Genomic DNA, 144,179 nt, shown 5'->3' with positions numbered 1-144,179 from the left:
CCAAAAGTGTACGTTCGCAGCATTAATGCACGTCACATGAATGTTCTATAACAAGAAGATTTAATATCAATCATGACTTCTTGTCTATCCCACAGAGCAATGGCTATGATGATGATCTCAGCACATTGTCTAGTCGGGTTAGTGGCCCAACTAACTGTATGATAATAGTATTAACTAGTGTGTTGGTTCACCTGTTATGACATCCAGGAGTCTGTGGTGTTAATTCATGATGCAGCAGTGTGACTAACTCTGGTGTGCTGTGGTACAAATCAGTGTGAAGATTGTAAACTGTGTATTTGTGCGCAGAGCTCCAGACTCAGTGATGAGAGCAAAATGTCTCGCTCCTCTAGACTTGATCAGCAGTCGGTGGGTCTCAATCCAGCATCTCTTTGTGTGATTAACATGAAAATATATCTAACATGAGTGGATTGTTACCAATGTCTTTGAAAAAGCATGATGGATTTGTTAAAAATAAGAGAGGTTGGACTAATTATTATAATTTTTTTAATGATAAGCATTGGGCAAAAAGTGTCAGTGCCAAGCAGGACTTTAATTTTAGATTTATTTATTGATATTACAGAATCAAGAAGTTGCTATCTATATTATACATGTATTTTACAATTTTCAAAGTTATTTATTTCTAATTCAGTAAATGTTATGTAAAAAAATATGCAGCATTGTATCGGTACAATAATACAATTATGACAAATGACATTATCTAACAATAACAGCAACAGCCTATTTATTTATTTATTTTTTTTTTTACTATATTTGTTGACCACAAAAAAAAAACACTTTTAGCTGATTTGCTGGTATTCCAACCTGTTCAGACTGATCTGATTTGCTTGGTTTTAAAGAGGTTTTAAACAATCAAGCTGAGAAAGCAGCATGCCTGTCAGCTTGGCCAATCTGCCAGACCAGATAAACCAAATTAATAACCTGAAGAGTTTGAGATTTGGGTAGTTACTTGCAAAATAGTAGATGTAAAATGATTAATTAATACAGGTGTGTTTTACAGTATATGCAACAATTTTATGCATGTGAGTTGTAGGCTTTTCACGCAAACATTTTTGCCCTAGGTAGAATTAACTTCCCTTTATTTCTAAATTACACTGCCAAATATGTGAACCGTGCAGTCTCAACCCTGGGTAATGTGTGCAGCATGAAATATGATAATTATTGCAAAAATGTATTCATCAAAAATGATCCTGGGTGAACACTTTCAAGTGTGAAAAGCCCATTTAAAACCATTCCTGACCTCAGCTGGCATGATGCCCCTGCACTGCACATTTTAGCATGGTAAAATGGTTAGATGGTCTCCATCAACATTTTTCTCCCTCCATCGCTCTGTACATCTCTCATGCTTTTGTCTTCATCAGTTCATCATTCAATCATCTACATTATTTCCCATCATTTTAGAAAACCTGCCATTCATCTGAACTGTACAGCAGCAGTAGTTATTCCTCTAAACATCAAGCCCCTTCCTACAATCGCTGCCAGGTCTGTCATCTTCATCCACTCCTTCCAAGCTGCTGAGTATCTATCCACTGTTTAAATCCCCTCTTTCTGTTTCCTTCTATCATTTTCTTCTCTGTCATGTCCACCTTTTTTGCAGTTCTTCTCCACTTTTACTCTGTAGTTGATTTGAAATGTTCGTCTCTTCTGTCTGTTTAGTCATCTTTGCTGCACAGCAGGAAGCACAGGGTTTGTGCTGCTCCTCATATTACCCTCTGCCCCACAGCACTTCCTGTACAATAACACGTGCAGCTCTGTACACATGTTTTGAATACTTTCACTCTCATCCACAGCAGGTCATCTGGGGTTAGCTAGATCTTAAACCCACACAGACCACAAAAACCTGAGGACTGAGCTAACTGCTTGTGCTTTGACTTTGACTTGTAGTCCTTAAAGGTGCATTGTGTGATGGAATTTTATTTGTTTGTTTAATTGTTTTCCCAACCAGACTTCCCAAAAAACTATTATAGTTATTTGAATGACTACAATGCTTCTTTCCTGGTAAACATTGAAACATTTCAAAATGTTTTACTGTTTTCACCAGCATTTTGTAACCCTGTGATCTTGCTCTAACTTCTACTTTATTAGCTCATCAGTCAGTTGACATTTTAAAAGGGGGTTTGTCCTATGAATAGCAATCTCAACATATTAAACTGGGATAAAAATATTGAACTATTACACACTTCACCTTTAATAACTAGTTATAGACCTTTCCCCAACCAACCTGACAGAAATCAAATGACGTCATCTGAATGTGATGAAAGACTATTGATACACTGTGCATAAAAAAGGAGAACTGAGACTGTGGAGAGAGTTTGCATGCTCACTTGCACAGAGTGATTATGGGTAAGAACTCAAGGCATGAGAAGATGATAAAAATGTTTCTCTGCTGTGTGTTTATGTCTGTCCGTCATCAGGGCTCTGTATATGAGGACAGTCTCTACAGTGGCTCTCGACGCTCCAGTGCTCGTGCTGTAAGAATGATTGCACTGAACTGTAAATGTCCATGAAATCTGTAACGTTAACCTGTGGGTTGAGTTCCCTAACCAACAAGTGTGATATATATATATATATATATATTTTTTTTTTTTTTTTGTAATATTCTCTCTTCATAATAATTAATGCTGTAATGCCACTCAGAGCATTCTCAAAATATTACTTGGGTATGTTTTAACACATTAAACACATGGGGCTGAATGGGATTTAGAAGCTAATGCAGGTCAGAAGTGCTTTGAAATGCTTTTAAGAAGGCTTTGAATGAGTTTTGTTAATTCCATAAAGCTAAGAGTGCTTTATATTTGTAGAGCTGATAATCTTAACATTGTCACATGACATTATCTTTTGAAAAACATCAGGAATTTTTGTTAAAATTGACATGAATGTTTAAAGGAAAGTGTGTATTTTAGGTGTTTTTAAATATACAGTACTGTGCAAAAGTCTTAGGCCACTAGTATTTTCACCAACAATTTTTTTGTTCTTTTGCTGTAGTGACCTTTGCAGGTTTCTTAAAGCATTTTGGAGACATTGCCACAGTTCATCTGGATTTATTCTGTCTCCGTTTGTTCTGTTTCTTCATGTCACTCCAGAAAAACTGGATGATGGTGAGATCAGATCTCTGTGTGGAGCACTGGCTGTTGTCAGACTCCTTGTGCAAACAAAAATCTCACTGGATTATTACATTTAATGACCAAAATAATGTTTGGGAATGTAAACGGATATATTTACTACTGACACACTACAGCAAAACATAGAAATAACTGACTTAAAACCATTTTTTTTTTGGTGAAAATACTAGTGGATAAAGACTTTTGCACAGTACTGTATATTAGCAATCATCATAAACTATATATGTCAACTGTTATATTTCACTAGTTGGTTTAATTGATTTGCAGTACCACCGAAACATTTAAAAGTACAAATATTGCATGATGTCTCTCAAATTAATAACTGCATGTATAATCTTAAGAAATGAACAAAATGCAGTTTAAAATAATTTTAGATGCAGTGTCACAAATGTGAATTTCAAGTATTTCATGTCAAGCGTGTTCTCCAACAAAGGATTGACAGGCATGTATGTTGTCAAAGTGGGTATTCTTCCGGGTAGAATATATTTTTTTTTTTGAGTCTCTTACAGATGTGCGGTGACTGTATCAGGCCTGAAATGTCTGACAATCTCAAATCCATTTCGAGTACATCGTCTCTCTTGCTCTGTCTCTCTGTTTCTTCACATTCTTATATAGCGTGTGTGTGTGTGTGTGTGTTCGTTCCTCTAGTCCTCTGAATATGGTGGTTTCCCGGGCTCCAGCTCTAGGACTTCGTCCAGAGCAAATTCTGCGTGTGGAAGTCCAGTGGTGAGCAACTTCACTGCCACTGATGCCCAAGATTATCATGGACTATCACAATTATATTTCTCAAGTTGCTTTCTCAGTGACCGATTCAGCTACAAGCATCCAGTTCATTGGGGCTTGTGCTTTTAATGTCTCATAAATCCGGTACTGTCTGAAATTGATTGTTGTTTCTAGCTAGATCAGTGGATGAATATGCTTTGTCTCTAAAATGTAGTAATTGCTTGATGTTTACCTTAAGTAGGGTTGAGTTACTTTAACAGTGTAAGAAAGGACATCTGAGGTTGTATGAGTGTTTGTGTGCATTCTTTCTTTGGGTGCATGCAAAAAGCCAACTGTTAAACTTGGACAGTTGAGACTTCACAAATAGCTGAAATACCTCTTGCATTGATGTTCATTGCTGTCATCTGGTGGTTTCCAGGAGGACTGCAGCAGCTCAGTGGCTAGTTTTATGCGCAGCTCAGCTAGTATCAGTGGCCTCTCTAGAGACCTTGACCGTGTGGTCATTCCTGACCTGCCAAACGTTAATGGGAGGCTGTCAATGGTATGAGAGTGAAATCTTCGGGTTCATGTGATTTGTGGTGGTTGATGCCCTGGTTTAAATTGCTTGTGTGTGTGTGTGTGTGTGTGTGTGTGTGTGTGTACAAGCAGTGGCATGTTGAATTGAGGTGATGGTCTGCATGTCAGATGGTCAGTGGTCAGAAAAGTGGTTATGGTTGCAGGGAACCACAGAAGTCTGATGTTTATAATGATTATTGATAGAATTTCCAGTTGTTAATATTATAAGTCAATGTTGTGTGTATAAAAGACCTATTCACAGCACCCTGTTAATTACAGAATTGCTTGATGGTTACAGATTGATTATTAATCAAATACTGTCATTGTGGTTTGAATCGTATCAGCTTGACTTGGACTGATTTTCTTCCTCTAACAGGAATATCTCTTTTACTAACTTGTTTATGTTGCCACCATGTCTTCAGGGAACAGCATGATTTAGAATGAATGAATAAGAGACTCAATGACTTGACTCGATTTTTTTTTTTTCAAGACTACAAAATCTATTGACTGTGCATCTTTTTTAATTACAGGCTGATGACAGGTTAGAGCGAGACTACTTAGAAAAGGTTTGTGAATTTTTATTTATTTTTTTGTCAATTTGTTTATCTTTTTAGCCATTACTGTATAACCAAGGGATGTTACCTACTGTATGACTTTTTAGGGATCCTCACGAGCATCAACTATTTCTGGCGCCACTCTAACCTCTCTAGGTGGGACGTCCTCACGGAGAGGAAGTGGAGATACATCCATCACTGCTGACACAGAAGCATCCATAAGGGAAATCAAGGTGTGTGTCCTGATGTCTCTGTCTTGTGGCAGTTTAAATTTAAGAAGCAGGCTTATAGAACCACAATATCATCCCATGATTACATGGTATGCATTTGCTGGCAAATTAGTTAGATAGCACATATTTTATAAATCTATTTATTTATTATATAATTTAGTCTGATAAGAACTCATTGCTCATTTTCATCATTCATCTTGCTCACAGAAAACAATTTCCACTTTCTTTATGTTGCTCAGTCATATTTCTAGTGATCTGTCTTCTAACAAAGTCTCAGCTCCAATCAAACACACCTGAACAATATAACTAAGACGTTTGTGTGTTGAACTCTTCAGGAGCAGGACTGACCACCTTTTACGATCTGCTTCACTGTTATTTTCTACAGCTTTGTACTTGTTTTTTTTCACAGTAATTCATTTGAAAGTCTGGTGTTCTTTACCCTTCAATTGCTCTTCCTCCACTGTATCCTTTATCCTTCCTCTTCATCCTCACTCTTCATGCTTTTCATTCAGGAGATCCATGAGCTTAAGGATCAGATTCAAGATGTGGAGGCAAAGCACATGCAGAACCTCAAAGAGCTCAAGGTACATGGCTGGTAAAGGCAGTGCCAGTCAAAAGCCCAGCGAGAACCTGCCATTTTTTTATTTATATGTGATAGTGCTGGCAAAGGAACAACACATTTTGTGCTTTTTTACCAGCGAGTGGTGGATCAGAAAAACAATGAGATGATATGATGTTAGTCTCTGGTTCTCTCATCTTGCATGTTTATATGTCTATGCCACTGAAGTCTAAAGCCTCATTTCCTCTGCCTTGCTTCCACCTTTGACTTTATCTTATTCTCCAAAACATATCGTTACACATCCCTCTTCATGATTTAGTTTGATTCGATTTTTAATGTTAAGGAGAAATTTAGTTTAAAATTGTGTTTAAGACTGATGTAGAAGTTGAGGTATTGAAATGCATGCACAGAAATGTGTTTGTGAGTGTTGGCTGGTTTTCATTGTGGTGTCTGACTTTTTAAAGGATTCCCTTTTGGAAGTGGAGGAAAAGTACCGTAAGGCCATGGTCTCCAATGCACAGCTGGACAATGAGAAGACCAATATGATGTTTGAAGTGGACACTTTGAAAGACTCTTTAATGGAACTGGAGGAGATGCTCTTTGAAACACGCCGTGAGCTTGAGGAAAAGTGTAAGGTCTGTACAGTCAATAGTGCATTATAATAAGTTGCAGTAATGCGTTGTTTAATATGTTGTGGAACCACAAATAATAGATTGTTAAAATGGTAAGAACTTTTAATTGGAAATTATATTTTTAATTTTGTAATCATTTTTTGTCATTTTATTAATGGTGTACAAATGGTATTTTTGTACTTTAATCTCAGTGATAACACTCTTAAATATTCAGTTTAAAGGGTAAAAAACAACTAAAGGCAGTTTTATATTTTAGGACCTTGAACGAGAGAAGCATGCTCATAGCATACTGCAGTTTCAGTTCAGTGAACTGAAGGAGACGTTGAAACAGAGTGAAGAACTGCTCACTGTGAGTATTGTAGTATTTATGCATGTGCTAAAACCTTGTCTTTTTCAAATGCTTGGCTTATCTGCCCATCTGCTTTAACAGCTTCTCTCCTTCCTTCATCTTTGGTCTTCTTCCATGCACAATACCTCTCTATAGGAGATCCGTCAATTACGGCTCAAGCAAGATGGCAATGTTAGGGAGATTTCTGACCTCCAGGAAACTATTGAGTGGAAGAATAAAAAAATTGGGGTATGATCCCTCAGTATCCAACTCCTGTAAAAACTGTATTTGTCATTACCTTCACTGTAAGAGAAATATAATGTTATCTTTCAAAAACTATAATTGTAGTTTAACTAGATTCCACATCTGTTTCCTGCTACAACCTGTCTGTCATTGCAAAACTGTTCTTGTCTGCAGCACTGATGTTTTCATTGCTTTCACCTTCTTTCTCTCCTCTTCGCCCGTATCTTTGCCAAATCCCTTCCGGTGCTGTTCAGGCATTAGAAAGGCAGAAGGAATTTTCTGATGCCATTCGAAATGAACGGGATGAGCTTAGAGATGAGGTTGTTCAGCTCAAAGATATTTTGAAGGTATTGATGTGTGTGGTGAAACTAGGGCTCATTCTTTTCTCATCACATTTTCCTAACGAAAAAGCTTTATATTCATTTTCATGTACAGATGCTAAGACCCAGACTATAATGAAAATTGATTCATTAACACTCAATCTCTGACTGAATGAACCGTATAGTAATCATATTATCTACAAATACATGTTTACAAATAAGAAATCTAGGTCCAGTGCATCTAAATTTAACCTGATTTTTTTAAAATAATAAGTATACTAATATTAAACTGTTTTGCTGTCCAGAAACATGGCATTGTCCTTGGACTCGACTTGGCCACCAATGGAGAAACAGACGAAGTCGGAAAGGCTGATCAGAATTCTCAAACTGCATCAGCTGAAATCCGAGAGGGGAGTAGTGTACTAGGTAAGCTGCTTTTCTTAGCTTCATTCATAGCATGCTAACATGTTTTAGCTTTGACACTTTGCATTTTTGGCTTGTACAGCTCAAGCCAAGTCTAACCAAACTGTCACCGTCACATTAACATCTCTCACACTTTCCTGTTTCTCTGTATCCACTTTACATATACAGCTAGAATGAAAGTTAACACTACAGAGTCATGTCTCTTTCTTGAGTCTACCTTTCAATACTCTGCTGAATGAGTGTTTATAAATTTGCTGAAAATGTCAACATCCTTGAATTTAACATCAAAATCAAGAAAAGGAATTGCAGTGTAGCTTGTTCAGTTCTTGACTTTATTTTGGGGTTTTCTTCTTCGGGACATCCTTCAAGACTTTTGATTTGTATGGGTTTAAGAACTTTGCCATGGAGTCTTTTTTCGCTCCTTTCCCTCTTTCTTTTTCTTCTTGCTCTAAACATTTGCCAAATATTCAATGGCTTCTACAGATTTTAACTACTGACACCTCAATCATCTCCCAGGCACTCATCAGTTGAAGGTGTGTAAAGACCAGCAACAAAAAGATTTGGATGATGGGGTGCCAGGGAATCAGCAGATTTCAGCAGAGTTCAGTTCTACAAACGCACCTTTAGAAGCAAATGAGAATGGAGATCTTGGGGACCAAATGAATCAGGGTGTAGAGCAGCTTGAGAATAGACCTGAAGAACCTCCAAGTTCTGTTGGTGATGATGAACTCACTGCAACAAGACCCAAGGAGCAGATCAAATCTGAGGCACATATACCAGAAGATTCAAGAGCTAATACAGAGGAATTAGAGTGCATTGTTCACAAGGATGGACATTTGGAGACAGATCAACAAGAGAGTGAATGTGTCAAACCTAGTCAGGTCATCAAAGAAGAAACTCCTTTAGAGTCTGTCTCTGGTTCTGTCCATGATGAACCTGATAAACCTGGTCAAGCTGTGCTTGATGATGAACTCAAAGAGGAGCCTGCAAAATCATCTCAAACAGAGAAGCTTGCCAAAACCCAAGGTGCTAGTGCTTCAAATAAAAAGAAGAAAAGGAAGAAGAAAAACAAGCAGAAGCAAAAACAAAGTGACAAGCAAGAGATTGACACAAAGATAGATGACAAGACGAAAACCGTCTGTAGTGAAGACAACCCAAACCAAAAAACAGAAGGTGATCTAGAAGGAAACAATCAGGAGCCCTTAGGGAATGATGTATCTGAAACAACGATAAATACAGATGTCCCACCTGATGCTAAAAGAACCAGTGAATTGGATGGTATCAAAACAACAAGTGCAAATATAAATGCTGATGAGATTCAAGATAACATTCTGTTAGCTACAGATGAAGCCGATTTAGCAGGAATTTCTAAAACAATGTCTAATTTTGATTGTCCTGAATCCAGCAATGGTATCCTTTCAGATGATCTGTCCAGCAAAGTTATCTCTAAACCTGCAAACATTATTGATAAACACACTGAGGATTCAACAAGTCCTGACTCTGAAGCTGTAGTCTATAGCTGTGAGCTTGTATCTTCAGAAACTGAGACTTCACTGCCTTGTGAACCTTCTGCTCAGTACATGGATGCAGGTGAAGGGGTTGTTGAGTCCATCAGCTGCTCTGAGAACATTGAGAGATCTTCATCGGTAGACATGAAGGAAGTGAAGAGTCATCTGAACTGTGAAGTGGAAGAACAGGAAGTAAATGTCCAGAACACTGATGTAGATGGGACCACTAACCCTGAAGATCAAGATAACTCTGCTCATCCCTCTTCCTCTGTAATGGAGAAGGTGGAAAATGAAGCTGAAAGGGTAATCCAGGAACAATCTATTGATCAGCCAATGGAAAACCAACTTCAAGAAAGTATTGGAGCAGAATTGGAGCAGGAAGAGGTTGAGAGACGAGATGATCTGGATAAAGAAAACCTTAAAACGCCTACTGAAAAAGTGTCTGATAATCAAGAAAGTGTTGGATCAGGATTAGACCAGGAAGAGGTTGAAAGAAAAGATGATCTGGATAAAGAAAACCTTAACATGCCTACTGAAAAAGTGTCTGATACTCCAGACAGTACTAAAGCAGAATTGGACCAGGAAGAAGTTGAGAGACGAGATGAATTGGATAAAGAAAACCTTAAGGCGCCTACTGAAAAAGTGTCTGATACCCAAGAAAGTATTGGATCAGGATTAGACCAGGAAGAGGTTGAGAGACAAGATGATCTGGATAAAGAAAACCTTAGAGTACCTACTGAAAACATGTCTGATGGAAGCCATGGTGACAACACCCCTTTAATTGAGACACAGGTTCAGTTTGTACATGAGGATCACTCGTCTCCCAATGAAGCAATTAACGAATCAGTTGCTGAGTCAGATTCTTCTGACCAAGAACCTAAGGGTGAAAAAGATGAGGAGGAAAGATCAATACAAAATCAGCTTAAAGTGCAACTGCCTGAAGATGGAGAAGACCTTCTGGTAAAGTCAGATGTGGCTGCTCAAGAGGTCATGGAAGAAGAAGAGGAAGATGAAGGAGAATCGTTTGATTTTGATGAAATGGATCTTGAAGCATCATCAGATGCGCCTCTAAAAAACGTTCTAGATCAGCCAACAGAGGAAGGTACTCTTTTCAAAGATGACGCCCAAGAAGCAAGCCTGGAATACCAAAGCAATGTCACCGATCTAGAACATCTAGAACTTGCAGATCAGGAATCAAAGTCAAAAGAGCAGAGAGATTATGGACAAGACACCGAAAACCCACAAACAACAACAGTTATACAAGGATGTTTAACAGAGGACAGCCAAATCAGCAGTGAAGTCAAACCTAATGATCAGCAGCATGAGACTTCTGGAAATAAAGATGCATTTGAGGAGCATCAGCAGGCTTCAGAAAAGGTGACGCTCAGTGAAGGAGTTAATCTGATCTCAGAGATGGAGAAAAGAAATGTTGGCCAAGAGATCAATAGTTCCATTCAACATGGAAACAAAGTGTCAAGTATTTCAGGAGATCTGGAAGTTGAGAAGGAAACCACAGAAAGAAACAAGGCAGATGAAAGAAAAGAATCTAAAAAAAGTGGAAAAGGGAAAGGGAAGGGCAAGGGGAAAGAAGAATGTAAAATGTCTTAATATACAAGGACATTGCTGAGTCTCTTCCCAGCATCTTCAATTGAAAAAGTATTTTGCACTTATGCTGATCCTACTGAAATAATTTTGGGACCATTACTTCAGAGAACCCTAAAATAACCAAACTTTTCTTACAGTCAATCCCAGTTATCAGTCATTGCATCTTTTCTGCAAACATTTTATACATGTTTTACACCTGATTAACAATACAGACAGAACACTTGAAATTAGTTCAAACAGTATTTAAAATCCCCAAACCAATTACTCATTAAATGCTATCAGTAATGGGTTTAAAGTGTCATATTTATTATGAAATTTTACATGAGCATGAATAAAATGTTTCTTATACTATATGAGTGATACAACTGATCAGCTTTCTGTCTGTGCTGCAGTCATGTTTAGCAACTCCTTAATTACAATGTTTTCGGTAACAGAGGACCTATAATGAATTTTGTTTAAATTGGTGTTATGTTGTTTAAAATGGTGGTAAATAAAAAAAAATTAAAAAAAAACATTTATTGTGTGCCAAACTTACTAAACATTCCTCTAAGAATTTGACTGGAGCGTTGAAGTTATGTTTTGTTTTTACAATTCATTTGTTGGAAGATAAGATTGAAAAAAAAATGGAAATATTTGATTCTGTTTGGTGAAGATGGTGTTGGAACATTGAGACAGTGTTTGTTAAGTGAACCATGTATTTTAAAATAAAACTTAAGCAATTAAAAATTAGTTTTGCACTATTGTTTATTATGTAAATTTTTAAGTATATTGATAGAGGACATTTAATTAAACCGCTTCAGATAAGATTTACTTATTTTTAAGTCATGATAGTTTTATTTTTTAGGACATGAATGATAATATGTCACTGTCACACATTCATTGCTTCACAAACCTCAAGCTCACATGAAAAACACTGTCATGTAATAGACGTACAGATTGAACGCTAAGATATTTTGACTTCATGTGGCTGAAGCCTCTGAGGTCACTGAAGTTTCTGCATGTTGTCCATCCTCATCCTTCACATCCCAGCATAGGATAGCCTCACTTTTTGCATGCCCTGACTCCTCCCCCTCCATGCCTTTGGCTCCTCCCACCCCTGGTATGTGAAATCTTTCCTGTCTAACCTTGAAATTTGTTTTAACATGAGAATGTAATATTTTATTATTGCAAAATACATGTTTAAGATGTTTAACTGTAGTTGTTAAAAAGCATGAATGTCCCAAAAGTGTTTATTTTATTAAGGTTGGATAACAGTTGTTTTTCAAAAAAAAAAAAAAAAAAAAAAAAACCCTGCACGGAAAAAGATGTTGATTGTTGTCTAATGGTCTGTCTCTTGAACTTGCTTTTCAGAAATTCGCTTGCGAAAACTGGTTGATGAGAGGGAAAACTTAATAGAGCAGGTGCGCTGCTGGCAGTTACATTACCTTGACTTTATCCTCATTTTGTGCCATTACAAGCATGATTTTCTGTTTTTTTTTTTTTTTTCTATTCAGGTTAAGCGATTGAAAGGTCAGCTTGAGCAGAAGACACAGAAGAATGGTATGGAGGATTCGTCCAGCCCACAGGGAGATGTGCTGGAGAACGGTGCTGACTCCAGCATCATGGATATACAGAGTAAGAAACTGCCTGCACTCTGTGAGCTATTGGGCAAAAGTTCTTCAGCTCACAATGTTCATTACATTGTTAACAATCATTTTTAACAGATCTGGGCCTGTATCTGGGCTGGTTCTTGACAGCTAAAGAAGGGTGGGCTGGGAGGGGATTTGTATTGCGAGGGGAAAAAGTCTAGATATACTGTAGATATCGCTATATTAACTATATTAACTAAAGGATGTTATATGTACACTGGGGGAAAAAAAGCTTTCATGGGCAGCCTAGAATATCATGCACTTTCACAACAAAATAAACGTATTTTCTTTATTGAATAATAATAATAAACTCGTTGTTCTTTCTCTGTAACTAACTTTTTTATTTATACCAAACAAGGCCATAATCATATCTAGAACTTTAGGGGGACTATTAATTGTTTTGAAAATATTACGACCAGACTACTATTGTAATGGTAAAAGAACTAAAATAATGTGATTTTTTTTTTTTTTGTAAAGTAATCAATCTGAACTGCATAATGGATAATACTGTTGCTATTGTAAGTAATTATTAAATTCAACATTAACAGCAAGTCAAAAGGGGTAAGCTTTCAACTGTATACTCTACATGCATTTTAGATGCTTGTATGTGCTCATGCCCCATCCATGCAATGAACACATGTTATTAAATTGTTTTTGTTTTCGTTCATTGTTAGTCTCTGCTTTCTTCAACAGACTGAAGTCTCCGTGTGAATTCAGCGGACCTTGCATTCAGATAATAAAATAAATATGCTGCAGTTCTCTGGAGTTACTTTATGATTGTTTGGGCAGTCTCAAGCTATAGCTTAAACATCTCAAAATACAGTCCGCTTCAGATTACCTTTAATATATACACACAAAAATGAACATTATATTTATCTAATTCTGATTGGGTGGGCTCAGCCATGCCCTTACCTGGAGCCGGCCCTGGCCTGTATTCACAAAACATCTTAAGGCTAAATGTAGCTCCTAACTTGCCGATTTAGGAGAAAATAGTAAAAATAATGGGTGTGTAAGTCCTAAATTTAGGACTCCTAAATTTTTGCTACAGGAGTATTTCACAAAGCGGATTAGCGCCAAAATGAGCTCCTAAATCTGTGAAACATTAGGAGTAGTTAAGATTAATCCTAAATCACTAAGACCAAAATCACAAACTATCCACCCTGCTGAAAAAACAATACAAACCATCACAGAAATGCTAATGTTTTCCACTACAATTACCATTACAAACTTAACAAACCATCAGCTTTTAACCATTATAGCCATTAAAAAAATGGTTTCCTGTTGTGTGTCTTGAGACATTTTCCATTAGGATTTAGTGGTTTTAACAAGCCACCAATAGAAAGTGATCTATTTCCAGTAGAGACCAACAGGCTCCATTACAGTTACCATTAAAACCAGTACAAGTCTTTTCTAATAGCCTAGCGGTTAGAGCACTGACATATCTCCCTGGTGACCCGTGTTTGAGTCCTGACTCGTGGTCCTTTGCCAATCCTGTTCCCAACTCTTAACCCCATGCTCTCCTATGATTCTCTACTGTCCTGTATGTTACAATTCCCATTATAGCCAGTAAAACCAATGCAAATTCTGTGATGGTTTCTATTGTTGTTTTTTTTCAGCAGGGCTAAAATGGCATCAGAATGGTTTCTGGCAATATGTCTGGGGACATAAACATTTTAGAAACACTGCCTTTATTTGCACACGTTTTCCAATGCACCTTATGGTTTTGGAGGTTAACTCAAAATTTTTCTTTGATTACGTCCTTGTTTTCATTAACAAGTTAGGCAAGAAGCTGTTCTTGCATCTAGTTTGGTTTTATTTTACGCTTACATGTCTTACTATCAGCCATGATGATTCTAGTCTGTTAATTAAAACGCTGTTTATATGCATATCCACTGTTTGTGAGAAGCACACATGTAAGAGGCTGACAATTAGCTGAACATATACTTAGTGACACCTGCATTTTAAAATATTTATTTGAATGTGGTAATATTTTTGTTTTTAAACCTTTATTTGAATATTGCAACATAACATCGCATTCTACAATATTTAAATGAATCTCTGACAGAGACCCCTCCCCTATCAGCCAATCACTGTGTGCATAGTTAGTAAGCATGCTGACATCATTCATAGCAATGAGGTCAACTCTGTAGATGTTAAAAAACCATAATTTGACTGGTAGCATTTTTCGTTGTTGAATTGTACTACCTACTGTTGTAATGGGAGGTAGCAAAATCTGACAGGGTAGTACAAATCGACAGAACACTGGGTCTTATCTGGTATCATTAAAAATGGCTGTAGTCACACTCATCTTAAAGAAACCTGGACTAGATTCATCTGGTCTGAATAACTTCAGACCTATATCTTATCTCCCCTTCATTTCCACTGCTTGAAAAAGTGGTTGCTTTGCAGCTACAAGCAAAAATCTCTCTGCCAACAATCTTCTTGACCACTTATGTTTTCAGTCAGGCCACAGCACTGCTAAAAATTACCACTGACCTTTTAGTATCTGCTGATTCTGGCTGTATTCCTATATTGCTGGATTTAACAGCTGCTTTTTTACACCGCATCTCATCATATACTTATTTCTCGGCTATCGGCATCACGGGTACTGCTGTGTCTTGGTTTATATCATATCTCTTGGATAGACTTATTTTTATTAGAATTCAAAACTTTCAATTGTCGTTTGGTTCATTCTCTCAAGGTGTCCCTCAAGACTCGGTTCTTGGACCTCTCCTGTTCAACACTGATTTGCGTCTCCTTGGCCAAATTATCCCTAGCTATGGTCATTATTATGCTTATGACCTGCAAGTTTTCATATCAGGTCGTTCTGCCTCTACTATTTCACTTAATTCATTGAATGCCTGTATTGCTGACATTAAAAATATGGTTACATAGCAACTCCCTACAACTAAACGACGATTATACTGAGTTTATTGTTTTTGGTACATCCTCTCTCTTGAAACTTTTGAACTGTTTATTTCCATTGATGGGGCTATGTTAAAACCATCTTATTCCATTAGAAATTTGGGTGTAATATTTGACTCGTCATTTACATTCCAATCTCATATTAGTTCTATTTCCAAGACTGCATTTTACCACCTCCACAATATTGCTTGTCTGCATCCTACTCTGTAAGTACCAAAGACACTAAAACTCTCATTCATGCCTTAACTTCTTGCCTCGATTACTGTAACTCACTTCTCATTGGACTGCCAGCTAAAATGATAACTAGGCTACAGTATGTTCAAAACTCTTCAAGTCAAAAAGCCTGAACACATTACCTCATTACTATATATTCTCTATTGGTTGCCTGTTTCTGTTCACATTCAGTATAAAATGCTTTTGTTAACTTTTTAATGTCTTCATGGACTTACTCCCCATTATTTATCTGAACTGCTGCACTATAATAAACCTTCTTACTCTCTTCATTCATGATTCAAACCTGCTTACCATACCTCGTTTTACCTCATATCAATGGGTGGTAGATCTTTCAGTGCTGTAGCTCAGAAACTCTAAAATTCTCTTCCACCAATTCTTTCCGTCACTGTAACTATAAAATTATTCATATCTCAACAAAAAACCTATTGTTTCTTACAGTATTTCAAGCTTTATTCTCATTGATGTTTTTCTGTGTAACTATACTGGGTATTTGTGGTGTTCTTTCTGATTTTGCTGTTAAGTCACTGTGTATTTATATCTGTATGCATGAGTACAATCACATGCATTTATGATTAAAGCGGTCTTTATGTATTCTCTCCTTGTACAGCGAACTTGAGCAAGGCACTTTATAAATAACTTATTTTTAAATGTTCCTTATTTCAGGGGATGCAATCAGACAAATCAATGACCTCAAATTTAAGCTTGTCAAATCAGAGCAAGAAGTCACAGCACTTGAACAGAATGTGAGTTTTTTTAATATATTTCATTACTATTAATAATCGTAACTAATTTTACTCTTCTAAAATATTGAAACTCATGTTGTAGGTCACAAGGCTCGAGGGTCATGTGACCCGTTACAAAGCTGCATCTGAAAATGCAGAGAAGGTGGAGGACGAACTCAAAGCTGAGAAACGCAAAATGCAGCGAGAGGTACAATAGCCCAATAGCTCTGCTTTCTTAAAAAAAAAAAAAAAATCCAAAGTTATACTTACATGTACATATAATAAAATGATTGGCTTGCTCAACTATTTTTATGATAGTTACGCTCTGCACTGGATAAGATTGAAGAGTTGGAGTCCAGTAACAGCCACCTCTCGAAAAGGCTGGAGAAGATGAAAAGTGGCCGAGGAACAGCAACTCCCTAATAGGTTTTTTTTTTTTTTTTTTTAAGCTCTGTCCCATAATCTGTCCGAATTCACCTCCACTGCCTATCCATTTCCCATCATTCTGAACCTAAGCAATGTTGATAAAACTATAAACAACCCCATGAGAACCCTGCTACCGTGCCATTTCTTCCTGTTTATCCATTTAGGTTGAGTTCTTCATCTTTGGAGAACCCAATCAGGACTCTCAAAGGATGCAGGAGGACACTTGTGTGCCTCATTCAAAAGCTCAAACACTGTAGTTCAAAAAGTTAGAATGGTTATTGTCATGTGAATGTTGCTGAATTGATTTGAGCTTAATGTGCAAGGCTGTCTGAGATTATTTGGAGAAAGATCTTAAAAGAAAATGTATGGATTCGTAATGTGAAGATAAGGACATGTTGTCCAGCTCTAGGAAGTCTGGATAGCCATTTGTTTGGTTAAAGACACCAGTTGCTTCTATAAGACAAGACCGATGAGTATGTGTGATTGTGCGTGTTTGATGCTTTCATGTGTTCCACTTGCAAAGATATTTTGTTAGCACTATTGAGTAGTCTAGATCTTATATCCGAAGCTAAATGTTCTGGAGTAATATTAAGGTCTCACAGCTGGCTCTTGCCATCTGTGTTCCTTTTTTTCCTCTAATGAATAGTCTATAATGGTCTTCCTAACATGCTGAAAGACCAGTGTGACATACATAATTGAGGATGAATACCGATTCCTAGTGAATTTTGTTGTTGCATTGACGCTGACGACTGAACCACATACATCAGAAAGTTGTTCTATTTCAGGCGAAACAGCAACTTTTGGTGTTGTTTTTGACAAGATTTAACAGTAATAACCTCCAGGTGATGAAAAAGCCTGGAAGATTCAGAACGGTCTCATCCTTTCCAAACATATGAGGAATGATGAGATCAGAAGCATTAGTTGTTGAAGACTGTTGTGATCACTAGCACCATTTATTATCACCAGCCTGGATGAGAGGCGGCTCCACCCTGTTTACAATGCTTTAAACCATTTGTAGGTTAACTATGGAAACTGTATGAGTTATCATCTGTAATAAAATGTAAATTTTAATAAAACGTTGTCTGTGTATACATTCATCTAACAACACAGTGTACCAAAGAAATTCTGAAATGTTTTCTAAACGTGTGCCATGTGCATTTGTGACCTGAATATAATACATACATGCATACATACTTTATTTGGAACCTCCGAATGCATATAAACAAAGCAACCAATACTCACAGGTTATGGAAAATGTAAATTTAACACATTTTAAACCTAAATAACATTGGTGAAGTAAAACAGCAACTCTACCCCTCATACAAACTAGTTTTCTCAGTTTTTCTTACAAACCCCCCACCCCCCGAAAGTTAAGTATATTTCTCTGTCCATTAAAGAGATTCAAAGATTTTTTTTCCCCATTATAACCTCTCTTCTGTAACTTAAATATACAAAGATGAACTGAACAACATATGCACCATAATATGCAGTGTAATTTTGTCATTTCTACACGTGAAATGTAAAAAGTTGGGTTCCACAATCAAAAGAGAATGGATATTATAGATATGAGTATTGTGTGATTATTATAGTGCAGCTGAATCATTGCCAAAGCAATATCTACTTTATTTAGGGATCGGTTTCCTCAATCTGGGATGTACGATACTCCACAACAGACTTTTTCATGTTCTTATCTGGAGTAAGATCTGTGCAGCTAAGTGGCTTCCCTGTAACTGGATCATTGTTGTTCCTGCAAAAATGAAAAAATTTATAAATAAATTATATTATATTTCTACTATACACCTCATTATAGAAGATGGCAAAACGAGAGACATCCTTTGATAACCCCCACAGGTGGAGCAGACACCTATCTGAGCAAATAGCTCGTCTGTGGGCCTCTGTCTAGTAAGGAACCCTGTTATTCATGTTCATCATCACAGTCTTTTGCAAATCTTAGTTTCAACCTTGTATACCATAACATTTCCTCAAGGAGTAAACTGACTTTCCCAGATGTTTTATGTACTTCAATGGTGCAACTCCTCATGAACAGTAAGAAACAAGACTATTCCTTTGAGCACCCAACTCCAAACTCTCAATGCACTAACACAAAAATAAAATATCAATGGAATGCAAATGTACATTTTCAGAAACTAATCCACTGAATCTTACGTCTTAAGATATTCCTCAATGGCTCTTCGCTCGTACACACATCCACCTTTGGCCTTGACGGGATCAACGAATATCTTCCCTGACAAGGGACATACCAGATGAGGAGGCACTTGAACATTGCTCTCACCTATGTATTGCTGAAAAGCAGATTAAATGGGAAAAATAAAAATAATCATTGGTGATTTTTTTTTTATTAATATAGAACAAGATAATATCCTAACATATAGGAATTATTCTCAATTTAATTTACTACAAGTGTACAGAGCTCAGATTGCTTACTACATTATTAAATATCATTTTAACCGGTTGAAATAATGGGAAGGGGGCTGCTCAAGTATGCTTCTATATTCGAATCTCATATTTTCACTCTTTAAAAATATATATTTTTTATTTGTGCTTCAGACATTTAAAACTATGACTGTAGACAGCGTGTCCTTTAATATTCATAAACAGGATTCCTCTGACAAAATGTCTGGGAATCAGTTGTTGGTAATAACTGAATGAAAAAGAATTGACCTTTTCAATGGATTCCATGGACTGACATGCGTTTATTGCAGTGTTATCTTTAGCTGCTTGCTCGTAGACTTCTTTGCTGGTCAGGAATTCCTCTGCTAATATGCTAAAGAAACAATAGACAGTGGACAAAAATAAATGTACTCATTCATTATTGTATTTAAGTTTATTACATTTAGAATCGGATCAATGATAAATAATGTAATGCATTTTCCAACTTGAATGAGCTTTCATCTCGGTTCTGATTATATTAGATTAAGTTCATTGAATAATAATAAAAAATAAAAACAAAAAAACACCAATGAAGAATAAGAGGCTACCTGTCTAGTGGATCTTCTGCCTCTGGGAGTATCAGAAGTCCATGTACAGCATCCAAGATCTCTCTCATAGTAACATCAGCCGAGTAGTTTCGATCAAATATGTTGTGGCAAATCCTTCCCACACTGTTGATGTTGCAATGGTAGATCTATACTGCAGTTAAGAACTTTACAGAGTACAAAATGCTAAGGTTTTCTGCGCTGTACTCTTAATATATTAATCAAAAACAGAAATTAGTTTCTGAAAATTACTGGGGCACTTCTAAGGCTTAAGGATACAGGAGTATAGAACCGAACAACAGGTGGTTTCACTGGATAATCACGGCCAAACTGACAATACAGCTCAAAGGTTCCATTCTCATAGGGAGTTTCAGCCGGTCCTTTCATGACAATCCTCCAAAAAGCTGAAAAAAAAAGGAAAATGTAAATTGCATGACAACTTTATTGTACGTTTTACTTTGTGTAACTTTGACTACATTTAATTAGAGGAAGCAATGGACACCACATCCGAGGATCAAGTGGCAGATTTTAGACTACATACTTCATAGTAAAAGTCATTGACAAATTAGTCAAGTATCAAAAAACATTAGGAGAGTTTTGTAAAGATATGCAAGCATCTTAGTTTGGTGTATGCTCCCCGTTAGTGATATTGTTGATTATTACTTAATTATTGATCAAATAATTCACAATTACTTATGTTAGGAACTATTTGTACACTTCATGCATGAAAATCTAACAGCAGGAGAAAAAGCTTGAATTGTCTTTTGACCTTTAAAGCAGATTTATACTTACTGAAGTCTGTTTCTGAGGGATACACAGAACAAAATGGATGGGGATCACAGTGAAGACTCTTCAGTTCTTCTATGATCCGTTTATCTTTCTCCATGAAGCGGCCTGTCTTGCATTCTTGGATCTTCTTTTTAAGTACACTAATAAAGAAATTAATTGTATATTAGTATGTAGTATAAAAATAGTAAGGCTACCATTATATTCCCTATTATTTACCAGTCTGTACTTTGGGAATATTTGCTATAATACTTTTAAAGAAAAGAACCATGTGCGTTTTTAAATAACAACAGTCATCGTTTTGTAATCATAGTAATTTTGCACAAACAAAACTATCACGCGTCATAGTTTCTGGGTCCAAACACTATTTTAGATCTCAAATGCACATTGCAACTTTTTAAAAGCTTGGCTATAAATGCATGAAAAGGAGTAAAGGCTTAGAGCTGGAAACCGTATTTGATGTGTAACAAATTAAGTGGAGAGATCCATATCAATCTCTTGTTCACGTGTTAAAAAATAAACAGCGGACTTGTAGTCTGTATGTGTTGACAGTCAATAATACTTCTCTGTCCTGGCCGCTTTCTTAGTGATTTGAGCAGGAATCTTCATTTCTGGTCTTTCATCGTAGCCATGGTAGGCAAAAATTTTGGTCAAGTCTTCCTATTGATAAAAAAAAAAAAAACTATTATAATCTTGCTGTTGATAGACATTTTCAACAATATTTTTTTTTTTTTTTATCAGATATACATGTATATACAACCCTAGTTAAAAAAAAAAAAAGTAATAATAATAATAATAATAATAATAATCAATACACATTCATTTCAAACTAAGTATAGTTCAAATCTATCAGCATATTTACCGACATATCGCTCAAGACTTACTGATGTTAAAATAATTTCAACTTTATTTGGAGCACTTATGCACAATGCACATTTCTTGATATTAAGCCTAAAATGTGTTTTAATGTCACTATTGATGAGGATTATAAGATCTTTGGAATAATAAAGGTTTTTAAAAGGAAGATAATTAAAGTGTAGCTGAAGTATACTTGCAATAGTTCGACTGTGACGAGTGGGGAGGGGCCGAGAGCCGTGGGAACGGAACGAGGCCGGTGGAGTGATTGGAAATGAGCGACACCTGCTCCTCACCGGTCTCGCGTCCCACGGAGATTGGAAGGATACAAAAGAGCGACGACAGTGAAGGAAAAGAGAGGACCAGGCCTGGGCTTTATTTTGTGTTTTGCTTTTGTTTGTGCGTGACAGTCGTCCGCGAGGGGCTGTCGTGCTGTTTTGGGTTTATTTTTATCATTAAAGCTTTCATTTGATTGTCTGCCAGCTCCCGCCTCCTCCTTCCCGATGATTATGAAGTTTTATATTGTTAAATACACTTTAGCACAATCAAAAAGCAGCCTTAAAATATCCCAGTTTAGTAAAATACAGTTGCAGTTTATTTTAAGTACATAGATGTACATTTATTTGTAGTATACATACTATGAAATAAATGTATTTCAAATACATTTTAATATATTATGCATTCATTTAAAATCTAAGAATACAGTACATCATCTGTAATGTATGGTAGGTAATGGCTTTCATACCTCTGTTTTTATGGAAGAGACTGGTACCCTTCGTCTCTCTGCCCTCAGCTCCATGGACAAGACAGTTTCCATCTCAAAAAGCCTTAGAGCAGCTTTTGCATTCTCGGGCTTAAAGCAATATCCACCTAAAATCAACAGAAAAAGAATAATATTTTTAACTAAAACCTGTAATCAACAAAAGCTTAGTCCCTTGAGTTTTTAGCTGCAGCGGTTTCAACTCATATTTGGCTAGTGCAAGAGGCCCTATAGAGGTGGACAGTAGTGGAGTATTTTAACTCTGCTTTAAAAGTACATTTTTATTTATTTAAAAAGTATCTGTACTTTATCAGTGTGTTGTCTTCAGATAACTTTTACGTCTTTACGTTTTACGTACTTTTTACTGCACTGTGTTTCATATTAAATATAATTTAATACTTAATTACATCAGAAATCTAGTACTTTTACTCAAGTAAAAAAGTAATTCAAAGTTTTATTTGAGTACAAGACTACATTTTCAATGTAAGTATTAAAAGCAAACAAAAACAACTTGTGTTTATATACACACACACACACACACACACACACACAGTAAACCATGTTGTCACACTCCCTCATAAAGCATTACCAGTTCTACAGCCTTTGTTTCATGATTATTGGATTGCCTTCTGTTAATGATTTACCTTGCCTTTTCTGGATTTGGATTAATATTTTGGATTTGTTTGCTGTTGGACTGTCTCACTGTATTATCAACCTCTGCATTATCTCGACAACAATTCCCTGCCTAAAGTTTGGATTTGTCCGTTTGGTGTTTGATTGTCAAACGTCTGCACATGGATTCTACTGCACCAACTGCAGTCGCAAGTTCATTACAATATACTTTGCCTAATCTGGTTCCAGTGGAAACATCAACTCTGGCATTATCATACCAAATGGGTAGCATGGTGCCTAAAAAGCAATGTTATAAAAACCTGTAATATAATACCGGGGAAATATAAGTTAAATTAGTTTGCATATATTTTATAGATGTGTTAAAATAAATACTAATACTATTTTTTTCTCTTAATATTTACGGATCTGGTATTTTCGTTTATTTTATTGCCCTCAGTTTTAGGTAATTTGTTAACATATTGTGCTGTTATCTGTATTGTGCATTTGTTCATCTATTAGTCTGTGCATTATGGTGTCATGGCAGTTGATTTAGAAGATTCCTGACCATAGCTACAGTGCTGTTCTGAGAATTGTGTACTAATACAGTCACACCATTGGGTCAAATTGGTTTTACATACCAGATGTTCAAAAATGCAGAAACAAGTTTCAACTTTTATTTATTCTTTTTTACAGAAAATACTGAAATATTTACTAAATTTAAGAAAAAAAAAGTTATAACTTGCCTTGTATGTTTGATAATAGTGTGACCAAACATTTTTAAATTTTTTAAAAAGAGCAAAAAAAACAACATTAGTGACATCAGTATTGTGAGCCATTTAACCCATCCAAAGTGCGCACACAGCAGTGAATAAACACCCAGAGCAGTGGGCAGCCATTTTTTCTGCAGCGCCCGGGGAGCAGTTGGGGGTTTGGTGCCTTGCACAAGGGCACCTCAGTCGTGGTATTTAGGCTGGAAAGAGCGCTGTAAATTTAACCCCATACCCCCACAACCACCCCAACCCCACCTACAAACCCTGCCGGCCTGAAACTCGAACTCACAACCTTTGTATTACAAGTCAGAATCTCTAACCATTAGGCCACGACTTCCCAGATGGCACAATATAAAAATGTTAATACACAAACCTGTTACATAGCTGATTCCATGTAAAACTGTGTTATCTGCCATGCCAACAACAACTGCATCGACCACAATATTGCTGGCCATCAATTTTTTGGCAATGGTGACTGGATTACTCATGGAACTGTAGATTAGACAACAAATGTTATCCACAATCGTTTTAGCTGTTGTAGTTACATTAAGTCCATCAATTCAAGTAGTATAAGAACAGATACACAAAGACACACCTGATATCGTTTCCATCTGTCAAACACAAGATGCGACATCTGCAAGCTGGAAAACTTTTCTTGATATTGTCAAGCTCTGAGATACCACGAACAAGTGCATCATATAACCTTGTGTACCCAGATGCTTCAATACCATGCACTTGCTCCTACACAAAAAAAAAAAAGATTATGCAATACATTGATTCAACTGTCATTTATTATAAATGTTTTTTTTCTGTCTTTGAGATAATGGTGTAACAATCAGGACAAAAATACCTTGAAGGCTTCCAAATTTTCAGTGAATTTTAGAAGGGTTTTAACTTTGTCGTTAAACATCACAAGGCAGATGACATGCTGAAAATCATATGACATGCTTCGGTTTGAAAAGCTGTCAAAGATTTGCTTGACGGCATCAATTCGCATCATCTGACTGTCAGTGTCATAACACTCTTCCATCATTGAAGAACTTGAATCAAAGAGCACCTGATAAGAACATTTATAAATTCATTTGAATTAATAGCTTGTAAATCAATGTAAATTATGCACTCTCTATGTTAGCGGTTTGGCTATTGTGTACATAATTACTAGTTACTAAAATATAATTGCCTCATGAAACCATAGAGCTTTGTAATTATTTAAAACATTGTGTACAAGTGAACATACAAAAATAATGATTTCACATCTGCTTAAGTCTATTAACAGTAACAACAAATTTTATGTGAACTGGCTATGGGGAAAAAAAGCTTTGTAAAGCACTATGACTTTCCTCAAAAAGCAAGCATGTACTTAAATTCTGTGTCCTGGCACACATGGGGATTATAGCCATTTGAAAGTGTAGTAAACATTACAAACATTTAATTTATCTTACCACAATTGCCTCTTTGGGGGTTTTACTGACTTCAACGGTGTTGTCAGTTCTGGTATCATTGAGCCTGAATGGGTAAAATAAATTAAATATTTATACAACTTGTTCTGGAATACAAATATGTACAAGCTTAAAAGAGCTGCTTTATAGCTTTATGCTAGATGCATAAAATAAACATTTAATCAGCAAATGTAAAATGTTTTTATTGTTAGATGTTCCAATCTGCTTTCTATGATCAAACTTATTTGCAGTTTAATTGTATAATGCTATTGGTAAAATTGGCAGTAAAATACTGATTTAAGTTTTCATATTCAGTTTAAACATTAAAAGTTTACTCTGGTGAATTGGCATTTATTAAAATACTATTATATCATAGCCCTTTATTTATAGGAAAGATATATACTTACATTTTAGCCAGATCTTTCACATTTTTTGTAGCCTCTTTTCCAGACAGACAGTCGTAAACCCAAATCTTAAACTGTTCTCCCTTGACTTTGTTCAAGTAAACACCTAGATTATCTATATAAACAATGTTTATTCAATGTCAGAATATGAGACAACATTGATATAAAAATAAAAATAGGGAAAAACAATCTTGTTAGGTTTTACTCAGGCGACTGAAACTTAGATACAAATCTCCTATTTGTGCTGTCTATCTTGTATATTTACTAGGGCTGCCCTCGACTAAGGATTTGGCTACATGGCCTAATAAATGCTCAAGCACTCACATAAAGCTTGTCACAGCACACCCTTGGAAGTAATTATTATAAATCTGTCAGTGAAAAACAGTTTGGAGACTGCATTAACATTTTAATAATTTGATTAACTAGTGCCTTCTTTGCTTTTGGCATGAAAATTTAAGTCGACAGTGATGCACCTGTATGCATGTTATATTCGGATAACATAAGATAATTTGTTTTCCATTTTAACTGGTTCATTGTAAAGCATTTCACTCTCTATATATTTTTAAAGGGGTCATATGATGTCATATGATTCTCTTTGGAGTCACAAGCTGTTCGTGAATAGATAGGATTCCTAAAGTTGCAAAGACTAAAGTCTCAAATCCAAAGAGATTTTCTTTTTAAAAGTTAAGACTCGTCCATGCCCTCCTAAAACACGACCTCACGTCTACTTCACGATGTGGGAAGATTTGCATAATACTGCCCAAATGTTAACTCAAAGAAAGGAGGCGTAACTTTGATTCTTGCTGTTGCTGCTGGTGCCATGTTGTGGAGATGCAGTTTCATTGTGAAAGCGAAAATACTTTGTTTGGCCTTTCAAAAGAGGACTAGACTACAAATCACTGGTTAAGTTGTTTCAGAACAGTTCAACCCAAATATTCAGATGTGTGCAGCACACTTTATGGAGGACCGTTTCCTGATCCTGGGAGAGAAGTGCTGGTGCTCTGACTGGGTCACGCATCACAGTATGGTAAGGGGCATAAGATTTCCGTCACACACTTGAGTCATTCAGCCAATCACAATGCACTGAATAGGTCGCCAATCAGAGCACACTTCGCTTTTCATACTAATGTGCTTTGTTTCATAAAGGTTGCACATAGAGGATAAGCAATAATACATTACTCTTATGATACATTACTCTTATCTGTATTACCAAAAATGAGGGAGTATTTTAAGAGTGACCACACCAGCACCTTTACCTGTCCTGCAGTGAGCGCACTACTGTTCAGCTTCCATACTCTGCACAGACACTTGATGCAGCACATATTTTTATAGGTTAACATTAGATTGAGTGGCCATGTTAAGTTGCAAATACTTACATATTTCAGATAAGCCACATTTGAGATAATTGATGACATGGAAGCGTTTAGACTAACCGTTAACGATCAGTCCATCACAAACTGTGACTTTTTTTTGGTCGAAGATTTTGGTCAACCAAGCCTCTCCTGGTCGAATAACGATTAGTCGACTATTAGGGGGCAGCCCTAATATTTACAGTATAATCAACTGATTAAACAGTCTAGCAATTAGCATTGAGACAATATAGAAATTGGACCTTCACTGAGATACACCAGCAGAGGACCCTCATTTCCCATATTTGCCAGCTGTAGTGGTGGTGTGACAATCAGGTGACTGTACCGTTTGATATCCTCAAACATGTCTGAAAATGTTTTCTTCCGTTCAATCTGAAAGCTTTAACAAGGCATTTTGTATAAAAATGTTATATTGTTTTAAATATACATTATATTTATCAAATATAGTTTTAAGACTCGTAAACATGACATACTTGCAACCTTGTGGGGTGCTGTTATAAAAGATCCAAAATGGAAACCTATCAAATGATGGCGGAAGACTAAGCGAAATTCTCTCGATATCTGTAGCTCTTTTAATCGATGACTCCAGTAGATTCACCTCATCACAGTTTGGAATTTTTACACCATCTAAAATAAAACCATATTATGGATGTGGCGATGAATTAAGAGGATGGTATAACAAACATCTCAGTTCCAGTTTTTACCTGTGATTTTTTCCAGTATGTATGACCTGTCAAATACTTCTGGTGTCCCTGGTACTCTCACTGGCTCATACAGCCGCTGGCCAGTAGGATAACCTTTCAAAGAAATTGTAGCATAGGTCTCCAGATCAGGACTTTCATCCTGAATTGAAAAATAAAAAAATGGTTTTCAGTCAGCCAGTTTTGTGTAACAGAAAAATTCTACAATCAATGCAAATCTAGTATCTGTAAACATAACAGACCAAGAAAGTATATATTTTTTTTATTGATAACGTTTATGTGTACATGTGGTCATTTAAGATTCACTTTACAGTCCTTTTACTCCATGCTACTAGAATGAAAAATAGTTACTGAACAGCTTCTAAACTGATTTATGAAGTGTGGTCAAGAAAAGAAGAAAAAAAAAACTGCAAACATACCTCTCCTTGAGCAATCAAGTAAGCCCAGCAAATATTTGCATATTCAAAAACATCACCATCTTCAATGACCTTTGGGCCTGATGTTTCATTACGACCTGGTAACAACTCTCGGAAAAGAAAGTAAAGACCCTCAACAACAGCAATCTGAAATGAAAATATAAATAATTTATTTAAAGATTTATGATCGGACTTAAATATTTAGTAGATATAACAATGATAATTCACTTTATATCTGTGTGTAAAACTCCATTAAGTGACTAATTTGCACACTTTAACCTACCTTTTGGTTTCTAGTTAAATGCAAGTTCCTGCAGATCATTTGCAATAAACTTTGACCCAAAGCATTGCATCCACTCAGTCTCCTAATATATGCCACCACTTTCTTAAATTCGTCTCCACAGTGTTTATGTTTCTGAAGAATAGGACAATATACAGATCTTATTAATAGTTGCACTGAAAAAGAAAGCAATATGTTTAATTTGAAATTTGCAGCTGCAGGCCTCAAACCTGTTGTCAAGAAACAGTTACCGGTAATTACAAGTGTCTCTCAAATTATGTTGTTGAAAAGTTCATTTCAATTACTCAAATTGTGAAACTCTTGTGTTAAATAAATTCAGTGCACAGAGACTGAAGTAGTTTAAGTCTTTGGTTCTTTTAATTGCGATTATTGTGAGTCACATTTAATAAAAAATAAAAAAAACAATACCAATTCACGATCTCAAATTAGAATATGGTGACATGCCAATCAGCTAATCAACTCAAAACACCTGAAAAGGTTTCCTGAGCTTTCAAAACGGTCTCTCAGTTTGGTTCACTAGGCTGCACAATCATGGGGAAGACTACTGATCTGACAGTTGTCCAGAAGACAATCATTGACACTTAACAAGGAGGGTGAGCCACAAACATTAATTGCCTGAGAAGAAGCTGGCTGTTCAAAGAGTGCTGTATCCAAGCATGTTAACAGAAAGTTGAGTGGAATGAAAAAGTGTGGAAGGAAAAGATGCACAGATGCAGAGAACCGCAGCCAAAGTCAAACAAAATCAATTCAAGAATTTGAGTGAACTTCAAAAAGGAATGGACTGAGGCAGGGGTCAAGGCATCGAGAGCCACCACACACAGAAGTGGCAAGGAATTTGCTGAACCAAAGACAACGTCAGAAGCGTCTTACATGGGCTAAGGAGAAGTAGAACTGGACTGTTAGCCAGTGGTCTAAAGTTCTCTTTTCAGATGAGAGAAAGTTTGGTATTTCAATTGGAAACCAAGGTCCTAGAGTCCGGAGGAACGGTGGAGAAGCTCATAACCCAAGTTGCTTCAGTCCAGTGTTAAGTTTCCACAGTCTGTGATGATTTGGGCTGCAATGTCATCTGCTGGTGTTGGTCCAATGGTTTTTTGAAAACCAAAATCACTACACCCATTTACCAAGAACTTTTGGAGCACTCCAGGCTTCCTAATGGTGACCAGCTTTTTGAAGATGCTGATTTCATTTTCGAGCAGGATTTGGCACCTGCCCACACTGCCAAAAGCACCAAATGTTGGTTAAATGACCATGGTCTTGGGTGTGCTTGACTGGCCAGCAAACTCACCAGAGCTGAACCCCATTGAGAATCTATGGAGTATTGTCGAGAGGAAAATGAGAAGCAAAAAATGCAGATGAGCTGAAGGCCACTGTCAAAGAAATCTGGGCTTCCATACCACCTCAGCTGTGCCACAAACTGATCACATCCATGCCACGCCGAACTGAGGCAGTAATTAAACCAAAAGGAGCCCCTACCAAGTATTGAGTACATGTACAGTAAATAAACATACTTTCCAAAAAGGCCAACAATTCACTGTTTTTTTTTTTTTTTTTGGTCCTATGAAGTATTCCAATTTGTTGAGTTTGTGAATTGGTGGGTTTGTTAAATGTGAGCCAAAATCATGACAAATGAAAGAACCAAAGACTTACAACTATTCCAATCTGTGTGCATTGAATTTATTTAATACACTAGTTTCACAATTTGAGTTTAACTGAGAATTACTGAAATGAATTTTTCCACGTCATTCTAATTTGAGATGCACCTGCACGAGTTGTGGATCAGTTGGCTCCAGTTTGTACGGTATAAAAATCATTACGCCTATGAAGAATCCTTGAACCACATATATACCAACATGGGGTGTCTGTGTGTGTGTGGTCTTATCTATTAGATCTGAACCAATATTTTCTGTTGGACTGTGCTTTTAAACTGTAATTTTGGCACTTTCTTGTGATTTTGGCACTTTTTGAATAAACCTTTGAAGATGAAGCTGCATTTGTGATTGGTCTACAACTTGGATTCAACCATTCTAGGTGACCCAGGTTCTAGATCAGCAAGCATCAAACCTTGACAAAATCGTAATGATAGTTTTTTTATTTATTTATTTTTTTTTACATACAATGGCATACAGCGTTGAAAGAAAGACACTAAGGCCTTTCTCTGTTTGCTTCACTGAGGGTCTGACATCTTTTTGGAACAAAAGACTTGGATTTGGTTTCTCATTATCAAATGATGACAGAGAGAACTGTAGAACTGTAGAAACCAAGCTCATTAAGTTTGTCAACATGATTATACTCTTCGCCTCTGTGAAAAAAAGAAAAAAAAAATTAATCTTGGAAACCCAATACTAAAAGATTTGATATTTTAAACCATACAGTAAATCAAGTAAAAATAAAATTAGCGCATATCAAATTATGTAATCTCAATGATATGATCATCAGTGACCTGATGTGAAGAACTGGTGCTGGTATACTACTTTCGAGAGAAAGCCGCAGTGTCACATCTCTCAGTGTATCACTTTCGAGGTTGACTTTGATTTCAAAGTCTCCCTATTGAACAAATAAGGAAAACAAAATGACTGATGCGGAAATTTCCATCAATGTATGGTTTGTTAGTATTGGACAATATTAGGGTGAGGTACAACTATTTGAAAATCTGGAATCTGAGGTTGCAGAAAAGGCCTTTAAAAGTTGTCCAAATGAAGTTCTTGGCAATACATATTAGAAAATGATCTTTACTTAATATCTTAATCATGATTTCTGGCATTAAAGAAAAATGTATGACCCATACAATGTATTTTTGGCTATTGCTACAAATATACCTGTGAGACTTATGACTTTTGTGGTCTAGGGTCACATATAGAGAAGATTTTTGGTCATTACGCAGGATGAGTATGTTTAACTCATTTGAAATGAGTGACAAGGAGGAAATGTCATTTCACTGCTGGTTATACATGTTCTATATAATAGTGTGTGAGACAAAAATCTTGAATCATGGATGAGCACTAAGGTGATTGGGAAAGTGGTAAATATTGGCACAAATATAAAGCATTTGACTTTTGGGTTAGAATTTGATTTAGTATCATGCTAAATGACATGTAATGGTTAGATTCTTCGGTTTACATTTGATGCATTACAGTGTTAATGGAAAAACCAAAACAATTCTAATTGTGTATGGATTTGTTTTGGTGAAACAATAGATTTTCTATTTTTGATTAAGGTGATCAAGCATCAGCAGCAGTACCTGTAACATTATGTGACAGCGGATGACACTTGGTCCTTCATTTCTGATGTTGGCCTGTCTTTGTGTCAGTGGTAACTCTGTTAAATTTTCCCTTGGTGTAAATATGGCATACAGTTCACTCCCACTTGTAATATGTCGGTCATTCAAAGACCCTTTAATAATAAAGATATAAAGCATGCAAATAAATTAAATTACTGAACAACATGCAGAATGTCAAAGTGTCAAGAAAAAGTTGGTGAACTCTTTGATGTGGATTTCTGCATAGATTATGATTGAAATGTTGCCTGATCTTAAATTAATTCACAACTATATACAATCTGACTAAACTAATAAGACACAATTGTTTTTTCACATTTGTACTGAATACAGTTAGTAATCATTATTGATTTTCTTTAGATGCTTACTGACGTTTAACCAAGACAACATCACATTTGGCATTGCAATGGTCTCTACATTATGAAATAAAAATGTTTGAAAATGATCTTCAATATATTTGAACACCTACATGTGTTGAAGAAGGGGTCATCATTCAAAGGCATACCATCAGCAGTGTAAAGGCATACAGACATGTTTCTGTCAACCTTGTTTTCATGGCAGATTCGCAACATCAGGTCCTCCACTGTATTTTGGGAGGGATCTATACCTGTACAAAGGGTGTAATGGAAAAAAAAAAAAAAAATTGTAAAACTGATAGTTCTAGTCCCTAACTATATTTGGCTAAAATAGGTATAAAGCTATTGTAAAATACTCTATAAAACACATAACAGTCATATTATAACAACAGTAAATTATTGTTCACATCCATGCCTATATGGATCTACAAAGCGGTGTCTGGAGTTGATGCTATAGGGAATGCCTTCAGCTACACCAAAACACACCAGTTCTATTAACAGACAGCAGTCCATGACATCATGAGCATAGCTTCTTTGTCTTCATGAACAGTAGTAGCAAGAGTTTTCGGCTGTATGTGCAGACATTTCATTACACTTGAGGACATACAAATCCTGCATTATGTCTTGGACTAGAGCACAAGTGTGCATGATTTCTTTCACAGAAATCACATGTTTGGACAAGTGCTTCATGGTGGAACATGTCGCTATATGGGAATTCGGAAGAAGGGAACTGCCCTTTCTATTGAATTACTTTCCCAAGATATCATTTCCAAATTATTTATATATTTTTTATTTTACAATAAATACCTTGCTTCATTTCCCATTCTTCCCTGAATAAGAGTAAAGTGAAAGTGATGTGACGTGTAGCCAAGTATGGAGTGCCATATTTGGAATTCACCCATCCAAGTGCACACACACACACACACACTGTGAACATGCGCTCAGATAAGTGTGCAGCCATTTTTACCTGCCCTGCAAGGGAAGGCGGGAGGTTGTAAAGGCAAGGGCTGCCTTTGCAGAGTATCAAAGCCAAGACACCTTCTCTTGCAATTAGAGAAATCGTGCTCTGGGGGAGGCTCCAATAAGCAGTGGCTCCGAATAACACATTTTTGCAGGCATTCTCAAGGCATTCCCCATAGCAAAGCAACTCCAGACGCCTTGTTCCCCTTCTCAGGAAACCATGGTTACAATCATAATCTGGATGTTTTTTTGTGTGTTTATTTTATAAACCCTTGTAAGGTAACTATTTTATCAAAGCAGTAACATGAAAAGGTGGTTTACATTAATGCTTGTAAAGGCTCTCTCATATTCCCCTTTACCCTTTTCTTAATTTCTAATTTTGATATAAAATGTACACTTTCACTTACTCTTAAAAGTTGGCATTGTGATATTATGGAAATTGAATTAAGTGATACATTTCTTGAGATGTTCCTCATTTTAAAAATAAAAAGTCTCTCTTAAATTGTGAACTATCATTGTAGATCCATTTTGGATCTCGGTTTTAAAAATGTTTTCTTTTTTCCCTTTGCGTTTCATTTTTCTGCACGTCTCTCTTTGTGGCACTGTTTTGAAGTGGGGGCAGAGTCAAGGGACGGGGGCGTGTACAACAGGCCTCCCTGGAAGTGACATCATCGGCCCGAGACGCAGCTCACTGATCCAGGTATTGTCATGACGAGCAGAGGCTTGCAAGTGGATCGTTTCTTTTAATTCAATAGCATTAAAACATTCATGTTTTCGTTTTATTTACTTTATTACCCAATGTATACCGTATTTTCCGGACTATAAAATCACACTTTTTTTTTTCATAGTTTGGCTGGTCCTGCAACTTATAGTCAGGTGCGACTTATAAAAATGAATTTGACATGAACCAAGAGAAATGAACCAAGAGAAAACATTACTGTCTACAGCTGCGAGAGGGCGCTCTATGTTTTCAGGGTAGACTACAGGAGCACTGAGCAGCATAGAGCGCCCTCTCGCGGCTGTAGATGGTAATGTTTTCTCTTGGTTCATTTAAAATTAATTTTGATAAATAAGTTGCACCTGACTATAAGTCGCAGAACCAGCCAAACTATGAAAAAAGTGCAACTTATAGTCTGGAAAATAAGGTATATATAATATATCCAAGTGGATGCTGCACACTGCTGGTGGTTGAGGAGAGACCCCCCACATGATTGTAAAGCGCTTTGGGTGGACAACAATACACAATAAAGCACTATATAAATGCATCATTCATTCATTCATTCATTCATATAGGCTAACCGTATATAATTGATAATATTATATTAATTAGGGCTATATTTTTATATTTATTATGCTTATTTTTAGGGCTGCTCCAATCACGATTGGCCGATCGTTAATGCACATCTCGTCAGTAAAGCCGGTTCTCTAATCAGCAGTAAATTCCATCAGGTGTGTGATTTCACATAGAGCAGTTGTTACTACACGGAGCCATTGTTAACTGAGAAGATGCGCAAATAAACGTTCATTTCAGCGTTTATTTGCGCATCTTCTCACTTAACAACGGCTCCGTGTAGTAACAGCTGCTCTATGTGAAATCACGCACCTGATGGAATTTACCGCTGATTAGAGAACCTGTTTTACTGACGAGATGCGCATTAACGATCGGCCGATCGTGATCGGCACAGCCCTACTTATTTTCCCCTTTCAATTCGTGTATTGCTTACCTAAAAAATAAAACGAAAACATGAATGTTTTAATGCTATTGAATTAAAGGAAACGATCCACTTGCAAGCCTCTGCTCGTCATAATACCTGGATCAGTGAGCTGCGTCTCGGGCTGATACGTCTGAAAGAGACGTGCAGAAAAGTGAAGTGCAAAGGGAAAATTGTATCGCAAGCTCAAACTAGACTGACATGCAAAATAAAAGCAGCGTTGCAAATAAACTAATAGAGATGACTATGGAAAATATGTATTGCAAAATCATTGCTTTCGCGCTGTTTCATTTATGTTTTGCAATTCTTAACTTTTGTTTGCAAAAAGCACATTTATTTTCCTCAATACTTTAATTTTCGTTTGCAAAACAATTTTTTTTTTGCGTATATACACAGCATTAAATTGACTCCATAGGCCTACCGTTCCTCTAGTTTTGAGTCACAACATTTCTTTGGATAGAGGGTGGATAGTAAAAGTCATAAACCCACCTAAAATTTAAGCACATGCATCTTTTGACATCTCTTAGTGCCCTTATTACTGTAATTGTCTTTTAGAATGAGAAACAACATTAGTGCAGTTTATGAAGTGTACTATAAAGATTTACCTCTGATCTCTTTTATCCCAGGACATTTTGGAAATCGGTAGGATATATGAAATGAATTAAGTGACTTCATTACAGTCATTCCTTGCATCTCTGGAACTGGTGCATTGCCAATTCTTCGCAGATAAGCAATCATATTGCCATACCGGTTCCTCTCTGCTTGTGAAAAATCTTTTAAAACAAAAAGAAAATTGGCAGTAATAATCAATATGGAGCTGGTTCATAAGAACATGTAGGGGAGAGTTGGGTATGACGCCAGTCACTACTGTAAGTTGGACCTCCTCCTTGACCATTTAGAAATCTTTTATTACAATCAAATATAGATAAAATTAATTTACTTGACAAGGCATTTAACCCATATGGCTCAACATACACTTTGACATGGTCCCAATATAGTGCACTTTCTTGCTAAGAGATAAAATGGTCTTTGTTGAAACCACCTTCTATAATGTCATGCATTATGAAGCATCAAAATAGCCAAAATGAGCCAAACAACAACTATAATAGAACTCATACCCATTGATTTTAAGGTCACATCATTGACGCTGTCAAAAAAATCCAGTTCTTCTTCAATCCCAAGATCAATGAATTTTTTGTAGTATTTATCCAGTCTGAACTTCTGAAGTAATGTGAATATTTTATCCATCTGAAACACACAATAATATAAATGTAACTTTTAAAAAGTAAAAAAAAAAGCAGTTTTCAGCATAAGGATGCACGATATTGGATTTTTGCAGACAAATAAGTTTCACTGATATCTTTCAACTCATTTTGGCAGACAGCCAATGCAGGTACCGATACATTTCCTATTGTTTGGAAACAACAAGTCTCTCCTGTACAGAGTTGAGCCCTGCGAGGGCCTCAAATCTAGGCCCAGCCCAGCCCTTGACAGCTTATCAGAATTTTCGGCCAGAGTCCAAATGAAGTCTCGCTGCCCCATTACACAGTTACTTTGCAGCCATTACAACAGAACAGTTTTGTTTTTAATGGCAAAGTGGTTATATTTAGTTTTGTTTCTTTAGGTTAATTTAGAAAAATATTTGGAATATTTTTTGTTTGTTAGATTTAAAGGTACAATTTGTAAGATATTTGCAGTAAAATATCCAAAAACCACTAGGCTAGTGTTACATATTTTGTCCAGCTGATAACTAACAATATCTCTAATGTTTTCAACTACTTGTAAATAGGGCTGTACGATTCTGGATAAATTGAGAATCACAATTTTTTTGGTCTCATATAGAGATCAAGATTCTCCTACGATTTTGAACTAAATAAAATAATGTGTTACAAAATGTTATTGCTGCAGTCTATTTAAAAGTGTCTAATTAATCTGAATGAATTATTAAACATTTTAATATACACTACCAGTCCAAAAGTCTTTGAACGGTAAGATTTTTATTTATTTTTTATAATTCTGTTCTGCTCACAGAGCCTACATTTATTTTATCCAAAATACAGTAAAAGTAGTAATGTTGTGATACATTTGTACAATTAAAAAAAAACTGCTTTCTATTGGAATATATATTTTTAATTTATTATTACTATTATCATTATCACAAGTATATAAATTAACACTTATTTTGCAAGAATTCTTTAAATTGATCAAGTTTGACAAAAACATTTATAACAAGATTTCTATTTCACATAAATTTTGTTCTTCTGAACTTTCAAAGAAACCTGAAAAAAATCTCCTCATCTGTTTTCAACAATAATAATAAATGTTTTTTGAACAGCAAATCAGAATATTAAAATAATTTCTGAAGGATCATGTGACACAGAGGACTGGAGTAATGCTGAAAATTCAGCTGTGCATCACAGGAATAAATGACATTTTACAGTAGAATTATATTCAAGTAGAAAGCAGTTATTTTAAATTGTAAAAATATTTCACAATTTTACCGAGCAGAAGAGACTTCTTTAAAAACATTACACATCTTACAGTTCAAAAACTTTTGACTGGTAGTGTACATATAATATATTTAAAACCCCAATTTTTTATATTAGAATGATGAAAAAGTTGTTTAAATCACTGATTTAACGACTCACTCATAAATCTTCTTACCTTGTTTCATTACTGGATGAATCAGCATTTTTGAACGATTCTCTTGAATGAAAAATTCATTCATTGACAAATACATTAAGTTACTTGTTGCCACCTAGTGGCAAAACAATCGACACGAACGTTATTTGAAGCGCAGTACTTTCAAAAGGGGATTTGCTCTATTTTGATCGCTTTCAGATAGATAATGTTTATATCTGAACTATAAACTTTATTCCAGTATTTCTGTGATAATATGAATGAATGTAAGACAGAAATAATACTGTGTAGTAGAAAAGACAGTTTGTGAAGATGTTTCTTAACCAAACATGGTAAAGTAACTGCTCTCTCTGTGTCAGCGGCAGTGCGAACACGGATTTGAATGATCCGGTAAAAGACTTTGTATAAGCTTTAATAGACTCGGGGAATCGTTGTCATTTAGAAATGAGATTGAGGGGCGTCTGAATCAAGATCTCGCTTGTGTTTTAGTATTAATCAACACGAACTGCCTAAAATAAAATCTATTAGTGGCGAAAAGGATCACAAAACTCACAGTTCAGATCGTTGTTAACTGAGAAGATGCGCAAATAAACGCTGAAAATGAACGTGGATTTGTGCAGCTTCTCAGTTAACAACGGCTCTGTGTAGTAACAGCTGCTCTATGTGAAATCACGCACCTGATGGAATTTACCGCTGATTAGAGAACCGGCTTTACTGACGAGATGAACATAACGATTGGTCGATTGTGATCGGCGCACCCCTAGAAAAAAAAAGCAGCTAAAAGGATCTGAAAGTTGGTAAATCTAGCGCTATAGTCGCCCTCGTGTGTGATGCGCAGGAGCTGATGGCAGTGGGCGGTGGTTATGTGTGGAGTTCAGCGGATATTGTGGATGAGTTCTTCTGTATCGGCAACATCCCGCTCTCTCTCGGTCCCATAGACTCCCCATGTTAAAATGCCGAACTTTACAGCAAGAAAAAAATTTACAGCCTGGTGCAAAAAACAATATTGGTCTATATAGCTAATTTTGCCCTTCATAACTGTGAGGGGGGTGAATTTTTTTAAAACTCATCCGTTTAAATTATATTTAGCCTTAAAGATCTGCATAGATACAGACGGTTGGTCTGGGAACGCCCCCGGGAACGCCCCGTCACGTGATGTGAATTTAGCCCGTGGGGGAAAACATTGCCTTGGCGCCAATTGAAATACACGGGACAATCACGCTGAAGAGTTGCGGTGTCGTTTTCTGTACCTCCAATAAACTAACAAATTATGAATTGAAGTTCTACATCCTTCCTAATAAACATACAGAGCCGGAAAGGATGACAAAATGGCTACAAGCAATAAGTTGTGAGGATGATCAAGGGAAGTTGTGGAATCCCAAGACTAAGCATGTGTATGTGTGCAGTCGGCATTTCATCACAGGCAGGATATAGTAACATCGTGTTCATTATTAACGCTATCAAAACTGTGTAAGGTTGTTTCAGAAAGTGGCATGCATATATAATTAGCCTTATCATTCTACCTGAAGCAAAACTATGTAACGTTAGCCTAGTGTTGAACATAAACCCACTTAAAAAAGCGTGTGGACACGTAACAACTTAGTTTTGTGTCAGAACTTTTACACCTTCATTCATAAATTCACCCCGTCTGTGTTTGTGAAACGATTGAATCGCGGAATCCAGTCAAAAATAGAACTTGCTGTATAAAGCAGAACGTCAAGGATTTGGGCTATTTTTGAATGAATACATCTATATTAGGGCTGTAAAATGAATCAAATATCGATATGGACTAGTGTATATGAATATTAAAGTTAAAAGAGACTACAATTGTTCTACGTGTCTCTGGGAATGAGCACTCAATAGGTGCATTTTTGTCATTCAGATACACACGATGTTCGCAGTGTTTTCCCCCACGCCGACTCCGCCCTCGCCACGCCCCCAGCTATGACTAGATGCCGACTGTATCTATTAATTAAGGGCATGGCCACTTGAGTGACAAGTGGATTGCCGCATCTGTCACCGGCGTCGAACCAGGTGGGCGTGGATTCAGCAAGCAGCTGCCGCCTTTTTGCCCATTTTCGATTGTCACGCGGTGGCACTCCCCCAAGATGGCGATGGCCCGCTCTGCACACTTTGAGCTTTAAAAACACTCTTCAGGAGTCTAGGAGTGACGTCACGGACACTACGTCCATGTTTTTATACAGTCTATGGTATCATCACGTCCTACAGCGTCAGTTTCGGAACTTTCAGAATTCGCTAAAGTGCAGCAGTGAAAAGGGACCCCTCTCAGATGCATTCTGAACATTAGTTAAAAGACACCAATATTGCAGTTTGTTAAAAATTCCTATCATAAGAAAAATAAACACCGTTATTTTTACAGAAAAACAGGGAAAAAACAAAGAATATCATTTAGCACGTACATGTAGTATGTCAATTCTGGATTAGAGTTGCAACTAACGATAATTTTTTCTGTCGACTAATCTAACGATTATTTTTTCCGATTAGTCGACTACTCTAACGATTATTTTTATTACAATAAATAATCTAATGTTCTTTTTTTTGATTAGCTAATGAATCCTTTGGATAACTTTACAAAAAAATATAAGTACAACTTCTAATATAATATTTCAACCTTTATTCATTTTCAACCAATGTGGTTGAAGTTTTTACAGTATACAAAAATAAAGAGGCAAAGGGAATTATTTTACTATGGTAAATGAGTTTAAGATAGCGTTTATAATTAAACCACAGTAGCCACAAATTTACAGTTGTCTGAACAGTGGTTTGTGACTGTTGTCTCGCGGCGCGCTGTCTTTTAAAGGGCCATTCACATATTCACAAGTTCGTTATTTCCAATGTAGGCGCGCGGTATGCACGCTCATAATGGAAGCGACGCGGTCGCGACGCACATGCCAAAACAGGCGCGTCCGCACCGCATAGTTAAAAACATCTCAACTTTTCAGAATGCCGCAAGCGCACTGCGGGTCATGTGACAAGAACTAATCAAATCAGCTTCATCCTTTCCCGTAACATTGAAAACTCAGCTAAGGTGAGGGAACAGCTGATCATAGCTGTATATGGATTGCCATTTTGAAATAAATTTTGTAGCAGAGCTACTGCAAGCGATTTTTAGTGCTGCAAATCCATTTATCCTTCTGCTGAAATTTCCGCGTCTTCATGGAGAGAGCACTTCATGGTTGCTTAGCAACGGCAGACGCCCCAGGTGCGCAACTGCCCGAGCGCTTTTGAAAGAAGGAGAAAGCGGCGCGACTAGCGTTTTCCACGCATTTTTGGGCGCGATGTGAACGCCCCTAACGCGTGTTCGAAACCCGCGCCAACAGAGACTTTATTTTTTATTTTATCCTTACTTCAGCCGCTACGGTGATCATACCAATAACTTGTAATCTTTACAAGAATATCAGAATCATGCAATGAACAAGTCTGCGTTTATTAGACACTTAAATATCACATCAGTTTGTGCTTTTAGAATCGCCGAATCTGCTGCGGTCGTTCCATTACATCTGCAGCAGAGACCTGAACCAGGAAGTTGGTCACCAGATCACACGGTAACCAGTTAAACCGTAACACCGGAGAGCGCCAGGATGTTTTTATCTGAGGTGCTCGTGCGTCGCATTTGTGCTGCCATGGTAGACCATATCGGTTTTGCAAAGGGAACAAAGGGCCATTTTATTTGGCCTCCGTTTAAAGTATTCCCATACTTTTGATAACAGTGGTCTCTATTTTTGTGATAGAATGCAACTTTCGCCATTCCCAGTATGCCATTACGTGAGATGTAAACAGTGTGACGTGCAGCACTATTCTGGATTATGTAAGACTGGCTCGTTCTGTCTTTCTCTCGCTCTCTCTGACTCACACAGACACACACACACACACACGTGTGAGAGAAAGCGACGTCGAGTCTTGCGCCTAGAGCTTATGGTACATCAAACACAGGTGCACTGCGCGTCCATTGAGAAGCATGCTTCGTTCTTTATCAACCAAAGCTGGTCGCGGGGGTGCCGCACTCACCATCTTTCGATTCACTTTTGCTGTTTAACCAATGAGACGAGACGGGTACTGTGGCCATGTGTGGTGTTCGTCAACGCACCTTTGGAGAGAAGTGAACCTGACAGATCGGCTAGTATCAGTGTATCGATACTTAGAGAAATTAGTATTGGTACCATATTCAGATATTTTAGAATCGATACTTATCGAAATAGATTGGACAACACTAGTATAGTACCGCAACATTTTCTGCGGCAATACTCTATCGATACAAAGCATCGATCTTTTAGAATACTATTTGGTAGAATAATAATATCTATTTCTTTACAATCCAATGTATGGACTTCGGATTTGTTCTTTGAAAAGAACCGGAACCGTGAGCAATTTCTAAGTTTTGGTCCCGAAAACGGTTCTGGTGAAACACGTGACCAAGTGCTGCGAGCAGCCTTACGCCGGTGTTCTGAATATTAGGCGTTTCCCGTAAAGCAGCGGTTCTCAGTAGCAGTCCTCGCGCCCCACTGCTCTGCACATTTTGAACGTTTGGCGCTTCAGACATTTGTTCTATTTGAACATAAGTGCCCTGCGAAGTGGACATCACAGGATATTCAGCCATGATTCCAGTTCGAAGCGAACGTAGCTATATGTTCCAATCAAAGTGAAAAGTGCGCAAGACATGAATTTAAATTGTATTGATTTACAGAGGTATATGATGTCACAGTTGTCCATGTTTAAAGACGCTGCACAGCACAAATCAGTGAATGAATGTTTCGATGTGAGGTAAACTTCAACAGATTTCCCCTGCTCAGGGAGTAGGGAGCAATGAACAATTGGAACACAGTTCATGCACGGAGTTAATTTCTAACGAGCTGATTATCTGAATCAGGTGTGTTAACAGAGAAACGTGCAAAATATACAGAGCAGTGGGGCGCGAGGACTGGAATTGAGAACCGCTGCTGTAAAGGATGACAAACCGAATAACAGACTGTTGCGCTGTCCCGTCTTTAATTGCCGAACACATTGTTTCCCACGACTGTATGTGCACTCGCGCCTTTGATAACTGCACATCGTTTTGTCTGACTGTACATCTAAATGGCAGCACGCTGCACCTGCCGCCACTAATTTGCATTATATTTGTCCTATATTGTCATTAATATACATACTGGCTTCAACTTGGACCACTAAATAAATAGACTGCTATTGTTATGCAAGTATGAGGGTTAGATTATTTAGTGTACAGGTCATTTCAAGAGTGATAAACAAAGTGATAGAAAATATTTATTTTAATGCATTTTAAATGTTTAAAAATGTGGAAACCACTCATTGCATCACACCATCTCCTGACTGCATTATTATTTGTAAAATAGGGACTTTATGGAGAGTGTGCATACATGTTTATAAGTTTAACCGTTTATATTTCATTAATTAAGGGAAATTAACAAGTGTCTCAGCCCTCAAGGGACTATTTGGCCAACAAGCTTATTCCTGCTTGAAAAGCAAAACGTTATTGATAGTGTAAAAAAAAAATCAACTTTGAAACATGCTGATTGATGGACTAGCATTACTCAACATTACTTACTACCCTCCAGCAACGCTACATTCAGTGAAGGTAAAATAGTAAAAAAAAAAAAAAAAACAGTTCATTTAAATGGAACCAGAAGCCGAACCGGAAAATTTCTAAAAATACCCAACCCTACTTATGAAGATCTGTACACTGTAATATATGTTGCATTTTGACATTGCCAACCTTTAAATTAAGTTGACCATAAGTAATAAACAGTATTGAGCATTGAGTAGTTGAGTATTGTGCATTTTTCCTTACCACTATTTCTTAATAATAGTTTAATGATTTTAATGGAACCGGAATCAGAACCGGAACCGTTAGGTGGAACCGGAACCGGAAAATTTCTAACGATTCCCAATCCTAGTAGGGACGCACTAAGTTTTCAGCATCTGAAAATTATCAAAAGAGAAAAAAGGATGAAAATGCAAGCAAAAAAAAAAGTCTACGGCAACAGAAAATTGATGTGCTGTATACTTGGCCCCTGTTTGCAGTAGCGCTACTGTGCTGTAACAGGTTGTAGGCTAGTTCAGCTGTACTGGACAATGCTGGTAAAATGATTCTACCATCAGCAGTGGTGTAATGTAACAAAGTAAAAATACTTACTAGTATTTTTGGGGGTATCTGTACTCTACTTGAGATTTTATATATTTCAGGCAACTTTTACTCCACTACATTTCCTAATTAAAATGTATACTTTTACTCCGATAAATTTCCCCAAAGTAAAATCATTACTTACTATAAAATAGAACACAGACTTGCAGGAAAGCAGGTTTGACGAATCGGTGGTCTGGCATTTGCTAGTTAGACTCATAAGAACACTGTTGTTTATGTGCAAACAAGTGCGTGCCACGCACAACCGCGGATGATTTCATTTCCCACTCAAGTCGAGTCGGGGTGTGCGATACAGCATCGTCTGCGATATGGTAAAAGTGTTGTTGTAATGATGTGCCACCAAAAAAAAAAAAAAAAAAAAAAATCACCAACCACACAGAGTGCATGCAAAATTATTTGTCTAAATCCTTCTGTATGCTTTTTATTATTTATATAATTTCATGTAGGCCTAGTTAAATTAATTTATATCACAGAGTACAGTTTTTCTGCGAATGCATGAACAATTTTATGCAAGTTCAGTAAAGCAATAAATGACTTACATTTTAGACATAATATTGCTTGTTTTTGCTCAGTTATGCCAATGAAAATAGTTCCAAATAGATCACAGCACTGTTTTGCGTCTCAGGGGACAGTGTTTACTCATTGAATGAATCTGTTGACTCTTAATGACTCAAACATTCACATGCGGTCACCTACTGGCAGTTTTAATTTCACAATTCAACCTTTCTTTCATGTTTAAAATTATTTCAAATATAAATTTTCAGCATTTTGTTCAAAACAAAACATGAGGCCTATTTTTACATTTGTATCTGCAGTTTTAATGCATCCATGTCCCCCTATTAGATACAGTTCAGACCAAAAGTTTGGACACACCTTCTCATTCAAAGTTTTCTTTATTTTCATGACTATGAAAATTGTAGATTCACACTTAAGGCATCAAAACTATGAATTAACATGTGGAATTTTATACATAAAAGTGTGAAACAACTGAAAATATGTCATATTCTAGGTTCTTCAAAGTAGCCACCTTTTGCTTTGATTTATGGCTGTAGCTATTGAATATTTTAGTAATCGAGTATTCTACCAAAAATTCCATCGATTAATAGAGTAATCGGATAAAATGTGTTTGTTTAATTAAAGTGCAATATTAATTATGCAAGAGAAAATAAGACTCCTGGGTCTTGTGACGGTCACCGGAGGGACCGCACGTTCAACATGGACGTTAATACGCACACATACGCACAAACACACACACAGAGACTGCTTGGTGATACAAGAGTTTATTGTAATTATTGATCAGAGAGTGAATGAAATACCTGTAAACTATGTGTATTATTCCCGTGTAGCATTTATCCCGTGATTTTTATTGTCCTGGGTAGGGTTGCACCAGCCGTTCGTAAGTTCTTACTTAAACTGGAACGTAAAGTCCAAACTAGAGGCTTAGTAACTACTAGCTAGTTTATAACTAACTATGTACTTTATTCGGTTGCACCATTTATTCTTAAGGCAGAACGTAGCTAGAAGGTCGTAAGCTCTCCGTAAAGTAATGCATTGTCGCATAGAATGACGTCTATTTTTCTTAACCCAATCACAAGCCTTCTAATAGGTAAATAGGAAATAGTCTGAACAGCGCGTAATTTGAAACTCATTCTTGACTGGCCTAAACTGAAAGTTAAAAAAGACATTAAAGCACACGTTATCGAAGTCAAAACATTACACTTAATTGAAAATATCTATCCCACACATGGAGGAGAAAAGAAACAGGAAGAAAAATTTCAGTCATGAAGAAATTCTTATTTTAATTGATGGATACAAAGAAAACAAAACAGTCCTTGAAAGCAAATTAAACCTCTGTCACAAACCGGAAAAAGGTGAGATTTGGCAGGACATAAACAAAATAAATGCAAAAGGCTGTGAGCAGAGAGAGATAAAGGAAGAGAGAAAGGAAGAAGTGGAGCGACCTAAAGACACAAGCAATCGAGGATTTTCCTCGCACAAAACATGTGCCCACTGGAGGTGGTCCGAGACCGGAGCCAAGCCCATATTCAACCGTTATCCTGGAAATAATTGGCGACAACTCACCCACCGTCTGCGGAATCACTGGAGTTGAAAGTGGAAGTGAAGCCACAGACGACATTGCTCAAAGTATTTATTTCTTATTATTTTATTCTTATAATGTTACCTAAAAGTAGGCTACATATTGTGCCAGTAATATTAGATGAGCAAATATGAAAGCCACGGAGTGGAAAAAAACCTGTATTTTCTGACTCGCAGTTGTGAGAGAAAAAAGTCAGAGTAACATTATTATTATTATTATTATTATTATTATTGTTGTTATTATTATACACTTCATACTTTAATGCAAAGTGAATTAGGACACAATTCTATAAAGTTACAAAAGCAAGTTCTTGTTTATTCATCGGCAGGTGTTGCATCAAGTCAGCCAACTTGCGACAGCCAACTCGCAACAGAAACTTGCGCTGAAAACACTGTAGCGCCAGCATCAGCGGGAGATCTGCCTGTCCTTCGTACAGACAGCCCAGAGAGCACACAAGACAAAGAACCGCTAGTCGAAAATACAAGGAAAAGTAGACGTCCAAATGAGCAGGATGAAGACATAAACTATAGCCGCTGTAAGCTTATCAAACTCGAACGTGCGAAAGTAGAAGAGGAGATCTTGAAAATAAAAAGTGAACTGAAAAAGCTTGAACTCGAAAATGTGAAATTAAACCTAGAAATCATTAAATTGCAAGAGGAGTTAAAGCCTCTTGGCTACTCCTTCAACATCGTTGAAATGTAGTCATATTGATATTTAATTGCCAATTGTTTAAGGGTAATGGTTAAAGCGTGTAATTTGTTGAGACCTATAGCTGCTCATTATTAGTATATTTAATAACTTGATTGCACCACATTTATGTTTTAGTATTTATTATTCTTGTATATGTGTGTGCAGACACCATTAAATAAATTTGACAAGAAGAAAAATTTTACAATAAATGTTTTCGGATATGTCATTGAATTCACAACTGAGAGATATTAGATTACAAATGGTGTTGATGAAGAATGAGGTGAGATGAGGAATATATACAATGAATGGAGGGTACAGTTTAATTAATTAAAAATAGTTTATGAAAACAATACGGTTTAAAAAAATAGGTATTGTAAATAATTTGTGTATGGACTTATACATAAAAGGACTATTTTGTGTTATAGAGTAGTTTAATTGAAATGATTCTGTGTGATGAAACGCCTGACAGTTACACCCTCCTGCACTTCTGGGTCTTGAAATTGTCTGCAGTGCTCTTCCTGTGGGACCTCCTCAATCTCTTCACCTCCCAGATCATCAAGTGGCATTTTCCACAGCATGGCCAAATTATGCAATACAATGCATGCTCCTATCACCTTTGCTGCTCTCTCTGGCTCCATTGCAATTCCTAACGATCACATTTGGAGTGTATTAAAAACTTGTACTTTATTTGAAATATTAGCCAGTCTAAACTGATAAAATAATCAAACAAATTAAAATCTGCTATCATACCCCTATGAAGACATGACCACCTTATTTTTAATACACCTATACTTCTTTCCACTGTTACCCGTGTTTTGGTATGTGCAGAATTGAATTTTTCCTCTGCCTGTGTGGAAGGGTTTAGTTATGGTGTCATCAGCCACTTTTTAAGGGGGTAGGCAGAATCACCCAGCAGAATGCCACGATACTCCCCAGAATCAAATTTTTCAAATATGTTTGACCTTCTAAGGATGAAACTGTCGTGCTTTGAACCTGGCCATCTTGCAACACAGTTTAAAAAACAAACTCGGGTCACAGATGACTTGGGTGTTTAGTGAATGGAAGCCTTTCCTATTCACAAACGCATTCTCATCTACTGTGGGTGCTTTTATCCTGATCTATGTCCCATCAATGCAGCCAAGTACATCAGGGAAACCGGCAATGGCACGTAGTTATTCATGTGGCGACACAAGGCTAGTGACACCCTGCGGATCACTCTACATACTGTAGATCTATGAATCTGTATGCAATCGCCGATTACATTTTGCATTGATCCAGTTGCAAAAAAATGTAAGGCGACACACACTTGAAGGCTTGTCTCGTGCTGAATATCAGACGCTATCATGTCCATTATCCGCATTATGCCCTCTCTTTTAAAGTGCAAACGAGCATATATGTCGACATCATAATAAATATCCAACGGATGATGTCTGTCTCGTAAAACTCGTTGACGAACTTGCGGCTCTTCATGATCAAATATGAGCTCATCAATGTGATCTAATCTGGCTGACATCTTATTCCGACCGTTATTCATGGACAGAGGCTTCCGTAAATATTTAGTTACAACGTATATTTACGTTTAAACTAAGTTTAATGGTGCAACGCAAAAATATTTAGTAGTCCGTAAGTCGTAACTTAGTGTCCATTTACGTCAAACTAGGCTAAGTTATAACTAACGCACAGCTGGTGCAACCGGCCCCGGGTAAGAAACAATGGCATGAATTATTGGTTCCGCTTAGGGTGGGAATCTACCATTTATTAATTGAGCGTGGGGGTTTCAGGGGCAACGTGGCCGAGTTGTTGCTGTTGTTTCCTGTTTAATGTGAACGAATTAATAACATCAAAGTAGATTTATCAAGTAGAACATCATGCCAATATGTTTCTTTCAGACTCTGTATATTTAAGGGAACATGTGTAAAGTGTTTTCTGTGAGTTTGTCCCTCCATATGTGGTAATGGTGCTGGCCATCAGTATAAATCTGAATGTCTTTGTAATGGAAGGTAGTCTTTGTTTGTTTCTGCAGTGGAGAGTGTGGCCTGAGGGTTGCAGGTATTTTATTCACTCTCTGATCAGTAATTACAATAAACTCTTGTATCACCAAACAGTCTTGGTGTGTGTTTGTGTGTATTAACGTTCATGTTGAACTAAGTTTCCTTTTTTCTTTCAATTGCTCTAGACAAGTATTTTGGGTGAACTTTTTTATTGAATGCTAGACATCAAGTTGTAGTTATTTTCATCTGAAAGAAGAACTTTTTTTCAGTAAACTAGGCCCTATGTGTTCAGTAAGCTTGTTTCAGTAAGCTATGTGTTTTCAAGGCTTCAAGGTTTTATTGAATGCTATCTCTATACAAGTGCAAAGTAATGCATTCTTAGTCAGTCTTTTATTTTGTAATTTTAAGAGCAATAAACATATATTGCAATGTTAAGGAATTCATGTTTTTTCATTCAGATATGTAAATCAACATGTATAAATTGTTAGTAGTCAATTAATGGGGAGATAATCGAAATCGAATCGGTCTGAAAAAATTAATCGTTAGATTAATCGATGCATCGAAAAAATAATCGCTAGATTAATCGTTAAAAAACCACTGCTGACTCCTTGCAGTATGTGATTTCGGAAGCAGCGCTTGTGTCTCCTTCCACTTTGTGGGTGACGTAAACGCGTTGGGTCACATTAAAAAAATAATTGCGAAAGAACCTGACGTGAGATTTAAAATAAATTAAAAGAGGCTTCGAGGCAGAGGAATTTGCCTCGATCATTTTTTGTAATCGAGTTACTCGAGGAATCGTTTCAGTCCTACTTTGATTACTGCTTTGCACACTCTTGGCATTCTCTTGATGAGAATGCATCTAATTTTGCCAAAGCATTCAGAGTGTGTCAGCCCTTTAATTTGTAGTCTGAATCTGAAAACGAAGGTGATTGTCCATCACCAGATGCGGTTGAAAGAGCTTCTATGACATCTGTAAAAGTCGGTTCCTCAGTTTAGCCTCCCTCCACACTACAGGAAGGTAAGAAAAACATCAAAGTAGTCCATGTGACATCAGAGGGTCAGTTATAATATTTTGAAGCATCGAAAATACATTTTGGTCCAAAAATAGCAAAAACTACGACTTTATTCAGCATTATCTTCTCTTCAGTGTCTGTTGTGAGGGAGTTCAAAACAAAGCAGTTTGTCATATCCGTTTCGCGAACAAATCATTAGATGTAACTTTAACCGGATCTTTTTGAACCAGTTCACCAAATCGAACTGAATCGTTTTAAACAGTTCGCATCTCCAATAGGGATGGGCGTTTTCCGCAAATATCACATTCGAATATTTGAGCTCACAAAAAAACGAATATTCTAATATTCATTTATTTAAATTAAAGTTTAATGAGACAGACGTTATTTTTCAGCAACGTTTATGGTTTCCGTCATTTTTGAACAAGCTTATACACAATAAGCTTGAACATTACGCTACATCGTGTTTTGTATCAAAAACCTTTAACAATGTGTGCAAACATTCAAAAAAGTACAGATTAAAAGCAAAAAAAAAAAAAGCGAACAAAGAAAAAACGTAAATAAAGCAGCCTGCAGCAATTAGGCTATTGTACAGAACGTAGCCTACATTTAACTTGGAAACTTTTAAACTGTCAGCACATTTTTTTTTTTTTTTTTTCAATTGTTTTACATGTTCTTGTTAAGGAACACAGGCATGACAACATGATCGGGGGAAAGTCGGCTCCTTAGTCTGTTAACAATAAGGCCGGCTGCGGAGAAAACGCGCTCTGACGGTACAGACGTTGGCGGGACTCACAAATAACGGTGTGCTAAGAGACTAAGTTTTGTGAAGCGCTTCGTGTTTTCGTTTCACCACTGAATGGGATCCTCATCTGGTGGAATACATGGCTCCAGCAAGAACTGTTCCCACTCGTCTCGGCCGGACTCTCTGTATAGTCATCGCTGAAGAACTGGCTCAGCCTTTTCCGACGAGTGGGCATTGCCGGATCCTCTTCATCGTTGGTGGTGGTGGCTGCATCTGCGCCACTCTGATAATGAAAATGCTCTGATAATGTTCAAAAAGTTTTTTCTTTCTTACTTCTCTCATGTTTTCGTCGAGGAACTTGAGATGTTTGTGCCAAGGGTCTAGGGCGGACACGAGAAGAAGACTTTTCCCTGCATACTCCAAGTTAAAGGTGTTTATTCATTGCTTGAGAGATGCCGCAACAATGTTCTTGAATTCGTTCTTTTTCTGTGATTCTCCACAGCATATTTCAAGCACTGTAAAAGACAGCAGTTCTTGTTCATTCATTAATTTTTTTTTTTTTTGCTTACAGAAATCTTCAAATATGCGGTAGAGAATCACAGAAAGTGACCGAATTAGGTTTTATTGAGGTTTTTTTTTTTTTTTTTTTTTTTACGGCAAGCAAAAATATAGCGAAATTCGAATATCATTTTTATTTATCGAATAATTACAGCAGAACGAATATTCGAATGTTCGACTATCCGTGCACACCCCTAGTCTCCAATACAAATTAATCCACAAACAGAGCTGCCAACTCTCCTGCATTCACCGTGAGACACACGCAATTTAGACTTTTCACACGCCCAGAAAAATCACGAAGCAAAGAGGACATGGAGACTGACAGACTAGACAGAGCAGGTTACTTATGATAATAAAAAAACCTCAGTTCTCAGATTCTGTCACTTTTATTAGGAAATTCAAACAATACATACCGTTTTGGCGCTTGTAAATGTGACGCGACAGATCCCTAGCGGCACGTGAACCTATCATCTCAACTAAATAAACACGAATGAACAATGTTGAAAGATACAGTACAACTTACCGAAATGTATATTCCTCATACATAATATCGACCAATCAATCAAACAATCAAAGAGGTCAATAAAACAGCTGGAGAACAATTCTGTCACATAACATTTACCTCAGGAAAGCCATTTGATTACCATAATAAGCTATAGCAATTTATTTGGCTAGAAAAAAAGAGCTATAGAGAATATTGAGCTAAATATGTGTACTATTATTATATTTTTACTTAGGCCTATATCATTAAATAAAGTTGTTATTATAATAAAAAAACGCATTATATTTAATTTGAATTATTTTTAATCTTAAATAATACTGCCAGCTGATAGGGCTCTCTGTATGTTTACAGCATTAGGTGAGTTGTTTTTTTATTGAGAAAAATTAATGCTTATCTTGTGTAGCCTATTTATCCAAATGAGTCAATATTAAAACAAATCAAACTGAATCGAATTGAAATAATAAAAAAGCTTAGCTTACCAGAAATTGTACTAAAAACATTGTAACATGTTGTCACTAAACCTAATAAAATTCAGTTTAGTTACTAATATGTTTTGACAATCATACAATACACTTATTGTGATGCAATTTTTTTTTACAAGAACCGGTTGCATCGGTTTTCGGATCACCAGTAGTTCTTTCGGACAGTTCGATTCAATAAACCGGTTGAAGAAAACGACAGTTCGATTCAATAAACAGGATGAAGAAAACGGTTCACCGGTTCTTTTGCGCTCGACATAACGGCATCATTGTCGATTATTGCCCTTGATTCAAGTCTTCGGTTTACTCGCGCTCATAACATTAGCACAGAATCAGTTCAGAATCGATCACCAAAAGAATCAGTTCGGTTCAGACACTGTATGTCAGTCTGCTTCACCCTGAATCACACATGCGCAGTATCATCAGCTCCTCGGTTCTCGAATCGGACGCGTCTGACAGAAACGGTTCTTGACTCGACAACGAGTCAGTCTGTTGTTCATTATCTGACTCGGCGTTCATCTTCAGTTCTCTCTTACGTTATAGTACTAATTTAGTTTTAATCGTTTAATCACCACCACAGCGTCTTGTGTCTATTGGCAACACGCACGATTTGTGTTGATTGCAAGTGACGTCACAGGTACTGAGAGTGCAAGTGACATTGTAATTTAGTTTATTTTTCTTGTCCTCACCACCTGGCTACTGTTATAAAATGTTGAGAGATTCAAGCAAAAAGTTATCAATAAATAGAACAAAATACTAAAATAAAGACTGCAAGTGACGTCGCAGTCAATATATATTGTTCGTAAACATAACATTGTGAAAATACAAACCAATATATGTATATTTTCTTACCTTGCCAGCAGACATCACGGTGCTGCAGTAAATTAAACCGTGTAGATTCTCTCTGAGGCAGAAGTTGTCATAGTTTGGTAATCTTCTCTAGTGGTGTTGCCTTCGTTCCCTTTCCCCAGCCACGAGGAAACGACCTCTCCACATTTTCCCGCCGCTATGATGGATTCTTACTTCCGTTTGGGTGCGCTTGTGTTCCGGTATTTAGCGCGCATGCGCGCAGCAGCGATTGTGTACTATTAAGATGTGTTTATTGTTTGTTTAAACTGGTGTATAGGACTGTTCGATTCCACAATTTTTGGAATCGATTCCAATTCCTGGTCCTGGAATCGACTCCAAGAATCGATTCCTCACTGTTTTTTTCGATTCTTTTCCATTTTCTTTTTTTTAGATTAAAAGGAACCTTATCTCACCATGATGACTGCAGGATAGGTCATATAATGTATCCTTCCTATAATATGAAGCTTAAAAAAAATAAATTGACGATACGAAAATTTTTGTTTTTTCAGCTTTGCCCTTGAAATTAGCATAGAGGAAATTAGTCATAGCCCAGCTCAGCAGGGACATGCGTTTATCGCATGAATTAAATAAGATATGAAGTGTCTACAATAAATGTGCACAATTCAGCTGAATGATGAAGTTTACTTTGTATACTTTGCACAATATTAACAAACCGTAGACTGAAACAAATAACCAGAAAATTAATGACTGATAGAGCTCTGTCAATCAGATGCGCTCTCGTCCACTGATCTATGCTCGTGACGTATTATTTATAATTATCATTGGCTGATAGAAATGTTAAAAAAAAAAAATATATATATATATATATATATATATATATATATATATATATATATTGGTAATAAGATCAAGACCCTCAGTGACGTCATGATCTAGTCGTTTCATGCAGCGCTCAAAATTGTGGACAAGCCTGTTCCACCGTAACATAACCTCTGGATTGTGTATATATATAAATATATATATATATATATATAAATATATATATATATATATATATATATATATATATATATATATATATATAATTGAAAATAATCTTTTATCTCACAACTGTTGTAATTATGGCTTAGGTGAATTGTGCTTCTGAAACGAAAGGCTACATCCTAAAATTCAAATAATCAGTGCCGGCTCGTTTTCTTTCTGTTTAGTTTCGTGAATTTAAATGTATGCAGCCTTTGTCGGATGTAGCCTTCCGTTAGAGAGACACCCATAGATAAGCTTTGTTGAACTGAAAAATAGTCTGAATGAGGAGTCGATTCCCCTTGATGGAATCGATTCCAACCTTTAGAATCGACTCTCGATTCCCAACGCCTCGGAATTGAGGAATCGATTCTTTTTGGAATCGATTCCCAGCCCTACTGGTGTAACTGTATTGATGTAAATTGATGTGAGCATATTCCAACAATAAATTTGTGTTAACATTTTACTTTGCTGAATTCTGAAGCATATAGATTAAAAGCACCAGACCTTAAAAGCTAAATTTAGGGTATAAACCATAAACGCACTACAGGCCAAAGTCAGATTAAAAGCACCAGACCTTAAAAGCTAAACTTAGGGTATAAACCATAAACGCACTACAAGCCAAAGTCGCTCGCCTTCAGCGTCACCACCACCATGCTTACCACAACTTTTTCAAACTTATTTTTAAATTGTTCATTGAAAATGATTCACAAATCTACCGTGGCTTTAAGCACTTTTCGATGCATATAAAAAAAACATCTTCGACCAACAATCGCCTATAAAATGTGTGAAACTAATTGTTTATTCTGCAATTAATTGCAGTTATTACAAATTATAATTTTACTGGAAAATACTGTAAATTGATAAACTGTTTGGCGTAATGACGTTTAATGTCTCTGAGGGTGCCATGTACTCCCATTAAGCAACTTGTTAGCAACCATCTATTTTAAGAAACGTATCAGTTTAAAAGAATCACGAGAGGGGTGGAATTGGTGTGTTTTATGTTGTAGAATAAAACTTGAAAGTATCCTGGTAACTCAATAGTCATTCATACAGTAAATGTGGGCAAAACACTTAAATCAATTGATAGTAACATCTAATTTGTGTCCCTGCTTTAGAAAAAAAAGACAGTCTAGGAGAGAGATATGTACGTAACTATCAAACTTTATTAGTCTGAGTCTAAATGATTTTGTAATGTTAAATTAAATGAATTCAGTGTAGAAAGATGAATGAAACAACAAATATATGAAGAGACATTAGTTCTAAGAAGCATTGTCCTGATCTACTGTAGGTTAATCTGTATGTGTAGACACTACCACATTTAAATGAAATAATTGTAAAGGATAATAATAATGATAATATTAAATATAGAAATAAATAATGAAGATTAGAGTGTAATCATGAAAAGGCTCACTTACATTTAAAGTCTGTTTATATACTACAGAGAATTGGGACTTTGTATTTCAGAATATTGCATATTGGACTTCAGTAAAATGCCACTTAGGCATTAAACCTAATAATTGATGAAATCATAAGAATGTAAAATAACAATAAATAAATTAAAAAATTGTAACGATAAAAACTTTAATAATCAAAATAAATACGCAACAGCCCCTCGCGGACGGCAGCCGGCAGGAGTCCCCCATTCCCTGCTCTTCCGGATTCCTTCACGGAGGCAGCAGGCTCCGGCCCCCTGGCAAACGGCGCCGACTCCTCCGCTCCCTCACGGACGGCAGCTGCCCCTCCACATCACGTGCGGCCGGCAGCAAGCTCGCCTGTCCACTCACTCAAGCCCACCGCCTCGAGCGTCCATGGCGGCACACTCCCTCGCCTGTTTGATGGCACCGCGGATTCACCACAGCGGCGAGGGATCTTCAGCAGCGCGTCCCTCCTTCTCCCGGGTTTCGGTACCACTGTAACGATAAAAACTCTGTAATCTTCGGGAAGAAGGAGGCGGGAACCGGCAGACAATCAAATATAAACTTTAATAATCAAAATAAATACAAAAGCCCCTCACGGTTGACTGTCGCGCACAAATAAAAAGCAAACACAAACTAAAACCCAGGCCTGGTCCTCTCTCGTCCTTCACTGTCGTCGCTCCAGTTTTATATCCTTCCATCTCCTCCGTGGGACTCGAGACCGGTGGGCCGAACAGGTGTTGCTCATCTCCAATCACTCCACCGGCCTCGCTGTGTTCCCACGTCTCTCAGCCCCGCCCAACTCGTCATAAAAATAAAATCAATAAAAAAAAATCCTACTAAAAACATTTTAGTAATTTACCTGCATGTCATGTGACAATTAACCCACATCAAAGAACTATGGACAATAACCACAAATGTGTAATCAAATCGTTCATTATCTTCAAGGTTATCTTCAAGTAAACATTTTAGGTTTTGTTTGAGCAAAAGATAAGATAAGATAAGATAAGATAAGATAAGAGCACTGTCCCATTTTTAGATGTATTCAGTGTGTTACAAGTTGTAGAGAAAAAAAAAAAACATTATTTTTGAAACAATTTGGTTACTCTTTATTTTAAGGTGTCCTTAAAATATTTCACCAGAAATTGAGGGTATATTAAAAATATAATTAGTAAGTTAAATACTTATTTATTTTCATTAAATAAACTAAAATAATACGTATGTACATTTTACAGAAATTACCTGTTGGATTTTTTTTTTATATTTTTTTAACCTGACCCACTCAAAATATCACTTAAATGATTTCAAAAGATTTTATTAAGTTAATATAGCCTAACTCTTTATTTTTGTGAAATTTACTAAACCACTGGATTAGATTACAGTGGATTACAGTGTGGAGTGCATGTAGACCACCGACACCCGAAACTTATATTGATTGCGCTTTGATTTGAACGTAAACAACATATTGGCGTATGTACGCTGCATAGCCTACATGTTTATGTGATACTGTCCAAAATGGTGCCAGGGTGACACAGAGGAGACCAATAGTTGAATAAAGTGGTTATTTTTGTTTTCTTTGCACACACAAAAAATATTCTTGTAGCTTTGTAAAATTACGTTTGAACCACTGATGTCACATTGATTATATTAAAGATGTTCTTACTACGTTTCTGAACCTTGATCATGTTAGGATCCTTGCTGTCTATGGGAGGGTCATAGAGCTCTCGGAACTCATAAAAAATATCTTACTTTGAGTTCCAAAGATGAATGAAGGTCTTACAGGTTTAGAACGACATGAGGTTGAGTTGATACATTTTTTGAACTTACATTTTTTCTATGAACTATCCCTTTAGGCTTTGTGTTGAATGCTATTAATCGTCTTCCCCTCAGAATAAACAGAGACAACCAGGCTGATATGTAAATTGCATATTTAATATACTTTAAACCCAAATAACATTGAAATATAACATCAAATCTTCCCCTGATGAATGTATGAATTACAAACGATTTTATGCATGTATTATTATTATTATACTATTCGCTTAAAAAAACTGTAGCCCTATACATTCATAAAATTCTGCTTATATATGATAAGGCTGATTATATTTGAACAAAGTTTTTAAAATGTAAAATAAAATTATACATTTGAATATAATTAACTGTTCTTACAGTTGAAGTTTCTTTAAATGGAAACCTTGATGAGCTACACAGAACCAACATGTCAGATGAATAATATATAGTGGAATTTTATAATTACCACACATGATGTAAAAAGCTGTGCCCAACAATCAAAGAGAATGAATATGATATATAAAGTGTATAATGTGATTAATAATGCAGATGAATCTCTGCCAGTGTCTATTTCATTTAGAGATCCGTTTCCTCTATCTGGGATGTACGAAACTCCTCAACACTCCTTTTCATGTTCTTATCTTGAATAAGATCTGTTTTACTAAGCGCCATCCCTGTTACTGGATCCTTCTTGTGTCTGCAACAATAAAACAAGTTTCTGTCAGAAAATCTTCCTAACACATATGCATACTGAAGGTAGAAGACAACAATAAAGCAAGGAATAACATTTGATGATCACCACAGGTAGATCAAACCAACTATCTGACCAAGTACAACTGCATCCTTTTTAAAAGCACTTTATACCAAATAATCAATGTGTCAAGTGGATTATGAACATTATATTTATGATACTCTCTTCCATCATCATGCCTTGTCTGTAATATGAGTGAAGAGCACTTTGAGATACAATAACAATTTAAATGTGAAACTCCACATGAACAGCAAAAACACAAGACACAATGCCTCTGACCATATACAAATCAAAACGCTTTATGCACTAACACTTAAAAAAATCGGAAACCGCTCTTAAGAATAAATACCAGTGTAAACGAAATGTACTTTTTCAGAGATTAATCCACTGAATCTTACGTCTTAAGATATTCCTCAATGGCTCTTCGCTCGTACACACGTCCACCTTTGGTCTTGACAGGATCAATGAACATCTTCCTTGACAAGGGACATACCAGATGAGGAGGCACTTGAACATTGCTTTCTCCTATATATTGCTGAAAAACAGGTTGAGATACAAAAATAATGGCAAACAAAAATCAATAGTACGGAGCCCCGCACATGACATGCAAGAAAAAAATTAATAAATTGCATGATTTACTAATTCTTTCCCTCAAAGTACTAAGACGTGCACACGATCACTATCACGTTCCCTCGATTTACTATTGCATTTCCTCGATTTGCTAAATCGTGTGCACTAAATATAGCCTAAATATAGAAAGTGTACAGAGCTCAGACGTAATACATTTATGAAACACAATACAATAAAATACAAATTTGACTAAAAAAAATTTACTAAAGGGGCTGCAAGAACATTCTCATATATTATTGCCCTATTTCCTATCCACCTTTTTCCTCAACACAGAAGTCAGTCTATGGGTGAGACTTCCGTTTCATTAGCCGCCATAGGTAAATAACGAGGAGAATAACAACGTGCAGTAAATGGTAAAACCATTTGCAGTACAAACCAGGGTGTTCTTAATTAAGAAAACAGATTAAAATAATATGATAGGACACATCAATTGTCAATATCAGTTCGTAGCAGTGGATGAAGATGTATCATATCGATCCCAAGTGCAGTATGGAGTACCTCAAGGCGCAGTACTAGGGCCGCTACTCTTCACGCTTTATATGTTACCCTTGGGAGATATCATCAGGAAACATGGTGTTAGCTTTCACTGTTATGCTGATGATACTCAGCTCTATATTTCTTCGCGGCCCAGTGAAACACACCAATTTGAAAAACTAATGGAATGCATAGTCGATATAAAAAACTGGATGACGAGTAATTTCTTACTGCTAAATTCTGAAAAAAAACAGGTGTTAATTATAGGACCTAAAAACTCTGCTTGTAATAACCTAGAACACTGTCTAAGACTTGATGGTTGCTCTGTCAATTCTTCGTCATCAGTTAGGAACCTAGGTGTGCTATTTGTTCGCAATCTTTCCTTAGAAAGCCACGTTTCTAGCATTTGTAAAACTGCATTTTTCCATCTCAAAAATATATCTAAAATACGGCCAATGCTCTCAATGTCAAATGCAGAAATGTTAATCCATGCATTTATGACCTCAAGGTTAGATTATTGTAATGCTTTATTGGGTGGTTGTTCTGCACGCTTAGTAAACAAACTACAGCTAGTCCAAAATGCAGCAGCAAGAGTTCTCTTACGAGAGCTCTCTCGTACTGCGTCTTAGCTAAGACGCTACGGGAAAAGTCTCTTTTCACGAAATACTGAAGCAAAAAATTATCCTTAATTTTGTATTTTTGTAAAGCGCATTTGCAGCAGTACACAGCCATAGGCGAGACGGCTCATTCGCTCATTGGCTTGTTCTGCGGCAACTGCACAGCCTATCGAGCGCGGGCTGATGCAACATCAGACCAATAAGGACGCTTCGCGCCCTTCTTGCCACTTCCCGCCGAAACGGGTGTGGCCCAACCTATAAAAGGAGCTCGAAAAGGCTGACTCACCTGATTTTGCATCTCTTCAGCGAAGCTCACGCATCGCTGAATCACGGAGGAAGCAAGCGCCGTCTGAGAGGCATATCAGCGGGACGAGCCATTCTGAAGCTGCTGGCCTTCGCCGCCTTCCACTGCCGTTCCTGCTGCGCTGTCCGGCGCCTATATCCTTTCAATTCGGTTATATCCACTGTTCTTTATGTGTGTGTGTGTTCGCCCTGCGACATGCACTCGTAAAAGAGCTCGCGTCTTTTTTAAGATGCCTTCCTGCGGCTCGTCAGAGCCCCACTCAGCGAGGGAGACCGGTACGTCATCTGTGTCTCCTGCCTGGGTGAAGATCATGCAGCGCTCGCGCTCGCTGACGGCGGATGCCCCACTGCGAGCTGTTGCCATGGTGACTCTGAGGACTCGCCTGGCCTTTTTCTCTGAGCCTGCATTCTCCGCTGCGCTGAGGCGCCGTAAAAGCATCGCTTCCAGCGGATTCCGGAACAGTCTTCAGCTCAACCGAACTCGCCGGTTCGCCCTGCTTCACCGACCCCCCCTGCATCGCTTCCCGGTCGTCCGAGGAAGTCGATCTCAGGGCCGCGTCGGGGGAAGAGGACACGCGCTCTCTGCTAGCTTCGGGCAGTGAGGGCTGGGCGAGCTCCGAGGATCTCGCGCCTTCTGCTCAGAAGCCCAGCAGACGAGCTGACATCGAGAAGGAGCCGGGGCGAATGCTCGTGTTGGCCGCGATGAGTCTCGGCCGCAAGTGGTTTGCACCAGCGCCCCCCCTCTCGTTCCCGGCTGGATGGTATTTCCCTTTCGGATGAGCGTACTTCTCAAAGCCCGCCTCATTTCTTCCTGAGCTTCACGAAGAGGTGGCGAAGGCTTGGAACGCTCCATATTCAGCGCGAACTTCCGCCGGTGGAACAGGCAATAGCGATGCACCTTTGTCCGCCCTCTGCTGGACGGCGGCAAAAGCGGTGTTGCCATCTAAAGCCTGCTGTGTGACGCTGCGTCGGCACTACTAACGATGGCTGCTTCATCGAAGCGCAGGTGTACGAGCTCCCCTGTGGCCGGGCTCTCACCTAAGCGCGCCGCTGTTTCAGTTCCAGAGATTGTGACTGTTTCAGCGTTTTTTGCAATGCGCAAGCCTGTATGGTTGCCCGCTTGCCTGCACACAAAAACCGTTATCATGGCTACCCAGATATTTCCCGAAAAGGTGTAATTTCTGGTGTCCCGGCCACGGCCGATGGTGCTATAAATCTAGTGACGATGCCCACTGCTCAGTGCCCATCTCCACATATAAGCACAGCCCTTCACACAGGGCTCGCGCCCATAAAAGCGACTCAAGTCTATCACGCGCACTACATAGTAGACGTGCCCACTCCTCAGTGCCCACAATCACTATGTCACACGCGTCATGTGGTTTCTGTAAAAACGAAACCCATGCACGTTCGTCCGGCCACGGCCGATGGTGCTATAAATGTAGTGACGATGCCCACTCCTCAGTGCCCATCTCCACATGTAAGCACAGCCCTGCACACAGGGCCTGCGCCCATAAAAGCGACTCAAGTCGATCGCGCACACTGCACAGTAAGCGTGCCCACCCCTCAGTGCCCACAATTACTATGTCACACGCGTCATGTGGTTTCTGTAAAAACAAAACCCGTGCATGATCGTCCGGCCACGGCCGATGGTGCTATAAATGCAGTGACGATGCCCACTCCTCAGTGCCCATCTCCACATGTAAGCACAGCCCTGCACACAGGGCTCGCGCACATAAGATCGACACAGATCGGTCGAGCGCGCCGCATAGTAAACGTGCCCAGTGCCCACATACACTATGTCACATACGGCGCGTGGCTTCTGTAAAAACGAGGCCCGTGCACGTACGCTCTGCACAGGCAGACAGCGAGTTGAAAGTGGTAAATGTGCACATATGAAGCCCACAGTTACTCGCAGACATATCGAGTCCCACGGGACCTGCTCAGCTTTCCCCCAGTCGGTTAAGCGCCGGGACGGGGTTGAGGAGGAGCGATCTGCCCGCTTTGATCAGCGCGCTCCCCATCTCAAATGCGCAGCGCACCCGAGCGCCGCCGTTGCCCGGTCAACAGAGCGCGCTTCGCACCCAGCCCTTAGCCATTCATGCAGATGCATGGTCAGCGCTTCCAGGGGTTTCGGATTGGGTGCTAGGCATTATAAAGCGAGGCTACTCGCTACAGTTTTTTCGACGCCCTCCGCGCTTTTCAGCGCGCGTCGAAACTACGGTCAAAACAGAAGTAGCACACATACTTCGGGCCGAAATATCAAAACTGTTGAGCAAAGGGGCTGTAGAGCCTGTGTCTCCAGCTCAAAGCGAGGGGGGGCTGTACAGCAGATACTTTCTGGTGCCCAAGAGAGACGGGGGTCTCAGGCCCATACTGGATCTAAGACAGCTGAACAAGGCATTGATGAAACGCAGTTTCAAAATGCTTACGACCAGGAAACTCCTCGCGCAGATTCGCAGAGGGGACTGGTTCATGTCAATAGATCTGAAGGACGCGTATTTTCAAATACAGATAGCGTCAAACCACAGGCGATATTTTTTGAGATTCGCCTTCGAGGGCCAGGCATACCAGTTTACAGTCCTGCCATTCGGCTTGTCCGTAGCTCCTCGTACGTTTACGAGGTGCATGGATGCAGCGCTCGCTCCTCTCAGACTCAGAGGCATGCGAGTGATGAATTATTTGGACGACTGGCTGGTTCTGGCCCGATCACGAGCGGAGCTCGTGGACCACAGGGCCGTTTTACTCGATCACCTCGAGAAGCTCGGCCTCAGTGTCCATTGGGCGAAGAGTTCGCTGAACCCCAGTCAGACGATCCTGTTTCTGGATATAGTTCTGAACTCGTGTTCCATGACGGCGCGGCTGTCACCACAGCGTGCGATGGGCATTCAGCGCGCAGCAAGTTCTTTCCGCTGCGGCGCGACCGTGTCGCTCAAACACTGTCAAAAGATGCTGGGTCTCATGGCCTCAGCATCTCCGGTTCTGCGGCTGGGCCTGCTCCGCATGCGCCCCCTGCAGTTCTGGCTGAAGGCTTGGGTGCTGCGCAGAGCGTGGGCGTCTGGCCGGCTGCATTTCAAGGTCGATCAGAGCTGTGTTGCGGCTCTAGCACCTTGGACAGCGAACGGCTGGTACCGATCAGGTGTAAGCCTGGGGACTTCCCCGAGTGTGAAAATGGTGTCGACGGACGCCTCCACTTCGGGATGGGGAGCGCTGCTCGAAGGCAGACCGTCCTTTGGCCTATGGTCAGAATGGGAAAAGCTCCATCATATCAACTGCCTGGAAATACTGGCAGTGGAGAACGCGCTGACGCGCTTTTGTCCCCATATCAAGGATCACCACGTCATAGTCCGTTCGGACAACATGTCCGTGGTGTCCTACATAAATCGCCAGGGTGGTCTCGGGTCCCGAAACCTGTGCAGGCTGACGGAACGCCTCCTGGTTTGCGCTCAGCGCAACGTGCGCTCACTGAGAGCAGTGCATGTGCCTGGACTGAAGAATCTGGGTCCAAACAGGCTGTCCAGAGGCAATGTTCCTACAGGCGAATGGTCTCTACACCCGCAAACAGTCCGGCTGTTGTGGGAGAGATTTGGCATGGCGGAGGTGGACCTCTTTGCGTCCCACGAAAACGTTCACTGCCCCACGTTCTTTTCCAAGAACAAAAGTGCGCTTTCACGGAGTTGGCCGTGCTGCCCGCTTTATGCGTTCCCTCCCGTCTCCCTCCTTCCGCAGGTGATGGAACGGGTGAGAGAAACGAGATGTTCAATACGGCTTGTAGCACCTCTTTGGAAGAACCAACCATGGTTCCCAGATTTGATGCAGTTAGCAGATGTCGCCCCGTGGCCGGTACCGTTGAGGAGGGACCTCCTCTCGCAGGCCAGGGGCTCGATTTGGCACCCTCAACCGGAGTTGTGGTCCCTCCATGTTTGGGCGCTCAACGGTTACCCGCTGATCTCGCAGTGGGAGTGCTAAATACCATCACTCAGGCTAGAGCTCCGTCGACACAACATCTGTATGCCTCGAAGTGGTCGGTGTTCTCCAGCTGGTGCACAGCTCGAGGTTATTCACCCCTTAGTTGTGAGGTGACGGAGGTCCTCTCCTTCCTACAGGAGCTGTTGGATAAGGGCAGAGCCCCATCCACGCTCAAAGTTTATGTGGCGGCCATCGCGGCGTTTTCTGAAACTACGTCCGGTCAGTCAATAGGAAGGAACGATTTAGTCATCCGGTTCCTCAGAGGAGCTAGGAGGCTGAATCCTCCCAGACCACCGTCAGTCCCTATGTGGGACCTCGCTGCGGTTTTTGGAGGCCTTGAAGGGTCCCCCTTTTGAGCCTATCCAATCGGTTAGCCTTCAGCATCTGTCGTTCAAGACAGTATTCTTGTTGGCTCTCACTTCGGTGAAGCGTGTGGGTGATTTGCACGCGCTCTCTGTGAGCCAGTCGTGCTTGGAGTTTGGGCCTAATGACTCAAGGGTCATACTCAAACCTAGGCACGGTTATGTGCCGAAATCCCTCAACACGCCGTTTCGGGCTCAGGTTATTGCCCTGTCAGCCCTGCCGGTGTCAGGAGAGGGTAGAGACTCGAGTCTTCTTTGCCCTGTCAGGGTTTTAAGAGCTTATGTGTCTCGCTCTGCTGCCTTTCGGCAGACGGAGCAGCTGTTTGTCTCGTTCGGTGGACGTTCCAAGGGAATGGCTGTTTCGAGACAGACTCTATCCAGATGGATAGTTGACGCCATAGCGTTAGCTTATGCTTCCAGGGGCCATCAGTGCCCGTTGGGCGTCAGAGCACACTCCACAAGAGGCGTCGCCTCGTCGTGGGCGTGGTCTACTGGGATCTCCTTGCAGGATATATGTACGGCGGCAGGTTGGACCTCGCCGTCTACATTTATCAGGTTCTATAACCTGGAGGTTCCCGCCTTGCAAGCAAGGCTGCTGTCGGTATAGTCAAATCAGGGCCCTGAGGGGAATTCTGAGTTCATGAGCGCTATGCGCTGCCGACTGTTATATGGGCAGTATTGCGTAAGACCCGCATTGCCACATTGGTCAGGCTTGCCTCGGCTGTGTGATGTCATATTGCCGCATCTACGGATGCTGCTAGATATGGGACGGAGGGCTTTCCCCCTTTTCTGTCCTGGACTCTCTGTGAGTCCCTCAGGTGACTGTGTGTGATCAGACCAATGGTTTATTGGTGTGTGATCCCTGGGCGCACGGCGTTTTGCATTTTGCAGGTGAGTCAGCCTTTTCGAGCTCCTTTTATAGGTTGGGCCACACCCGTTTCGGCGGGAAGTGGCAAGAAGGGCGCGAAGCGCCCTTATTGGTCTGATGTTGCATCAGCCCGCGCTCGATAGGCTGTGCAGTTGCCGCAGAACAAGCCAATGAGCGAATGAGCCGTCTCGCCTATGGCTGTGTACTGCTGCAAATGCGCTTTACAAAAATACAAAATTAAGGATAATTTTTTGCTTCAGTATTTCGTGAAAAGAGACTTTTCCCGTAGCGTCTTAGCTAAGACGCAGTACTCGTTCGCTCTTCTAGAGAGAACCGAGGTTACGTTTAGTAACAGAGTACGTTCTTACTAGAACCAGGAAGTATGACCATATTAGCCCGGTCCTGTCAACACTGCACTGGCTCCCTATCAAACATCGTATAGATTTTAAAATATTGCTTATTACTTATAAAGCCCTGAATGGTTTAGCAGTATTTGAATGAGATCCTTTTACATTATAATCCTACATCTGCTACGTTCTCAAAACTCAACTGCAGGTGGCAGATCCTTTTCCTATTTGGCGCCTAAACTCTGGAATAACCTACCTAACATTGTTCGGGAGGCAGACACACTCTTGCAGTTTAAATCTAGATTAAAGACCCATCTCCTTAACCTGGCTTACACATAACATACTAATATGCTTTTAATATCCAAATCCGTTAAAGGATTTTTAGGCTGCATTAATTAGGTAAACCGGAACCGGGAACACTTTCCATAACACCCTATGTACTTGCTACATCATAAGAAGAATGGCATATATGCTAATATTTGTCTGTATCTCTCTTATTTCCGAGGTCACCTTAGCCACCAGATCCAGTCTGTATCCAGATCAGAGGGTCACTGCAGTCACCCGGATCCAGTACGTATCCAGACCAGATGGTGGATCAGCACCTAGAAAGGACCTCTACTGCCCTGAAAGACAGCGGAGACCAGGACAACTGGAGCCCCAGATACAGATCCCCTGTAAAGACCTTGTCTCAGAGGACCACCAGGACAAGACCACAGGAAACAGATGATTCTTCTGCACAATCTGACTTTGCTGCAGCCTGGAATTTAACTACTGGTTTCGTCTGGTCAGAGGAGAACTGGCCCCCCAACTGAGCCTGGTTTCTCCCAAGGTTTTTTGTCACCGATGGAGTTTCTGTTCCTTGCCACTGTCGCCTCTGGCTTGCTTAGTTGGGGTCACTTCATCTACAGCGATATTGTTGACTTGATTGCAAATAAATGCACAGACACTATTTAACTGAACAGAGATGACATCACTGAATTCAATGATGAACTGCTTTTAACTATCATTTTGCATTATTGACACACTGTTTTCCTAATGAATATTGTTCAGTTGCTGTGATGCAATGTATTTTGTTTAAAGCGCTATATAAATAAAGGTGACTTGACTTGAATATCAAGCAGCAAAACTAACTGTTTTGTACAGCTAAAAATAGCTGGATGCAAATGAGACCAGAAGCTTTACCCATATAATTTACAAATTGCGGCGGACATTTTTATGTCAGGAAAAAGGTGGATACATACATTCATACATACAAACATAGATAAATGCATTATATTAACAGGCCTATATGATTTAAAAATATATATATATTATATTCCAATAATACAAGTCTCAAAAAAAAAAAAAAAAGTTCTCTGACTAAAACCTCAGGGTTTCATATGTTGATAATAACAAAGTACCTCTTCAATGAATTCCATGGACTGGCATGCATGAACAGCAGTGTCATCTTTAGCCGCTTGCTCATAGATTTCTTTGCTAGTATGGAATTCCTCTGCCAATACACTGTTCATTTGTACAGTTCAATGCAAAATAAATAATTAAATAAATAAATAAAAATGGTAATGTGAATTCACCAGATAAAGAATAAGAGGCTACCTGTCTAGTGGATCATCAGCCTCTGGGAGTATCAGAAGTCCATATACAGCATCCAAGATCTCTCTCATAGTAACATTAGCTGAGTAATGTCGATCAAATATGTTGTGGCAAATCCTTCCCACACTGTTGATGTTGCAATGGTAGATCTATACTGCAGTTAAGTACAAAATGCTAAATAATTTTTCTTGGGAGTTCTTTGCTCTACTTTAGATGTATGAAAAACAGAAATCAGTTTCTGAACATTACTGGGGCACTTCTAAGGCTTAAGGATACAGGAGTATAGAACCGAACAACAGGTGGTTTCACTGGATAATCACGGCCAAACTGACAATACAGCTCAAAGGTTCCATTCTCATAGGGAGTTTCTGGCGGTCCTTTCATGACAATCCTCCAAAAAGCTGAAATATATTTTAATGCATGTAACCACTCATGCACTCATATAAAAGCAGATTTAATCATACTTACTGAAGTCTGTTTCTGAGGGATACACAGAACAAAATGGATGGGGATCACAGTGAAGACTCTTTAGTTCTTCTATGATCCGTTTATCTTTCTCCATGAAGCGGCCTGTCTTGCATTCTCGGATCTTCTTTTTAAGTACACTAATAAAGAAATTAATACTTAGAACATCAATTCACATTTACTAATTAATTTAAGAAAAGAACCATGATATAAGTGTTTAAGTGATAGTCATCAGACCAGTCATTATGTATCAGGTCAAATTATTATTTATTTTAATGATGGATATTGGTGGGTGAAAATTTTGACTATTAAATTAAACAAAAGGAAGTTATTTGAACTTTTGTTAAATGTGTTAAATTACTCTAGAAACATCCACCTGTAGAGGCTGACATTTTTTCGGGATTACCGCGGGTCATGGGAATCAAACGGGAATCCCGCGGGATTGGGAACAAAATAGGCTTGTTTGAGATGCGTCTTGCCTCGCCTGAAATGTAGGAGAGAGTAGACGGCTGCAGTAAGGGGAGGGGTCAAAAAAATACCTTTAAAGTCGGACACTTCCTGAATCTAGCTGTTTTGTTGCCCGGAAACGTCAGCAATGGAGGAGATCACGTTCGCGTTTTTATCACTGACGAAGTGGATGTAATCGAAATACCACTGTTTTGTCATGATGTGCAGATCACGTCCATAGTATTTATTTCAAACTATGCAAGTGAAAGCTGTTTTGTAGCAAACATTCTTCAGAATTTCTTCCCTTGTTTTAAACCAGACCCTGACACTTCTCAGATGAAACCACACAAAGATGAGGCATAATGGCTAAACAGTACATTTAGATATGTATGTGTGCATGTATATTTTTAATGGATTGATTTATTAATTCACACAAACATACAATAGAATAAAGTGAAAATTACAACGAGGAAGAATTCTAATGAAAAGAAAATAATATAAAATAAACGCATGTCCTAATTCTTAACTTCACTATGCAGAGGATTATTCAGCATACCACATTTACAAATTATGACAAAGGCTCTATCAGTCTTAGAAAAGGCACGCATAAATAGCTGCACAGGAAGTTTACCCTTTGACTTGAATAAGGTACTTTTTTGTACCCTACAGGATGTGTACACAAAAGGTACTTCGAAGTACCCCATGGGAACACGATAGGACCTTTAATGGTACATTTGTGAATGTTGTACCTTAACTATTACATGACAATGTACCTTTTCAAAGGGCACATATATGTACCTTTCACCATGCATTCTTTGGAAAGGTACTTTTTGGTACTCAGCTGGATACATGTTTGTTCCTTTGCTGGCACATTTGTGAAATTTTTACCTTAAAGTACTTAATTGTACCCTCACTGTACCTTTATTTCTGAGAGTGTACATTTTAACAGCATTAAGTTAAAAATGTATATATAATTTAATGGTACTATTTAGAGATCAGTGATCAGTGATTTTAGACACTCTTTTTTATGTTTTTACTAAGTCCATGTAATAAATGCACATCCTTAAATAAGTCATGCATAAATTCTGATATGACTTGTTTCAGGAGTGGCCAAAATTGAAAATTACATTTTGACATATTCCTATCTTGAACCAGATCCAAAAATCTCACAGCCACTGTGGTCAAATATTGAGATAAACTTTATAAAGTATCATCTATTTATATTAAATTAATATATTAAATCGGTATCTTCTCTGATACCCATTCTGTGACCATTATTCAGCCAATTAATTTCAATCTGCTGAAATGATTCAGGACATTTTACGCTTAACGTGGCTTAATGCATTAAAAAATGTGTTTTTAAAAGACCAAACTCAGTAAACATTTTTAATAAAGCATTCTATTTACAGACAAGCCAAGTTATGGGAGGAAAATGCTTAACGCGTAACTAAATGCATAGCATTCATATTCTGGGCTGATATATCTGCTTGTCTGCGAATAGAATACTTTATTAATAATATGTTTACTAAGTTTGGTCTTTTTAAAACACTGTTTTAATCCATTAAGCCACTTACTTTCACATTAAGCGTTTTAGAATGTCCCAATGATTCAATTGTTATTTATAGCACAATTGTTTATACACCTATTTATTTGCCAATTTGTAAATCTCCTGTAAAGGTTTTTTATTTTTTTTTTGTCTGTGTGTTGTTGTCTCTGTTTACTGGAAGCTTATGTCACTAAAACAAATTCCTTGTATGCGCAAGCATACTTGGCAATAAAGCTCTTTCTGATTCTGATTCTGATTCTGATTGTGAGTTTGACTGGTCCAGAAGATTAAACTTGCAGCAGCTAACATCTTGTGATTCAATAAAACAGACATAGTGAGTCAAGTTAAAAATAAACAACTGTGCGTTATAATGAAGGCTTTGTAAAACTCCACAGAGTTTTTAGCTTTTTAAACAACATACTCAGAGTAGGTATGGGGTGCAGCTGGGTGTACTTGCAAAACACAGCATGCTAATGAGGCGTCTTCTTATTCTTTCTTTATGGCGTATCGCAGACTTATAAGTGCATTACTGCCACCTATCTCTCAAATTGACCATTGACACTATCTACAATCTCAATTAGGAGTGTCAATGGTCCACTTTTGTATGTTTTAGCTTTGATTCCCATCCACCTGCATTAAAACTAACATACTGCAACGGTTTGTTAAAAAAATCTCCTGTAGAAACAAAGTCACCCACATTTTGGATGGCCTGGGGGTAAGCAGATAAACATCACATTTTCATTTTTGAGTGAACTATCCCTTTAACAAGTAGATAGAACCATACTGCACTCCTACTTGTATGAAATTTAAAATAATTAAATAATGTCCAATTTAGACTACAAGTTAACTTTGAATTGTACACTCAATACCTCTCTGTCCTTGCTACTTTCTCAGTGATTTGAACAGGAAGCTTCCTTTCTGGTTTTTCATCGTAGCCATTAGTGGCAAAATGTTTGGTCAAGTCTTCCTAATTAAAACAAATGAAAAAAAAAAAAAAAGTTATTTTCAGAAATCCTCGGTTCTTTGTCAGACTTACATGTATACTGAGGATATAAAGGCTATACAGAGACTTTTATTTAAAAAGAAAAAAGTAATATTAAATACTTGTAATTTTCTGTTAAAGGTAACATGTAATGGCTTTTACTTCATACTGTACCTCTGTTTTTATTGAAGACACAGGTACCCTTGTTCTCTCTGCCCTCAGCTCCATGGACAAGACAGTTTCCATCTCCAAAAGCTTAAGAGCAGCCTTTGCCTTTTCTGGCTTAAAGCAATATCCACCTAAAACAAATTAAGAGAGCCACAGTGATCTTTCAAGCACTTTCAACTTTAGAATAATTTTAACAGTGAGGGTGATGTCACCAACAAGTGCATATTCCTTTGGGTTTCTAACTACACCAGGTTAAACTGATGGACCTGGCTAGGTCTAACAATCAAAAACAACATTTATCTCGAGAGCAGTTGCTTACCTGGATCCAACATTGTAAACGTGCTTATAGTTTAAGGCGTATTATTGTTTGTGTATGTATGTATTCATTTATTTATTTGAGCCATTCATGTGAGCTGTAAATGCTATGAGACTAATTACTCTGAAATCACACAACACACATCCTCACAGACTGACAACTCTTCAGGCTAAACCGCCTCAAACCCTTAATTGTCTGTCCTAAACTGTGACATTAAAAAAAACTGTACTGAACATGAAAGCCACCTTTTTTAAGTGTGGCTCGGTTATAAATAATAAATTTATACTGAGAAAACTTTAAAGTAAAATGATTTGTTTGCATATATTTCATAGATATGTTTTACACTAAATACTAATGAGTTTTCCTTAATTTACAGATCTCCAGAGCACACCTAATGTGATTCTGTTAAACCTTATTTTATTGCACTCTGCTGAAGTTATAGTCTCTGTATTGTTACTCTGTCATGGCATATGATTTTGTGATTGTTGGTTTAGTAGATTCCAGACCATATTTTCAGTACTGTCAAGCATTATATACCAATGCAGTCACATGATTCATTCAGACTACTCGTTAAACTGTTTAATGTACCAGATACCAGGATCTTCAAAAATGCAGAAATGAGTAACAACTGTTATACACAAAAAATACCCAAACATAACAAATATATAAATCTCTATAATAGTTCATATTAAAAATATTTTACATTGATTTTGTGGCTTAAAATAATGAGTAGAAAAAAATATATATATATTAACACACAAACCTGTTACATAGCTGATTCCATGTAGAACAGTATTCTTTGCTCTGCCAACAAGAACAGCATCAACCACAATATTTTTGTCCATCAGTTCTCTGACAACAGTGACTGGATTATTTGTGGATCTGTAGATTAGACAAAAAAAGTTATCCATTATCATTTTAGTTGTGTAATAACATTTTGAAAGTGAAATGTGATATTGAAGACATCAATTTAAATGGTATAATTATATATATATATATATATATATATATATATATATATATATATATATATATATATATATATATATATATATATAAGACACACACCTGTTATCGTTGCCATCTGTCAAACACAAGATGCGACATCTGCAAGCTGGAAACCTTTTCTTGACATCATCAAGCTCTGAGATACCACGAACAAGTGCATCATATAACCTTGTGTACCCAGATGCTTCAATACCATGCACTTGCTCCTACACGTAAAAAATAACAAAGAAATTAGTATACAAACAGCATTTATCATCACTACTAAATTCTTAGTAGTTATTTCTTTCTTTAATTAAGATAATGGTGCAGTAATCAGGACAAAAATACCTTGAAGGTTTCCAGATTTTCAGTGAATTTCAGAACAGTTTTCACTTCTTTGTTAAACATCACAAGGCAGATGACATGTTCAAAATCATATGCCATACTTCGGTTTGAAAAGCTGTCAAAGATTTGCTTGACAGCGTCAATCCGCTTCATTTGACTGTCAGTGTCATAACATTCTTTCTTCATTGAAGAACTTGAATCGAAGAGCACCTGATAAGAGCATTAATTAATTTAGCATGAGCTTGTATGTATATTATTAAAGCTATATGCTGTAAAATCCCTTTATGCACCCAGAGTTTCTTAAACGAAGTGAGATGACTCAACACTTAATCCCTTTAAGTGAACATACAAATTAATGATTTCATATACGTAGGTTAAATAAGTGTATTTCTCAGAGTCTGGAATAACAAAATAATTTGAAGCACTGTGGCTTTCCTCTCAAATGTAGTTATTATTATTATTATTATTAAATAAGTTATTATTACTTATTATTTACTTATTAATTTATATTGTTCATCACAATGTAAGTTGTGGTCATCTGGTGATCAAACAGAAAACTGTACCAACCAAACTGCAGTATCAGATTTCAGTTAGAGACCATACCCATCCAAAAGTGTGGAAAACATTACATCAGAGGAAGTCTTCTCTAGTTCACAATACTTACCACAATTGCCTCTTTGGGGGTTTTACTGACATTGAAGGAGTTGTCGGTTCTGGTATCATTGAGCCTGAATGGGTTAAAAAAAAAGTTATTTATACAATTTGTACCATAAACCAACCATACAAATAGATGAAAGAGCTGGGTAACACTTTGTAATACCGTTCTGTTATAAGTCATTTATAAATTATTAGTTAATGATGAACTAATCATTTACAAAACATGACTATACATTTATTAATGATTAATGAGTGGTATGCTGACGATTTACAAATGTGTTGTAATTTATCTTAAAAAAAGTTGAAATCATGAAATAAATCAAACTGATCATTAGTAGATGGTTTTTAAGTTATTAGTTGATACATCACCTATAAATCATTGATGTATTTATGTAAAAATTGTTTTGTATAATTATCTCAATAAACAATTGTTAATCATGCGTAAATGATGAATAAACCATTAGTAAATGATCAGTATATGATTTATTGGCGAATTTGTTAGCTGGTCTGTGTTCAAAAGCACAAACATGCAGGTAAGCACTATTTTTAAGAAGAGTAATTCATTTGTTTTGAAGTGGATAAAAATGTATATATGCCTTAGTCAGATGATTCCAGTGAGTTGTGTTAAATCCTTACACTCATCAGCACAGACTTGTTTTCTGAGTGGAGTTTGTGGGATCTAGTGATGAAGTAAACCTCTTTACCGCTTTTACCTTCCACTGAAGCTCACATCAGGTGCACAGAGTTAAAGACTCTTTCTTTCTGCTTTCTGCATCCCCTAATCTAAAGTGTAAACTATTCATCACTTGTAAATGTGTTACATATCATTTGTAGATATTGCTTACTTGTTACATATTATTTGTATATGTACACAAGTAATTTATAACACTTTATAAAATAAAGAAGCTGAATTATTTCAAAAAAAAAAAAAGAAAAAAAAGAAAAAGCTTATTTCATCATGGGGTTCCCCTATTTTTCAAAGTATATGAAACTATGATCCACTACAAAACAGTAGTAATTGTATTTTATTTTCCATTCATTTTTAAAAGTAAAATCAGTAGATTTTGTGAACAGACAAATATGTAAAATTTGCTGTCACAAAACCAACTGTTTTATTAAAAACACTCACGTAACAGCACTTACAGGTTTTCTGTAATTTAATGCCAAGGAAATATAACAAGTATTGTTATCAATGTTCATCAACGATAAAAAATGGGAGTGGTGGGGTGGCATGGAAGATGGGTGTAATGTAGCATTTTATATGGTCCCTGGTTTCCTCTTACTTGGTCTCCTCATTAAACAGATTGCTCTAAGTGCTAATTGTTTTATACTCTGTGAAAGGCTGTTGTTACTTATAGAAAATGCATTTAAATTGATTGGATTCACTCTAGACCCCAATCACTCTCAATGTTTTTGAATTTTGTATCCAAATATTTGATTTTTTATTTGAAAGATTTTTAAGTTAATGTTAGATAATTCTAAGACATTAGGTTAAATGTTAGATTTGGGTTTGGTAACATGCTTTATTGTTGCATCCTAATCTCACCACATTATGAATTTGAATTAGCAAGTAATTTATTTATCTGGAAAATAAATGTGTATCTGTAATATTTATAAAAATTACTTACATGTAAGTGGTGTGGAAAAACCTCTTGAACAATGGAAATACTTACTTTTCAGCTAGCTCAGTCACATTTCTTGTGATTTCTTTTCCAGATAGACAGTCATAAACTTTAATAGCACATGTTTGTGCTTTGTCTTTGTTCAAGTAAACGCCTAGATTACCTGTATGGATAAATAATGTTAGATCAGAATTCATACATTTAATTACTTAAATTACTTAATTACTAAAAAAAATATTTTTTATCTTGTATATTTAAAGTTTAATCCGTTCATTTAACAGCATATAAAAATTTGACCTTCACTGAGATACACCAGCAGAGGACCCTCAATTCCCATATTTGCCAGCTGTAGTGGTGGTGTGACAATCAGGTGACTGTACCGTTTGACATCCTCAAACATGTCTGAAAATGTTTTCTTCCGTTCAATCTGAAAACTATAAAAATGTTTTTTTTTTTTTTTACATATCCAATATATTATCATATATTCATTTATATTTAGATACATTATTTTATATATAATATTTTTATATGTATATTTAATGAACAATGTAAGTGTGTATCAAATTATATTTTTTCCAAATTCCTAAATATGACATACTTGCAGCCTTGTGGAGTGCTGTCATGAGAGATCCAAAATGGAAACCTATCAAATGATGGCGGAAGACTAAGCGAAATTCTCTCGATATCTGTAGCTCTTTTAATCGATGACTCCAGTAGATTCACCTCATCACAGTTTGGAATTTTTACACCATCTAAAATAAAAACATATTAATAGTATATTATGTATAAATTCATGAGGGTTTAACAAATCATCCCAGTTCCAGTTTTTACCTGTGATTTTTTCCAGGACGTATGACCTATCAAAAACTTCTGATATCCCAGGTACTCTCACTGGCTCACACAGCCTCTTGTCAGTAGGATAAGCTTTCAAGGAAATTGTTGCATAGTTCTCCAGATCGTTATTTTCATTCTGGTGAAAACACACACAATAAGGTCCATACATATTTAGACATTTAGATATTTAATTTTGGCTCTGTATGCCACTAGAATTTAATTAAAATGAAATAAACGAGGTAAAATTGAAATGCAGACTTTAAGCTAATATAACATAAAATGCATAGGAATGCATTGGCCGCTGCTGGAAAAATGTGCCCTAAGCAGGATTGTATTGCTGTGCCCCCTTCCTCAAATATGATGAAAAAAAAAAACACCTACAGCAGGGGTGAAAACGGATCTTTTATAAAATAAAAAAGTAAATACATTAATGAATAAATCGTATTATTTACAAATTACAATTGTAGCTCTCAACATTTACCTATATGGCTATAACTTAATTATGACTCTAATTTATTTTATAGTCTCAAGCATTCAGAAATCATGCAAAAGAAAATTAAGCAGTTTTACGATGATAAAACCATTTTTTATTTTTGTAAGGGTTGTGATATCTATATGTTTTTGGTTGGAGAAATTATAGAGGCTGTGTCATCTATAACAAAAAGGTGGCCAAAAATGAAAGATTAAGTGAATATTTGAAATAAATGTTTAGCCAAAAGCCTAAACAAGGATTTGCTTGGCTTATGTACATAAATTGTTTATTTTGTAGTAGCCTACATTATGTATTTTTAACAGTGTTATTAACCAATCATTGCCTCATTGTTTTTTTATATAATGCATTTTAATTCATTTTAAAGGCTATTGATGGCTTCGAGCTATTTTTATAACATCATCAACAATACTAATACTATATAAATACTTCTTTGTTAGTTATTATTTGAAGTAACAAAACCATGGTTAATTTTGCAGTTACCATGACTACAAAAACAAAGATTTTTGGTGTTATTCTTGTTAAAACCATGGAAAATTTTCATAAGGGAACCTGGAAAGCCAAAGAGAATATCAGATGCGTTGGTGGTGGTGAAATTATTTCCAACTCGTTATTAACGTCAACAGTCAAAAAAAAAAAAAATAAAAAAAAAATTATTAATAATATATATATATATATATAAATATATATATATTTCACTGAAATGTGCCTGCAAGTGATATATGGGCCTTGTTTTTACCTACAGGATTTACAATTTATTTTAATAAATATAAAACATTTATAAGGTGTGCATTGTAGTTGACACCTAAATGAACACATTACAGTTGTTTTAATGACTGTAAGTCTTTCTGCTTCTGCGTTTGGGCCCATTCGGTTGTGAAAAAGTAGCATAATTTACGATTTACAGTTTATTTTAATAAATATCAGAAATGTAAAATGTGTGCATTATAGTTGACAATAGATGAACAATTACAGTTGTTTTTATGACTGTAAGTCATTCTCCTCAAATGCTATTGATGTTAGAAACGTGTAGGCTAGCCTATACTAGCCTAATATCGCATGTAACTTTAGACGGTCCCTAAATTAGCGAATATTGAATGTCCAACCTCAAGCCAACTTTATGCCTGTGTTTATTTTTATTTTTTTTGTTTTCTTTTCTCTATACCGGATTGATGATATCTTTTAACCAGGCACAGATGTCCATCTGTCAATTATGAACATTCAGCTGAAACATGAGGTGCGAGTGCAGATTGGGGAATGGCGAGTTTTTTTTTGTTTTGTTTTTTGAGCACTGATGGTGCCCCCTTGGGAGTTGGTGCTATACGCAAACTACTCTGCATATAGAGAGTGCCAGTACTGCATAAATATATAAATAAAGATAAAATAGAGTTAGGTAAAATTTTGTGTGTGTGACAGCTACCATTGCTGTAAATCTAGCAACAACAAACATAGCATAGACCAAGACTGTATATGTTTTTAGTGATCAAAGCATTTTATACAGTATTAAAAATATGATTTACTTACATGTACACTTCCGAAACAGCTTAAAAACACTTTGATGTATGAAGAACTTATAGGTATCTTTTTGCTTTATTCAATATCATAAACATTATACTAAGTTGTGAATTGTATAACGTTCATGTGATCATTTAAGATACACACTACTGTCTGGTTACTAAGGAATGGGCTGCAGTGCTTCCAGTCTGTGCTGCTGGAAGGAAAAATAGTTCCTTATAACTTCTGATCTGATTTATGATGTGCTGTGTCAAGTAAAAAGAGCTGCAAACATACCTGTCCTTGAGCAATCAAGTAAGCCCAGCAAATATTTGCATATTCAAAAACATCACAATCTTCAATGACCTTTGGGCCTGATGTTTCATTACGACCTGGTAACAACTCTCGGAAAAGAAAGTAAAGACCCTCAACAACAGCAATCTGAAATTAAAATTATAGTTATATTTAGACTTAAAATGATTTGACTTAATTATTTAATAGATAATATTGCAATGAAAACATGTTATTTTATAACAATGTGTAAGTACTAGCAGAAATATCTTTAAAAACTAATTTATTATGAGTGAATATTTCCACACTTTATATTACCCAATATATATATATATATATATATATATATATATATATATATATATATATATATATATATATATATATATATATATATATATAGCCTACCTTTTGGTTTCTAGTTACATGCAAGTTCCCGCAGATCATTTGGAATAAACTTTGAGCCAAAGCATTGCATCCACTCAGTCTCCTAATATATGCAACCACTTTCTTAAATTCTTCTCCACAGTGTCTAAGTCTCTAAGGAATATGGCAACATATGGAAAATCTTACTGATAGTTGCACTGAAAAATAAAGCAATATGTTTTACCCAAAGTTAAAAATTTGGTGCTGCTGGCCTAAAACTGCTATTACAAAACAGCTGGATACTATTGGATTGTTTGGTGATAAAGTTCTAGACCAGCAAGCATCGCACCCTGATGAAATAGAAATTATAGTATTATAACATACAATGGCATAGAGCGTTGACAGAAATACACTTAGGCCTTTCTCTGTTTGCTTCACTGAGGGTCCGACATCATTTTGGAAGAAAAGACTTGGACTTGGTTTCTCATTATCAAATGATGACAGAGAGAACTGTAGAACTGAATCCTCTGTGATTCCAAGTTTGCTTAGTTTGTCAACATGATTATACTCTTCACTTCTGTGTAATGAAAAAAAAAAAACAGAAATTGACTTTTGCTGTCTTGGAAAATACCGTACTTCAAAAGAAGTAATCAGTAAAAACACAATTAGCTTGAAGTACACACACACACACACATTATATATATATATATATTAGGACTGTCAGTCGATTAAATTGTTTAATTAATTACAGGTTGCTGCGATTAATTAATCCAACATGGCCTAACATGAAGCATGGAACATAAAAGAAGATCATTTGAGAAACATCTCAGTATTTTTTGTCACTAGTGACCAAAACAGCTAGTTACCAACATTCAAAATACCTTCTATGTTGTGCAAAAGAAAGTAACTCATTTAGGTTTGAAACAACATGAGGATGAGTAAATGATGACAGAATGACAACTGTATGAAATGTAAGGTGACGTAGGTCTGGGCCAGTGCGTTGACTGCCTTAAAATACTCTACAATTTTCATAGTCATGAAAATAAAGAAAACTCTTTGAATGAGAAGATGTGTCCAAACTTTTGGTCTGTACTGTGTGTATGTGTATATATATATATATATATATATATATATATATATATATATGCATATAAGCGATTCAGAGATTATGTATATAATTTTGAGCGCTGCATGACAGAATAGATCATGAATTCACTGAGGGTCTTGATCTTATTACCATCTAAAATACAATTTTTTTTATCAGCCAATGATAGATCAATAGATCAGTGGCCGAGAGCGCATCTGATTGACAATGAGATCTATCAGTCATTAATTTTGTTTCAGTGTACGGTTTGTTAATATTGTGCAAAGTATACAAAGTAAACTTCATTCAGCTGAACTGTGCACATATATTTTAGATGTCTTATTTAATTCATGCGATAAACGCATGTCCGTGCTGTGCTGGGCTATGACTAATTTTACGGGCAAAGGTGAAAAAACTTAAATGTTCGTATCGTAATTAATTAATTTTTTTTCAGCTTCATATTATAGGAAGGATACATTATACGACCTATCCTGCAGTAACCCTGGTAAGATTAGGTTCCTTTTAATCTAAAAAAATATATATATATTTGGAAAAGATTCGAAAACAACAGGGAATTCCAATCGATTCCTGGACCAGGAATAGGAATCGGAATCAATTCTAAAAATTGTGGAATCGAACTGCCCTAACTTTAACTGCATTTGTAGACGGCACCGTTAGCCAGACCAATATAAACAACACAGACCAGAAGTTAACTTAGGGCCTGGCATGTGCGCCCGATAAAACAGTCTATTGAGAGTGAGGAGTTGTCGTCATAGTACAGAGCCCCTCCCCTCGATATCACAGTCTCCGCCATGTTGGCAGGATCCCGGCGGCCAAACATGATTGTTTACATGTTTTGTTAACTCGGTAGTAGAGGAGGTTTTCGCCATTCCGCACTGTTTTACCATGCCTGGAAGTCCCTGCTGTGTTAAAAAAAACTGCTCCAATACCTCACACGATACATATGGGAAAAAAAAGGAACAATTGAATACAGTTTTTTTAGGTTACACCAAGTGCAAAACAGCGCTATTTGGAGAGGCTCTCAGACATCCAAAATATCTAACCATACGAGCTCCCTGCAGCTGAGTGGACCATTTACTGCCACACACACATATGGACATTGTGAATTATCTTGTTTTTGGTCTAAGTTACCACACAATGCAGGAGTTTAATAGCCACAAGTCTTTGGAAAGTTATGAGGCTTTCTGCTGTGGCTGGGTGCAGGACTTGGCCATCTCAAGCCTCCGGGTAGTGAAAACAGCGTTGTACTGGCCAAAGTAAGTTTCTTCACATGCGTTTTAGCGTCTGGTAATTGCATTGCATTTAGCAGACACTTCTTGACCAAAATGACAAAGTATTAACTGCGACGGTTTCGTAAACACTAGATTGTAACGAGATGTTCAATGTACACAAACGTTTCCAACATGTTTTGATGTAGGCTAAAGCGGTGTATGTTTAGTTATTTAGTTATAATTTGATTTTAGCCCAATTACACATTCTGTACCAGGTTTTTGTGTTGGGGGCTGTAAAGTGGACAAACCAGCTCTGGGTTAGCTAGGGTAGTTAAATGTGTGATTGCAAGATGTAAATGTCCTGGTTAGATTAAAGCCATAAAAAGTGTGAATGCAGGGTGACTTACACCGTAAACAAGATAATTCACAATGTCCATATGTGTGCGGAGGTAAATGGTCCAGGTCTCTGTACCGTTCTGCTTCAGGGAGCTCGTATGGGTCGATATTTTGGATGCCTGAGAGCTTCACCAAATACCACTGTTTTGCGCTTGGTGTGAGCTTGTTTCTGTAAGGTCTCATTTCTTTTGCCTTATCTTTTTGCATTGCATTGCTTTACTTCCTTTTCTTTCTCATATTCGTAGATCCATCTCTGTCCCGCTGAAATAATAAAAGCACAAAAATGGAAGAGCTCTGGAATGTTTAGTCGCGCCTCTGTGAAGTTCTGAAGGCATTGCCCCTGGCAACCCACAGCGTCTCCTACCGTCATGGCCGACCGGCTCAGACCCCGCCCAAATCAACCCAAATCGGCACGTGACTCCTCACTCTCAATAGGGCTTGGGCGTCGTGACGTCATTACTTGGCGTGGCCGCCACGTTGATGGCCTCCTTTACTGCTACTCGGACTACTGCGCAGTGTTTAGACATACTCCCTCTCATCCGTGTGTCTTAATTTGATTAATTAAAAATCTATTTCAACCATGGTAAACCATTGCTGTATTGTGGGGTGTAATAGTGCAACACATAATCGCCATGGGGAACATAAAATGAGAATGGATTAACTTTACACTGCTTTCCTGCTTGGAGGCACGACCACAGAGACCATTACATCTGAATATTAATTTATATAGCTTAAGTCAACATTGAAAATAAGGGAAATTTCTTGGCTAACTCATCCAAAATATGGGAAATTTCAACATTCGTCTTTTTGTTGCTATCTCTCTGCTGACAGCAAAAATTCGTACTACAAAACTGCTGCATTAACTAACGTTAAGCGATTTGTGAAGCTAGGTCTAATGTTAATTTAGTTACAGATTGGCGTGAAATCGTGCTCTCACAACAACCACGCTATCTTAAAAAGCCCAACAGCACGCTAAGGTTGCTTTCAAGTAAGCAAAACGATGCTTTGAAAACATCTGTTTCGCTGGAAGGGCAAGGAATAGCAACAGGACAACAATACAGAGACTTGACAGGTCCGATTGAAGGGCTAACAGGATATTTTACAGGAAAATACTAAAACGGGAAGATAGCGGGAAAAGAGCTCAAATACGTGAGAACCCCGGAAAAATTGGGAGGGTTGACAGCTACTAACTACACTTTTGAAGCACATTGTTAAAAGGCCATGTGTGAATGGTTGTTAGCACTAACGGTTACTAAACTAGCAGCTAGGTAGAGCGCAGCTTACCGGATTACTGTATACTGTTTGTCGCTGTTCCAGTTCTATGATTTGCAGCTCCTGAACCCATCCATTTGTGAACTGTACATGAGACTTCAATGACTTGTAGCTTCGGAACTATTCTGAAGTGTAGGCGCTCACAAAACAAACAAGGTAGCCGAAGATATCTGTAATGCAAAAGTGCGGCAGCAAGTCTTCGTCGTTACTCCACTCTTTGTTGGGAATTTCATGTGGATCCAAACCGCTAATAGTGCAGATTTTGTCCACATACCGGTCCCTGGCATCCCACAACCTTTTCGCGATTTTAACATCTTTTTTCTTTCTCCCAACTCTGCTCTTCTCATTCAACTTGCTGTATGTTTACATTCGCGAGGCTTGCAACATGGCTGCCACGTCCCAGAATGCAACTCGGCGCCCAAACCCTATAGTGTGTGGTGTGCCATGATGTGACTGAAACGGTTGGTAAACCGTGATCTCTGGGTTTTGCACTTTGTGGGTGAAGTCTGTGTGTTAGGTGTCAGCACTGATTAGTTTGTGGGAGTCTCCGTTAATTGTCATCAGCAACAGCTGTCACTCATTACTCATCCCTATATAATGGCTTGTCTTACGTCTTGTGTTCGTGAGAGCGTTGTTTCCTGTTTGTTAACCCGTGCCTTGCTTTCTTGTGTGTTTCTGCGTTGGATGTCCGTGTCTTCCCCCGGAACCCCGTCCACTCTTCGCAACCACCACCAAGCAACACCACTTACCTTCGGCTCGCTTCCCCGCAGTTTCTGTGCCACCCTCTCCTGCTGCCAACTCACCTCCGCCTTCCGAATTCATCACTTCCCTCCACCATCTTGGACAGTACCTTCATCTCAGCGTTATTTGTGTTCCAGTTTTGTTTTGTCTGCCTTCTCTCATTAAACATTGTTAACTCGCACTTGCTTCCAGCTCCTCCTTCACCCAGTCGTCACAGTGACAAAGACAGCACACCACACACAAACAGATTTTCAACCAGAGTCTCGACTGTGAACAGGAAATCTCGCAAAATCTTGCGAGACTTCAGAATAAGCATGACGGACGTTATGGTTTGGAATGTTTTTTACACGACAGGTTGTATAAACATTTGTGCTGTTGGCACAAATCAACAACCTTATCCTCCATTTCTGCTGTCCACATCAATTTCACTTTGTGCTGCATCATGCCTGCTTCTCCTTCCGGGTATTGCTTCGTTTCACGTGATAATCTCCAGAGCGTGCGCACGTTTTGTATTCTGGGTTCCCCCCAAACATCAGGATTTCTGATCGCGATTCGCGATCGGGGCGGCTCCGACGTTCTTCTGATCAGGTTTGGACACTCTTAACACACCCCACACCAAGGGAAAATCTGATAAAATGATATGTAGAACCATCAAGATAATCGGGACATAGCTATTGTCGGAAATCAGCCTGATTATATTTTGGTGTGTACCAGACATGGGGACTTGTGACTTGGTGACTTGGACTCGAGTCGCTATTTTTATGACTTGTGACTTGACAAAAAATAAAATACTTGAGACTTGACTCGGACTTGGAAGTTAAAGACTCGGGACTTGACTTGACTTGAGACAGGATGACTTGAATGACTTGAGTGTTAATCACATTATGTTTTCAGTTTGAATATAAAATATATAAATTATTTTTTTTAAATAAAATTGATTACTCAGCTGGAGCGCAGGCTGAGAATCGCGTTGTCATGTCATGACATCATCAGTCATGCCCTGTCTACCTTACGCAGACCACGCCCACTTAGATCAGATATCACATCACATCAACATCTCAGCTTGAGGGGTACTGAGGGTCATCGCTTTTGTCGTCAATAATTCGCGTCTAAAAACGCATGGAAATCGCTAGTCGCGCCGCTTTCTCATTGTTTCCAAAGCGCTCGGGCAGTTGCGCCCCTGAGGCGTCGAGCGTGTCGCACCGCGTGCGCGTCGCGACCGCGTTGCTTCCATTATGAGCGCGCATACCGGTGGCGCATACATGGTGGGATAGGCCACATCGTGCTCGGCTTCCAGACAAGACTCTCGAATCTTATATTTTGCAAGTGCAATACCTTGTAATAGAGGTAATGACTTACGGATGTACTCTGAGAGAGAGATTGTGTGTGTGTGTGTGTGTGTGAGAGAGAGAGAGAGAGAGAGAGAGAGAGAGAGAGAGTGTGAGAGAGAGAGAGAGAGAGAGAGAGAGAGAGAAACACACTCGTGCTTCACCTGATGAAGGAAACCCAAACTGAGTCTGACTCCAATCACAACCCCAACATTCAGAAACTCATTGACAAAAATCTGAAGTATAATTATGATGAAAAATGAAAAATATTAATTTGAGCTCCAAACCAAACTAAACAGGCCCTAAACAGAACCACAAAACTGGCAAATTACTTATCACTCAAGCAATTAAAAGAAAGACAAAAACTTTCAAAATATCGACTCAGTGATCATGATTTGGAAATAGAGATTGGTAGACATAAAAGATCCTGGCTACCGAGAGAAGAGAGGCAAACACTGTGAGCTGAATCAAACAGAGGATGAGAAACACTTCCTTCTTGTCTGTCCCAAATACAGCACTACAAGAGAAAACATTCTTCCCACAGTTTGAAGCTTTGAATCCTTCATTCTTGTCTCTAAATGACTCAGAGAAACTACTCTATATACTTGGAGAGAATGAGACGGCAGTCACAATAGCTGCTAAATATTTATACACCATACACACCATACGAAAGGGATAATTTATTGTATTCAACTGTTTTATTTTATATTCTTAATTCTATACAATTACTATTATTAATATTAGAAATATTATCTGCTGCTGCTATTTTTATTGTATTTTATTGTAATCATATTTTATTCTGTATCTAAATGCTAAATTTGGCAATACTGTAACTCAAATGTCATGCCAATAAAGCAACTTGAACTTGAGAGAGAGAGAGAGGAGAAATGTAAGAAAGTTTAATGTTGTATGTAAACTGTGTTTGAGGGGAAGTTGTGGCCTAATGGTTAGAGAGTCGGACTTGCAATCGAAGGGTTGTGAGTTCGAGTCTCGGGCCGGCAGGAATTGTAGGTGGGGGGAGTGCATGTACAGTTCTCTCTTCACCTCAGTACCACGACTTAGGTGCCCTTGAGCAAGGCATCGAACCCCCAACTACTCCCTGGGTGCCGCAGCATAAATGGCTGCCCACTGCTCCGGGTGTGTGTTCACAGTGTGTGTGTGTGTGTTCACTGCTCTGTGTGTGTGCACTTCGGATGGGTTAAATGCAGAGCACGAATTCTGAGTATGGGTCACCATACTTGGCCGAATGTCATGTCACGTCGTTTGAGAGAGAGAGAGAGAGAGGGGGGTGTTCAGAGAGGAGTCTGTTGGATGTTTAGCTGTTATTTGTTTTATGGACTCAATGTTGAAAATGTAAAACATTTCTGTTGGCAGAAGTGAAAAATAAATAATTTTATGAGGTTACAATTTTGTTTGATTCCATGATGTATTTTACTGAACATGAGTATTTACAATGCAAATCCAAATTATTTTAATTTACTGTTACTTATATCTTGTCTTTTAACTTTATTAAGATCAGATTCTGCAGGTAAAATTACAATAATAAGGTGACTTGACTTGGACTTGACTTACTACAGGACTTGACTTGACTTGACTTGACATAACTTGTGACTTGACTTGACTTGCCCAAGAAAAAATTACTTGGGACTTACTTGAGACTTGAAGGTTAAGACTTGAGACTTACTTGAGACTTGCACATGTGTGACTTGGTCCCATCTCTGGTGTGTACCCAGCATAACTCTTAGTACCTGGACGAGATTCTGAGGTATGCAGTTATTTTCTGGGAAACGCACGGTGAACGTAGTTCCAGGCAGCTCTCCTGACCGAGTAAGTCTATGAGTAAGTCTATATAGTCTAGCAACTTAAAGGCTACACGCTGTTTAGAGACACAGAGGTACGTTAGCTTAATTCACGCTAGCGTGCTCTCTCTCTCTTTCTTTCTCTCTGTGTGTCTCTGTCGCTCTTGCTCTTTCTAATAACTTCATTAATAACTGCATTAGAATGCTATCAACGGCTCAAGCCTCCATTACCAGCTTTAAAATTATGTTTTGGAACTAGCAAAAGGGGCATTGGATGAGATGCAGAAGAAATAGTCCTACTCACACTAGTGATTTAAGTACAAAAAACGGACAAATCCCTTTAAATATATCATCTGATCGATGTCTTGAGGTGTGGGAACCGTAGTATAAGTGGAATAATTGACTCCAGGCCATTTAATTGTTAGAAAAATAATGCACACCTGAGGTGTGGAGTGGCTGTTACACCTCCGGGTGTGCATTATTTTTCTAATAATTCAACGGCCTGGAGTCAATTATTCGTTACATAACACAGGCTCATCCGAGTAACAGCAGTCGGCGCTGTCCTCTTGTTTGAACTATTTTATTTTTCTTGGTCGAAGCTTTGTGTATTTTTAGTTAATAAGATATTAAAACTCATTTCAAAATGGTGGATCTTTACAATTGTTTAATTATGTCATCCAGGTATTGTGGAGTTGCTTTCGTTTCATACAAACTCAGCTGCTGCTATTTTGCTACGATTGTTTTGTGCACTGAAGGATTATAAGAGAACTAACAAACCGGTAAGGTTTTAAAACATTTTTGTCTTAATTCTTTTATTACCTTAATTATTTTGTAGTGAAATGCTGTGTAGTAAACAGTTTGACTGCACTGTTTAAATGTCTGTATAGTTTGAACTTGCCGCTTGCTCGCATCTGCTGTCTTCATGGGAGCTTTGCATTCAAATATTTCAACTCAAATCAATATTTTGCGTTTAATTATTTACATTATTTGCTACATAAGTACATCCAGCTGGTTGTTCTCGCAGAATAAACCCCGACAGGGTGATCAGGACCCTGACGCAAAGCAGAGGAAATTCAAATGCAAATTCAATCGCAAAGCTTATCCCTTATACTTTATCCCTTACATAACATACCTTGGAATGTTGCGACTGACCAATTAGAATCAAGTATTCCACAGAGCCATGTATTAAAAAAATACATGGCTCTGTGGAGTAAAAAAATATCATCGTTTTAATCATACACTAGATTTAATTATATCGCATGGAATCGATCTTACTGCTATAGATATTGTACCCCAAAGTGATGATACTACAGACCATTTCCTTGTATCGTGCATGCTGCGTATAACTGATATTAACTATATGTCTCAGCGATACCGTCTGGGCAGAACTATTGTTCCAGCCACCAAAGAAAGATTCGCAAATAACCTGCCTGATCTCAACTGCTATTTGTACCCAAAAATACACACGAATTAGACGAAATTACTGACAACATGGGCACTATTTTCTCTAATACATTAGAAGCTGTTGCCCCCATCAAATTGAAAAAGGTTAGAGAAAAACGTACCGTGCCATGGTATAACGGTAATACTCACTCTCTCAAGGAAGTAACTCGTAGTCTTGAACGCAAATGGAGAAAAACTAACTTGGAAGTTTTTAAAATTGCATGGAAAAACAGTATGTCCAGGTATAGACAGGCTCTAAAAACTGCTAGGGCAGAGCATATACACAAACTCATTGAAAATAACCAAAACAATCCAAGGTTTTTATTTAGCACAGTGGCTAAGTTAACAAATTACCAGACGCCACCTGATTCAAATATTCCACCAACGTTAAATAGTAATGACTTTATGAATTTCTTCACTGATAAAATAGTTAACATTAGAAATACAATAGCGAATGTAGATTCTACAGCGTCTAACACCTCAGTTTCATCCATCGCACCCAAAGATAAACTGCAGTGCTTTACAACTATAAGACAGGAAGACAGACTAAATAAACTTATCACTGCATCTAAACCAACAACATGTTTATTAGATCCTGTACCCACTAAATTACTAAAAGAGCTGTTACCTGTAGCCGAAGAACCGCTTCTCAATATCATTAACTTGTCGTTATCTTTAGGTCACGTCCCAAAACCATTCAAGCTGGCGGTTATCAAGCCTCTTATTAAGAAACCAAAACTAGATCCTAGTGTACTGGCAAATTATAGGCCTATTTCAAATCTTCCATTTATGTCTAAAATTTTAGAAAAAGTTGTGTCTGCTCAATTGAGCACCTTCCTGCATAAAAATGATCTGCATGAAGAATTTCAGTCAGGTTTTAGGCCCCACCATTGCACAGAAACTGCACTTGTTAAAATTACAAATGACCTGCTCCTTGCGTCAGATCGAGGCTGCATCTCATTTCTAGTCTTACTTGATCTTAGTGCTGCGTTCGACACCATAGATCATGACATACTCATAGATCGATTACAAAACTATACAGGTATTCAAGGGCAGGCTCTAAGATGGTTTAGATCCTACCTGTCCGATCGCTACCATTTTGTTTACTTAAATGGGGTGTCATCTCATTTATCATCAGTAAAATATGGAGTGCCACAAGGATCCGTCCTAGGTCCCCTTCTATTTTCAATATACATGTTGCCCCTTGGTAATATTATTAGAAAATACGGAATTAGCTTCCACTGTTATGCTGATGATACTCAGCTATATATCTCAACGAGACCAGATGAAACTTCCCAATTATCTAAGCTAACAGAGTGTGTTAAAAATGTAAAAGATTGGATGACAAATAATTTTCTCCAATAGAAAGGGGTCAAGAAAATATGATCATATTACCTCAATTTTACAGTCTCTGCACTGGCTACCTATTAAGTTCCGTATCAGTTACAAATTATCATTACTTACCTATAAGGCCCTAAATGGTTTAGCTCCTGCGTACCTAACTAGCCTTCTACCACGCTACAACCCATCACGCACCCTAAGGTCACAAAACGCTGGACTTTTGGTAATTCCTAGGATAGCAAAGTCCATTAAAGGAGGTAGAGCTTTCTCACATTTGGCTCCCAAACTCTGGAATAGCCTTCCTGATAATGTTCGGGGTTCAGACACACTCTCTCTGTTTAAATCTAGATTAAAAACACATCTCTTTCGCCAAGCATACGAATAATGTATCTTTTAAATTGTGAGTGTAGTTGCATCTGATCAAATGTGCATTTTTATTCTTTAGCTTGGGTTAAACTAATTTACTTTGTTGGATCAGCAGCTATGCTAATGATGTCTCTATTTTGTTTCTATGTTTTGCCACGGGATTTACATCCCGTGGTAACTAGGATTTACACAAGCTCCAGTCTGGATCCAGAACACCTGAGAAGAGATGATGCTGACCCTCAGAGGACCCCAGATGATGCTAACCTTGAATCAACAAACAGAACTAACAATTATTGCTACATGTGTGACTGCATCATATAATAACTATTAATTAATAATATTGATAGTTCATCGTCTAGCTGACTACGTCTTGTATTATTATTATTATTTTTTCTAAAATCCTGTCAAACGTGCACAAACTACTAGCTACTACTAAATATTGTAGAAACATAATTTTCTGTAAAGTTGCTTTGTAACGATTTGTATTGTAAAAAGCGCTATACAAATAAACTTGAATTGAATATTAAAGTTTTTTTTATCACCACCTGCTGGCAGATTTAGTTTCTTATTTAGGGTATCATTTCATAACCCTGCTGAAAAAAACAGCATATGCTGGTTAGGTACGTTTTGATTCTGGTATGCTGGTTTATGTTGGTACTTTGTTGGTTTGAGCTGGTCCGTTGCATGCACATGACCAGCATAAACCAGCAAAAGGAGCATACTAGCGTCAAAACATACCTAACCAGCATATGCTGTTTTTTTTCAACAGGGAAAAAAATATAATAATAATAAGACATTAAGGAATAGTTCACCCCCCAAAAAATAAATTTCTGTCATGTAGTTTCTAACCTTTTGTGGAACATGAAGGTATTTTGAAGAGTGTTGGTAACAAAGCTGTTTTGGTTACCAAGGCAATGGATTTCATTGTATGAAAAAAAATTCTGAGATGTTTCTCAGCGTCACGAATCTGGTCTATGAACTTCTGTTCACTCACCACATGGAATCTTAGGCCCTATCCACACAAACTCGGTTATTTTTCAAAACCGCAGCTTTTGGTTAGGGAAACTGTTTTCAGGCTTCTGATTGGCCAACATGCCTTTACGGTTAAGATTAGATCACCACCTGTTGGTTTGGCATACTCTTGACAGTGCGTCATAGCATGCATTTGCGTTTTCATGTGGACGGAGATTTTTAAAAAATAGTTTTTAAAAATACCTGTGTACGTGTGGACATGGCCTTACACTACACTGTTACACTATACCCTGAACTACATTTCTCATCATCCATTGCACTAATTACACCCAAATCTGTAACCAATCACACATCCTATATAAGACATGGACATCCTCTCTCTCTCACTGCCAAGTGGTGATGAGTGATACTGCTTATTTTGTTTTCGATATGATACCAATATTTTTCAAGGTTGTATTATCTATATCAATACTGATATGATACTTCTGAACTAAACTTTACAATAATGACATTTATTTAATTATTACTATTACTAAGAGTAAAATGGGTAATGATAACCACTTTGTTTAAAAAAGCATTTTAACATTCACGCCTTTTAAATAGAAGTTTTGCAGATGGATCCACGCGTCTCATGTCTCGTTTGCTCCTTAACAGAATACTCGGTCACACAAGGATCCAGTGGCTTTTCAAGTGGACACTGGCCAGGTATGGACATTGCAAGACTGTTATTAGCCCTAAAACAGGGCACACGATTGCTCAAGGAATCCATTCAAGAGTATTTGAAATTTGCTCATAATTCAGATTTGCCAGAATGTGTACTGATATAGACCTTTTTTTTTCTCTTTCCTCCATTTCTGTATATCGCTCTCCTAGTGGTAGCACATTATGGATCCAGTCTCTAGTCCTTAGTTCAAAGTCCTAGTCTTGTCTTGCCTGCTTCCCCGTGTTACCGGATTCTTGCCTATGTATCTTGGATTAACCCTTTGCCTTCGCCTGGACTATTGCTCATGTTGTTGGATTTCCGTTCTTGTCTAGCCCTGTGGATAACATTTGCTGTCAACTGACTCACCCCCGTTTTTGATTACGTTTTTGATTTTTTTTTTCTTGCCTTCTATATACCTGCAAATGGTTGTGGGTTCAATTATCAGTGAACACACATAATGATATAAAAAGTATAGCCTAAATGCACTGTAAGTTGCTTTGGATAAAAGCATGTGCTAAATGCATTGATGTAAATATAATGTACATTCATATAAACCTATACATAATCATACATTTGTAATGTATCAGTGACCTGATTTGAAGAACTGGTGCTGGTATACCACTTTCAACTGAAAGCCGTAGTATCACATCTTTCAGTGTATCACTTTCCAGGTCAACTTTGATTTCGAAGTCTCCCTATATTGACAATAGAGGAGATTTGGGATGGTGGTTAAACAGGATAATTTTTGACAAAAAAGTAGAGGGTTAAACAGAAAAATCGATTTTATATATATATATATGGGGTGGTGTTGGCGCAGTGGATAAGACACATGCCTTTGGTGTGAGAGACCCGGGTTCGAATCCACTGTGAGACACCAATGTGTCCCTGAGCAAGACACTTAACCCCTAGTTGCTCCAGAGGCGTGCGACCTCTGACATATATAGCAATTGTAAGTCGCTTTGGATAAAAGCGTCAGCTAAATGAAAATGAATAAATATATATATATATATATATATATTATTCCAAAATTAATGTTAAAGATTATAATTATAAAATGTAATTTAAAGATTGTTTCCCCCATTTCAATTGTTTTACTTCAGTGATCAATTAGAATATTGTACATTTTTAACATGAAAGATCAAAAGGATAAACAGTGCAGATTTATTTTCATAGCTGCCATTGCTAATATTTACCAAGGGTGCCAGTATTATTGGAGCGCATTCTATTTATGGAATGGTTATGATCAATTTATTTACTGTTAACCAATTTTTGAGCATAGACCTGAAAATTGAATTTCCGGCTTTATCTGGCATAAATCTTGAATGCTTTGGAGCACAGAATGAAGGTTTTTTTTTTTTTCTCAAAGAAGACACTTGGCAGATTAAACAAAAAAAGTTAAATGAGCTTAGATTTATTTTTATGTAAAAGGCACAAAAACATTTTTTACAAACATTAGTAATACCTTTAACATTATGTGACAGCGGACGACACTCTGTCCTTCATTTCTGATGTTGACTTGTCTTTGTGTTGGTAACTTAGTTAAATTTTCACATGGTGTAAATATGGCATACAGTTCACTCCCACTTGCAATATGTCTGTCATTCAAAGACCCTTTAATAGCAAAGATATAATGGTCATGCAGAGAAATTAAATTAGTGAAAGCAAACGTAAGGCATAAAGTGGCAAAAATAAGACTTAGATCTGGTTTTCTGCACTGATTACTTACATTCATGAATGCATGAATCTACAATTATTTTGTAATTATTTTGGTTCAGAGAGGTTAAGTTACTTCTAGGCTCTTTGTCAAAGATAACTTAATGTCTTAAGTAATATTTTGAAATGTACAACTGTTTGTATTTCATTATTTTTGTCAGATTGTGTTTGTTTATAATTAGATGAAGACTACATTTCCTGTGTAATCAATCAATACAAAAATCCAGATATTTTCAAATTATTCTTAAACTTCTTCTAGCCACTATATTCTGAAATACCAGTTTAATTAAGAATGCCTAATTAAAAATTCTCGATTCAATTACTAATGAGAAGAAACTACATCTGGTGCCATAAACAAGTATTTCTGGATTCATAAAATGACAATGTTTGAATATGGTAGAAAAAAAAAGATTTGAATACCTACATGTGTTAAAAAAAGGATCATCATTCAAAGGCATACCATCAGCAGTGTAAAGGCATACAGACATGTTTTCGTCAACACTGTTTTCATGGCAGATTCGCAACATCAGGTCCTCCACTGTATTTTGTGAGGGATCTATACCTGTACAATTATAATGGATAACTGCATTTGAATCAGTTGAAAAATATTATATAAATACATACCTGTCTTAACATTACATTAAATTATTATATTATATTTTGTTGATATGTATTTATTTTATGAAAACTTATGAGATATATATTGTGGTAATCATGTTATGAAAGCATTAACCCTTGTGAAGCCATGGTTTACAGTTTCGATCAGGGAATGGAGTACAATTTAAACAAAAGTTTCTTGGAGATTATTGCTTTAGTTAACACACACACACACACACACACACACACACAAATACATTTTTATTTGTGTACAAGTATATTAACCCAGGAGTCTCACACTATTTTTGTAGTCAGTGGAATGGTGAATTTCAGAATTTCTTTATGGAGATTTTGGAAGTGATTTTTAGATTTGAAACCTTACTGTTGCACTCTGTTGACTCAAAAAAAAAAATATTTGGATAGAAAACATGTCTTTGGATTTCTTTTGGATCTAGCTAAATCTAATTAACTGAAACTCAAATATACACTTCTGGAAAAAAATTAAGTGACCACTGCAAATATACTTATTATATTATATATATACTTATATATATAAACTTTTTTTGAATTATTTTTTTCTCTTCTTAAAACAAACATTTTTCTATAAACTTCTGACAACGTTTCTCCCAAATTCCAAATAAACATATTGTCATTTGGAGCATTTATGTGTAGAAAATGTCAATTGGTCAAAATAACAAAAAAGTTGTTTTCAGCCCTCAAAAAATTAAAGAAAACAAGTTCATAATTTTTAAACAACACAATACTAATGTTTTAACTTGGGAAGAGTTCAGAAATCAGTATTTGGTGGAATAATATACTCTGTTATTAATGTAACCTCGGTTCCACGAGATACGGAACAAGTACTTGCATCTGTTTAAGACGCTTCGGGGGCAAACTCCTTATTTCTCCGATGACTGTAGCCTTTCAATAACTCAGTGTAACTGCACGACCATTGGTTCGTGCAGTGAATAAAAAAGGAACCAATGGCTCGGCAGCGGAACTGCACAAGCCAATGATGGTAAAGCCTGCCAAAGTCCGGGGTCATCAGGCAATATAAGCGGCACATCGCCACAGGAACCTCAAGTTACTTCGACTGAAGGGACAACTCAGTCATGCTGCTACATATAATGGCAAATTACACAGTACAAATTCCGTATCTCAGGGAACTGAGGTTACGTTAGTAACTGAGCATGTTCCCTATTGATACTTCACTCATACTGAGTCGGTGTAAGAAGCTTTGGGGAACCAGTACTATCCCACCGTGCTATGCTAGAGGAACAACTAATACTTGAATTTGCCTAAAGCACCCAAAGAGGCACAGAGGGACCAAGTATTTAGCAGGGAAGCCCCTCAAAAGGCAATAGGGCTAAACTCAGAGAGGTCAGACCAGCCTTGTATAATCGTCCTGAAATAGTTCAGTACAGCCTCGGAACTAACTGAAGGCCAAGAGCATACATGGAGGCAAACGCCAAGCACTGGTTGTCATACCCATGCCTGTAAGGCCGGGATGTCCAGACTAAAGAGGCCCAGCCGGCTCCCTCACAAATTTCTGCAGTGGACACACAGTTTGTGTGGGCTCTTACTATTATGGGGCACTGAAAGCCCAAATAAGTGTATTCTAGCATAATAGCATCACCTTTCCATTTCGAAAGTCTCTGTTTCATAACCGGGCAACCCTTGGTGCGGCCACCGAAGCATACATATAGCTTATCCGACAGTGTGAAACAAGGTGGAATGCTCAACATAAGCCGCATTTCCACTGTCGGGCCAGTGTGAGCCAGGGCTTAAAACGGTCCAGGCGGGGCTAATAGCCTCGGGCCAGTAGCACCGAGGCTTCACTTAAACACGCCCTTTACATGCCTCTCAGGAACAACGTCACGCAACCTCATCATTTCACCAACAAAGAGAAGTTATCAGAAAACTAAGAAATAAGTCAATGGAACTAGCGCTATCACAAAACGAATATGATAAAAGTGGCCGTTTGTTTGCATGCTTTGTTAAATATTTAAATTCAAAAGCATCTATGTTTTTCTATAGAATAAGTGATACATTGATTATAATGAATTAATTTAGCAGGACTCAAAATGAATCTCACAGAAATTCCTATTATTTTTATTTTATTTATTTTTAACGTTTATGAAAATAGCCTGCTTATTCAGTCGAGTGTGTTTCTGTTTATTTTTAGTGTAAGGGAAACAGGTCAATTTAGCTCAAAGGGAATCATTTAAGATTTTAAAAGGAATTTGAACAGAATCACTGTTTCACAGCTGATCCCGGAGACGCCCTGCGATTCACTAAACGAGCCGTTTAACATCAAATCTGCGCTGGATATTAATATCCAAAGAATAGTGAAAACACTATCAATTAGCACAGTAACAAGATCAGCAGTTTAAGACATTAACTTGTAAGCACAAAACACAAGATACTTATATTTTCAATATAAATAAGGCTTTATTAGATAAATCTAAGACATATAAACTAATCTAAAACATAAACGCACGTACTCACACATTCACACAAGTTGCAGGAAGATCGAAAGTTAGGGAAAGATGAGTTTAAGAGAATGGAAATGTGGAATCCCAAGTTTACAGCAATACGTTAAATTGCATAGACATGAACAACCATCAATCACTTAATCAGCCCTCGCATTGAGTTCCTCAATGAAGTTAAAATTATATTAGATACACCAGTACAAATCAGAGTCTAGAGGTACTACTTGTGTCTCCTGTGTAAAGTTGTCGTTGAAAGGGGGTTTCCCGATGTCGCTGATTGGCTGGAAGTTCAGTAGTCGCTGAAGTGACGTCTTGAGAAGGCCGTGGTTGGGCGTTGGCTGAAGACGCGGAGTTGTGTGGCTGGTTGAAGTTGAACGGGCACTCGAGGTCAGACTCGGAGACACGGCGTTACAAAACTTAACTCAGAACACGAAACTCTCAAACAGAAAAAAAAAGAAATAAAGTTTGACGAGACTAGGTGTTTCTTCTCATTGTGGCTAAGTAGCAGCAGGCGTGCAGGCCGAAGCACGCTGGAACCGCGCTCAAAGAATGCTAAAAGTGATCACTAAAAGCACGGCTAGTAGCAAAGCTAAAAGCTAAAAGCAGGCATGACTAATAGCAGAAGCATAGCTAAAAACTAAAAGCATACATGACTAACAGCAGAAGCAAAGCTAGAAGCTAAAAGGTGTCCTAAGTATTTAAACTGGCCTGTTGGCCACACCTCAAATGTTGTCTTGACCAATCAGATATTGTCTTGGCTCGGGGGTATCATAAATCATATGTTATCATATCAAGCATGTGGTCCGAATTTTCCCGCTCTTGCAGTGTCTAATTTTGGACATGATTCCTATAACAAGAATATGATACATTTGACAAATAACTGATGGTCATGACTGTTTCAAGCAAGCAGATTCAAACAAATACATACCAAACATGATTATGAATCCTTAAGCTATCCCATAGTTATTAAAAGACATTTAAAAGAAAAGTGATTATAAACATGATAGTCAAATGTGTGGGTTACATATAAATGAATATGGAGTGAAGCGATGGACTGATATTCATTTATAAGTCTTTTTGAGTTCATTTTGGTCCATATATATGTAGAAAAGACAGTTTCTGTGTTATTATCTGACAAAGATTTCTGTGGAGACCAGAGGTTCAAAGGCCCCCCTTAGGAATTTCAGTCGGGTTCTGCTAGGTGGGGGGAAGTCAATCCAAGAATCTTGTTTATTACTTTAATGGGTTAAAATGTGATGTCCGTCGTTGCATCTCAATTACTTGCCCCAAATTTGACAATCTCTTTTCCGAATTGAAATTGTCAATGATTGTTCTAGTGGTGTTAATGTTGAAAGCTGTTCTGTGAAAGAGTTGGTTGGTTGGTTATCTTGCTTGTGACTTGTGGCACAGAATGATTTATGACTTCCTGTTGCCATTCTGAGGAATTCGGCTCGTGTTTCAACCACAGTCCTGATCGACTCTTTAATTCAGAATGAATGATAATATCTCTATTTTTATAAAAGCTCCCGAACAAAAACGTATATTTTTATGATAGGAAACGTGGAGCTAAACTCTCAAGACAAGACTTATGACAGATAATATAAGTTACTAAATAAATACACGATTGTGATAGAGAATAAGAAGCTGACATCTTGATTTCTTCAAGTGGCCATATTTACCATGTTTACTATGGTAACGTTAATGTCTAGCGTGCACAGTCTTTTGCATTGTTTATAAATATTTCTGTCTTGTTCCGTGATTATAATCCACATCGGATCAAATTATTTCAAACACACGCTTCTGACTGAAAGTGAGTTTTGAGCAACTTATTTAAAAAAGGGTTTAATGCTGGTGTTATATCCTTCTGAAATGATCCGCGGTGCTGACGCTATATATTTTTATAAAAGCTCCCGAACAAAAAACATTATTATATTTTTATGACAGGCTACGTGGAGCTAAACTCTCGAGAAGAGACTTATGACAGATAAAATATCTTACTAAATAAATACACAATTGTGATCGAGAATAAGAAGCTGACGTCTGATTTCTCCTGGTTGCATTTACCATGTTTACAATGGTAAAGTCAATGTTTAGCGTGCACAGTCTTTTACATTGTTTTTAAAAATTTCTGCCTTGTTTAGTGATTATAATCCACATCGGATCAAGTTATTTCACACACTCGCTGCTGACTAAGAGTGAGTTTTGAGCTCAACTTATTTTAAAAAGTCTTTTATACTGGTGTTACAGCTGTTTTCTGTCTGTAATGATCTGCAGCGCTGATGCTCTGCAGACACAGAGAAACTCCGCCTTTGTTCATAACCACTCCTCTAGCTCCAGCTGGCCCACTTTGGCCCAAGGTTTTCGTCGGGCCAAAAAACCCTGGCCGTTGGCCCCGAGGAAGCCCTGACGAGGCACGATCTAGCCCCGGAAATGACAGTGGAAACATGACTGGCCCTGGTACGCACTAGCACGCCCGCTTTAAGCTCGACAGTGGAAACATGGCTATAGACTTTTAGGTCCCTGACGGGGCAGAGTAAGTTCAACTCTTGGTTTTGCTCCGAAGAAGGAAGTGCGGATAGAGTTATTACCTGTGCTCTAAATGGAGTAGAGAACACTTTAGGAAAATAACTATGCCTTGTTTTCAGAACGACCTTAGAGTCGTTGAGCCCAAATTCGTGAAATGGTGAGAATGGCCGAGCAGGAAGGGGTCTCTTGATTTTCAATTGCAAGGCTTGATCTTGGCGAAGATCAGTAGTCATCGCTGAAGGAGAATAATCTGAGGATTCTATGGCGATGTGGTAAAGCCCACCAAAGCCTGCCAGATTGGGATGCTGTCAAGCTGCCAAGCCATTGGTTAGTTTTTTATTCACTGCTCTAACCAATGGCCGTGCAGTTACACTGCTTTATTAAAAGGCTTCAGTCATCGAAGTAAAATGAGTTTTCCCCAAAGCATCTTAAACAGACGCAGTACAGTATTGATAGGGAAAGTGATTTTTTTGTCACAGCTTTGATGTGTAATTTGCCACTTCTGGTGGAAACCTTCAAACAATTCGTCTTTGTTTGATAGCTTGTTATCATCTATCTTCCTCTTGATCACATTCCAGATGTTTTCAGTGGGGTTCAGGTTTGGATATAGGGCTTGGGCGCCGTGTTGTATTCTGGGATGTGGCGGCCATGTTGATGGCCTCGCGAATGTAAACATACAGCAAGTCGAACGAGAAGAAGCAGAGTTGGGAGAAAGAAAAAAGATGTTAAAATAGCGAAAAGGTTGTGGGATTTACAGCTATACGCTAAATAGGGATGCCAGGGACCGGTATGTGGACAAAATCGGCACTATTAACGGTTTGGATCCATATGAAATTTCCAACAAAGAGTGGAGCACCGACGACGACTTGCTGCTGCACTTTTGCATTATAGATATCTTCAGCTATCTTGTTTGTTTTGTTACCGCCTACACTTCAGAACAGTTCCGAAACTACAAGTCACTGGAGTCTCATGTGTGGTTCACATGTACTTTTAACTATGTGTTTCAAAAGTGTAGTTAGTAGCTGTCAACCCTCCCGTTTTTTTCCGGGGTTCTCACGTATTTGAGCTCTTTTCCCGCTGTCTTCCCGTTTTAGTATTTTCCTGTAAAATATCTCGTTTGCCCTTCCATCGGACCTGTCAGTCTCTGTAACGTTACTGTTGTCCTGTTGCTACCCCCTTGCCCTTCCAGCGAATCAGATGTTTTCAAAGCATCGTTTTGCTTACTTGAAAGCAACCTTAGCGTGGTGTTGGGCTTTTTAAGATAGCGTGGTTGTTGTGAGAGCACTATTTCACACCAATCTGTAAGCAAAGTCACGTTAGACCTAGCTTCACAACTCGCTTAACATTAGTTCCCTTTCGAGGGAACTTCGAACTGCGTCCTCTAGGGGGCGCTTTGGGGAACACCTCGTCGTGACCCGTGTATGAAGCATACATTGTAAAAACACCAACTTGTTGGCCGGCGACAGCCACCGACATCACTACCGGCGCATCTATAAATTAGCACCGGGAGAGCACGTCATTATCTTCTTCATCTTCACTGACTATTTTGTTAGAAGCGTGCATCTGAAAGAACCGGTAAGGGCGATCTTTCTCTGTTTATCATGGCGACAACTAGCAAGCGTTTAGACGATGTGTGCATCCGTGTCGGCGTTATTTGACACCCGATGACACACGCGATCTTTGCGTCATTTGTTTGGGTGAAGAGCGATTGTGAGCGTTTTTTTCAATGGAAAAAGCTCCGCTCTCGTTCGTCTCTCTTCTGAAAAAAAAAAAAAGGCAGCCATCTGCTTCCTGCGGTTCAGGATCTGTCCATGTTGAGGCGTGGAAGAAAATGAGCTCGTGAGAATACAGGTGGATCTGTCTGAATGGTTTAAAGAGGGACTTTCCCTTTCGCGCTCATAAAAAAAAAATTAAAAATAAAAAAAGGGCGGCGGGCGAGAGAGAGCCTCGGGAGGATGATGTTATATCTTTAACACTTTCTGATACTGAGGTAAGTGCTCTGCTGGGTTTTTACCCAGGAAAAGCAGGAGATATTTGAGGATGGTGAAGAAGCTGAGGCTGAGCCTTCTCAATTCTCCTGCCCTGCGTATGTAGAGCTGTTGGAGGTTATTGAGCGAAAATTACCTTTTGACCATAGCCCTCCAGCTCAGGTGAGCCTTTCATTTGTGCATGATCTCAATACAGAGATTAAAAAGAAATGAAAGATGCCGTTTTCTTCTCGCATCCATCGGCATCGGCATGAAAGTAATCTGCCGACATCGAGGTGATGCGCGAAAAGCAGCTAGGAGGGAATGCCCCCTGTAGAAAGAGCTAAAATTTTTATAAATAATTTATAAATAATTTTTATCTGTGAAAATTTTTTCTTTCTGCAGGGGAAATATCCTCTCTTAATCTCCCTCCTTGCCATTTAAGCCCCTTCAGAAAATCATCTTGCTTAAATGGCAAGGCATACGCAGTAGCAGGTCAGGCTGTGGCTTTATTACAGCACAATGCTGGTGCTTCAAGCATATCAGACTGATCTGCTAAGAGACCTCGATAGAGGCAGGGGCCTTTTTCTGATCAGGTAGCTGAGCTGCGCCACACCACGGATCTCTCTCAGTGCTACAAAGCAGGCCGCCTCTGCCATGGGCAGGACTATGGCGGCCATGGTGGCAGCGGAGAGACATTTACATTTACATTTACATTTATCCATTTAGCTGACGCTTTTATCCAAAGCGACTTACAATTGCTATATATGTCAGAGGTCATACACCTCTGGAGCAACTAGGGGTTAAGTGTCTTGCTCAGGGACACATTGGTGTCTCACAGTGGATTCGAACCCGGGTCTCTCACACCAAAGACGTGTGTCTTATCCACTGTGCCAACACCACCCCATAATACTGGAGACATCTGTGGATTAACATGGCAGACATCGGGAGGAAAGAAAATGCTTTCTGCTCGATGCTCAGGTTTCGCCTTCTGAACTTTTCTGTATTTCCGTTGAGACGGCGATTTGAGAAGTTCAGGGAGACGAAGGCGCGCTCTGCTGCTTTCAGATCCTTCGTTCCACGAAGGTCCAGGTCTGAGCCCGAACAACATAGGGGTCCTGGCCTGTCTCGATCTGAGGATCAAAGATGGGCATAGAAGGCTAGTGTCACAACTCGCGCTCCTCCCCCACCTGCAGGCAGGGGTTAGAGGAATCGTGGGTCAAGAGGAGGTTAGCAGAACCTAAGGGGTATGATCTAGACGAGGCAGCGTTCTCGTCCGAATCGGAGTGATACCGAGGTATCTACTCATTCCCTTTGGGGATTTTTAACCCTCTGGAGTCTAAGAGGTTATCAGGAGAAAATAGCCTCATAACGCGTATATGCGTATATTCAGAGGGTTAAATTCTGCTTTTATCCTCCCCTTTCTAATTCCCCTGTTACCACCAGCTCTCCACCTGATCGAGGTTAGGTGGAAACCTCTCGCATAACAGTCTCCTATGCTGGACCTATAATGTTTTTATGACCTGACTGATGGTCCAGACTAAAAGGAGGCACCCCTTGAGCGGGGCTCCGGTGCAGGAGGGTGGGTGAGTAAATGTAACCCTCTCTGTATATACTTGTGTTACATATTCATGTATTTGTGATTTGTTGTTTTAAGTTTTGATCTGTTTTTCCTGTAGAGGGCGAGTGTGTTCTGTCTTTGTTTTATTAGGGACTGATTGCCGGCACCTGTGGATGCTGTATGTTTGGCATAAGAAGTCCGAGCAGCCAGATCTGTGCGGCGGGCAGGGTGTTCGGCGGCGGTTCTGTGTGCTCTCCTGTTGTGTCTAAACCCAGTTAATTTTCCTATTGTTATGTCCTTATTATTGTCGTAATAAATCCCCTATGGTACGAGCTGTGTTGTCCATGTCCTCTCTTGTGTTATGGCTGCGGTCGTAACATAATTGGGGGCTCATCCGAAACGATTAGGTTTTTGTTTTGTTTTTCCATGTGTGGAGGAAAATGTGTGACGTATTTGGCCCGTCCTGGAAAGTGTTTGGTGTAACTGCTGTGGTCCCACGTGAGTATTTGCCCTGTATTTTGTAGTCGTCGGGTAGGTTGGACCTGCCACTTTGTTATTTTGCCTTTTTTATTTTTAGTGGTTATTCGGAGTGGGGGTACGTTTCAGTTCACGTGTGGCTGATCTTGTTAATGGGATCGGTGCGCAGGTGGACATGAGTTTAGCGTTTAAAGTCGCCCCGAGCCCCTAACGCCACTGAAGATTAGATGGTAAAAAATAAAACTGTTACAGGGTAAATGCATTTTTCTGTGGGATCGCTGTTAGTTGCAATTAGTGTCAGCCGCGTTTGTTTAGTTGCTTAAATGATCGTTAATTAGTGAGAGCAAGTTGTTTGTATACGTGCATGTACGTTTGACATTTATTCGTTTATTCGAGTGCGGATAAAAGTTTGAAATGGCTTCGGTGGACACTTTTCATGAATCTCCATCTGAGGAACTGCTTTCTTTGTATACAAAGGAACAGTTGTTGCAGATAGCAGAGTTTTATAAAATAGAAATAACCTCTAAGGACAGGAATTTAAAGGAAACTTTGCGGAGCATACTGAAAATCTTGTTAAATTTGGTATTCTAGAAAGGCCCTTAGCAGAGGAAATGGCTGGTCCTTCTATGGGAGATCATGCCATTCGTTTGAGAGAATTAGCTTTGAAAGAAAAAGAGTTGGAGTTTGAAAATGCAAAATTAGACTTACGAAAACGTGAATTGGATTATGAGTTTGCCTTAAAACGAATGGAATTAGAAATGGCCACTAAGAAGGGTGCTGCTGTCTCTGAATTTGATGTGGGAGACGAAATCGGGGGATGGTTCCTCCTTTTTGCGAAAGGGATGTTGATCCCTGACGCATAAGGTAGCATTTAAGTAGAAGTCATGGGACCGATTTCCTGTTTCTTCATCAGTCTTAAGTGATAAAAAGTCATCTGGCAATAAAACAGTCATTCCTTTTGGTGACAGGGCTTGTTTTTATTGTAAAGCTTCTGGACATTTAATTGCAAACTGTCCCATTCTTAAAAAGAAGTCCAGCCCAAAGTCTGTTGGTTTGATTTCAGGTGATTTTTATTCAAAATCTGTTCTTCCGTCTGACTCCATGACTCAGTCCGAGAAGGCTGGATATGGGCCATTCCTGAATAGGGGAACTGTGTCCGTGTCTAGTTCTGATGAGAGTGTGCCGGTAAGCATCCTTCGCGATACTGGGGCTGCTTTGTCATTCATTTTGGAGGGAGTATTACCATTGTCTGAGAAGACTGCTACAGGTACTTTCGCTCTCGTTCGAGGTTTCGAAATGGGAGTTTTAGAAGTTCCATTACACCGTGTTCACTTGAACTCCGAATTGGTGTCTGGGAATGTGATTGTAGGTGTTCGTTCGTCTTTGCCCATTCCTGACGTAACTTTCATCCTGGGAAACGATTTAGCTGGAGGCAGTGTGTGGAGTTGTTTAAATGTGCCACCTGAAGTGGTAATGTCACCTCTCGTTGCTACTACTGATGAGTGTGCTTTAAAACACCCTGATGTGTTTTCAGCATGTGCGGTTACACGCTCTATGGTTAAACCTGATGTCTCAGATGAGGTTGAGTTAAGTAGTACGTGGTTTGAAAATCCTGAGTTAACAAAGTTGTCTTCTGTTGCTCCACAGGGGGAATTAAATCTATATCCTCTGAGTGCTGAAATAGGTTTTGAACATCTTGGTGATTTGTCTCTGTCTTCTGATAGACTAATTGCCACTCAAAGGTTAGATCCTACGCTTGCGTCATTATTTGAATTGGTTCATACAGGGCAGACATTTGGGAATGCACACCAGGGTTACTTTCTCAGGGATGGGATATTGATGAGAAAGTGGGTGCCTTCTAACTCGTCTGATATCTGGAATGTTGTTGATCAAATTGTGATTCCGGTTGATTATCGAGACATGATCTTAAGTGTAGCTCATGATGGTACGGCTGGTCATTTGGGTGTAAGAAAAACATACCATCGAGTTTTACGTAACTTTTACTGGCCCGGTTTGAAGACAGATGTGTCCCGCTATTGTCAAACTTGCCATACTTGTCAAATGGTTGGGAAGTCTAATCAAACTATTCCTCCTGTTCCGTTGTTTCCAGTTCCTGTGGTGACTGAACCCTTTGAACACATAATCATCGATTGTGTCGGGCCTCTTCCTCGTTCGAAGTCTGGTTGTAAGTACTTGCTGACCATAATGTGCGCGACTACACGTTTTCCTGAGGCGGTACCTTTACGTACAATAACGGCGAGAACTATTTCTAAAGCACTCGTTAAGTTCTTCACACTGTTTGGTTTACCGAAAGTACTCCAGAGCGATCAAGGTACTAATTTTACATCTCGTATGTTTTCGCAAGGGCTTAAACGTCTCCACATTAAACATAATTTCTCATCTGCTTATCATCCTGAAAGTCAGGGCGCATTAGAAAGGTTTCACCAGACCTTGAAATCTATGCTTCGTTCTTACTGTTTCGAGTTAGGACGAGATTGGGAGGAGGGAATTCCATGGCTTCTTTTTGCTTCACGCGAGGTAGTGCAGGAATCACTCGGGTTTAGTCCCGCTGATTTGGTCTTTGGCCATACTCCGCGTGGACAGTTAACAGTCCTGAAAGAAAGTTGGCTATCCGATCAAAAAGGTAAATCTCTTCCCGAGTATGTTACTGATTTTCGTACCCGTCTTCATAGAGTCCGTGAGTTGGCTAAACAAAATCTTGAAAAAGCACAAGGTAAAATGAAGGTCTGGTATGATAAGAAAGCCAGAGAACGAAGTTTCAGACCAGGTGACAAAGTGCTGGTTTTGTTACCTGTGCTGGGAGGGTCGCTGCAAGCACGATATAGTGGTCCTTATGTTGTGGAAAAGAAACTTTCCGACCGTAATTATGTTATTCATCTCCCAGATCGCTGTAAAAGTTCCAAAGTTTTTCATATTAACATGATCAAGATCTATCATGAGAGGGAGTTGAGTATTGAGAAGTCTCTGAAATGTGTTCCTCCCAGTATTAATCCAGGACCAACTGACATGACTGCTGCTGTATGTTTGGCTGTACAGGAACCATTGTATGAAGAGGTGGGACCTTCTAGGTGTGTAGTTGAGGGTCGGTTGAAAAATTCTGAAGCGTTGCTAACCTTGTGTAGTCAACTGTCACATTTATCTGCTGTGCAACAAACTGACATTTTGGAATTGGTAAAGAACTTCTCGATGTTGTTTAGTAATATTCCTACACAAACGTCTGTTATAGAGCACGATATAGATGTGGGGCTTAACACTCGACCTATAAAGCAACATCCATATCGTGTTAATCCAAATAAAAGAACTCTTTTGAATAAAGAAGTTCAGTATATGCTAGAGAATCAAATCGCAGAGCCTAGTATTAGTCCCTGGAGTTCACCCTGTTTGCTGGTGGGGAAGTCTGATGGTAGTTATCGATTCTGCACTGACTATCGGAGAGTAAATGCTGTAACTAAGGCTGATTGTTATCCATTGCCGAGAGTAGATGACTGCGTAGATCGTGTAGGTTCCGCTAAATACGTCTCAAAACTGGACTTGTTAAAAGGATACTGGCAGGTACCTTTAACGGTACGTGCTAAGGAGATTTCAGCGTTCGTAACTCCTGATGCGTTCCTTAATTATAGGGTAATGGCTTTTGGAATGCGAAATGCTCCTAGCACGTTCCAGAGACTCGTGAACACTGTTCTGGCCGGCGTATCGGGTTGTGAAGCCTACTTGGACGACCTCGTTTTATACAGTTCTTCTTGGGATGAGCATTTAAACTTGCTTAGGGAGGTTTTTTCCCGCTTGGCAGATGCAAAGCTGACTGTCAATTTAAGTAAGTGTGAATTCGGTAAAGCTAACCTAATTTATTTAGGTAAAGTGATTGGTGGGGGAAAGGTTCGTCCAGTTGCGGCAAAGGTTACTGCCATTTGTGAGTTTCCACCACCTGTCGATCGAAAACAGCTGCGACGTTTTCTAGGGATGGTCGGTTATTATCGAGAGTTCTGTAAAAACTTTGCAACTGTGGTTTCACCCCTTACCGATTTGCTAAGTCCTAAGCCGTTATTTCGCTGGTCAGATTCGTGTCAGAGTGCTTTTGAGAATGTTAAGTCCTTGTTGATTTCAGCGCCTGTTTTGATGGCACCGGATCATTTAAGACCTTTTAGCCACGCAGTTGATGCGAGTGACGTGGGTGCGGGAGCTGTTCTCCAGCAGAGGGGTTCTGATGAGGTAGAACACCCTGTCTGTTACTTTTCAAAGAAGTTTGTTGCTGCTCAAAGGAATTATTCTACTATTGAGAAGGAGGCTTTAGCTTTAGTCCTCGCCATCTGTCATTTTGAGGTTTATTTGACTGGCTCTCATCCTATTGTTGTGTATTGTGATCACAATCCGCTTCAATTTTTGAATTCAATGCGCAACACTAATCAGCGTCTTATGCGTTGGAGTTTGAAGTTACAACCATATGACCTCAATATCAAACACGTTCGAGGTAAGGATAATGTGGTGGCTGATGCCCTGTCCCGGGTCGGTTAGGGGCATGAACTAGAGAGGTAATGAAAAGGTGAAGGTTCACTTTTGTGGGGGGTTAAGGTGTTACATATTCATGTATTTGTGATTTGTTGTTTTAAGTTTTGATCTGTTTTTCCTCTAGAGGGCGAGTGTGTTCTGTCTTTGTTTTATTAGGGACTGATTGCCGGCACCTGTGGATGCTGTATGTTTGGCATAAGAAGTCCGAGCAGCCAGATCTGTGCGGCGGGCAGGGTGTTCGGCATCGGTTCTGTGTGCTCTCCTGTTGTGTCTAAACCCAGTTCATTTTCCTATTGTTATGTCCTTATTATTGTCGTAATAAATCCCCTATGGTACGAGCTGTGTTGTCCATGTCCTCTCTTGTGTTATGGCTGCGGTCGTAACACTTGTGTGTATTTAATTGCTGGTGGTTACGTGTCTACTAATAAACTCTGTGAGTTTCCTTTGCAGTGCTCAGTTACAGTGTTTACTAAACATTCGCCAGCAGCAGCCATCCGGCTTCATGTTCCGGTATTAGGCGGCTGAGATCACAGGTTTCTGAGGAAGCCTCCTTGATCTTTAGGCCTGGCACAGCACTGCAGGGACTTTCATGGATGTCAGGCCAGGTCACCCCAAGGGGTCTCCTGGCCGCTTAGGGGTGCTGTCGCATCTACCGGGAAGTGGAGGTGGCAATTACAGAAGTCTTCTTGTGTATGCTGCCTCAGGTGATGCTCCCCTCGCCCGAGGTTTGTAAAATTGAGCTTGCCTCTCCCGTGAGATTCAGCACCTCTGCGATGCTTAGGAACCTTTAAGTACACACGCTAAGCTTTGTGTACTTTCTCAAAACCACATGGTGGTCAGTGTGCACGTGAACACTTTGCGCACTTTCTAAAAATCCACAAGTGGTAAGTTTGCGCGCAAGCCTTTCTGAAATCTTGTACGGTAAGGGTTACGTGCTCCGCTTCGTTCCCTTTCTTGAGATGATTAGACCTTGGTTCCTTGGGCTCCATTCAGCCAGTGTGTATTTGTTTATACACCTCAAGCATCGCTTCCCTCAACATGAGGGGCTATTTGGGTGATTCTCATGGTAATTTAGCAGCGCTCCCCTTTTTTCCAAAAAAGGGTAGCCTATGAGCGCGCTACTCTGAGCCCGGAGTTCTCCTCTCGTATGAGACTGAGTTCCCCAGAGCGCTCCAGTATTGTTTCCATAGATCAAGTTGATGACTCTCAATCATACTGTTTTGAGATACACTATTCCATCTATGAGCTGCTCTATCGGAGTGCCATGAGAGCCCCTCCTTAGAACAGTATTTGAAAATCCATGCTATGGTAAGTGTGCACGTGAAGTCTTTGCACACTTTCTGAAATCCACACGGTGGTAAGTTCGCACGCTAGTATTCTGCGTTCTTTCTAAAATCCTATATAGTGAGGGCTTTCTTGAGTTGGTAAAAGCCCCGTTCTTCTTGGGCGCCACTCCACCTGTGTATCCTCAGATACCCATCTAAACAGGGTGTTGCTACTAGAGAACTGTTGAGACAGCTCTTTCAGCAAGCTTATGCGTAAGCTAGCAGTAGCCCCTGTGTGACAGGCAAGACTTGGTACAAATGCTAGGTTCTTAGCCGTATCCCTTTAAAGGAATCTTTCCTGATTCCAAGCCTTCAGCTCTACCCTGGGCCGAGGCCCTAACAATTAAGTTGGGTATGTAGCTTAGGCCTTTTGGCCGTAAGGGGTACTGTCACAGACAGCCGTTTAAACGTCCCTGGGGCAACTCCCATGGAAATGGTAGAGTTGGTACTTAGTGCTCGCCATATTTTGGCGCCATATATTAATATTCTGGCCTGCACTCCCCTCAGCATGGTGGCATGGGTATACTGTTCCCCAAAGCGCCCCCTAGAGGATGCAGTTCGAAGTTCCCTCGAAAGGGAACTGTCTCAGGTTACGTATGTAACCAAAGTTCCCTGAGTAGGGAACGAGACACTGCGTCCTCTAGCTCCCTGCCATGCTTCGGACGCAAGCTTCAGACGAAGAAGATAATGACGTGCTCTCCCGGTGCTGATTTATAATCACGCCGGTAGTGACGTCGGAGGCTGTCGGCGGCCAACAAGTTGGTGTTTTTTCAATGTATGCTTCAGACACGTGTCACGACGAGCTGTTCCCCAAAGCACCCCCTAGAGGACGCAGTGTCTCGTTCCCTACTCAGGGAACTATGGTTACATACGTAACCTGAGACAGTTAATGCAGCAGTCTTGTAGTACAAATTTTTGTCAGCAGAGGGATAACAACAGAAAGATGAATGTTTAAATTTTCCCGTATTTTGGATGAGTAACTTGGGAAATTTCCCTTATGTTCAATGTTGACTTAAGTTATATAAAGTAAATATTCAGATGTTATGTTCTCCGTGGTCGCGCCTCCAAGCAGGAAAGTGGTGGAAAATTAATCCATTCAAATTTTTTCCCCATGGCGATTATGTGTTGCGCTATTACACCCCACAATACAGCAACGGTTTACCATGGTTGAAATAGATTTTTAATTAATCAAGTTAAGACACACGGCTGAGAGGGAGTACATCTAAACACTGCGCAGTAGTCAGGGTAGCAGTAAAGGAGGCCATCAACATGGCGGCCACACCAAGTAATGATGTCAAGACGCCCAAGCCCTATTGGGCTGGCCATGACAGGTTCTTGATCTGGTGGCATGGAGCATTGTCCTATGGAATAAACCATCTTTAAAGTTGGGGAACATTGTCAGAGCAGAAGGAAGCAAGTTTTCTTCCAGGGCAACTTTGTACATGGCTTTCATGCCACAGCTGCCCATGACAGCCACTAGAGGGCACTCCTCCCAGATAATTTCCTATTGTTTGTGGACTTCATTTCCCATTACCCTTTGATTTATCTATCAGGTCTCATTGTTTCCAGCTGTGTGTCATTAGCCTTGTTAATTTTCCTATTTATACCATGTTCACCTAGCATTGGGTGCTGCAACGCTGCACAGCACTGCACAGCTGCATCCCAGTCACACTGTTTACATCTCGCTTAATGGCATACTGGGAATGGAGAAAGTTGCATTCTTTCACAAAAACAGAGACCACTGTTATCAAAAGTATGGGAATACTTTAAACAGAGGCCAAATAAAATGGCCCTTTGTAAAACCACGGCAGCACAACTGCGATGCACGAGCACCTCAGAGGAAAACATCCTGGCGCTCTCCGGTGTTACGGTTTAACTGGTTACCGTGTGATCTGGCGACCAACTTCCTGGTTCAGGTCTCTGCTGCAGATGTGATGGAACAAACTGATGTGATATTATTAAGTGTCTAATAAACGCAGACTTGCTCATTGCATGATTCTGATATTCTTGTAAAGATTACAAGTTATTGGTGTGATCACCCGTAGCGGCTGAAGTAAGGATAAAATAAAAAATAAAGTAAGTCTGTGTTGGCGCGGGTTCTGAACACATGTTAGGGGCCGTTGCCATATCGCGCCTAAAAAGGCGTGGAAAACGCTAGACGCGCCGCTTTCTCCTTCTTTCCAAAGCGCTCGGGCAGTTGCGCTCCTGGGGCGTCTGCCGTTGCTAAGCAACCATGACGTGCTCTCTCCATGAAGACGCAGAAATTTGAGCAAAGGATAAATGGATTTGCAGCACTAAAAATCGCTTGCAGTAGCTCTGCTACTAAATTTATTTCAAAATGGCAATCCATATACAGCCATGATCAGCAGTTCCTTCATCTTAGCTGAGCTTTCAACGTTGTTACGTTAAAGGATGAAGCTGATTGGTTAGTTCTTGTCACATGACCCGCGGTGCGCTTGCAGCATTCTGAAAAGTTGAGATGTTTTTTATGGCGTTCGGACGAGCTCATTAATATGACGTTGCAACATGCACTCGTCTCACTGAACGTCTCACTGACGTCTTAATTTTTTTATATTAAATCCATTCATTTTAAGACGCAGACGAGGCGTAGACGTCACGCAGACGTCACGTAAATCACGTGTGGCAGTGAAGTGTCGAGTCAGAACTTTTATTCAGCAATAATGTTAAATTATAAAGATTTCTAGATTTTGAATAATAATCTGCCAGGATACATGAATCAATCCGGTAAAATATCATAGAAAAATATTAAGCAGCACAATTGTTTCCGACATTGAAAATACATTGAAGGACCATGTCTCAAAGAAGACTGGAGTGATGATGGTGAGAATAGGCTGAGATTTATTTATTTATTTATTTATTTGCTGTGTCCTCTATCTTTATCGTTGAGAAAACCTAAAATAAGCTCATTTTAAGCTTTATGATCAGTGAGTTATGTGTAAAACAAGCAAAGAAAGGCTATATAAAGGCCTATATAAAGGCCTATTTTCTAAGATTTTTAGCCATAACCACAATCAGACTATATTTTCCTGAGTGTGTTGGAGAGACTCCTAAAGTTATTGATATTCTTTACATTCTGCGTAGTCAGTTCACAGCAGTGATGGAAATTTATATTTTCAAACAAAAGTTATTATTACCCTTTATGTGCATTTTATATTTTTTTTTCTAGAAGAGTGCATTATATTTAGTGTCAAATTCTTAGATTCAATCAATAAAGTGAATTAGAATTATACGACATTCAGGGCTGTTACCAAATCAATAAAGATCATTATTAACAAAATATATATTTGCAATGCAGAGGAAACAACTGCATCTGAAGAGGCATTTAGATGTATTTACACACTGTTTAACATAAATGGAGAAATAATGTTTTGATATTTTATTCCTAAAACGTTGAATAGCCTACTGATATTTACGATTTAAAAAAAAACACCTTAAATACTTTAAACTACTTTAAATGTGAAATGAAACCCGCCAGTAGGTGGCAGAAATTCACTATTATTAAGTGAGTCATTGATCTTGACGGTTGATTAATTCAGGAACGAAACACGTCCATGATGCTCAGAGACACAAACAGCACCGTGGCTCTGTTTGGAATGAGCTATTTTTATTGGTGAAATTGAGCAAAAATTGGCAATGTGGTGTGTCTTAAACAGAAGTCTGTTAATATTGACTTCTTGTTTAACTGATGTAAAAAAAAAAAAAAACAATATACCAATTGTGATATTTGCAAGAGAAAAAAATGGGTATGAAGGTGCATAAGGGTCTGGGCAGTTTGGAGGCCCGCCAAGCCCAGGGGAACTTTTAGTTAAAACAAGGGAATGAATAGAGCCCTGCACAGCTTATCAGAATTCTAGTCCCGAGTCTGACTGGTCCCCTGTTTTTTGGTCTCTCTCTTTCCCATAAACAGCTGATGTTGCAGCAATTACAATATTTAAGTTTTCTTTTTTAATGGCAAAGTGGTCATATCTATTTTCGTTTCTTTATTTAGTTATTTTAGAAATATGTTTGGAACATTCGTTTTTTTTTTTCTTTCTAAGGAACAACCAAGAGGCCAGCAGCAGGAAGTACAATGAGCATATGTTTGATCAATTTAGCCTTCTTCAGAAATCAACACGACTTGCCTAAAATAAAATCTATGGATAAGAAAAAAAAAAGAAAAAAAAGAAAGAAACACACTTCATGCATTGCACCATACTAATTAATTTTTTTCTTCTAGATAAATGTGCACTATTGATGAAAAAAAAAAACGGGAAGAACCCAGACCAGACACAGACGTTACGTTCAGGCAGCCAAACCCTTACGAAAAATAACCATGGTTTTATTATAGTAAAACTGTAGTAACCCATGGTTTTTTGGCGTGTTGACTACCATTTGTATAACCACAGATTTACTACAAATACCATGGTTAAACTATGGTTAATTTAGCAAAACCATGGTTAATTTGTGGTTACCATGGTTTAACTATAGTAACCATGGTTTTTTGGTTTTATTTGTAGTAAAACCATGGTTAATTTTCATAAGGGAACTGTAAAAGTTGCAGACGTAGACGTCACGTTGACGTCACGTTCACAAACTCGAACTTTAATGTGGCAGACGTGACGTACAGCAGACGCAGACGTCACGTTCGGCAGACGTAGACGTCACGTTCCACAGACGAAGACGTGACGTTCAGTGAGAAGAGTGCATGTAACAAAGTCATATTAAAGAGCTCGTCGGAACGCCATAGTTTTTAACTCTTACTCATGCGGTGCGGACGCGCCTGTTTTTGCTTCCATTATGAGCGCGCATACCGCGCTCCTACATTGGAAATAACGAACTTGAGCGCGCAAAAGACACTATATGTGAACGGCCCCTTAAAAGAAAGCCCGCTGCGAGACAACAGTCACAAACCACCGGACTACCCCGAATCAGCTCCAGATCTCTGGAAACCATGCTAAACCATAGCAGAACCCTGACTACATTTTATGGTTTGTGATGCTAAAGAACATTTCATGACATCTCAGACAACCTGTAAATTTGTGGCTACTGTGGTTTAATTATAAACGCTATCGTAAACTCATATTTACCATAGTAATATAATTTTCTTTGCCTCTTTATTTTTGTATACTGTAAAAACTGAATAAAGGTTAAAATATTATATTAGAAGTTGTACTTATATTTTTTTTGTAAAGTTATCCAAAGGATTCATTAGCTAATCAAAAAAAGAACATTACATTAATTATTTATCGTAATAAAAATAATCGTTAGAGTAGACGACTAAACGAAAAAATAATCGTTAGAGTAGTCGACAGAGAAAATAATCGTTAGTTGCAGCTCTATTCCACTGTGTGGGTTTCTGCTGACATCTGTTATTGTAGTAATACCCTTTGCTACTCCTTTCAGTCTTTTGCTGCTTTTGGATCTTTTGCAAAGTACCAGAGTATTCTGTGATGCATGCACCTTTTACAAAGACAAATGTGCCAGATTCCAGCCTTGCTGAAGCACCCTCAAATCATTACAAAATGGGTGCGAGACACTTTTTTGAACAGTCCTCTGTGTGCACTTCACAGCAACTGCCATTTGCCATTCTTTTTGTAGGTCACTTGATGTCATCATATGAGTTACATTAGAATGAGTTGGCAGTCATCTCAGTCAGTGAAGAGTTATTTTTACCATGTACAGATCTGTAGCTTTGTTGTCCCCAATGTCTGCAGCTTGACCTTGTTCTTATAATCTGCTGTTTTATGGATGGAAGCAATCTGACGCTCATCCTTCTGCCAGTAAAGCCAAAATTGAACCCTTCTTTTCCTCACTCAACTTTTCTTTTCAACTCTTTTAGCATAGTAGTTATTTGATTCCAGTTACTTGCACTGATTTTGCAATCAAGCTGGTCCTATTACAAGAGGTCCCTTTTTTTTCACCTTAAATAAGATTTGGTTTAGATAATTACCTAATTAGTACTTCATTAAGCAGAATTAGTTTTTGCCTATGTTTGGAATTTAACAGACACTGGAATGAAATGTTTGCCAAACATGTAGAGATACTGATGTAGAAGAAATTGGAGTGGTCTCTTAATTTTTTCCAGAGCTGTAGTTGCATCTTGCCCTGACACCTCTCAGTACCCTTATTATTGTGGTTGCATAACTGTCTGTTAGCATGAAAACAGTTGTATTGTTTATGAAGTGTGTAAAATAAAGATTTACCTGTGATCTCTTGTATCCCAGGACATTTTGGAAATCGGTAGGACATAAAAAATGAATCAAGTGACTTTGTTACAGGCATTCCTTGTGTTTCTGGATTGACAATCCTTTTTAAGTAGGCAACCAAGTTGTCATACCGGGTCCTCTCTGTTTGTGAAAAATCTTTTGAGAAAACAGAAAGAACATTACCAGTAATATTGTTACTATAAGTTTAAACTCCCCATTTAGAAATTACCTATCATCCTTTCAGTGATTCTCTTTGACATAAGTATGTAAAGTTGCACAGTGTTGCAAGAAAGATTCATGTTGCTCACTTTCTGGAGAAAAAAGGAATGTAATAGTGCATTATCAAATAATTGATTTAACCCTTTATTTGTAATTATTCAATTATTATTCTTAATTATTCAGCAAATTGTTACATTTACCCCAGCTTACATACCCCTTGGCATGGCTGCAATATGCACCTATTTTGCCACTAGTGCTCCTCTTTTCTATAGATAAAATGGTCCTTGTTGTATATGTTCATGCATTATGTCCAAATAATAGATATTAAAATAATAGATTTAATTAAGAAAATAAAAACTTGAGAATAAAACTCATACCCATATCTTTTAAGGTCTTATCATTGACACTGTCCAAAAAATCCAGTTCTTCTTCAATCCCAAGTTCAATGAATTTTTTGTAGTATTTATCCAGTCTGAATTTATGAAGTACATTGAATATTTTTTCCATCTGAAACACACAAAACATATAAATCTGTAGGATGCTTCCTGTTAAAAATATATCAAAAACATATTTTTTGTGAAAAGGTTAAATAAGCAGTTTTTCATAGGAAGTACTGAGTAATGTTAGTGATCTTTACCACTCATGTTTAGGTCTATTAGAGAAGCTGTTATTGTCATGGTTGGCAAACAATCCTGCCCCAAACAATTTGCCAGACATAGTTATTAATGAAGTGTTACTTATTAGAAACTTTATGTATTAAAAAAAAAATTAATTAAAATTAATGGCTCTACTGTTTAAAGTAACTTATGTTGAACAAAAACTGTTTCTTCAAAGAAGTTCAAACGAAGCCTAACATGGCCATGAACCCAGTGCAGACGAAAGCCGTTCTCACTCCTCTATACTGAATTGTTTTGCATTTGATTTTTCTGTACATCACTAGAGGCCAGTTGTTCAAAAATCTCAATCTGCATCAAAATGATCTGTATTTGGAAATTCCATGTTTTGCTCTCCAGGATCAGGTAATTCATCTTACATTTATGCTGGTTTTTCAAAGCAAAACTGGATTGAATCACAATGACTGAGATACACCCAACCCCAATCCCAAACCCACCCACCCCCACACACATCTGATTAAAAAATTAATGAAATAAACTGTTACAATTGTTATTTCTTGCACTACTGTCTGTACATCCAGAGTACTGAAGGATCCATTTGCACACTGGAATATTTTTCTATGCACTTTTTTTTTTTAATGTCCATTGCACTATTGTTTTGTATAGCTTAATGTATCGCTTACATATCCATTTGTGATGTACATATGTTCAGTTTCTGCTTATAGTGTACATACACTTATTACATAATCCATCTGTATAGTATGTTCATAGTACACCTATCTGTATTTCATGCTGATAGTATCTAATATATAAATGTGGGCAAAAAATAAATAAATAAAATCAGTTGATAATAATATCTAATTTGTGTCCCTGCTTTGCAAAAAAAAGTCTTAGTAAAGGGTGCTAAAAAATGTAAGTTTTAAAGTGCTGCCATGAAAACGAGAGAGATGTACATAACCATCAAACTCTATTAGTCTGAGTCTAAATTATTTAGTAATGTTAAATTAAATGAATGAATTCAGTGTAGAAAGATGAATGACACAATATGAAGAGAAAATTATTAATATCCTTTCTCTAATATCATGTTTTATGTGTATATGTTATGTGTGAATATTACCAAACTACCCACATATGTCTGTATTAAATAAATAAATATTGATAAACACGTCTTTGGTATGCAATTAAATGGGTGTCTTGTTCATTTGTATTTATTTTCATATAAAAGCAATAGTCTAGATGGAAATAGGGGTCCACGCGCACCCCCCATTCCCCCCCAATTTAATGGAATGGTTATTTTTGACATTTGACAACATATTGACCTTATTTCTGGACAAAAATAGAAAAAAATGGCCAAAGATGTGTAGAGGATCAACTATTTTTTCGTTTTCTCAAGCGCATAGGGTGATTTTTTTTCCACAACCTGTTATTTCTTTATCATTCAAGTGTCTATTTTAAGATTAAATTGGGTACCAAGCTGAAATGATGTCCAAAATGCTTTATTTTTAACCCTTTGCACCAAACCCGAAAAATCTAAATATGATATAAAGTGGCATAACTTTTGATGTAAACAACTCACAGAGACAAATGGACACATTTTTCAATACAATTCTGACCCCAGAAATTGTTATTTGTCATGTTTTATAACATCTTGACTGTGGTCAAAAAGAGCAAAAGAAAGTTCATTTGACAGCGTTTTTATTATACTTAGCAGCCTGAAATAGGGTTTATTTGAACCTTTTACTTCACCTATCCTGAACCTGAAGATATTTAAAATAGTTTTACTTTTGAAGTTAATATAACAAAGCAAATTAACTTAAATGAAAAAATAAAATAAATAAATAAATAAAAAACTACAGAAAAAATCCAAAAAGGTCCAAAAAGTTGACTGAGAAACTGCAAGTATTTGAATTTTGGGGCTTTGCAGTTGGCAGTTGGTAGTCGTCGGTTCTTACCTGCAGATCGCCATCTCCCACTGCTCTCTCTTTTGAAAAAATTTCAGTAAGTATTTGAAACTATAATTAAGATATACCTTTGTAGTCATAACTTAAAGTGTTTTTTCAACAGTTTTTACTATAATCACAGGCTTTCGGAAATCTGTATTCTTGACTAACAGTGTTGGTAGCTTAGTTGGGTGGGGGATATGAGATATGAGACTCTGTGAAGACGTCAGTTCACCATACCACATGAGGGATATTTGTGAACAGATTCCATTGAAATTAGAGGTCTTGTCTTTGGATACAATTGGCTATCACCAATAATGCTATAAAAGCTTTACAGGGAAAATAGATCGTTTACAAGTGTCAAAGGCTTCTACATCTGGTGAATCATTATCATTGAAAAGGGACTCTCTGCGCCATGTCAAATTATGGTCAGTTCAATCTGAAGGAGCTCCAAGAAAGTGTTCCTTCTTGTTACCCAATCAGTGCATTTTCTGTGACAAATCAAACTCCAAGTTCAAGGGCAAGACTGAAGAGCTTACAAAGTTTCAGAGTTGGAAACACAAGGAACCAGCCTGGAAAGTAATTGAACCTAGGGCACAGGAATTAAAGAAAGAGGCTCTTTATCGCAAGGTGAAGGGCAAGGACCTTTTTGCAATGGAAGCTAAGTATCATCCATCATGAAGAAACAACTTCAACACAGAGTACCAAACCCATGAGCGAGGAAGGGAGAGAGTAGAAAAGGCAGCAGACAACACTGACAGCCTGCAGGCCCAGAAGATAGCAGCACATAACAAGTCATATGTGGTAAAGGATTACATTCTTAGGAATGTGATTGAATGCAAAGAGGTTGTCCAGCTAAGATCCATGTGCAACTTGTACACGAAGACATTGGAAAATCAAGGTTTTCCTAATCCTGAATACCGCAGTGAGAAATTGACAAGACGGTTACAGGGAGACAAAGACATTAGTTGATCCTCTACACATCTTTGGCAATTTTTGGCAATATGTTGTCAAATGTCAAAAATAACCATTCCATTAAATTCCTGGGGTCAGAATTGTATGGGAAAATGTGTTCATTTGTCTCTGTATGTTGTTTACTTCTAATGTTATGCCACTTTCTATATCATTTTTAGATTATTCGGGTTCCGGTCGGGTGCAGCAAAGGTTTAAAAAAAGAACCCCTTGGGACATTATTTCAGCTTGGTACCTGGCAGATTATGAAAATAGACACTTTAAGGATTTTAAAAAATCAGGTGGCATAAAAAAGCCGGGGGGGTGCGCGTGGACCCCTATTTCCATCTATAGAACTTGAATTACATCCAGTTTATTAGCACTACTGTGCAAGAGCGTGAATCCCGCAATAGCCATCTTTGATCTCACAGATGTCAGATCCACTAAGAGAAGAGAGATCTGTCCGGCTTGCCTGCGCTTTGTTCACTTCTCCTCTTACTGCAGCCAGCTCCTCTCGCATACATTTCAGGCGAGGCAAGGCGCATCTCAAACAAGCCTAATGGTTCATCGAATCTTAGGCTTGTTCGGCTTAAAGCGCATTATTATAATTATAATAATTATATAAATTATAATAATTATAGCTAAATTAATTTATATCCTAGTAATTAATTTTCCTTCTTGCGAGGATAAAACAGACCGGCTTCAAGGACGGGAACGTAACGATGTGTGCGTGCACTTGAGTCTCATTTTCAGTTTTGTTTGTTGTTAGACCAAACCCACAAGTAGTTTTGCTATATAGTCTAGGCTACTATAAAGCGCGAAAAAAAAAACTGTGGACTTAGTCTAACAACAAGTAAAAAACATTACACGTTTAAAAAAACAAAAACAAAGTTTAGCTTTACCTTAATAAGTCAAGTCTAAACACAATTTACATATAGGCCTACTACAGGCTACATTTCATATAGACCTACTGTATTAATAGACTTAGCAAAGTCTACATTTAAATTATGTTTTAATGTGCCTGCAAAATACAAATTCTAACAAGCTCAATTATATAGCAAATATATAGGTAACATTTAGACACACCTGTACGATGACTTTTTTTTTTTTTTACCTTGTCAAGCTGATATCCCACGGTGTCGAGGTAAATGAAACTGTGCAGGTGTGGAGAATTTATAAGTTTCAGTTTCTCAAAAAGGGTGGAGCTGTTGACTCGAAAATCAGGTAGTTATAGAAAATAGAGAGTAGCCCAGGGACGTGCGGTCAGGGTAGGCAGGGTAGGCAGTGCCTCACCAAAGGAAATGTTGACATTACATTTATTAATTCCAAGAGCTTTATTAATTCACCACATTATTAATTGCATTAATTTTATTCCAAATATTATTTTTTGTAACACAAATTTTCAGGAATACACATAATATACTCATTTTGCCATTGTTTGCTCCTAAAAACCGTTGTTTCATGTGAGCGGTGCCTCTTTGGTCCATAGAACGTAGTTTATGTAGATTTGCGCATGCGCAGTCAGTTCTCATGCTGTCTTGAATTATCAACATTGAGGCAGAGACCGAGCTTGCTTCATGTCACGTGATCTACTCGCTCTGACTCAATCCGCGCGCTTCCCGAATACTAGCATCTAGTATACTTGCGTGTCGGTGTGTGCACCTAGCAGTTTGTAGGAGCGAATAAGCTGTTTTTGTACTTTAAAGCTGTACTGCTGACGCAATGTTTTCTGACTGTAGCGCCGTCACCAGACCAAAAGTGTGTGCGCCGTGGCTGTCTGTGCGCGTTTGCGCATTTTGATGGAGTGACTAGGCTGCCGCGCCGCCTCCTTCTCTGTGTCCCGCACAAAACATTTGTTTGTTGTATAAGTCATAAGATAGATGTGTCCATTAATTTGATTATTATATTTGATTGTGCATTAGCCTCACATGACTGACTTTGCTGAATGCAGGCAGCGATCTGATGATGCCTGATGTGAACTTGGGTTGCTAAATTAACTGAATGAATATATGAACATATATTCCACACATTGATAGGTCACAGCCTACCCATGACAAGATTTCACCGCACGTTACTGGAGTAGCCTTACTACGCGATACACAAATTATATAGGCTATTAACTAATTATTAAGGTTCGCTAGTTGATGCACCTATAAAATTACTGGATTAATTACAGGAATAAAATTAATTGGATTGCTGCGATTAGTTATCACGACTAATGTTGAACATCTTTTATTTTTAAATGCTGTTTATTTTTTATTTGTTTATGTATGTATGAGAAAAATGAAGTGTGGACATTCGACTGAATGTACTTGCCAAGGTGGAGTCTAAAATACAAGTACTTGCACTTCTGTCTCTGCTCTTTACAAAAATGACCAGAACACCCCACCTCCCTGTAAACTGCTGCCAGTGTCATTCTCAGAAAACATTGAGATATCGCTCTATAGTGAGAGAAACAGAGTTATAAAGAGTCTTCTTATCTGTCCCTCTGTGGTAGTGGAGGGGGCCTATAAATGTTACGAAAAACAAAGATAAAAGAAAACATTGCTTGACCGTGTAGTGAACAGACAATAGTGGCAAAGGGAAAACTATAGGATGTTTAAGATGAGAGAAAAACCTAAGAACGTACCAAGACAAAAGCTAAGGAAACCAAGACGCAAGACCTCATACAAGAAGTAGTGAAACTTTAAAACATTGACATAACTCAATAGTCATTCATACAGTAAATGAGGGCAAAAAAATAAATAAAATCAGTTGATAGTAATATCTAATTTGTGTCCCTACTTTAGAAAAAAAAGTCTTAGTAAAGGGTGCTAAAACAATATAAGTTTTAAAGTGCTGCCATGAAAACAAGAGAGAGAGAGATGTACATAACTATCCAACTCTATTAGTCTGAGTCTAAATTATTTAGTAATGTTAAATTAAAGGAATTCAATGTAGAAAGATGAATGACACAATTTAAAGAGAAATTAGTTCTAAGAAGCATTGTTCTAATCTACCGTAGGTTAATCTTTATGTGAAGACACTGTCCTACATTTAAATGAAATAATTATAAATGGTAATAACATAAAATATAGAAATAAATAATGAAAATTAGAGTATTATCATGAAAAGGCTCACTTACATTTAAAGTCTATTTATATACTACAGAGAATCAGGTCTTTGTATTTCAGAATATTGTACATTGTACTTCAGTAAAAATATCTGACAGCCATTTCTAAGGCATGGTAAGGCTAACAGGAGTTTATGAGGGAAATGCAGTTGTCATGACTTTTTCATCATATAATTTTTTTAGTGTGTATAAAGCAAGAAAAGATTTAAAAAAAAAACTGGGTTTGGTCTAACAAGAAGTAAAACCCTTACAACAAACGTTTAGCTTTACCTTAAGTTAAGTCTAAACACAATTTACATAGACTACAGGCTACATTTCATATTGACCTATTGTATTAATAGACTTAGCAAAGTCTACATTTCAATTATGTTTTAATGTGCCTGCAAAATACAAATTCTAACAAGCTCAATTATATAGCAAATATATAGGTAACATTTAGACACACTGTATGATGACTTATAATTTTTTTTACCTTGTCAAGCAGATATCCCACGGTGTCGAGATAAATGAATCTGTGCAGGTGTGGAGAATTTATAAGTTTCAGTTTCTCAAAAAGGGAGGAGCTATTGACTCGAAAATCAGGTAGTTATAGAAAATAGAGAGTAGCCTTACTACGCGATACACAAATTATATAGGCTATTAACTAATTATTAAGGTTCACAAGTTAATGAAAACTTAATAATGTTACGGATCACTCGGGAGGCTGAGGAGTAACAGACAGAATGGTTTATTGAACAGACACAAGCAGAGGAGCAGGTAGTGTAGGGTGGAGTGAGGGATGGATCCGTGCAGGCTGGGTGAAGATGTCAGAGGAGGAAGGTGAACCACACACACGCACGCACACTGGGGATCTGGATCTTCGGAGAATCGCTGATGAGAGGTAAGTAGAAGAAGAGTTAGTCCTTAGAGTTAGCATACAGGTAAGACCTTGTCGCGAACGAGACCGGACATCGATTGAGTGCGTGTGTGTGGTTTTTATAGTGCTGAGGTGATAGGGTGGTGATGAGGATCAGGTGGATGTGCTTAGTATTCCGGTGAGGGCGTGCGTAGTTATTGCGTGCAGGCGGAACCTGGCGTGTTTGTAACAAATAATGAATGAATGTAAAATCGCAATAAATAAATACTTTTTATATAAGATCAACTAAAAAAAAAATACTAAAGACATGTTATTCATTTACCTGCATGTCATGTGACAGTTAACCCACATCAAAGAACTATGGACAATAACCAGAAATGTGTAATTAAATCGTTCATATATTATCTTTAAATCTTTGGGGCAAATATTACAACAAGTAAACATTTTAGGTTTTATTTGAGCAAATTTTTGCAACACACATTCTAGAGCACTGTATATTTTACTCCCATTTTTTGGTGTTTTCAGTGTGTTACAAGTTTTAGAGAAAAAAAACTAACACCATTTTTGAAACAATTTGGTTACACTTGATTTTAAGGTGTCCTTGTTAAAGTGTAATTATACATTCAAGAACAGAGTAATATAAATGAACTACATGTACTTACTATATGTTTAGAGTTAGGATTACAGTGTCTGTGAACAGCAGGGGCGTAGTTTATGGGGGGGAGGTAACCCCCCCAATATTCAAATCCAGTTACAACCCCCCCAATATTTCAACATGAAAATCACAGTAGATCAAATGAAAAATATAATATGAAAAAAAAATAGAATTCATTTATTTTGTAAAAATAATTTTGTTCCTAATCAATTATGAGTATGTCATAATAAATCAGACAAAAAATACTCCCCCTCCATTGAACCGATTGGTAACGCCCAACCAATGAGTCGCACTTTCACCAAAACAAGCGAGTGGTGTTTGAATGGGAGAGCACACGGTTAATGTTAACGCCAAAAATGAAGAGAAGCGCTGCACAGTGGACTATATTTAACTGCTGGTCAGAGAGGGATGCAAAAAAATTAAAGCATGTACTGAGAATGAGGTATGAGAATATTGTGTAATAGTTAGTACACACCACATATATTTTAGCTAGCTAATCCATTGCAATGTATTTAGCTATAACTATCAGTATAACAAGTTACCAAAGCAGCTGTCTGTTTTGCTAGTATATTTTTCAATAGTGTCTGTAATTATCAACGACAAAAGTATTCACATCGGTGTTTGTTTTCTTACTAAATTAATCTGACTTTTGAACGAATTAAGTGAATTAACGATTTAAAACAGTGAAACAATGCCGCCTACTGGCGATTTCAATACTTAATTTCTTTCTTATGATAATCTCTACTATGTTAGAATTTTATGAATGATGATTATACACAAATTTCATAACGTTATGAGGTGTATAATCTCTTAACATGTTTTTATAACAGATTCGAGGTAAATATAGCTGCAGGGTAGAAAAGTCAGCAGAGGGAGAGGAGGAGCAGGTGATCAGGTAAAGAAGATGCCATTCAATCAATACAATAAAATAAAATAAAATAGGAAACAGTATAGAAAAACAGCAGTTTTGTAAAGTTAGGCTATACATTAATGCCTTTAATGTTTTAAAGATGTGTTTCCCTTTAGAAAAAAAATTAAAATGCATTAAGGTGGAATGTAAAAATCTTAAAATAAATGTCTAAATGTTGTCTCTTTCATATTTATATATGTTGAATTTGTAATCAGTTAAAGCATGTTGCCAGATAGATAGATAGATAGATAGATAGATAGATAGATAGATAGGAAGAAATAAATTATCCAATAACAATACACATAAAAAAAAAATTTTTTGAAAAAAATAACTGGCAGCATACAACGTTCAACCCCCCCAATGTTCAAACCAAATCTACGCCCTTGGTGAACAGTGAACTGTTTCCCAATAATTGCACTAATTGCATAACTGCACGTACTCCAGAATAGTTGGTCTGAGACCATGCTTTAAACCAGCAGTATATTATTATATTTATAAATTAATTTTTTGGAAAGAAACTAAAATGTCTTTATTGTCATTCTCAAACTCTATAGCTGCATTTCAGTGTAAACAGTGAGAGAACTATGTTGTGTGTAAATTTCCCTGTGATGCCTCCGTAGTTTGCCTAAGGTAGGCCCGGTTTTGAATCCGCAGCACCATGCAACGAGCATAGAAATCCTGATAATCAGGTGGCAGTTCTTCTAAGATGCCTAAAGTCCTCTCTAGTGACTGCAGGGCTCGAGAGGCTGCTACTGGGTCTTTGTTTCCATATGGATCTTTCTTATCATAACTCTCAGGTGGCAGATGTCTCCAGAACACATTGACACCAACTCCAAACTGGAGAGCCAGGGTATTGTGAAACCAAAGTGCTGAGGAAATACAAACAAAAGTAGTTTTTTTTCTGAATGCAGTTCAGCACTACTTCAGGATAAGAGCACTCAGATGTATGTGAGGTTCACAATGTTAAAAGTATAGAATTCTATAATGGTGTATAATTAGTTGGGCTGGTTTAAGAATAGAATACCTGGAATGAAGAGCAGGTCTCCTGGTTCCAGAATACACTCATAGCGACTTGCTTTCACAAACTCAGGATAACGCTGCAGATCAGTTGTGTCAATGTCCAAAACTTCAGACTTGTCTCCTAAAAAATAATGTCACAATTAAAGTTACAGTGAATTAGCAAAATAACATTCAGAAGAAACTTTACAAAATGACTGTCAATATATGCATTATATACATAACACATCCTAATAGTTAAGAAACTTTTTATAAAGTACTACCTGTGAGGTAGAGATAAAGGGCATCTTTGGGGCTGTACAGAACAACACGTTTCCTTCCTGTAACTTGAGCCAGAAGGTTGTCCATTACCTGATGGTAAACAATAAAATATCAAGAATGGTTAAAAAAAAAAAAAAAAAAATCACAGTGACCCAAACTTCTGAATGGCAGTGTAGATTTTAGCCAAAAAAGTGACAGATGCTATTCATTCAAGATGTTAATAGAAGCATGATGCTAATTTTGGTATGGGTAAATTGAGCAATGATGAGAGAGTTAGTGTAAATAAAAACCACTGTTAACAAGGTTGGATATGTATACTTAGTGTGAAGGGAAATCGCATAAACAAAGATATTCAAGTGAGCAACATTTCATTAGCTTGTCTGTAAAAAAAAAAAAAACCTGACCAGTATCCCCTATAGACATGGAGAACTCACATCGTAGTGTGTCCACAGCTGCAGACCAGGAGAACTGATGCGAAAGACACTGGAGAAAAACTGCTCTGGCTCAAAGAACTGGGGTATATCGAAATCCTCTGCCAACTCAGGGAACTGCTTCCTTAAATCAGCTGGTTCCTGAAAGGGGAAGAAATCAATATTAATGTGTAAAAAAAAAAAAATTATATGAATAAATATAATATATATATATATTACAGCCATTTTATAGTGAATATGCTGCCACAATGCAGCCTATATTCAAATTAAACTATAGAGTCCAATACAGGCACGATATTCTTTACTAAGAGTAACTTAAGCTACCTTACGAACATCTTCTCCAAGTGAGCGCAAGTAGTAGCTTTCATCCTGTTGGGAACAAGAAGACCTATTTTAGAAGTTTTCAACCTGTGGGCCATGACTGTTACAGTAGGAAGCCCATTAATTATTATTAATAATAAAAAATATATATTTTGTTTACATAGGCTATGCGAAAATATAGTCCAGTGGTTCCCAAGCGTTTTCAGCTCATGGCCCACACACACAGCCCAAAACATGTTTTCTTTTGCCTTAAATGTGCAGCTAAACGTATCTGTACTAATTTAGCATAAATGGCACAAACTATTTGTCAAATAGAATGTTAAAATCAAAAGAATCAAAAAATACTTTAAAATTTACTTTTTAAGGTACTAACCTCACTAATGAAGAAATCTGAGTGCTTTGCCTCTGCAGCTCTCTGAATGAACTTGTCAAATGGCAGAGTCCTGAAATACAGAATTATGTTCTGCTTCCACAGTTTTGTTTAAGGCTTAAGGAATATAAATAAGGGATTCGTGCTGAATCACACACACCTGTACACAAAGTTCTTGTGCAGAAAGTCCATCCTGGGCTCTGGGGACACGTGCACTTTGACCTCGCGGTCTCCCCCCTTCTGCGCGAGATAACTCACCGTCCACGCGCGCACACTGGGCCCCAGGGGCACGCGCTTCAGAACCGCTGGTCTACGCTAAACAAGACACGTGTGATTCATTTACCACAACACAGCAATAAGTGGCTGTTTAATATAGAATACAAGAGTTACCAGCGGATATATGTCCCTCAAGAAAGTCTCTCTGTCCACATCGGTGTACACGGGCACCTCCAGCTTTTCCTGACAATCCATTTCTGACAGTTTGAAGTTTACTCTCCATTCGCTAACATCTGCTTCATTCCGCCTTCCTTTAGCATATAATGATGATCGAAAGTCCGACTCGTTTTTCGAGTCGACTCTTTTAAACAGTTTGTTTCAAAGAACCGAATAAAAAGTCAAATGAATCTAAATAACCCACGTTGTTATTTATTGACAATATATTGTTGTTTATTACGTTTTACGAAGTGTTTAAATCATGGATTAAAATAAATTGTTTTAAAGTAAATTGTTGACCCGAGAACTCATCAGACCAATTCAGTCAATTGATTCATTGAAGCGAACCGACTCATTCGTGAACAAATCAAGACTTAGTTATTAAAAGCACGTTCTTAACGTATTCTTTTCACAAACAACACATATAGTATACATTTAATTAAGAATTTAAATAAAGAGTGAGTCTACTTTGTCTGAAAAATACTGATATAGTGTTAAAGTCTATATATCTATAAATGTGGAACTGTTGTGTCTTTAGAATGTTGTCAGTCGGATTTCAGTCACAGATGGGTCGTTTAGGATGACGCTAGAAAGATGGCGCTGCCCTTACTGAGGTGCTGCAGCTGTAACAGGCCCGTTTCGATTGTTACCCGGCCCGGCTCCTCAGTAACGTTACTCTGAGCGGGGGAGACACGAACACAAGCAGAAGATTGTGGTGGTTGGGATCCCGAACCCCTTCATCTGGATCCGAGCCCGCATCTACCTCTTCCTTATCCGAACTTACTTCGACAAAGAGTTCAGCATTGAGGAGTTCACGGAAAGAGCCACACAGGTGAATGCCAACAGCTGACAGCGTTATGTGGTAGAAAACAGGCTACATAATGTCAAGTTTTTGTATTTATTAGCTGATAATGGAAATTTTAATATGCTTGCTCCACGGTTGTAGCCTTAACTACCAGACAAAAGTTTTTGAACAGTAAGAGTTTTTTTTTAAGAAGTCTCTTATGCTCAACAAACCTGAATTTATTTGGTCCAAAATACAGTAAGAGCTGTAAGATTGTGGAATATATTTGCAATTTTTAAATTAACTGCTGCCTATTTAAATATATTTTAAAATGTAATTAATTTTCCTGTGATCAAAGCAGAATTTTCAGCATCATTACTCCAGTCTTCAGTGTCACATGATCCTTCAGAAATCATTCTAATATGATGATTTATTGTTCAAGAAACGTTTTTTTTTAGGATTCTTTGATGAAAAGAAAAATCTAAAGATCAGAATTATCTGAAATAAAAATATTTTGTAACCATACATTATATTATTCAAAAGCTTAGAGTCAGTGTGTTTATATATATACATACACTTTTTTTGAGGGGGGCGGGGAAGGAGGGTTATAGAAATTAAAACTTTTTATTTAGCAAGCATGCTTTAAATTGATCAATGGTGATGTTAAAGACACGTGTAATGTTACAAAATATTTATATTTCAGATAAATTCTGTTATCCTGAACTTTCTATTCACCAAAGAAACCTGGAAAAATTATACTTAGCTGTTTTCAATATAATAATAATAATAGTATTTTTTTCAGCAGCAGATCATCATATTAGAATGACTTCTGAAGGATCATGTGACACTGAAAATTTAGCTTTGAAATCACAAGAATACATTCAAATTTTAAAATATATTCAAATAGATAAAGATGTAAGTACATGAAGATACCGATCACTTTTATATTATATTATTCATATTATTGACATGTTTAAGATGATCGATTTCATTTAGAGTAATTATTAATCTAATATTCCCTCCCATAGCTAATAGGGAATCTTGAGGAAAAAAGCGCTCAGTTGTCTTTGAGCCACCAGAGGGCCCTGTCAGCCGAGTCCGATGAGATCATGCACACAACAACAGGAGATGTGGGCATTCACTGTGATGACAGCGGTGAGACCCTGTAAACTCATTACCACGCAATATTCGCCCAGGTAATATGTTTAATTATTGTTTGTGGGCGTGTGATTTTGGTAATATAAGCTTTGAAATTGGCATAATTATCATTTTTATCAGACCGTTACTGTTATAATTTTGTGTAACGTAGACCATAAATTAATATGTATGCAAAAAAATAATTGCAGTGTTCACATCACTTTCAGGAAGAAAAGTATTTTGATGCGTTTTTGGTACTTGACGAGTGCCAGACTTCCTGATGTATGGAGGGACCAAGAATATTCCAGGTTGTCATAGGTGGAGAGGGAGAGAGACCAGAGACCAAGAGATTGCTGACAACCAATTATGAGTAAGTATTGTGATGATGCTTTTCATTGGCCTGCATATATACAGTCAAACCAAAGTTTGTTCAGACACATTTCTCACACTATCACAGTTTATTTGCTATAGTTTAGAAAATGGTCATAAAATATGACAAGATGTCAGAGTTAAACTGTGTTAGACCAAATTTAGCTTGAAAATCTCAGAATAATTTGATAGAAAGGTGTGTAATGAATTAGGTTGAACACAGTTAGATAATAATACCAGTTTAGGTCAACCAATTACCAAGCAGGGCTTAATTTTGTTTAGTATGTGGTGTAAAATAGTCGCATTAGCAGTTAAAGAAAAAACATGGTCAGGTCAAAGTGTATGAAGAATTTTTGTGTATAAATATGTCACAGTTTATTTAATTCCACTATACTTACTTCTATAAATGAACTATGGTGTCCTGCACCCACTAGTAAAAAAAATATATATATATATATAAAAAAATATCTGGTGTCTGAATAAATTTTGGTTTGACTGTATATTGGTTCTTATATTTTTATTACAGTTTAATTTATCTATACATATTGAGAATAATAGAAAACTGCAATTTTAATACCTTGAGTTAATGTCATAGACATATCAGTATTATGTTATAACTGTAGTAAGTGATAATATAGATATTATTATAACATTTATGTCTGTCTTGTTTTCCTGTTTTGGCTGATTCCAAAGGGAGTTTACCCAAGGTGTGACTCCAGATTGGATCATCACGAGGATAGAGCACTCACTTCTTGACTAAGTGTGACTAAGAGCTTTTTTTATTGCTCATAATGCCAAAACATGTAGGCTCAATTCACTAACCATCACTGGAAAAAAACAACGCTGAAATATTGTCAGCTCCAGGTGCTATAGAAGATTATAAATGTTGATTTGCTGTATGCTTCAGTGTGTTTCATCTCACTGATTTTACATTCTTAACTATTGTATTGTTTGTTATTTATGGTTTACTCATTGATCAGTTGTTTTTTTACACTTTGTATGATGAGTTTTGGGGTGAAGTTGACTGCTCATTGCGCAAACTGTGCAACTGAACTGTAAAACTATACAAGAAAAGTCAGGAGAAAAAAAAAGCAATTCTTTAAAGCCACAAAGACCACTGCCTGGATACTTTGAAAGACAGGCTTATACAGAATGATGAACTGACCAATAAGTTCTGTAACGGTTTTATCAAAACCTCCATGTGATGTGAAACATTGTGCATAAAACAACATGTAATAAAAATCATAATTAATAAAAAATATTGTTTATTTAATTTGCTTTAGAATATTATACATGGTTAGTAATTCTAATGGAATCTACTTATTTTGTGATGTCGCATACTGTACAGAAAATAAATTTATAACCAAATATTTTTCTATCATTATTTTTTTTATTACTTTTTTAACATGCTTTTTTTTCATTGAACATAAAATGCATTACCTTTTAATGCTTAATTACATAAACGTATGCTTGTGTTTCTATAAAAGTGCACAACAAACTTTCTGAAATATGCTCTGGTCAATATCAGACACTTTCAAACTTTATAAATTATAGCTCCGTAGCAGTATATATATATATATATATATATATATATATATATATATATATATATAAAATGCTATACTATAGAATACTATACTGCTATTATACTGTGTTCTGTAATTTTCTTTGGCAAACCAACTAAATCCAAAAAAAGAAATTCACCAATTTTTTTTACTGTTCATTGCTCATGTTAGTTACAGGCAGCATACAAAAATAAATTGTGATACATAAATTGTGATAGAAAACCAATACTATGTTTTTATATTTCTATGTTTATAAACATTATAGTAAGACATATAATGGGTATAAAATGAAAGTGTAATGAATAATATTAATTCCTGATATCTGATGTGTAATTGTGCACGATGCAGGTACGTTACTACGTTCCCTTGTTTTTCAAGATACACGGTGGACCTTCAATCATGCCTTTCTGCGTTTTAAATAGATGAGAAATATTCCAAGATGATCCCACCGTTCTTCTGACATCCCGCCCACTGTCAATTGCGATTGGCCAAAGCCAGAACCTATTCTCCCTCTCCATTGGCTACTCTCGTGTCTGCGTCGTGACATCATGCGAGATTCTGCGTGACAGGTCCGTAGGAGGTTTCCTATTGGTTTAAAGAGGCAGTGTGGGTTTACAACGAGGAAAGCGGAGATGCGATTACAATGAATTTGTAAATAAAATGAAACAAGTCTTGTAGAGACATGAGACTCGCTGTATACGCGTTTGGCGGCTTTGCTCTTGGGCTTTTGCTCGTTGGTTTGCGGGAATTATTGTTTGGTTTCGGGGAGAACCGATGCAGCATGACATACATGTTCGAGTACCCAGAATACCGAGTGAGTATCACCTCGAGCGCAGTCTATCAATGGAGATTTTTCACACATTTGCTTTGATATTCACAAAAAATGTATAATTTTTTCTAATTAGAGCAATATTTCTAGCTCACAATTCACTAGCAGGTCATGCATTAGTTCCTCATTCCTGTCATTCTACCTGTTGTTTTGGCAACAACAAACATTCGTTATCAGCAACATCAGTCTTTATACAATAGTTCAGTCCTTTTTAACCCTCTGGAATCCACAACATAGGGGTCACATTTGTGTTTTTAATATTTATATTGTAATGGGTTTATGGTAAAAGACCATAATCCCCATGAAAAGTATGCATCATTTTTTTTTTTACAAATATACATTTTTAAATAAATGTTTTATAAATAACATATATATTAGGGAAATATGTCGTCATTTAATTACTGAAGTGTTAAAAACAGATTAATTTAAAATCCAAAAGAAAACCTTATGTATTCACTAGTTGCTTATAGGAGCTAAATGAACCTGCCATACATTCAAACCTGCACTGCAACCTGTTAAAGTGTCATTTGTTTCAGGAAGCCTGTACTACAACTTGATTTGCTTGTGGTCTTGCATTCCCTTCACCTGTATGTTTGCAGCGTGTGCAGCTTCTGAAGCGTGTGGCGCGCCAGTACCCATCATATGGCCTGTATCTGTATGGAGAGGGCGCATATGCTCAGGAGACCAGAGGACTCAAGCTCACTGGCGCTCCTGTGCTCTTCTTGCCTGGGAATGCGGGCAGCTACAAGCAAGGTGAAATGGAACTGGCTTTTCTTCATTATTTCATACTTTTTCTTTAAGGTGGATTTTGACTGCTGGGTGAAAAAAGAACATGTTTGTTTGCTGAATCGATCTTGATCCTCCTACTGACTTTTTCCCAGTACTTATGAAACATTCAGATTGTTCATTACAAACAGAGAAAGACAGAGGTGAGAGCTCACACAGAGATGTTGTCATACTCTCTCTTGCAGCCCGTTCTCTGGGTTCAGTGGCGTTGAGGAAGGCTGAGAACCTGGACGGGCCAATCCATATGAACGTGTTCACCATTGACTTCAACGAGGAGTTGGTGGCCCTGTATGGGGGCAGTTTGCGCAGACAGACTCAATTTCTACATGAAAGCATCAAAGCCATATTGCGCCTTTACAAGGTCAGAGGTCAAGGGCATTTGTTCTCCATTTCCATCCATTTTGTCCTTTTACTTTCTTACCATTTCCTTTCCATCCGTTTCTGTCCCTCTGTTTGAATTACAGATCACAAAGTTAGTTGTCTAGATTTTGTTTATAGTATACATACATTCTTCAGTATTTCAGCACATCTTATACATGCATACATATGTGATATGAATAACTTTCCCTTCAAGGTGGGTTTAACTTACTCCACGACTAATGAAACTTTCAGCCTTTTCATTGCAGATGGAGAAAGAGATATTGTGGAAGCTCATTGCAATACACTCACAATGCCGACATCCTGTAGCTTAACATAAGATTATTGCGTTAGCAACACCAGGGTCATGGGCTAAGAACAGATAAAATAATTACTTTGAAAGAAATATGTAGAAAGAGAAAGAGTTGTAGACTCTTATGCAAAGCTAAATGCATAAATGTAAATGTAAAATCACAGTTTATGATGGGTACAGACTCAGATTTTTAGCTTCAGGCTAAAACATGTTTTATACTTTGAGCCGATTTTAGAATGCATATTATTCTTATTTGTCATGCGTCTCCTAGCAACAAGGCGCATGTTTCTGCATGTGTTGTGCTAAATCAGTGTCAAAGTCTGCTTGTGTTTGATTTTCAGACATCTCTGTTGATGTATGATGCCAGTTTTTTCTGTAAACATTCACAAAGTCAGCAAATGTATGATGCCTATAGTTTCAAAATCTGTTTAGATTTTAAAAGTCGTGTAGTGTATTCTCCAGCCTTTCAGTCACTTAGTAATAGAAGCTCATTGCTAAATAGGTCATCTAAATTCAAACCAGTGATTTTTCTTCTACTTTCCCTTGGCTGCAGGACCGTCCAGACCCTCCCACGAGTGTGGTTCTGGTGGGTCACTCCATGGGTGGAGTGGTGGCAAGAGCGTTGTTCACCCTGGCACGTTTCAACCCAGGCCTGGTCAGCCTCATCATCACGCAGGCCTCACCCCACCAGGCACCTGTCCTGTCTCTGGACCCTTATATACTGGGTAGGAAAAAACCTACAGACCGACATAAATATGTACAGACGATTTGTTTGAGAGTTTTGAAGGTACATTACTGTTTAAAAGTTGCTTTTTTATTTTAAAAGAAATTGCTATTTTTATTTCACAAGGACGCAATAAATTAATTGAACGTAACAGTAAACAAAATTATAATGTTACAAAAAATCTATTTTAGATAACTGCTGAGCTTTTAATTCATCAAAGCAAAAACATATTATGGTTTTTACAAAAAGTTTTACACTGGTAATAAGAAATAAGCAAATTGATAATAATTTTACAATATTACTTTTTTTTTTTTTTTTTTTTTTTAAACTGTATTTTTGCTCACATGCATACATGTAGTTATGGTGAGCATAAGAGACTTCTTTCAAAGACAGAAAATTTAATAATTATTTAACAATCGTTTATTCAGAAGGTATGTGTATTTTTGTATTTACTACACTTTTTCAGTTTGATTGTAAACGTGGAGTTTTTTGGTCCACTAACATCTGAATTGTGTGTCTGTGGTAGAGTTTTACTCCGCAGTCAGGCATCGCTGGGCCACAAATGCTGAAGACCTTCGAAATGTAACCGTTCTCTCTGTGGGTGGTGGTTACCTTGACTTCCAGGTGCGCTCTGGTTTGACAGCACTGTCCTGCCCCATCGATGACCTCAATAAGATGTCAGTAGTGGTAGGTCTACTAGCCATTAAAGTTGAAGTATTTAAATAAAAGATAGACAGAACCTGCTTTGTTTTTTATGTGCTTACCTTGGTACATCTGTGTTTTGTGAATTGTTTTTAGGCGACTGCAGTTCCCCGAACCTGGGTTTCCACTGATCACATTTCCATCGTTTGGTATGTTTGGAAATGGAGAGCGAATTAAAAAAGATGTTTAATTCTTTTGCTCTTTAGCCTCTTAGCTTCCTAATGGCTAATGAATTTCGTCCTTTATAATGTGAAATCCTCTATACTTTTAGGTGCAAGGAGCTGGTTCTGGCCACAGTCCGGGCGTTCTTCGACCTTATTGAATCTGAAACAGGGCAGGTGAGTCCTGTCCTAATAGAGTGTCAGTGTGTGTTTAAGGTGCTTTATTGACTCGTGTTTCTCTTTAGTTCACAGAGAGTCTTGAGAAGCGGATGTCAGTGCTGAACTATCACTTCTTTAGACATCCAGTGCTGCATCCTGGAGGAGCACAGGATGCCCCTGTCACTTTCTCAGGTCTGTGTTTGTGCACATGTATATTTATAGGCTCATAAGCTTTCATCACAGCTGGAAGATAATATCTGATTCTCCTTTTCTTGCTATTTATATCCGAATCTGTTCATCCATCTTTCCAGCTCCTCCTGAGGCGTGGAAGGAGGTCAACACACTCCGTCTGTTCTACAGTGCCCCCAAGGTGACAATATGTTTCATCATCTCAGGCTAAATTATGCCAGCAGCGCCTCTCTGATCATTGCACTAATGTAAACCAACTCTTGGCAGGAAGCTCAAGTCATTTACTTCCTGTTTGCCCTCTCCAGTCGAAGGAAAGCCTACAGTCATTTCCACTGCCGCAGTAATAATATGGTGAGAGAGTCCAACAGCATCACACCCGGAAAACTTTTTTCATTTAAATGTAACATTTCAATTTAAATGTCACTTAACATTTGTTGAAATTAGGTCTGTTTAAGAGCATTCATTTAAAATCTCTTTACATGGTGTCCCAGTTATGAAAAAAATGTGTTTTTTGAGTTTTTCTTACATGCTCATTGTGAATGTTCTCTGCCGTTTATGAAGATCTGTGTGTGTCTGTACATGTTCAACAGGAAATGACCAGCTGGCTATATGGCTGTACACAGATGAGTGGCTCGATATGGTGAGTAAAAAAACCACATAAATTCCTCTCATAAACAAATAATTACCACCAGGCCCGTACAGAATCTGCATTCGTAAAGTTAGCACATTTTCATAAATCTAGTGCATTGCACACATGTTGATCCATACCATTAATTTGGACTCTTGTTTATAATGTATATTGTACAGTATGTGTTATATTATTTGGTTTGTAAATTGCTTTATCTATTTTTCCCCATTACCCAGTGTTCAGGCAGTAGATCTGTCATCTCGGACAGAACTTCTTCCAGCCTATAAGGTCATTCTAGTTTATACAGTAACTTTATATAGCCACATTTAAAATAAAAAGTGTTGTAAACTTTGCCTGTGTTTCTTTATAGGCTGTTACAGTAAAAATCAGCGACCTTTTGTCTGTCTCTCATCTCATTATTGACGCCTCAAACCCCAGTGGAACAGAGGTTAGAAGTTAACTTACGGTCCACATAATCATGTCCGTAATGAAAACTTGCATTACAAGACAGACCACATTAGCAGACGTTTCCCTTCTTAAAACATGCATTTGATGATTTATGTCAAATGAGCTCAATGTTTTAGATGCTTTCTAAAGACGTGATTGTCTGATTGTAGTTTGTAGTGGAGTGTGAGCTGCAGAGAGAGGAGAGCTTGACTGTGTCCGTGCAGGTGCCTCATGTGCTGTCCTTTGGTGAGCACTGAACTGCATGCTTGTGTTTGCATTCTTTATTTGCCCAGTTTGCCTTAACGACAGCCTTATAAGCTATTTTTACACATTGTTAACATAAAAAAGGCCTGTATAAACAATGTAGTAATCTTACACTGTCATTCATTAAAAAAGTTGTGTTTATTGTATGTGGATGCTTTATCTTGTATGTGACGGTCTGTAGGTCTGACTGTTAGTGACATCAGCATCAACTCCTCTGGGCTGCTTCACACACTACAGTTGCAAGACTTTCATCAGGTGGAGCATTCTCCTTCCCTCTGTTTTTCAGATATCGATTCTCAGTAGAAGCTTTTGTAATGGTACAAATCCCATAAAGGTCTTTAGAATAGTTCCTTAGGTTTGTTTTATTTAGTAATCGGTTACTCCCTAATCTTTTATCAAAATAATACGTATACCCGAAAACATAATGAAAGTGAATTTCTTTGTGTTCCTTCAGGTCTATCAAGCTTTCAGAATAACAATCACGAGTCACTGCAAAACCACTAAAGGTATCCATTTATTCAGCTTTATCTGCCAGAAATGAAGCATGATGAATTAAAAGACTGACACTGTATCTGTGTTGTGTTCTACAGACAGACTGCCCAGTGTGTACAGACTGAGGGTACCTTGGTTTCGTGAAGACTCTTTTGATACGGCAAGGTAGAAAGAGTCTTGTCATTAATCAGCAAACTTTCCTCAGCTCTGCGGCGGAGTACTGATCGTTGTGTTATGCATGTCTTTCTTTGTTCTCTTTTTTTCAACGCAGTATTCCTTCGGTATCTGACATCTACAGCACGCTGCACACCAGCCGCCCAGACAACGCCTCCAGTGCCCTCCTGCAGCTCCACACTGCCCCCAACTGCCAATACAAGGTTTTTCATCCACATTCGTCGCATTCTCAAAGGCGACCTAATCAGTTATCGGCAACAAATATTGTATTTTGTCTTTATAGGTGTCTATTCGGACTTCTTTCCCTAAAGTGCTTGGGCAGGTGTGCTTTAATTTCGTATTTCATTTGGCATGCTGTTAACTTTCAAACTCAGAGTGTTCCTCATATTCAAAAGGATTTGTTTTTCTTTAGATTCTGCGTTTCTGTGGTCCGGTTCTTCCTGTCTACTTGGCTGTAGTTCTTCTTCTGATGATCAGGGCTCAGCTGAGCTCCATCAAGAGATCTGGACATCCTTCTGGAATGCAAGAGGTCATGAGTAAATCGTTACAGCTCCACAAACTGGAGCTGCCCGTCCTCCTGCTGCTGCTGCTGCTCAGGTGAGTCCTGATACAGGAGCTTTTTTCTTTCAGGCAGTGTTCAATTTTGACAATACAAATACATTTTTGCCTGCAAATATAAAGGTGTGAAATGTTTACAGTATATATATCTTATTTTTCCCCTATTGTTCTACTATAGGCAGAGCTGGTTTCAGGATGTCTGGTCTACTCTGGGTCTCCCTGCAGTGGATTCTCTTCCTCTAAACTCTATGGAGGAGCTATCCCACGATCCAAAGGCCTCTGTTCAGGAATGGCCCCGTATAGTGTCGCCACTGCTCTGTGTGCTAGGTTCATCCATTGCATTCTGGGGTAGCACAGTCCTCCGAGTGTTTGTCTGCTTCCTGTCCTTTTTTCTTGCTCCACTGCACAGGTAAAAGTGTTAATAGTAAGTGATGTTGTAGTAGCTTTGAAGTAGATGCTCTAAATGAATAGATTAATTTTTGAAGTGTTATGTTTTATCTAAATGTATGTTTTGATCTAAATCAGACATAAATTAACACTTGTCATTCTGTGAGTTCAATAATGCATTTTTTAAAGAAAGCAAGGTTGCATTAAACTAATCAAAAATGATAGCAAAGACATTTATATTGTTACGAAAGTTTTCTTTCAAATGAATGCTTTTCTTCAAACTTTCTGTTCATCAAAGGATCATAAAAAATGCATTGCTGTAAAACAACTATTTTAACATTGACAATAATAATGATAATTTTTTTCTTGAGCACTAAATTAGCGTATTAGAATGATTTCTGAAGGATCACATGACACTGAAGTAATGGCTGCTGAAAGTTCAGCTTTACTTTTAAATTATATTAAAACTGGAAAGTGTTTTTAAATTGTATTAATATTGTGATATTATTATTATTACTACTACTTTTCTATATTATTATCGGTTTTGCTGTATTTTTAAATGCAGCCCGCTGAGCAAAAGAGACTTTCAAAAGCCAGAGAGATTAGAAATTCCTTACTGACCATAAACCTTTAAAAGGAAAGATTCACATGCAAAAATGTTTTGGGTGGATTATCTTTTTTTAAACTTCATCTTTGAATCTTAGATGTTCATTAATAATTTAATATATTAAGTCAATATTTTAACACATAATGCAGTACAACATACAGTATTGTACTGTGGTTACAGGACATAAACATTAAAAAAAAAGTTATGTATATGTGGGTGTTATAACCACCACCCCAGTGCAGTTATTAGATGACACTGTTAACTTTTTTTTTTATAGAATCTAGTTAATAACTATGTTTTTGCAGATCTTTTCAGAAATTTTTCCATGTCATGTGTGTGTGACTCTGTGCTTGTGTGCAGACCTTCAGTGTCCCGGGACTGCGGCACGCTTCGTCTTCGTTCTCAGCTTCTCCTAATTATCTTTTTAAATGTGCTGGGAGGCGTCACATGTGGTGCACTGGCTATTATGGTCTCCTGTCTTCTCCACCTCTACAGGGTGAGCGTTCTGTCCATCCTTCATCAAACCCTTTCAAACCTCCTCTATATAAAGTTGTGTTAGTGTTGATTAGAGGTGAGCCTAGAGAGATGCTTTTTTGACCTTGCATGTGCTGAATGCTTGACTTAAGATATTCCTACTGATGCTTATAATACAGGTGCATCTCAAAAAAATGTTTTGTATTTATTTATTTTTCATTTAATCCTTAACTGTAAATCGTAACCATCCGAATTAAAAAAATAAAATAAAAACTCTTGGAATGTTTCAGTGTGTGTGCTAGAATCTAGAATATAAGAAAGTTTGCTGTTTTGAATAAAAGTAAATAAAAAAAAAAGACCTTCACCATGAAATTCAAATTTTTTTTTACTATACTTTTACTATAATACAGTATTTCTCTTTTCTAATTTGAATGTACAGTTTTCTTCATAATGATTTTAATCTCTTGTGATTACCGTATTTGTCTTTTTCCAGGTGCTTAGATTACAGATGACAGAGAGGTCACTGAGCCACATGTTGAACCTGGTATGAATGTCTTATTTTATTTATCGGTTTTTGACTTTCCTCTTGGCTTACAAGACCTGTCATTTCAAAATGTTTTGTTTTTGTTAAACCAGGCACCACAGAAAGTTTCACAAAAATCAGAAAATGGTTTCCGTGCCAGTGATGATCACAGTAAGGTTCAAGAATGTAACGGCAGCCCTCTACTGACAGAATCAGTGCTACAAGATGTCAGAGATGATCTGCAGCTCCACTTTAGTCTGTCCACACTGCTTACTCTAACCACGATGCTTAGTGTCCCTTCCCTTATCCACTGGAGACACAATCTCAGGTAATCGTCATTTAGAGGTATAAATTCATTAGATTTATTTTCTAAAGTACTTCAAGCAAGTTCTACAAAAGACCAGCTGCCTGAGAGTGAAGAGAAAGTAATCTCCAACATCTAAGAATGGTTTTAATCTGCACTTCTATGTGTTTTGTTCAGATATTGGGTTCATCTGGATCCTGACCCCTTCTGGCCTCACTTTGTACCCCTGCTCATCAGCTCTGTTCTGCTCCTCAACTGTAACACAGATACACTCCTGCGCAGGTTTGTGTGCATCTCTTACAAATGTATTCATGTTATTAATTTTACAAAAAATTCAAATAGTCATATTCATCAGTGGCACTCATTAGAATGCCTAATATTGGCCTTTTTTCATGATGTTGATATTTATGATGTTGCTCAATTGTAATTTGAAATTTTCATAAATATATAGTGAATATTATATTTAAATACATACGATCTGTTGTGGAAACTTTAGGGTGGGTAAGATTTTTTTATACATTAATATAAAATATACTAAAAACAGCAATATTGTGAAATGTTGTTATTTACACTATTTAAAATAACTGTCTATTTTAAAATGTAATTTATTGATCTGACGGTGAAGCTGAATTTTCAGCAGACGTGACTCGCATGATCCTTCAGAAATCATTCTGATATGCTGATATGATATTTTTATCAATGTTGAAAACAAGTTTTTGCTGCGTCAATATTTTTCTTGAAACCGTGATTCTCAGGATTTTTTGATGGATAGAAAATGAAAATTACAATATTTTATAACATATTTATTGCCTTAACTGTATATTTTGATTAATTGAATGCACCCTTGCTGTATAAAAGTAAATTAATTAATTAGTAAAATAAGTTAACTAAAAAAAAAAGCAGTAGTGATGCCTGGAAGTCTTCTAACAGTGCTGTATGTCTGTGTTTATACTTGTGTTACAGCAAACTGATGCTGAATCTGACGCTTCATCTGTTGTTGCCACTGTGTGTGGGAATGCTGGCTTTTTGTCCACTGCACATTTACAGGGTCACTTATTTCCTGTCAGCAGCTCTGGCCCTCTTGGTCTGTTCTTGCTACTTTTGACCTACCCTACAAACTTTAAACGTGAGTCTGCACTGAGATTAAAACAAGACCTGGGATTTGTAAAAATTTAGACCAGATTAGACCAAAACAGCCTTAGAAACCCTTTGTGTGTTCTGTGGGATCACATGGACTAGTGACATCAGTGGACCAGCACATTCGAAGTCATGTGACCTGTCGTTTGTCATCATTTGTAGCTTCTGTACAGGGTATTATACTTGTTAATTGTGGTATGTCTGTATTCAGGAGCAATACTTCTTGTTCATAAGGCTAGTTTCCCAGACACATTAAAGGGTTACTCCACCCCAAAATGAAAATTAATCCCGTCTCATTAGTCACTTACCCCCATGTCGTTCCAAACCTGTAAAAGCTTAGATTGTCTTAGGAACACAATTTAAGATATTTTGGATGAAAACCTGGAGGCTTGTGACTGTCCCATAGACTGCCAAGTAAAATACACTGTAAAATACATAAATTGTGTTCCGAAGACAATCTAAGCTTTATCAGGTTTGGAACCACATGGAGGTAAGTGATTAATGACACAATTTTCATTTTGGGGTGGAGTATCCCTTTAAGTCTCGGCCTGAATTAAACTAAGGCTAAGACTGTATTTAATCAGTGTGTGAGAAACTAGCCTGCACTGGTGTGTGTGTGTGTGTGTGTTGGGGTGTGGGAGTGTATATGTCTGATTTAGCATTAATTTGTCAACCTAAAGTCATAATTGATAGGGATACACAATATATCGGTATCATTTCATCATGTGAGTGGATATTTGAGGTTTGTAAATGATTATTTATTTACTGATTTATCAGTATCCGGTATTTCTCTTTCGTCATATTGTACCTTATAATTTAAGGATGCCTAAAATTAATTTGTAGAATATTAGTGTTTAATGATTTATTTTTAACTAATTCGTAAAAATGTTATATAATTTTGATATCAGCCATGTTAAGGTTATCGGCCATAACACTCTTCATTTATCCTAAAAAGCCAGAATTTAAAACATGGTGCCCTATCAATTGACCCCATTTACTTCCTGATCTTGTGCATGACTTATCAATGTCTGTTATTTCAAAGATTATTATTTTTTTTTTTCTGATTAAAAATTGAGAAATGGAGCAGTAAGAACACCATCTACATTTGCTCAAATCCAGATACGTTCAATATTTTATTTTTTACATATTGATACAGATCATTGTGGTGTGGATAGTAAATGAGAAGTTCTTAGTTTTCATAGTAAATGCATTATAAAACCATTGGGAACTGTTCTGTTTGCTTAAACTAATGTTATCGCTTTCAAACAAGGCTTTTCTTTTTTCTGTTGACTCTATTTTATTGACTGAAGCCTTGGCTTAAATTCTAATTCACCGTATCAACAATTTTGAATCACATTACAGCATTATTTATTAATTTTGTAGTTGAAAAGTTGCAGAAAAAACGCTTTATCAAAAAAATAAAGTGTATCATACACGTTTAACATGTCACATTATGGAAGTAAAATGGAGCAGAAATGCCTTTTCATGTTGACTTTTAAGGATGTAAAAGCAGCTTTCGGTGTTTGTTCAGCCTTTCTGCAGTTCACATCTATGTGTGAGTGTGACTGGATCTCTGCCTGTTCTATCTTCGATCTGTCATTTCTGCCTTAAGCCATTTAGCTTTGAATGCACATGTAATGCCTGTAGGTGCTGGAGTACCTCTGTGTTAGACAGATCAGTTCTTACTAACACCCTTTTGCATTAGCCGAAGCTGTAAGGCAAGTCCGAGTAGCAGAACATTCCATGCACTCCAAGCCATTAGATATTTCATTTTATATCGATGGGCACAATTTGTGGTGTTGAAAAGACATCACAGTAACATTTATGGTTATAGCGTCTCTTATAACCTGAGACAAATTGTTAGAAACACTGCCACAGTCACAGTAGCCATGAGATTGTTGCTGTCTGCACAGCTTTTTTTTTTTTTTTTTTACTGTAATGTTTGATGAATGCTGTTGATGGTCCGTCTGTGTTCCTCACACATTGCTCAGCAGCATCCATCTGATCTGCTCATGACGGTTGATAGTCTGATTCAGGATCACTTACCTGAGAGCTGAAATTATACTTTGTCATCCTGAATCGAATGAGAGAACGGTGCCTTTCTTGTAACATGCCCCTGCTTCTCTGAGACCCATTCACAGTTTAACCTCCTCTTCACTGAGGACGGACGTTTGGCAGTCCATCCGAGTAGTCTGTATTTAAATCACACGTCCTCCTCTCATAGTATGTACTTGACCAAAAACACTCATATGGCACATAATTGTCTCCTGCACTGTGAATGTAGCTATGTGTGTGTGTGTGTGTGTTTGAATCATCTTGCAGTGAGCTTTGATGTTTGTGTTTTTATGCTGTATTGCAATCATGCTCTGCCTCATGCTAAATTTGAGCTGTTTTGTGGTTAAAGTGTGAAAGGCTGCCTTTTTTCTATCAATATGATTGTGACTTATTGTTTTCATTGGTGTTCACTGTGATGTGCCACAATATTTGGAGGCCAGGATCTGATTATATGTCTCAAAGCAAGAACTGCTTATTCAGTGCCAGATCTGTCCTGATTATGTAACAATGAAGCCAAACGGATCCAACAGCAACTCTTTAACACTACAGCAATGTTTGTACTGATGCTAGTAAGGCTTCTTCTGTCAAAATGTAATGAAGAATTTGCTCATTTTGTTAAATAGAGACTGTTGTTATGTGGTTAATAGCTCTGCTGTAGCAGCTAAATATTAATATTAAAGACCCTAGAGTGGTTTTATGTGGTTTTATAAATGCACTACCATTTGAAAGTGGTATAATGCCATAACAGGTGATTTGAATTGATTAAAAATAAAAAAAATTAAATTGAAGATGTATGTATATATCTGTTAAGTATGCTGATGTATTAACTGGTTTAGAATATGAAGGGATATTAACATGAAAACCTCAGTCAAACCAAAATCGACCTTTAGTGGAAAAAGATATGATTTGAGGGAACAAAAGCCTACAAGCCTGCACATTCCACAGTCATATTCTGTGTGACACACACACATTAAGTACTTCTGAAGGTTTTGAGTAGGGGTTCAGACTGGGCTTCAAGTTTAGCTGTGACTGTTTTTACTTTTTTTTTATATATATATATATATATATATATATAGAATGCAGCTCACTGCCTCATGAACCTAAATGCTGTTGTGCTTTAATATATTTGCAGTGACTCGTCTGTTATATCTGTATCGTAAAGGAGTTGATATTACTTGTCTCATTTGAGAGCGGAGTTCATATTTTAAAATGAAAACATTAATCAGCAGTTGTAAATTGGTCTCAATAAACCTTTTTTAACGTATAAAATGTTTACTAAGAGATAGTTCAAGTTGATTCAAGTGTGATTCTAGTGCTGTTTTGCTTGGTTTGTGGTGCTTTTGTAATTCACTTATGTGCAGTAACTATGAAACTCTTAAGAGTGTAAATGAAGATTTATGTCAATGCTTCTTTTATACAGATATGTGATGAAGCACTGTCTATCAGCACATGTATGCTTAGCACTTCTATTGGCAGTTGGACTGATTTCTCATCATTGGCTTGCACCTGTTTGGCCAAACAGCAGCATCACTGTGGTTTGGTTGTGATCATTGTTTTCTTAATACAGTGATTAGGGCAGTTCATGCTTATTTTCTGGAGCATATTTTGTTGTTCTTTAATATACTGACGTCCTAGAAAGTGTCAGAGATGTTGTGTACCTGCTTTGTAATTAAATTGTTACAGTGCAGGATAACAAGGTAATTGCTTGTTTATCACAAAGCTTTGTAAATGGTGAAATAACAAATTGATCATTCTCAGGTTAAATAACGTGCTGTGGAGTCAGTGGCTTTTAGTGTTTAAATATCTTAACCTGTTATTTTACTCAAAAACATGTGCATTTTTTGAGCACTACTGCAGTTCCAATAAAAATTGTTTATTCAGAGTTGGTTCTCAGATTTATTGAAATGTTCTGTGTGCGTTGCCATTTATTTTATTTTTTTAAAGGATTGTTAACCCAGAAAAGACAGTTCTATCCTTAATTACTTGTGCTCATATCATTCCAAACTGACTGTCTTTAATTGAGGTATGGTTATCACACAAAATTAGTGTTTGGCTTCAGAAATATTTATTTCTTTATTTTAATGTTTTATTTTAATTTTTGTTACTTTGTATATTTAAGCTTGACAGTTTCTAAGAGTAACCAGGATAGTCTTTTACATTTTCTTTATTTGATTTCAAAGTATTTTTAATTTGTTTTTATAGTTATTTTTTCTTAGTTCAGTTTTTAAATTTTCAGTGTTATCTATTTTTATTTACTTACTTGCCTAATTTACTTGCATAACTTGCTTATGCTTTACCATTTCAAAGAGTACTCAGGATATTCTTTTAAAATGGTTTGTATTTCATTTGATTTCAAGTTATTTCAAGTAAAAAATAAGAATAATTAATTAGTATTATTAATTTATTTTAGCTTGACTGTTTCAAAGAGCCTATGGTGTTCTTTTAAAATTTTATTTTTTTGTGTGTGTGGTTGTGCACTGTCCTTTTAAAAAGAGGGCAGTATGTGTAAAGCCTAGAAAAATCCCTCAAACATCTTGTCAGTGCCATTTTGATTCCTGCTAATTAGTCACATTTAATAA

The 144,179-nt window shown here is 37.7% G+C and overlaps 5 protein-coding genes, 1 long non-coding RNA gene and 1 pseudogene across 10 annotated transcripts in view; 4 read left to right on the top strand and 3 right to left on the bottom strand.

Moving 5' to 3' along the window:
• The window catches only part of lrrfip1a (leucine rich repeat (in FLII) interacting protein 1a), a 34,297-nt gene extending 16,466 nt beyond the window's left edge, over positions 1-17,831 (top strand). The window contains exons 8-28 of one of the 3 annotated variants that reach the window (XM_059499984.1): positions 1-8; positions 96-137; positions 307-366; positions 1,420-1,500; positions 1,675-1,704; positions 2,433-2,489; positions 3,789-3,866; positions 4,282-4,404; positions 4,949-4,984; positions 5,080-5,205; positions 5,715-5,786; positions 6,226-6,396; positions 6,650-6,742; positions 6,878-6,970; positions 7,219-7,311; positions 7,590-7,710; positions 12,171-12,220; positions 12,314-12,434; positions 16,271-16,350; positions 16,433-16,537; positions 16,648-17,831. The exon at positions 1-8 is cut by the window's left edge and continues 55 nt beyond it. In XM_059499984.1, coding sequence (XP_059355967.1) covers positions 1-8; positions 96-137; positions 307-366; positions 1,420-1,500; positions 1,675-1,704; positions 2,433-2,489; positions 3,789-3,866; positions 4,282-4,404; positions 4,949-4,984; positions 5,080-5,205; positions 5,715-5,786; positions 6,226-6,396; positions 6,650-6,742; positions 6,878-6,970; positions 7,219-7,311; positions 7,590-7,710; positions 12,171-12,220; positions 12,314-12,434; positions 16,271-16,350; positions 16,433-16,537; positions 16,648-16,752 — 1,745 coding nt within the window. In that variant the 3' untranslated portion in view covers positions 16,753-17,831. The remainder of the gene's footprint in view (positions 9-95; positions 138-306; positions 367-1,419; positions 1,501-1,674; positions 1,705-2,432; positions 2,490-3,788; positions 3,867-4,281; positions 4,405-4,948; positions 4,985-5,079; positions 5,206-5,714; positions 5,787-6,225; positions 6,397-6,649; positions 6,743-6,877; positions 6,971-7,218; positions 7,312-7,589; positions 7,711-12,170; positions 12,221-12,313; positions 12,435-16,270; positions 16,351-16,432; positions 16,538-16,647) is intronic. The other 2 variants (XM_059499985.1, XM_059499986.1) reach the window with 2 other exon arrangements.
• A 103-nt stretch (positions 17,832-17,934) lies between these two features.
• Positions 17,935-52,372, bottom strand: LOC132095184 (uncharacterized). Of its 2 annotated transcripts, XM_059499982.1 has the most exons (23): positions 52,211-52,372; positions 35,586-35,715; positions 35,073-35,240; positions 31,909-32,046; positions 31,404-31,555; positions 28,148-28,279; positions 27,868-28,011; positions 27,452-27,590; positions 27,221-27,374; positions 26,990-27,126; positions 25,381-25,492; positions 24,977-25,040; positions 24,385-24,591; positions 24,130-24,275; positions 23,908-24,026; positions 22,138-22,262; positions 21,100-21,197; positions 20,544-20,680; positions 20,031-20,155; positions 19,755-19,900; positions 19,438-19,540; positions 18,922-19,058; positions 17,935-18,502 (listed from the first exon to the last, which is right to left on the bottom strand). In XM_059499982.1, exons 1-23 carry the CDS (start codon positions 52,223-52,225, stop codon positions 18,382-18,384), a joined length of 2,949 nt encoding a protein of 982 aa, XP_059355965.1. In that variant the 5' UTR covers positions 52,226-52,372; the 3' UTR covers positions 17,935-18,381. The 2 variants fall into 2 exon arrangements, with proteins under 2 accessions (XP_059355965.1, XP_059355966.1); XM_059499983.1 differs by lacking the exons at positions 31,909-32,046; positions 35,073-35,240; positions 35,586-35,715; positions 52,211-52,372 and adding exons at positions 30,280-30,464; positions 30,606-30,709 and having other exon boundaries at positions 31,404-31,540.
• A 4,188-nt stretch (positions 52,373-56,560) lies between these two features.
• On the bottom strand, positions 56,561-120,718 carry LOC132095183 (uncharacterized). Its single transcript, XM_059499981.1, has 25 exons — positions 120,695-120,718; positions 113,983-114,112; positions 113,384-113,542; positions 92,133-92,270; positions 91,458-91,606; positions 90,587-90,690; positions 77,703-77,895; positions 77,361-77,492; positions 76,959-77,102; positions 74,675-74,813; positions 74,442-74,595; positions 74,141-74,277; positions 73,895-74,006; positions 72,229-72,292; positions 71,568-71,774; positions 71,301-71,446; positions 70,996-71,114; positions 69,923-70,047; positions 69,636-69,733; positions 66,777-66,913; positions 66,585-66,709; positions 66,312-66,457; positions 66,116-66,218; positions 57,547-57,683; positions 56,561-57,094 (listed from the first exon to the last, which is right to left on the bottom strand). Exons 2-25 carry the CDS (start codon positions 114,110-114,112, stop codon positions 56,974-56,976), a joined length of 3,219 nt encoding a protein of 1,072 aa, XP_059355964.1. The 5' UTR covers positions 120,695-120,718; the 3' UTR covers positions 56,561-56,973.
• Positions 120,719-123,146: 2,428 nt separating this feature from the next.
• LOC132094713 (tRNA wybutosine-synthesizing protein 5-like) lies at positions 123,147-125,696 on the bottom strand. Of its 2 annotated transcripts, XM_059499369.1 has the most exons (8): positions 125,434-125,683; positions 125,204-125,358; positions 125,047-125,116; positions 124,677-124,721; positions 124,356-124,493; positions 123,924-124,011; positions 123,668-123,784; positions 123,147-123,512 (listed from the first exon to the last, which is right to left on the bottom strand). In XM_059499369.1, exons 1-8 carry the CDS (start codon positions 125,512-125,514, stop codon positions 123,226-123,228), a joined length of 981 nt encoding a protein of 326 aa, XP_059355352.1. In that variant the 5' UTR covers positions 125,515-125,683; the 3' UTR covers positions 123,147-123,225. The 2 variants fall into 2 exon arrangements, with proteins under 2 accessions (XP_059355352.1, XP_059355353.1); XM_059499370.1 differs by lacking the exon at positions 125,047-125,116 and having other exon boundaries at positions 125,204-125,353; positions 125,434-125,696.
• Positions 125,697-126,069: 373 nt separating this feature from the next.
• LOC132095655 (m-AAA protease-interacting protein 1, mitochondrial-like) lies at positions 126,070-127,770 on the top strand (annotated as a pseudogene).
• Positions 127,771-128,546: 776 nt separating this feature from the next.
• On the top strand, positions 128,547-129,318 carry LOC132094712 (uncharacterized). Its single transcript, XR_009422381.1, has 2 exons — positions 128,547-128,709; positions 128,746-129,318. It is a non-coding gene; the product is annotated as an uncharacterized LOC132094712 (long non-coding RNA).
• Positions 129,319-129,884: 566 nt separating this feature from the next.
• pgap1 (post-GPI attachment to proteins inositol deacylase 1) lies at positions 129,885-139,931 on the top strand. Its single transcript, XM_059499980.1, has 26 exons — positions 129,885-130,144; positions 130,759-130,912; positions 131,131-131,306; positions 132,169-132,340; positions 132,866-133,026; positions 133,138-133,190; positions 133,313-133,379; positions 133,448-133,553; positions 133,673-133,731; positions 133,818-133,901; positions 134,141-134,190; positions 134,415-134,466; positions 134,549-134,626; positions 134,796-134,871; positions 135,071-135,144; positions 135,344-135,395; positions 135,480-135,546; positions 135,653-135,758; positions 135,839-135,877; positions 135,968-136,152; positions 136,292-136,522; positions 137,468-137,603; positions 138,075-138,125; positions 138,218-138,432; positions 138,586-138,690; positions 139,372-139,931. Exons 1-26 carry the CDS (start codon positions 130,013-130,015, stop codon positions 139,511-139,513), a joined length of 2,823 nt encoding a protein of 940 aa, XP_059355963.1. The 5' UTR covers positions 129,885-130,012; the 3' UTR covers positions 139,514-139,931.
• The last annotated feature ends 4,248 nt before the right edge of the window (positions 139,932-144,179 follow it).

This window comes from Carassius carassius, chromosome 19, assembly GCF_963082965.1.
Source record: "Carassius carassius chromosome 19, fCarCar2.1, whole genome shotgun sequence".
NCBI classification, from domain to species: domain Eukaryota; kingdom Metazoa; phylum Chordata; class Actinopteri; order Cypriniformes; family Cyprinidae; genus Carassius; species Carassius carassius.
The sequence above is the reverse complement of the archived record's forward strand: the minus strand, read 5'-3'. Positions and strand labels throughout refer to the sequence as shown.

Bases quoted from the DNA above. Each gene is read 5' to 3' on its own strand.
- LOC132095184 (XM_059499982.1), bottom strand. The intron at 28,280-31,403 runs GTACTGCTGCTG...CCTATTCTTCAG, and splicing joins GCTGTCACATAATGTTACAG to AAACATAAACACTGTGGAGA. The intron at 19,059-19,437 runs GTCAATTCTTTT...TCTGCTTTTCAG, and splicing joins CCATGGAATCCATTGAAAAG to CAATACATAGGTGAGAGCAA.
- LOC132095183 (XM_059499981.1), bottom strand. From the start codon at position 114,112: ATGGAAAAAATATTCAATGTACTTCATAAATTCAGACTGGATAAATAC. The intron at 77,493-77,702 runs GTATGTTATAAT...CATATTCCTTAG, and splicing joins TGTCAACGCTCTATGCCATT to AGACTTAGACACTGTGGAGA. The intron at 71,115-71,300 runs GTGTGTGTCTTA...TCTAATCTACAG, and splicing joins ACAGATGGCAACGATAACAG to ATCCACAAATAATCCAGTCA.
- LOC132094713 (XM_059499369.1), bottom strand. From the start codon at position 125,514: ATGGATTGTCAGGAAAAGCTGGAGGTGCCCGTGTACACCGATGTGGAC. The intron at 124,722-125,046 runs GTTAGTACCTTA...TGTTCCCAACAG, and splicing joins CAGATTTCTTCATTAGTGAG to GATGAAAGCTACTACTTGCG. The intron at 123,513-123,667 runs GTATTCTATTCT...GTATTTCCTCAG, and splicing joins AGACCTGCTCTTCATTCCAG to CACTTTGGTTTCACAATACC.
- pgap1 (XM_059499980.1), top strand. From the start codon at position 130,013: ATGAGACTCGCTGTATACGCGTTTGGCGGCTTTGCTCTTGGGCTTTTG. The intron at 135,878-135,967 runs GTGTGCTTTAAT...GTTTTTCTTTAG, and splicing joins TCCCTAAAGTGCTTGGGCAG to ATTCTGCGTTTCTGTGGTCC. The intron at 136,523-137,467 runs GTAAAAGTGTTA...GCTTGTGTGCAG, and splicing joins TTTCTTGCTCCACTGCACAG to ACCTTCAGTGTCCCGGGACT.